We start from the raw sequence: 144,179 nt of genomic DNA on the forward strand, positions 1-144,179 counted from the left end.
TTTCAAACACTCTGCGATTATTGACAAACTTTGTTTTTTCAACATATATCTTCTTGGCATTCGAACTTCGTTGGTATACAACCTGGTTTCATGCGCACTTGTGTCTTTACCCATAATATGATACTCTGTATAATTAGTCATATCATTTGGCAACTAAAAAAATAAAAAGAGATTGAATTATTACATTTTATAAAACGAAAATAATATTTTAACTCAAAGAAATCATAAAATCCTATTCTAGTCCTAACATTTTATAGGTTATGTGTGATATATTATATTTGCTAAATTCATTTCTTTTACTATACATTTATAAATAGATATATCAAGTTGTATTTAATACTTACATCGAAATGATCTTCACAGAAATAAATTGTGGAATTAGTTGACAAAATAAGAGCATCTTGCTTCCATGCCATTTAACCACTTTATTCGTATTTATTTATTGTTTGGTACGTATATGAATAATTTGTCTGGCGTTTTTATCGTTGTACTTTCACATTGGGACACCATACAGTATTTATAATACGAGGAATTCATTATTTATTAAAAAACACAATTGACTGTCATACACAAACACGTCTGTTTCGCGAGGTGTGACGTCATTCAAGACGCCATGACAGTCTTGGCCTTTTTCGCGGTCAATTTCAAGTTCATTTCTAAAAACTCAAAATACTAACATAAAAAACCTATTTTTCTTAAAATAGTATATTTTTGGGGTGAAATAGATGCTAAGCTATAGTTTTAAACTAATTTCCAAATTTTGTCAACTAGCCTATTATTCCAATGCCTTCCGATGGAAGCTCCCTAATCTATTGGATTGCATATTCTTTGTTTGTTAAATAAAAATTCCACAAATAGTTACATAATTTTGATCCAATCTTATAAGCATCAAGTGATCGCAGGAGACTAACAACATCAACATTATTGTACGCACTTACGATATCAATAAAACAACAAACCGTAGGAGTACGTACGATTAAATTAGTTTCAATATCTATAACAAGCTGACTTAAATTATCTAAACATGAGCGTGATTTTCTAAATCCCGTTGTATATGAAGAGAAAATGTTATTTTTTTCAAAATACCATTCGAGCCTTTTGTGTAAAATGGAATGAAATACTTTGCACACACAAGATATCAAAGAAATAGGTCGCAGTGGTGCCTCTGCCTGTTGATTTTGACTAGGTTTGGGGATTGGCTGTACATTAATTTGTTGCCATTGTTGGGGAACAAATCCAGATTTGAGGCACATATTATAAAAGCATAGCAACCATTCCTTACTACATTGGGGCAAGTTTTTAATCATCGAGTATGAAATCATGTCTGATCCCGGAGCAGTATCTTTAGACTTTATGGCTAATTCCAATTCCTGTCTAGAGATTGGCATTTATAATTGTAAGTTGCTAGAGTAAAACTTTGGTTGATCATTAACAACAAAATCTGGCGTAAGACTTTTAAGAAGATTATGGGCACTGTCTCTGTCAATAACGTGTTTCTTTGAGTATCGCCCTTTAAACCATTTCATGCGGAGCCACATCTCATTTATTGAAGAGACTTCACTGATGGAACTACAAAAATTTTGCCATGATTTGGACTTAGATTTACGTATTATCCTTTGAGCTGTTGAAATTTTGCTTTGTAATATATCTAAATTATTTGGTGTAGGATTCTCTCTAAACTCAACAAGAGCTCGTCTACGTTCAGCAATAGATTTTGAAACCAACATATTCCAATATGGTTTAGGTATAAAGTTATTGTTTGGGTTTAAGTTAATTTTAATATATGGGATGTGTTTGTCTGCTGCGTTATTTAAACAATCCAAAAAAAAGTTATAAGCACCTTGTAAATCAGATGAAACTACCGAGTTACCTATTGAAGACTCTAGCTCGGAACTATATAATTCCCAGTTTGCGCGTTTAAAATTCCTTTTTTTAATAAAGTTATTTGTCGGTGGACAATAGTTAAAAGATAACTTAATAGCTATGTGATCACTTCCTAGTGACTCATTAGTGGTTTTCCAATCGAAGTTTAAAGCAATATCTGATGATATCAAAGATAGATCCGGGGAGGATTGTTGCATGTTTCCATTTACTAGACTCATTCTAGTTGGCTTACTGCTATTGTTAAGTGTTATAAAACTACTTTCCATGAGGGATTCAAAGATTTGAACGCCCCTGCTATCTGTTGTGTTGGACCAGTTCGAATGGTGTGCGTTGAAATCACCTAATATTAAAGTTTTGTGATTATTTAATGAGAATAGTTCATCCCAATCCGCTAGTGATGTTCGTATTGATGGGGCGCAATATACGGCACAAATATTTTCAGTTCTTTCACAATTATTAATCTTTACATGCAGAAACTCTATTCCTGTATTATGTAAGCTAGACTGGAATACCTGCTGCGAACTAATAGAATTATGTGCAAATATTGCGACTCCTCCATAACCGTCACTCCTGTCTCTTCTATAAATTTTGTAGCCTGCTATCCTAATCTCAATATTTGTCGTCAGCCATGTTTCACTGAGGATAGCAATGTGAATCTTTTCTTGCAATAATAATTGTTCAAGTTCAATTATTTTTGGTTTCAAACTACGACAATTCCACTGCATGATGTTAAGTTTACGAACTCTTGGATCTGGAGAACTAGCCATTAACGATGATATTCTTGAGTATTGGAAATTCCGAAACCTTATTTATACACCATGTAACCGCCCAATTCCACAGTACTTCACAAGCTTGCGTAATTTTGTCTTTTAATGGCGTTCTACGTTTAAAAATGATGTGTCTTATTTTCTCTAGTAGCCGCTTAAAGGATAGCGATTCGTCATTTCTTTTATTGCTAGAGTAATTATTTTCTTTTTGAGCACTTTTAAAATTGGGCATCTCCTGGGTATTTATCTCTGAATCTGAAGACATATCCCAGTCCATGGCGTTGCGCGGTCGAGATCTCTTGTTGTGAGATGATTCGGTGCTGTTTTTTGTATTGTCACTATTTCGTATTTTGTGTTTCGAGTACCCGCAATGTTCTGAAGTAATTTTCGTAACATCCGCATATGTTTTAGAGCTTAGGTTCGGTCGGTCTGCGTCTCGCAGTTCGATTGGCTCCTTTTGAGCCGTAAACACCGGAAAATTCTCTTCATCTAACGTGACTTTGGAAGGAGCTACAGAAGGTGGCACATATATGGTAGAAGCACGTTTATAAGTACAATTGAACTCTGCCATCAGTTCCCTTATACGTTTTTCTTTACGATATACAGGGCAAGTACGTAAAAATGCCGTATGTCGCCCCAAACAGTTAATACACTTATAGTATGTAGTCTCACAATTACTATGATTACCGGAACATTTGGGACAGATAATTTTCTTTGAAGAGCAGAATTTTTGAGTATGTCCATATCTCCAACACTTGCTACATTGAGTAACTTGAAATACGTATCGTCCACCTTCACTTTCATGCCATGTATGTAGATATATGGCGGTAAGGAGGAACCTTTAAAACCAAGACGTATAGTTTCACTCTCAGTCCAGTTAGATGTTTGACTATCTCTTCGTAACAATCTTTTAATTGAGATTATTTCTACATCAGACGAAATGCTACCATGTATATCCTTAACATCAACATAGATGTTGATGTTAAGGATATACATGGTTATATGATTCAATATTAAATCAATCAATATTATGTGTTAATTTTTCTAATAATTGAATTCTTAATATCTCTTTCTAATTGTAATTAATATTGTAAATCTGGAAATTATTATATTTTGTTAACTTGTAATATTGACATATCTTGCAACACCTATAATTAAGGAGACACTTGGTTTATATAAACCTTATGTTTAATGTCTATATTGTGTGTATGAGTGTACTTTTTGTTGGTGTTGATATTATAATAAATAAATAAATAAATAAATATCTTTTATGGTGCCATATGACAAGGAAACTTCCTGCGATTTATAACATTTCCAACCCTTGTCTTGAAATGCTTTAGATGTAACTAACTTTTCCGCATTCATCTCATCGTCTAATAACACGAAAATTTTATATGGTGTAGCATATTTCACTTTATATATACTGACAATATTTTCATACTTAAGACATCTTGCTAATTCAATTTTTTTAGGAATTTTATTTCTACTCGTTATACACACTTCAATTTTATCTTCTTCTTCCTGGTAATTTTTTGATACTTTTCTACGATTTTGCTTTTTATTTCTTGAATAAGCCGTCCACGAATCTTCTTCATCCTCCCGTTGTCTCTTTCTACGTGCGTTGTTCTGCTCATAACTCGTGTAACCTTCCCAACCGTCCATCTCTGATATATTTTCATTAAAATGTTCTGAGTCCTCATTAATTCCAACTTCACCCTCTGTCTGTATTTCTGCGTCAGCCATTTTCAATATAATTCATAATCACTCAATACGGCCACTAGAACGCCCGCTTGTGCGAACCGCACTTTGCACCTAGCCGCCAAACCGGTTTTGTTATCGCCGTACGACAAATCATTCGACGCAACCAGACGCGACCGTATCGCACGGCCAACTGTGTTATTGCTGTGTCAGGTTATCATTAAAAAAATTGGCACCGAAATTGACGTCCGTGATGTAGTTAGCGCCGAGCGAGCTGGACCAAGGAATAGAGTAATGATATGATAAGATATAGAGTAAGGAATGAGTACATAAGAGGAAGTTGAAAGTGGCACCGGTAACCGAGAAGCTATCTGGAAACCGGCTGTCTTGGTATGGGCATGTTATGCGGAGGAATGAGGACCATGTTGTGAGAAAGGTTTTGAGTATGGATGTGGATGGATATAGAGGTAGGGGACGACCCAAGAAATGATGGATGGATTGTGTGAAAGACGATATGGTTAGAAAGAATGTTACTTGTGAGATGACGTCTGACAGAGAAGTATGGAAGAAGAAGACATGCTGCGCCGACCCCAAGTAAAATTGGGATAAGGGCAGGAGGATGATGATGATTTATGCGTACTAATTAAGCAAAGTCTTGGGTACTCGTTAGTCCTTACTATTATGTTATTAAATTCAATTTTTTTGTTTCGTTTTTTAGTTTTTATTGTTAATACACTTAATGACATAATGTATCTAGTAAATGATACCAATATAGAACAATATACGGTGGCTTATATTAACATGAATGGCATTATAAGAGAGTTAATTATAATTGTAGTCGTGTCCTTGGCGGATGAGTTCCTCTATATATCAATTATATGTTACTATGAAAACTTTATTAATTGTAATTCTGAGGCATAGAATAAGTTTTTATATTATAATTATTATGATAATTGTTTTTATTTAGTATTATTATTTTCTTTAATACTACATGTCGAATTATGTATATATCTATATCCTAATAAGTCTATGTATAAAATAACTAATATTATACAAAAATGATCAGAGAGAAAAGATTTAGAGTTGGTTTTTTTAATCCGGGCTCTTTGGGCACTCACCATGAAGAAATAGTTGTTCTAATGGAACGTCACGATGCAGATATTGTTGCATTAAATGAAACATGGCTACATCAAGGCGAAAGATAGCAAAGCTCCTACGATACCCGGATATCGCCTACGTCACATCCCGCGAGCACTGACAAATTCACTCTCTCGTGGTGGGGGCGTTGGCTTCTACGTCAGGCAGGGATTGACAGTGCGTTATCTCGACTTTCCGATTATGTCGTCGATTGAGCAAATGTGGCTGCGCATTAAGGTTGGCAATAAAATAGTTATAGTTGGTACTGCGTATCGCCCTCAGTGGACAAATACCTCACTATTCCTATCTGCGCTAACGGAAACAATCGGCTCTCTGCCCTTTAACGATTATATATTGCTGCTAGGTGACTTCAATATAATTTTTTTAGATAAACAGGCAACGAGTAGGCTAGGTTTGGATCGATTTTTAGAAATTCATAACTTAAAGTACATAACATAACTCAGCCAACGCATTTCACTAATCAATCAGAAACATTGCTCGATCTTGTTTGTTCGAATACTCCTATTGATCATATTTGGTTAGACTTAGTAGTCGAAGTTAGTGCTCATGCCTTTATTTCCTTCGAGATAAAAATGACGAAAGATAAAATCCCACCAAGGAAGATTATTATTAGGCCATTAAAAGATATCGACACTGGCCAATTAAAGGAAGGATTAAATGCTCTTGATTGGCAGAATGTGGACTCAGGAAATGATGTAAATGTCATGGTCGAAATATTCACTAATAACTTATTATGGTTGTATAATTTGCTTTCACCGATCAAGACGGTCTGTGTTAAGGAGCATAAGTATCCCTGGATAACATATAACATTAAATTACTAATGAAACGCTGGGATGAAGCGCATCTCAGGACTAGGTATGATAATACAGATTCATGCAGAAATTACTATAAAAACCTTAAGACCGAAGTTACAGAAGCGATAGATAGGGAGAAATCCGTATATTTTAATTCTTATGTGAATTCGAATCTTCACAAATCTGAACATCTTTGGAAACATTTATCAAAATTTGTGAAAGTAACTCAAAAACGCGATTATGAGATTCCAGAAAATCTCCGAGATGCTGATGTAATAAATAGATATTTTCTAAATGCACCTGGAAATCATTATGTGACTTTAGAAACGATAAATTATTACGAAGAACACAGTCATAGTACATCAGTATTTACCTTAATACCAACTAACGAAACCATGGTCTTAAACATAATACGCTCACTAAAATCAAACGCAATAGGTATTGACGGTATATCTCTCGATATGCTGCGATTATCGTTGCCGGAAACTTTAACCATTATTACTAAGATTATGAATACTTCTATATTAACAAATACATTTCCAGCACAGTGGCAAATAGCTATAGTAAAACCTATCCCCAAAAAAGATAATATCTCAGATGTCAATGGGTTACGACCTATTAGTATCTTACCGTGCTTGTCTAAAATATTAGAAAAAATTGTATGTACTCAATTATCAGAATATTTAGAGTCAAATGACATACTACCTAACTTACAGTCGGGCTTCAGAAAGCATTATAGTACCACTACCGCTTTAGCTGATGTGACAGATAATATATTAAGTGCGCAAGATGAGGGTAAGGGTACTATTTTAGTTTTATTAGACTTTTCCCGGGCGTTTGAAACAATAAATAGACCTTTGTTTATAAGTAAGCTAAAATATTATGGGTTAAGTCTAGATACAATGAAATGGTTCTTAAGTTATTTAGGAGACCGAAAGCAGATTGTTGAGCTGATCTCTAACGATGGCACTAAACCACTCTCAGAATGTGTCTCCGTTAATAGAGGCGTGCCCCAGGGCTCTATACTAGGCCCCATAATTTTCGCACTGTATTGCGCGGATATAATTAACAAAATTAGGTTTTGCAAATGTCATATATATGCTGATGATATTCAACTATACATTTCATTTAAGCCAAATGAAGCAAGTACAAAGTACAAAGCTGCGAGATTCTTTAAGTGAGGATAATGTCCGCATTACCAGACCAATAAAGTGTGCAGACATCGGGGTTTCGGGGCTGGATGACTCGGCCTCGATTTGGAAGTGATCAATCGGCAGTGTTCAATCGAGTCGATCAGGACTGGTGAATTGAGAGTCAGACCAAATGGACTTGCTTCTCTATGGGTACGCTGCACTATAAAGGCAGCCAAATCCATAATCAACAATGGACGACTACAAGTGGGTTGGGTAGTATTCCTGGAAGAATGGTCCCGTAAGCGTCTTAATAAAGAGATGTTTATAATAATAATAATAATAATATTAATCTTTATTTGAAGAAGAATATAAGCATTACAGTAATTACACCAAGTCGCTTATATCTACACTATTTAACTTAACAATTTTTTAATTTTTTTAAATATTCATACTAATTTGACTAAAACATACTACTAAGGATGAAAGAGATAAAATTTAGTAAAAATAAAATTTATAAAAAAAAAAAATAACAAAAAATAAGCTTAAATCTATTTAGGAACTACAAAACGTCTTTAAAGTTCTGGAATATATAGAATTGTTTAAATATAGTATAAAAGGGATCACAAAATATGTCTACATCTCGACAACAAAGTAGGAATTTATTTAAAAGTTTAACAGCCCTAGCAGTGGGGCTGTTGCTAGCGTGGGGAGAATGCCACATAGGTGGGTAACAAAATAATCTATGTTGCCGTCTTCCAACACCACGCATATATTGGTCGGGAACATACAAATATATGGATTCACGTACAGCAATGCTATCCACTCTATTCATTAGAATTAAATAGTAAAATTTTATATGTGCGGATTCCCGCCTAAGCTGAAGTGTATCTAAACCAACCATACCTGACACAAATATAGAAGGATAAAGAAAAGGGTAGTATCCATATTTACGTTTAAACAAGTATCTACAGAATTTACGTTGAATTTTTTCTAGCATTATAGTGTACATTGCCTCGCGCGGACTCCAAACAATTGAATTATATTCTAATTTACTACGGACATATGCATTATATAATTGTTCTATTACTTGGGTATTCTTAAATTGTGATGATATTCTAATAATGAAACCAAGGCATTTATCAGCATCTTTGCAAGTTTTAACTATATGGTCATGAAAATTTATTTTGCTATCCATTATAACTCCTAAATCCTTGATTTTGATTACATGTTCCATTGGTGTGTCAGACAGATTATATACATTTTTAATAAACTTACGAGATCGAGAAAAAGTGATAGTTTTACATTATGAATTATTAAATGATAATTTGTTTCTTATAGTCCAGTCTACTACAGCATCGATATCACGTTGTAACGCTACACAGTCTTTTGTCTCAGTTACAGATAGGTACAGTTTCAAATCATCAGCAAACATAAGGCATTTGGCATTAGAGATAACACTTGGTAAATCATTTATCATTATCAAAAATTGCATAGGACCCAAGGTACTACCCTGACTAACCCCTGATCGAGTATAATACTCTTTCGATTTATAACCGTCTAGCTTAACAAACTGTCTTCGATTTTTAAGTAGTGAGCCATCAATTTTAAGAGAGAAGTTGAAAATCCTAATACAGAAAATTTGGTTAAAAGTACATCATTATCTACGAGATCGAATGCTTTCGTAAAATCAAAATAGGCGGCATCTACTTGACAGCCAGACTTAACTTGAGTACTTATATAATCTATAAATTCTATATGATTTGTCAATGTGGAGCGTCCAGGACGAAACCCATGTTGGCAATCACTCAATTGCCCCTTTATTTGTTTATAAATAATATTATTAAGGATCGATTCAAATATCTTTCCAAATACACATAGTACAGCTATAGGTCTATAATTTGTTATATCCGTGGACGAACTCGATTTTGGAATAGGTGTTACTCGTGACACTTTCCATTTGCTAGGGTATAAACATTGTTTAATTGAAAGATTATATACATGAAGTAAGGGCACTTCCAAAGCCGCCAAGCAATCTTTTACTAGAAAGGGAGGTATGTTGTCAGGACCACAAGCAGTTGAATCTTTTAGTCGCCGTACTGCAATTCTGAGTTCAGCAACTGTCACTTGTTCAATGGTTACCGTAGATTGGCAACCAAAGCGATTAGCCTCTTCCTCAGCTATCTTCACGTCTAACAGAGGAGAAGTATCATGAAACACAGAACTGAAATATTTAGCAAATGAATCAATGGCTTTCTGCCCCTGTATGGTTTCATTGTTATAGGTGTATGTTTTTATTTGCTGTCTAGTTTTACGTTTTTCCTTTACAAATTGCCAAAAACTTGATGGTTCTATATTTATATTGTTTTCAACCCTAGATATATAATTTTTAAATTCTATATTTATGAGTCCCTTGACTTTAGTTCTATAGTATTTAAAAAGTTCTTTATTAAACTCTAAATCATAACACTTAAACTTTTTTAGATTAAAATATTTTAATTTTATATAATATATTATTTCTTTGGTATACCATTTTGGATATGTATATTTATTATTCAGGACTATTGTTCTTGTAGGAACGTGTGTACTAATAACACCATTAAGTTTATTATATAGTATATCTAAAGCTCAGTCTAAATTTAAATGATGTTTTTCAAGTAAGTCGGTCCAGTCAATATTTGCAATGTCAACGTACAAGCTGTGCAGATCTGCTTGCCGAAAGTTCCACTCTGTGGTTAAATATTCTCCTGGTGCCAGAGATGCTGGATTTTTTGTAGTTCTAGGAAGTGTGAGCAGTATCTCTAAGGGAGGGTGGTATGCATCCATGGGAACTAGATGTTCCGTATCGGACGATATTTTAATATTATTGTGATCCAGAGTAGTTAGTACTAAATCTAAGATACATCCATAATTATTGCTAATATTATTACATTGTTGTAACTTACTATATTCCATAAAATTATTAAATTGAGATCTAACACTATTATTGCACGAATTTAAGTTGAAATCACCAACTATCAGAAATGGATATCCAGTATACATATTAATTGCATTTTCTATACATGTTAAAACATCAAGATATTGTTTACTGCTGTAACTGGGTGGTAAATACACTACACATATCATTATCTTAATATTTTTCCAGGTAATAATAGCAAACAATAATTCTTTATCATCAGTTATCTACATTTGTAATTGTTTTTATATTATAACAATTTTTAACTGCCAATAGAACCCCACCCCACCCGACGTCGCCGGGCCGGTCTTTCCGTAGGACACAGTATTCAGGTGGGAATAGTTCAGCGTCCTTGATAGAGCTATTGAGGAAGGTTTCTGTAAGGATGACAATATCGCTAGTTATTGTTCTAATATTGTTATAAAACATATTAGTTTTCGTACGGATACCTCTTACATTTTGGTAATATAACAATATTTTTTAGTACGTGTAATTTTGGAACAAATCTTTTTATTCTTTTGTTTATTTCCTTTCTTTGGATATTAAAAAGTACATCTGCTATAATGACTACGCGAGAAAAAACAGAGGACTTCTGTCCTCTATATCTGAAGTTTTAGGCCTAGGTACTAAATACCCATAATACTTGTAATCAGCCAAAATTTTACATAATATATCATTGTAGACATGTTTTAATCCCAAATTAGTGAGCTTCCCAGTTATTAACGAGAACATATCAAAAGTAACTGTGGCATTGGAATCATAGAAATATGCATAAGTGTTATTTTTAAGTTCTAAGTATAAAAGGTTATTAAATAATTCTATTTTGTAATTGTATATAGGGGCGCCACACACATACGTAGGTGTACATATAATTATGTTTGTATTCGAAACATACTGTATAGCTTCCCTTAAATATACAATCAATTCTGCATAATCATTACAAGATGCCTCAAAATCTCTTTCTCCCAACATTATAATACAATAGTCAATCATACTATAATTACGTAATTTGTAGTCTAAGTTCTGAAGTAGAAGTTTTATGTTACAGTTTGGTGATACATAACGAATATAATCAAATTGGTTGAATGCTGCATCAACAGTTTGTAATGTACCGCAAGCACTATTAGTTAAAATACATATTTTTGTTTTTCTGCCTTGTTCTTTAATATAATGTGATGCTTGAATGGTGTTTTGATGATTATTTCGTACAGTTTCAGTTACTGGATCTTTACTTTTCACGGCTCCTGACGTAGTATGGTTGGAACAAGCAGTTTTACTTGGAGGGTAATATGAATTATCCGATGATAACTGATTGTTTTGGTTCTTAGATTCGCTAAGAGATGGCGTTACTTGTACTGTTTTTTCAATGGATTTTCTTTTGTTCATAAGTTTATTTTCAGTATCAGAATAATCTAACTTGGTACGCATTTTACTTATGTTCAACTGTTCACTGGATTTACACGAAGATATAGGCTTTCTTATATGTGTAAGTTGCTGAATTTTCAATTCATAATCACAAATTAGCTTTACCTGTTTATTATTTTCGAACAATAGGTTTTTAATCTCGTTTTCCGCCCTTAATAACTTCTCCTGAAGTGCGAACAATTCGTTTCTCATAGAGTTCATGTCTTCTATAACTTTTGCGCTAGAAGTAATAATACTTCCATTTAGCTGACGGGAAGGGGTCGAGCTCATAAAAGAGGAATTAGTATCATTTTCATCTGAGTACACCTCGGCTAGGCCTTCAAAAGAGTTATCTGTCGGAATGTTAGTTATGCATTTACGAATTGTTATATTGTTTCTTTCTGTCTCAGGAGAAATAGAACCTGATTTTGTCACAGGTGTACCGTGTTGTGTAACAAATTGATCCGTTTTTCTGGTTACTTTCTCGCTTAAGTACGACATCATTTTCAAAAATTTATATTTAAATGTATATCCAAACAATAAACAGTTTTTTTTTTTTTTTTTTATTTATTTATAATTTTTAATCGTTATTTCTTACAGAGACATCTATTTTTCAATCGTAGTAATTCAATTGTTATTCGATATATTAGTTGCTAATATCTTTATTCACTCTTAGATGGCGTTAGTGAGCAAAAATATTTAGAATAAAAAACGGATTTGGTCTATTATTATTTGAAATATGGCTGCATTTAATAATTATTCCGTTGTTTTTACACTAAACTTAGGAACACTTTGTTGTTATTATTTTTAATTATTTTTAAATATTATTCAAGCACTATACTCACTTGTTCAATTTTAATAGGCTTAAATAGGTCTTTATTTTCGTTTAAATTGCACTAATATTTAACGTACAATTAAAATTGTAAAATTATGTCCACTACAGATGATATATTTTTATCAGCATGTAGTAGTAGTTGTTCCTCTGACGTAGACGATGATTCTTTCCATGTTCCTGAAACGCTTGGGTCCTTGCTTAGTAGTTCTTTTCTCAATTCTCCTCACTTTTTTAATGTATGTCATATTAACGCTCAAAGCTTACCTTCTCATTTTCCTGATTTTCTTGAAGCCTTTTCCAATGCCCCTGTAGACGCCATTTTAATATCCGAAAGTTGGTTAAAACCTTCTCTTAGTTCTTGCTTATACAGTCTTCCTGGTTTTGTGCTAATTCGGAACGACCGTATAGGCAAAGGTGGCGGAGGTGTGGCTATTTACCTACGCTCTGAGATTCCCTATAATATTCTTTTTTCATCTCCTTCTTCATTCTCGTTCTCTGCTGAATCTTTATTCATTGAAATACGTCTCAGGGGTGTGAAAGTGGTCCTTGGAGTTATTTACTGCCCTCCTGCTGTTGACTATTTCTCTTCACTTGAACCTGTCCTTGAGTCCCTTTCATCGGATTACACACATCATGTAATCATGGGCAATCTGAATACAGATATGTTAAAAATGACTCCACGTTCTTTAAAACTTTCTAGCCTCTTAAATTCTATTAATTTCAACATTCTCCCTTCTGGAGCTACACATCATAACTTTGACTCGCCTGATACTTGGTTGGATGTTATTATTGTCTCCTCAACAAATGATGTCATTAAATATGGTCAATTATCAGCTCCCGGATTCTCTCGTCACGATCTTTTATATGTGTCCTACAAGCTTAAGCCTCCTAAAATTAAACCTCCTACAGTGTGGATGCGCAATCTTGCTAAAATTAACTTAGAAAACTTAAAAAATGATGCAGAATCGCTTGACATGTCTTTAGTATATAATCCATCAACAATTAATGATAAAGTTTCTCACTTCAATACATCCATTTCATCACCTTTTGATAAACATGCACCAATGTGTCCTGTCAAGATAAGAAGACCGCCCGCTCCTTGGATTACTAAAGGGGTGCGTATGGCTATGTCTCGTCGTGATCGTGCTTTCCGCAAATATAAACATGACAGGTGCAAAGAAAATTGGGAATTATATAAGGCTGCTCGCAACCGGTGTAACTTGATGGTAAGAACAGCCAAACGCCACTATTGTCATATTAACGTAAGTAACTCGTCTGTGGCCTCAATATGGAAGTTTCTACAAACATTAGGCATAAATAAGCGTAACAATAAATTTTCTGTGCCTTCATTGTCTCCTGATAGTTTAAACTCACATTTTTCTTCTTCTACTCTATTATGTCCTAATATTAAATTACGTACTATTTCAGAAATTGAATCCATGGCCTCTCCTTCTTTTAACGACTTCGTTCTTTCTCCAGTGTCTGATGAAGAAATTCGTAAAATTATACTGTCAATCACATCGTATGCTACTGGTGTTGATGGCATTAATCGATATATGATAACATCTATTCTAGACTATTTACTGCCAGCTATAACTCACATTGTAAATTTTTCTATTTCATCAGGAGAGTTCCCTGTACTATGGCGTAGAGCTTATGTTATTCCTCTTCCTAAAGTTTCCAACCCCTCCCAGTTAAATTACTACAGACCCATTTCCATTCTTCCTTTCTTGTCAAAAGTCTTAGAATTAAGTATTTACCAACAAGTCTCTTCCTTTGTTTATAACTATAATATTCTCAGCTCATATCAGTCAGGTTTCCGACCAGGCCATAGTACAGCTACTGCTCTTCTCAAAGTAACTGAGGATATTCGGATTGGTATGGAGAATAGATTGATCACCATACTGGTCCTTATTGATTTTTCCAACGCGTTTAACTTGGTAGATCATGATATTGTTCTTGCCATTTTTAAGCATTTAAACTTTTCTTCATCAGCTCTGGACTGGTTCTCCTCATATCTTCGCGGCCGCCAGCAAGCGGTCAGGCTGGATCAATCTCTTTCCGGGTGGCTTGACCTATCTGCTGGCGTGCCGCAGGGTGGCATCCTTTCTCCTATTATTTTTTCTATTTTTATAAATTTTCTTACTTATAACATCGACTGTTCTTACCATTTCTACGCCGATGATCTGCAACTCTATATTCATACTAAGTTGGAGGATATCGATTCAGCTGTAAATAAAATTAATCAAAACCTTACTTACATATATAACTGGTCTAATAAATATGGTATCATGGTAAATCCGGCTAAGTGTCAGGCGATCATTGTTGGTAGTTCGCGTATCATTTCCAAGTGCGATATTTCTTCTTTGCCAAATATCGTGTTTAATAACAATATCATACCTTACTCTCAAAATGTTAAAGATCTCGGACTGCACATTGATTCAACTTTGAGCTGGAAGGTGCATATTAATGAAGTTAGTCGCTCGGTTACCGCCACCTTAAAGTGTCTCAATAGATTAAGAAATTTTCTCCCTATTAAAACCAAAGTTTTGCTAGTGCAAGCCCTTATATATCCGATCATCGATTACGCTGATGTGTGTTATGTCGATCTCAATGAATTTTTTTTAAACAAACTCGATCGCCTCATAAATAATTCCCTGCGTTTCATCTTCTGCCTTCGAAAATTCGACCACATTTCCCACTGTCGAGCCGAACTCAAATGGCTCCCTATCCGCCAACGCAGAGATTTACGGCTACTGTGTTCTCTTTTTTCTATTCTTTTTGACCCGCTTTCCCCTGATTACTTAAAGGATAAATTCAAATTTCTTTCTGACAATCACGATCGACAGCTACGCTCTATTGATTCTCTCCTTCTCTCTTTTCCCAGTCACTTCTCTGGTTTCCTAACTAACGCTTTCTCTGTCCAAGCTGTCAGATTATGGAATAAACTTCCGGTAGAAATTAGAAAGGCTTCCACTAAGGCATTGTTCAAGCGTCGTTTACAGGATCATCTTATTAAAAACCTCTCTTAAGTTTCTCCTTCTTTCTCTCACTACGCTGTGTTTTTAAAATTTCTATTATGTCTCTGTTAATTATAAATGTGTATTCTCATACATATATATAATATTTTATCTATGTTTCTGTTTCATTATTATTATTATTATTATAGTATTTATTGTAAAATTTATTGTTACCGCCTTCATGACTTTCTGTTTGGCCTAAAGGTTGACTGGTAGAGAATGCCTTCAGGCATTAAGTCCGCCTTTTGTTCCAACTTTTGTTGTTGGTCAATAAAGTTTTTAAATAAATAAATAAATAATATGTTGTCCCACAATATCACTTATAGAATCTAAGTTTGTTATCACTTTTATACACAAACAACAACACTTATCGACAATTAAATATTTTTATGAATTATAAATTACAGAGACAACTTTGGCTTGTATACACTAGATGAGCGCCACCTAGCCGAAGCAGCCCTCGTACAAGCTTGGGTGTCATCGTCAGAGGAACCCATAGATATAGAAGAAGAGACACAATGGTTTGCCGGAGCCTTGACCAACGTATGCGATACAGCTATGCCTGGTACAAAACCTAACTTGTCGAAACGAGCCGTAATCTGGTGATCCACTGAGCTAGCTCAGCAGCGTGAGACGTGTGTCGCAATGAGGCGTCAATATACAAGATGCCGACGGCGACGTAGGTGAGACGAAGCAGAGAAGCCGCTCTTTATTCGTCGTATAGGCAGGCCGTTACGAACTTACAGATTGCCATAGTCAGGGCCAAGGAATCCGCAGAAGCAGAATCCTTGCAAGCGCTTAACAATGACCCGTTTGGAAGGCCGTACCGTATGGTACCGCGCAAGTTTCGTGTCCGGACGCCACCACTGACGCAAAACCTACGACCAGATATACGGAATCGAGTCATTGCGACGCTATTTCCAGACGCTGGAACTCACCAACCGCCATCGATGGTACTGCCCGTGACCACAAGCGATGAAGAGAACAATGACGAAATGGCAGTCATCTCGGAGGAAGAACTAGAAAGCGCAATGATACGCCTTCGGGCAAAAACTGTCGCTCCGGGACCTGATGGTATACCCGGTCGTGCTTTGTATTTAGCTCTCGGACTGCTAATGCATCGATTTACGGCGCTGTTTAATGCCTGTATCCAACAGGGGAGGTTTCAACGCAAATGGAAGATAGGCATGCTAGTGCTACTGAAGAAAGAAAGACGCCCTATAGAATCACCAGGGGCCTATCGACCTATTGTCCTTCTCGATGAGATGGGTAAGCTTTTCGAGCGCTTGCTAGCTACCCGTATCGTCAACCATCTGACATTGAAAGGGCCAAGCTTTAGCGCATACCAATTTGGATTCCGATGGGGCAGATCCACGATCGATGCAGTGGCTAGGGTAAGAGCTATAACGGAGAAGTTGTTTTGGCTGTATCTATAGACATTGCCAATGCATTTACCACTCTCTCTGGGAATACGATTAAAGAGGCGTTGAAATACTATAGAGTTCTGAGGTATTTACGACAAATAATAACGGACTACCTCTTGCAGAGAAAGATTTTTCGTATACAAGATACGACCCTACGAAAAATGGATGGCAAGATAGACCTATGGCATGTGGCGTTCCACAGGGTTCAGTTCTTGGCCCACTCCTGTGGAATATTGGCTATGACTGGGTCTTGCTGGTTCTAATTTGAGAGGGATAAAACTAGTATGCTACAGTGATGACACTCTAGTAACAGCGAGAAGGCACACATACGAAGACGCAGCACTCCTGGGTACAATTGGAGTAACAGAAGTGGTCGGCAGGATCTGGCAGCTCGGATTGAAAGTAGCCCTGGAAAAATCGGAGGCAATGTGCTTCCACGGCCCTCGGAAAATGCCACCTCTACGTTCTAGCCTATCGGATTATTCAGACTGACGAGGTCCCCATTGTCGTAGGGTTCACAATGAAGTACCTAGGGCTAGTCCTCGACAGTCGATGGAATTTCAGAGAGCACTTTAGCCGGCTTGCTCCTAAGCTCGTCGGAGCAGCAGCAGCTCTGAACCGACTGCTACCAAATGTGGGTGGACCAAATGCTGGCTGTCGTCGTCTATATGCTGGAGTAGTAAGATCTCCATGGTACTCCGATATGGGTCGATGCTCTCTTGGCCTAGAATAAGGCTTCTCAGCGTAGACCGCAGCGAGCGATAACGGTCAGACTCATTAGAGGCTATCGCACTATCGCATATGAGGCAGCGTGCGTACTAGCTGGTGCGTACCCCATATGACACGACTGGTCGCTGCGGGCGGACAAGACCTCGCGTTGCCTACCGTTGTAAAAGCTATTCTCGAGCAGAGGACTTTCTGGATTGCGATGGTCCAGTTCTGTGAGCACGTCATGACGCTTAAGGAGCAAGCGGAGCGCCTAAGGGAAAAAGAAGTTTTCACTGAGGTCAATCGCCGTAGAAGAGTGGGCCGTAGGCGTGCTGCCTATGATCGTCAGTTATCCACTTAGCGAGTGACAACCTAGGTGGCAGATGTGGGGATGTCTGACTGCCTGACGAAGAAGAAGAAATTGTAGTGGGTCTGCAAGCGAACAATTGCTGACGGAGTCGCGGATGTATTCGAAAGCGTTCCCGTGGCTTCGCCAAATAGCAGCGAGAGTTTGGGGTTTTAGTCGGTAGAAGTCCGACATAACTCCTTCGCCTCCTCGGGCGCGGAAGTATCCCATGAGAATTTCCCCAAGTAAAAAAAAAAAGGTTTAATTGTCTTATATACTTATTTTATAGGAGTTAATGATTAGGTACTTCGTTGTTTCAGTTAAGGATGTTTCTTTCCATTTAAATTACTTTATTAATGTTCCTTTAAAGACATCGAGTTTATAAATTACTTAATATTTTAATAAATAATACAATTATTTGTATTTCTATTTAAATATAATTTTATTTATATTTTAAGTAGCTTATTTTTAACAAATTTGTAATTATATTTCTAAACTTATGGATTTCTTTTTTGATATTTATTGTATTTCAATATTATCGTTGATTTTAGACTTAAAACATAAAAAAAATATGTTTTAAAATTTCATCAAGTATAGACTCATAAACATAAAAGAAAAAAGTTTTAGGGAAACGTTTAATCAAATAAAGACATATAACAATATGTATCATCAACACTACAGAAATATAACAATGATTTTATTAATAAACAGGCGTATCTCAGAGACAAAATTTTAAAACATTTAAAATTGTAAATAATAATGTAAATTTCTCCAAAATTATATTTTAGTATCAATAAATACCTAATCAACGATTCTTACAATACCTCATTTATTATTACCACGCTATTTTCATTGATATATAAGTAATAAAGTTAGTGTGAATGACAAAATGTTTTTGCGATTTCCCAACAAACAGCTTTTTTGAGTTAGGTCAGTCTATTAAGCGTACGATATATATTAAAAAAGAACTCAATTGTAATCTGCTTACCTCTGTAGGAAATATCCATGCTTCTAGTACGTTTATTAATTGAGTAGGCGTTCCAAGAGATGCATAATATGATGATTTGTAGGTATCAAAACTAAACACTTGATACAGTGGTTCTTTAGGTGGAACGTTTTAATTGATCAAATCGTTTTTAAGATATTTTTCTTATGTTCTTAACGCGTAATTAATAAACAATACAACACCATTTCAGAGCTGTACTAAATATTAGGAAACACATTGTCGATAATACATTTACGCGCATTAGAATGTTAGTAAATTAATAAAAAAAATATTTTATATCATATATTTGCTTGAGGAGAGCGTAAACTTCGAATTACTCATTAATAAAAACAATGACTAACACAATGGCTGATTTTGCCGGACAGCATGTTGTTATAGCATTATAACATATTTTACAATGAGTTTACATGTTACAATTTGTAAATGTTGTGTACATGATTATTATATCTTTCTAATTTGGAACTAATTAATACACTTAATGTGACGTATTATAACTGTTCCGGACATTCATAATATCAATATTACTACTATTTTTTATATCAAATACAAAATCCGGCGAAACACAAACTATCCGATAGCCAGACGCGTTGAACAATTAATAAAATAACTATGGTATTATTTTATTTACAAGCGCGAGAAAAACCAATACCAAGAATGGACATTCTCCTTTTAATCCTACCAAGACGCAAGCCATCCCTCGACTCCGACTTTCCGAAATGTGTATGCACCCATCACTGACAGTACTGAGCTTTTAGGAGTTACTTTAACATCCAAATTCAACTTTACACAATGCATTGAATCCAAACTTAAAACTGCTGAACAAAAAATGTGGCATCTTCAATAAGGTCAAATCGTACTTCATACCGGAACAGCTTTTGGCCTTATATCCAACCCAAGTTAGATCGTGCATGGAATACTATAGCTATATATAAGTCGGCTGTGCTAAGTATCAGCTTGATGCTTTGGATTTTGTGGATCGTCGTGCTAGAAGACTCATTGGCAACCAGACAGTGGTCAATGCAAAACTCCAGAGCTTAAACACCATCGTAAGGTTGCCTATCTGTCGGTATTGTATGGAATATATTTCGGAAAGTGTGCTCAGGAACTATTTAATTTGTTTCTAACCGAACCGATGGAACTGCAGGGCATCGAAAAGATTTACACCCTTACGTAGTTGATGTACTTATAACACGTTAGAAACGACATTCTCGTTTCTAATACGCACCGCTAAGGTGTGGAATACCCTCCCGACCTCCGTATAATATTGGCCATATCTTCTAATCTTGAATGAATAGGCATCTTCTAGGGAAGTGCGCTTCACCTTAGGCTGTATCATCACCTTCTATCAGGTGTGATAACAGCCAAGTGCTAGCTAATATATTTAAAAAATATAAAAAAATTAAGCTTGCAACAACAAGGGGCTTGTAGGTATGAAGATATGCAATAGCATTGCCATTATAAGTAAAAAAAATCAAACGTCGATAATAATAGATCTTGGATAAGAAACAAGAAATCATGTTGTTTCAACAATATTTCGACTAGTACATCATAATTACTGAGTTTTGAGTTGAGTTTAGTTTTTTTATAAGGTTTTAATGTTTCTATTTCATAACGTCCAAACTTAATAGTACTTTTTCCTGCTGTTTCCTTATCGATGCCTTCCTTTGATTTCGTATCACTCAATAACATCGCGCATTGACATCGCTGTACGCAATCAGTTCAAAACTCTAAATGAACTCGATCTCTGTGGCAAATAACTGTTTATTTTCCATTCCTCTTGTTCTGTTCTGCTCGCTCCGTTTATTCCTCGTTCTCATTTTACTTTTGCAGTAGAAATTATCAGACAAAACTCTTTGTTCGTGGAAATGTAAAACTATTTCATATCGGGAGTCCGTCCCGTCTAACCATTTCCCACTGATTAACCTTTCGCAGTGGAAATCCGACTTGATTTTAATTCGGTGCTCAAATTCGGAATCAGCGCAGCGTAATCATTCGGCAACACTACGTTTCGGTTTTGCTTTCTAAAAATCGTCGGCCTATGTTATTTACTTAATAAAATAATTCTACCTGCGACTTTGAACTCACTCATTTTCTGGGATTAATAGTGACTTACTTATGTATTTATTAGGCCTATAACCTATTAAAATTAAAAAAAAAGTATTTTTAAGTACTAATAAACATACCTTTGCTTTTCTAGCACTAGTGGGTTTCCATTTAGTTATTCCATTTTTAACTTTTATATAAACAAATATATACTATATTTATTGATATATTTATTATATTTTTCACAGGGCGGCTGGTGGAGGCGGAATGTTTGGTGACGTCAATATTTCCGCCATTTTGGATTCTTTAAGTATCCATTACGACAAAAGAGTAAGACCAAACTATGGAGGTTAGTAACAAATATAAGCTTAATAACTCAAACGATTATTAGAGTATCTAGCTTTGAGAACCTACACTTCTGAAAAATAATACCTATATACTTATTATTATATTAAAATATATGTATGTACTATATTTATATATTATATTTTGTGATTATATAACTAATATATTTTCCTTTTAGCCTTTTTTACGACGTACATGTAGGCATTTTTTAAAGTCTTCTTTCAGTTGTTTTTTTTTTAAATTAAGTGTTAAATAAGATTAATTGTGTGTTTCACTACTGGGATCTATAATTGTTATTTGGTAGATGTAGTCAAATAGCAATATTCGGGTTTGATAATTGACTGTCGCCTTAAGTGGAAGTAGCCCAGAATATTATATTAAAACTATTTAACACTACAAAATTGAACTATCAATGGCCAAGATTGAAAGAATTGAAAACAACCATTACTTATTAGCAATATGTTATTTATTTACACAATGAAATACTATTCAAAACTAATCTACATATAAATAAACTATTTTTTACAAAACTGCCGAATTAATGTAAAAGCTATTCCAGAGAACAATTGTGACTATTCCCTGCCTATCTTAGTTAAAATATAATTTTACGTTTAAATTTCTTATATTTAAATATCGGTTTAGCTCGTGATTTCGTCTAGTTAGTTAGGATCCATATAATGTTGACTTTGTGTAATAACCGTGCTCTTTTAGAGCGTCAGAGATTATAAATTCAATCGACTATAGAGGAGTCAAATAAAACCAGGTTTATCTTTTAAATGCGTTTTTAATATAAATATTTTGTTTAATTAATTTTTTTTTTTTTTAGCATTAGCAGCCCGTAAATGTCCCACTGCTGGGATAAAGGCCTCCTCTCCTTTGAGGAGAAGGTTTGGAGCATATTCCACCACGCTGCTCCAATGCGGGTTGGCGGAATACACATGTGGCAGAATTTCGTTGAAATTAGACACATGCAGGTTTCCTCACGATGTTTTCCTTCACCGCCGAGCACGAGATGAATTATAAACACAAATTAAGCACATGAAAATTCAGTGGTGCCTGCCTGGGTTTGAACCCGAAATCATCGGTTAAGATGCACGCGTTCAAACCACTGGGCCATCTCGGCTCATAATTAATTTGAATAATAATAATCGAATGTATGAGATACCGGTCCCATTTCCTTTAACACCTCTTACGAGTAGCTGAAGGATGTCGCTCCTACCCATCTTTATATATTTAACTGTTTTGAAAAATATAAAAGAGGGAGGAGGTTGAAATGGCCCCGCGCCCGCCATCAACTGTAGATTCCAACCATAGATCGGTGAACCTTCCTCGAACATGGGAAGTGCGATTTTTTAGTGTGCAAACACTTTGTTAAATAATATATGAACTAGAACTAAAGTCCAGCAGGTATCACAGCCGTAGCTGAGGTGTATAAAAGACTAATAGTCTTATAAATAAATCAAGACCGTAGTCTAGCGGATAGCACAGTAATAACTATGTTATTCAAATCGACGATTAGACTTAAAAATAAATCAACAAACTAGACCGTGGTCCAGTGGGTTTCACAGTCGTAACTGCGGTGTTTATAAAGTAGCCAATGCTACAACAATAATAATAAAAATAAGGATCAAAGTCCCATAAATAGTCAATCTGTCATAGATGAGGAAATCTGTAGTCAATGGGTTTAACCCTGGATTATCATTGCATTAAATCACTGTTTCTCATACCAGTTCAAGTGCACGACCATCAGGCGGCCTAATGCAAGCACAACGTTATTCGTTGCTATATCCACTGTCGCAGAGTGTCGTTTTATCGTAAGATAATACGTATTAATTCCAAACATAGTGGAATAATATTCAATTGAACTCATAGATTACCGCGTAGGAATCATTTAAGTGGATTTAACATAATTTGTCATATTTTCTACCGTAGTAGGTTATGAAATACGAATATATATATCATGTTTCATAAACGTATAATCGTATTCTTTCTTATAACTAAGACTTATATCTAAGACTTATAACTAAGACTTAAAACTAAATCGAACGTTTTCTTAACTAGCTTATAAACCTTATAAACGCTTCGCGTATCACGTTTTACTTAAATCTATAACTATACAGTGGATATACTTAACTCTACAACAGGCACACACCCGACAGTCGATTACTTAAACGAGCTTCGAACTCAGATCATTATTTGCACGTGATAATCAACTTCAAAGAGATATACGCAGTCTTATTACTAAACTAGGTGCCCTACTACAATGTCTCTTATAATATCCTTAACATTGAGCTTAGGAGGCGTCCCTAAAAGGAGGAACATTTTGCTACAAACGACACTTCTCGTACAAAGCGATTAGTGCGCCATATATGTATAGTGATGCCAGCCTGGATGAAATCCATTATTTGGGTCCTTCACTGCATGAACGTATCACTTCAGCGTTATTACAGCCTCCGCAACGCCCTGCAACATTCGGTCGTGATTCTGGTACTACCGATTGATGAGAGACATCAATAACGACATCGTAACGTCAACCAGCCATAGCTTAGTACCACATAGCACATACACTACTCTAGTAACCCGGTAAGACTGAGTGAGGGACATTACCGTATCGCCAAAGACGTTATACAGTAACCTCAAACCCCGAAACTATCTCACGTAGGCAGCCTCATTGGTAACAGAAGGAGGGACACTACCGTATCGCCAAAGACGTTATACAGTAACATCACACCTCGCAACTGCATCACCTAAGCAAATTCAAGACGACATCGCCACGAGGGACACTAATGCAGCGACTCTCGGTCGAGCCACACAGCCTCAGACCACGCGTCGAATCATCAAGAATCCACCAGAGTATATTCAGTACAGTACTCGTGCGCGATCATTTTGCATGTGCATAGTACAAATATATTATAAAGGTTTTGTTATTTAACAATAAAAATCTTAAAACATCAACATCATTAGATCGTTGTCGTCGTGATCGTATCAAACAGTTATACCAAACTTGGATCTGTTTACTGATAATAATTGTGGAGTTTTAGAACGACCGGTTTACGAACTTACGTCCGTCGATCGACACAGTTTTACATGAAGATTATTGATTTCGACCGCTATACGAACTTACATCCGTCGATCGTCACAGTTTTACATGAAGATTATTGATTTCGACCGCTATACGAACTTACATCCGTCGATCGTCACAGTTTTACAATATAATATCGCTACAACTTGCTCCGCTTACGGTTTACAAGAATCTGCAACATGGAAGACAAAGTTGACAAGCAATATGTTTAGTTATTTTACAAATTAATTATTATTGAAAGAAGTTCAATCATTATTTATAGCCTTATTGCTATTTGTTAATATACTTGATTTAAATTTCATAATTAATAGTCACCGAGGTAACCCTCTACTATCAGTATGCATCGCCCAGTACATACTTTTTTGCAATTAGATATTATCGCAAGACGGCTACCATCAAACCGTTTCTATATCATATTAATTTCATTATTATATTTTATTCGAGGTTAACCCCGACCTTCTTTATATCGCTTTTATATAATAAATATAATGTCTCATTGAGAACACTCATTCATATGACGGCCTGCCATACCGTCATTTGTAATAATCATTTGTATTATTTATAGGTAAAGTGCACGAAGCACATTCTCATTATAATTATATTTTGCCATGCATCCACCATTGATATATGAGTAGGCACTACACCGACACACGGATCTGCGCCACTCCTATATTTCAGAATAATCAACCATAGCTAGCAGCCTCGCAGTATAACCCGCACAGCTGCACCGCCTAGTATCATTTCTTATTATGTAATTTGATATGCATTATTGCACGCGGCCGATGCGGCGAGCGCATCACTCCACGCGTCCAATTTGAACCGAGCTGCCAAGCATCATACCCCTATATATGCTTTCACGAGAGTATGACATTCGGCGCAGGTCAGCCTTAAATCTATAGAATTTTGTATGGAAAAAGGCTGGCGCCGAAATTTTTCCTCAAAAAGTGGCACGTCATTTTCTTCGCCAATACACAAACATATCCATGAATACACGAACGATTTCACCAAAAACGTATGAAAAAAGGTAAGCTTGATATAATGTCATTCCTTTATTATTCTATGTATATGTATACATTTACTATGCAATCTCATGAATTTATTTGTATGTATGTTTTTATGTTTCTATATATGACATATAATTCTATATATGTATGTATGTATGCATGTATGTAAACTCTTCAAAACAATTTGACCAATTTTGATTAAATTTTAATATGTGCTTAACTGAGTCTACGGACGGCTTATATTGAACCCGGTAGGTGGCGCTGCGACCGATGTTATCTTTTATATAAAAAAAAAATGTATTAAAATAACAATAATTCATTCTCACGTATTTATGTAAATAGTATAGTATAGTCCGTTACACAATAAAGTTTTCTGAGAGCATATTTCTTCTCAAGTGAGTTTGTATGATTTTAATTTTCTTCCAGGTTTTTAACCAAGTCTTTAATATTTTTTGTGTTTTAATAATGATTGTCTAATCTTCTCAATACCATTACAAGTATGACCATTATCGAATCAAATAATTTCACTATAATACTCTCAGAGACAAACAAAAAAAGATAAAAACTATTGTGAAACATCTGCGCGATTGTCTCACCTTAATCACTCAAACTAACTTTCCCTCTCGCTTTCTTTCCCTTTGCCGTCACTGTGACACAATTTTAATTTTGAGCAGTGTATCTGGTAGTATGCATTATAAGTCAATGATTACATACATTAAATAAGTAGTTTATTTAACATACGATTCTCTTAGCTACTTCACTGGCAGAAGATCACAACAAAAGCAGCCTTATTCCACCCAGAATTTATACATTTTGAGGTCGAACAATAATACTCAATCGTAACTGATAAAAAACAAATCAAATCAAATCACATATATGTATTTATTTATTAATTTCAGTCCGGCAGACAAGATGCAAAAAAAATCCGAAATTCTTACAACAACTCAATTGTTTAATTAAATTACATGAAATTTATTTATATTTAAGTCTAAATAAATTTCAATTTAAATAAATAAAATTCATAAAATAGAAGAGAAGAGAAGGAGTTCCTAATTCGATGCTGGCGTTTGTCGCAACCGCAGGTCCCATTGAGCCAATTCCCACAGTTGAATTAGATACTTTTATTTGTTTTAACGGCAGGCCACGTTTAGCGATTCAGCTTTTCCATGCCTGTCCATGGCTGATGCAATTGTTATGAATAGCTTGGTAATTTCCATTATCTTGCGTATTCTATGTAGTTTTAATACTTAATATCACCGCCTATTCGCAGATTGATTTGAGAATAGCGCTCATAATCCAGTTAGGGTCGCGTTGGTGCTCGTAACCATCTCTGCATAAGCGTTGCCTTGTTCCGTCTCGCCATCTGCACGTTCAACTGTAGTTTCCGATAAGCGCCACCTCACGTACTTTCGTAATGCGAGGGCGATACCCAATGCACTTGCACCTAATAGTACTAAGTATAGCGGCGTTTCCATAGATATTTCTTTAGCAGCAGCCTGTAGGCTGTGAAAATCTGCGGAGCTGAGCATCAGTCTTCTTATTTTTGGGGTTTTCGTTAGCTCCGTTTGCAAAAGGGATATTCATTATTCATAGCCTGACCTCTCAAACGATTGTCCTTCTTCGCTTGTATTAGGTCTGACGACTGCACGACACATCCTTTAGGCATTATAAAAAAATTACAAAACTTTAAACTAAATAAAATGACAAAATTTATGCCCTCTTACTTAAATCATCAATATATACAGGGCATAGGTGGCAAAGATCATGAAATAGAATTATTTTCGGAGTGTTATAATAATAAAACTCATGTATTTTGTGTCACAGAGCATTGGATTAAAAGTTTTGACATATTTAATATCCTAAACTTTAAATTGTCAAGTACATTCGTAAAGAGAATGCTATTCGTGGTGGCTCATTAATATTATAAGTACGGAATGATATCGTTTGTAAATCTCGAAAAGATACCTTGCGTGGAATTTCCGCAGTACACTATGGTCTGCGTGTATCGGCCCTCATGAGGAGACTTATTTGAGACCACTATGGAGGATACTCTTAAAAAGATATGTAAAAGTAATAAATATGTAATTGTATGTGGCAATTTTAACGTCGACTTTTCTTTTCGTCTCTTTTTCCGTGTTCGGTTGGTCATCTTGTTTAAGTCATTTAATTTAACGCACAGAGTTAATGAACTGACAGGAATAACCAACTATACTTCTACGTGTATTGACAATGTGTTTTGTGACTGTGAAATATATTAATTATCAATTATAAATAATTTGACTTCTGACCACTGTCGTCAGAAGTTTTCTTTGGAACACAAAGAAATCATTCATTCAAAAAAATATATACAGGCCAATAACGGCTAATAAATTTAATTCTTTTAAAGATATTGTGGCGTGTAAATTATCTAAGTTTAGTAACTGGGCTAGTATTGGTATATATTAAAGTAGAAATAAATTATACGACCTATACGGTATGAAGCAGTGGAATCGAAACGTAGCCTTTCTAGAATAGGTCAATAAATATTCCGAAATGTTAAAACAGTATGTATTTATGCTAAGTTTTAATACATAAAGAACAAAATCTTGAATTCCGATGATAGAATAAAGGCCACATGGGATGTTAATAGAAGTGTTTGTGGAAAACCTAAAAAGGAAATGATACGAATCAAATTGAACACAGGTAGTAGATTTTTTTTTTATGTTATAGGGGGCAAACGAGCAGGAGGCTCACCTGGTAGAAAGTGATTACCACCGCCCATGGACATCTGCAACACCAGGGGGGTTAAAGGTGCGTTGCCGGCCTTTAAGAAATAAGTACGCTCTTTTCTTGTAGGTTCCCAAGTCGTATCGGTTCGGAAAAACCGCCGGCGAAAGCTGGTTCCACAGAGTGGTTGTGCGAGGCAGAACCACTCTGTGGAACCAGCGGAACATTCCCCGTGATAAATTCTGTAGAAGTTGCAGAGCGATCCAACATCTCTACGCAGAGCCGAAAGATCAAGCAGATCGGAAAGGATTGATCGTCGATAATTCGAGCCGCTCTACGTTGGATACGGTCAAATGGAAGGAGCTGGTACTGGGGAGCACCCGCCCAGAGTTAAAAGCAGTATTCCATGTGAGGCCGAATTTGCGCCTTGTATAGTCTTAGACGATCGGCCGACGTGAAATACTGTCTTGCTTTGCTGAGCACACCGAGCTTTTTTGATGCCAATTTGGCTTTGCCTTCCAATTGACCGCGGAACTAAACGAGGCTCGAAACATCGACGTCAAGTATTCCGATACTAGCTCGGTACGAAAACTGCAATATACGCTTTTAGTAATCTACTTCCACGACCTTGTCGACTAACAATCATAATTGGACCAGCATAATCGATTCCCACGTTCTCGAAAGGATAACTGACAGACACACGCTGTTGTGGTAAATTTCTCATTATAGGTGCAACTGCCCTAGGCTTTAATCGAGCACACCGGATACATTGTAGATAACATAACTTGGCCAAATTCCTAACTCCTATTGGCCAAAATGATTCCTTAATCGTACTCAGTAACAGTTGCGGACCTGCATGTAATAATCGTCTATGCTCGTAATGAAATAATAATTTAGTCAAAGGATGTTTCGAATGAATCAAAATCGGATGTTTTTTATCAAATGTAAAGTTACCATGTTCTAAACGGCCTCCAACGCGAAGAATTTTAAAATCATCGAGAAATATGTTTAATTTGAGTAACGCGTTTTTAGCAGGTAAGTTTTTATTATTTATTAAAAGTTCATATTCCGGAAAAGATTGTTTTTGTGATATTTGGATTATAAGATTTAATGCATTATCCAATTCTTCGACTGTTAAAAATTTATCTTTAATTAATTATTTCTTACAAATTCGAATAAAGCGTAAAACATAAGCTACAGTACGTTTAAGTCTAGATAAATTAGAAAATCTATTAAAATCAATGAATTCATTGTTATGACTTTCTACAGCTATATTTGCAGTAATTACACAACGTAATTCTGGAAGAGTTTCAGAACTAGCGAGATGAGGTGGCCAATGTGACATATCTAGTCTTAAAAAGCTTGGGCCTGACCACCAAATCTCAAGCGACATCAAAGCCTTAGCATTAACACCTCGCGAAATATGATCAGCAGGATTTTCAAGCGTAGTTACATGTCGCCAAGTACAACCAAAAGATTTTTCTACGATCTCTGCAACTCTATTGCGTACAAATGGTTGTAATTTATTTGGTAGGGTTTTAAGCCAGCCCAAACAATAGAAAAGTCGGTCCAAAAAAACGTACGCCTTACCTTGACTCGGAGAGCACTAATGGCCTTTTCGTATAGACGTAGCCCCTTAAGAGCCCCGCAAAATTCCAGGTATGGTAGTAGGTTTGATTGGAGCGACCCTGCTTTTAGCCATAACCAAACGAACTGAAATTTCATCATTTTCGTTTCCGCTACAAGCATACAAACATGCCCCATAAGCATATTGTGATGCATCCGAAAATATATGTAAATCTATATAGCTATAACAATCAACTAAAACATTACGTGTAATCAATAAATCATTAAGAATTGGTAAATCAATAATAAATTCATTCCATGACCTAGCTATATCAGCTGGTAGTGGATCATCCCATGACAATTTTTGTAGCCATAATTTCTGTAATATACATTTCATGATAATAATACAAGGTGTAAGTAATCCAAGAGGATCAAAAATTCGTGAGATTACAGAAAGTATGCTTCGTTTTGTCATAATAATAGGAATATTACCACTTATGGAAAAACAAAGTTTTTCCGAATCTGAACGCCAACCTAAGCCTAAAACTGATTTAAAATTGGATTCATCAGCCCCTATGTTCAAATCAAATGATTCAGTATTTTTAACATCATTATTTAAATCCGCAACATTTGATTTCCATTTTCTAAGTGGCATTTCCGCCATACTTAAAGCATTAGTAACATTTTGACGTATCTGTATAAGTTCATCGATGGTGAGCAAATCGTCGATATAGAAGTCGTGTAAAATAATCTCAGCTATTTTGGGATCAGAGCATTCGAGACCTATTTGCTTGAGACAGCGGACAGCTAGAAATGGTGCACTCGCTGTACCATAGGTCACCGTATTTAATTCATAAATATCTAAATTCTCATCTGTATTATTACGTCAGATAATTCTTTGAAGGTGTCTATCGTCTGGATGTACTGAAATCTGTCTGTACATTTTCTCCACGACAGCGGACAAAATGTACTTATGCTGCCTAAATCTCAAAAGAATACTTAAAAGATCGTCCTGTATAGTTGGACCGACCATTTGAATTTCATTAAAGGAAACTCCCGTAGTAGTAGGACTACTAGCGTTAAACACGACCCTTAACTTTGTTGTCGAATTACTATCACGCCAGACACCATGATGTGGGATGAAATAAGAAAATTCATTAGATTTTAAATTAGATTTGGACATATGGTCAAGTGATAAATATTCCAACATAAAATCATGATATTTAGTTTTTAGTAAAGGTTGATTATTAAGACGACGTCCAAGAAACAATGTTTAGCACGCTGATAAGACTCACCTAAAGTTTCAATATTATTTTTAAAGGAATTCTCACGCAAAAGCGGCCATCTGGAAGACGGGAAGTATTAATAATAAAATGTTCTTCGCACATTTTTTCTTCCTCAGAATAATAGGAGGATTTCTTATCAATTTCCTCTAACTGCCAAAATCGTGATAAATTCTCTTGAATAACTTAATTTGAATCTAAAAAATCATTATCAGACTCTATTTGTGCTAAATTACATTTGATATTTGCTGGTGAGCGATTAGATACATGACCGCCAAACATGGGTCCAGAAACTATCCAACCAAGTTTAGTTTCAAAAAGTATCGGTTTGCCGCTACCTAGCTTAATAATTTGTGATCCTAATAAATCCCAAAAGAGGTTAGCACCAATGATTAAATCAATGTCTCCGGGTGTATAAAAATTAGGATCAGCTAAATTAATATTAGATTCAATATCTAACATCGAAATGTCTAAATGACTATAAGGCACTTTGCTTATGATCGATGGTAAAACAAAACTAGTAACATTTGTAAAATAATTATTTTTTAAAGATTTCATTTGCACACGACACATTTTACCAATTGGTAGAGTGTAATTATTTATTCCTGTTACAGAACGATCGACATTATCATAAGGTAAGTTTAATTTATTATACATATGGTCTGTAATAAGACATGATCTACTTCCGGAATCAAGTAACGCTCGAGCAATATATTCCTGATTTTCGGAGTCATACAACTTGACAAGGGCTGTTGATAATAGCACATCATGATTACCTTGATTTGAATTTTTCAAACATGCCGATAAAGAAATATTTGAGCTGGAAGTAGAATTCATATTGTTCGAATCACTCTTATCCATGTTTGATGATCCAGCATTATCTGGTGATTGCGACTTCGAACCTGATACATGGATAAGCGTATTATGCTTACGTTTACATATCCTACAACCAGGCTTTTTGCATTGGTTTGCATAGTGACCAATATGTAAACAATTGTAACATATTTTATAGTTAGGTAAGAGTTTCAATCGCTGTTCATTATTAAGACCTAAAAACTGCGGACAATTTTTAAGCGGATGCTCACCTTTGCAATTAACGCAGGGTTTAGGTGTAGATGAGGCTATCGGAGATTTATCGTCAGCCTGAGTTGGACTTGCAATAGAAACCATGCTTTTAATTTTCGTGTTCTGTTTAATAGACTGGTGAGAATGATTACTACTTCGTGATAACTCTAAGGCCTCTAGCAAATCAGCACGATTACGCAAAAAGTTTATAAATACGTCTAGTGTAAGAGGTTCATCCTTACCAAGACGACCCTTAAGTTCCTCCTATTCGCGATACGTCTTAGTGTCTAATTTTTGTATTATAATATGTATCAACAATGTATCCCAGTGCTTAGTCGGTTCGCCTAGAGAATCTAGAGCTCTTAAATTTTTATTTAATTGATCAATTAAACGCTTAATAGACACGGATGACTCTTTAGTAATTAAATCAATGTTGAATAATGCTGTCACGTGATTTTGAATGAGTAATCGTTTATTATCAAACCTTTAGTATAATATCTTCCAAGCAACAGGGTAAGTCTTTGCTGAAAATTCAATGGACTGTATAACTAAGGCGGCAGAGCCCTCTAGTGACGCTCTCAAATAATGAAATTTATTAATGTTGTCAATTTCGTCGTCGGAGTGAATAAGACTAGAAAAAGTATCATGGAACTCTAGCCAGTTATCATAGGAACCGCTAAACTTAGGAAATTGTATAGTTGGTAATTTAACAAGATTATTGTTATTATTAACCCTCATAGTATTTTTATTACTGTCAGAACTCGAGTCACTTAATCCTGTAGAATGAGCAACTAAATCCTGGGATTGAGCTACTAATTTATGGTTGCGGTTTAGTAATCTGCTTCAGGAGCGGGGGGTAGAGGGGCTGTGGGGAAGTATATGAGTATTCTCTCTATGCTCTGGTACCATGCCCATCATGCGAATTTGCTTCGTTCTTGAGATATTGGCAAAAACTAATCATATAATTCTAACCTCAAATCAGGCTATTTATTAACAATTTCGAGACTCAGTGGCCTTCGGCGCTACGGGATGTGCAGCACCTTCGCCTTTCGTAACAAAGCACAGGCACATCGTGCCTGTGCTTTGTTACGATACGATACGATACGGATACGTATACGATACGATACGGTTTTGTGTCAATTTTATACAATCAAATGTATAAATCTAAGCTTTCTAGCAAAATCATCGAAATAAATCACAACAAACAAAATAAAACAAGCACTCATTCGAAATACGCGAGTCAAAAAGAAACAACGAACGACATTAAATATGTCGTTCGTTGTTTCGTATATATAATATAATATAATATGAATAACGTCAAAACACATTCGTGATATTTGACACATTCATTTAGCGTTTTGACATATTACAAGCACCTTATGTATATTGCATCCTTGTCGAACTTATACAAAATAGTTACTTATCCTGCTCTTATGGTAATATTACGATCTATTTGACATATTTCCGCGTGTATAGGTTATGATAGTTTTTCTTAATTTTCTCGAAAATGGTGCAGTTTCGCAGGACGCGAGTGGTATTGTTGTAATCAGGGACCAATTCTCTAACATATACAACAATTGATTTCCCCAAAATCGTGGAGGATTATTGTAAACCCAACCCCAATATTCTTGTATAGATATTAAATTGTTTAAGGTTCTTAATGTTTTGATATTTTTTTTATTTTAATCACTCAATTTAGATAGTAAAACAGTTAGCAAGTATTGTTATATCTCGCACATTGATGCACACTTCATTTTTAAAGTGAATGTGGGATTTTTAAGACTTTTAATCGCTTACGTGTAGTAATTTTTTTTAAGCATCCTAAAATTTTTATAACATCATATGAACCCGAACACTTTTTTAACTAAATATAACTCTAAAAACCATCAAAATAATTTATAAATCACATTAAAAACACTATATTTATTTAAATTTTTATGTTAAATTACATCCACGTTTTCAAAACACGATGAATGAAAGCGTGTCGTGGAATTTTGACATTTATAAACGAGTTAAAAACGCGAATTAAACGACCATATGTATGGTTTTCGATTTGACAGTGGCATTCGGAATACCGTTTTTAGCCCAAAACGCGCGATGAGCTCATTACAAGCTCGTTTGTGTTTTCGGTGGCGTACTAATGCTGTAGCAAACCATATGTATTCGTTACTGAGTAACGGGGACGCTATCTAGTACCGAGTAACGAAACGTTATTTCGTCACGAATACATTTCGTTACTCGCATGTTTCGTATGATACGAAACATGCCAGTGTTTGGTGAATACTTACTGAGTAACGAACGGGTTCGCCATCTAGTACCGAGTAACGAAACGTTTTACGTTACACACGAATGCGTTTCATTACTCGCATTTTTCGTATCTTTGGTACCTACACTGTTTTAGTTCACGTATGTACCGTTGCGTGTATCGAATCATATGTACGGTGAATGAATTTAAACATTTTAAAAAGTTGAAAACGCGCGTTACAAGGAACGATGTTTGTCCAATAAAATAACTGTATTATAATTTGAAAATTCGTCGTCCAAGTATTTTACTGTTTATTATAGTTAGTGTGTGTAGGCAAAGTTTAAGATTGCAAAAGAAACAAGGTAAGAAAGTGTTCTTTACAATATGTTTTTGTTTTATAGTATCGCGTATTTTCACGTTATTTTTTGTTGCTATCTTAAATAAAATACTACAATAAAGCCGCTCTAATGAGATTAGAGATTTTATAGATTGTTTTAGTTTTGTTTACAAATGTTTTTATTCTATTATTATGTTTAATTGCATACTCAGCAAAACTATTTTTATGTTGATTTATCATTAGACTATTGTTTAAATTTTGTTGTCAGTACATAATTTTCAATACCTATTTGTTGCTTTTTCATTATAAATAATCGATATTATAATCGATTGTTATGTTATTGAGATATAACATAAGTTCACGGTAAAAAAAATCAAAATAGTAAATCCAATATCCATTGCAAATTTGGTAGATTCAACTAGATTCCATTAACAGTTCACTTGTAGTTCTACCCTTTACCTATTAAATCAAACTAAATTTAGATTAACTTAAACATAAGTATGTAATGTAAACAATAAACATCATATACAGTATAAGAATTTGCATAATAATTACGCAATACGAATCGATTCGTTGGTCTAACATAACAGCATGATATAAGAGATCACAAGTAACGAGTAACGATACGATAGTAACGAGTACTGATTGCTATAGTAACGAATACATACGGGTACGTTTTTTTCCGTTACTTTTACACCTCTATGGCGTACAGAATCAGGGCCCTGGAGGGTTATCCGCTCATTTTACAGAACCTGAAGATCTCTTGAAATTTCTTAAAGACGTTTATAAAGAACACAATGATATTTATCGTAATTCTAATCTATATAGAAATAAACTAAATAATCATTTATTCTGTAATAAATGTAATGAACCTAGGCATCGTACAGTAGAATGTGTCAAAAATTCGAAGTTACATTTTGAACATGATAGTTTTTCACCATTATGCTTTAACTGTAACGAAAAAGGGTATAGAGTCTACCAGTGCTCTAATCTAATTATAAAATGTGATAGATGTAACAAATTACTACTACTACTACTACTTGTAGATATCTGTTGCAGTATATATACAAAAACTGAAAATAACATCAGGCAATAAAATAATTGTAGTGCATAGGTATTTACAATTTCTTTATCCAAAGAAAACAATTCTACAATTACAATTCTACTAATAAAAAGTAATAAAATTTAAAAGTGATAAAAATTATGATTCATCCAATAAAAAGTTATACATTACAATTTAAAATATTTTAGAAATTAAACTACAAATTACATGTTTTCGCACTTCGTCTTCGTTCCATTAAACTGTTCTTTTTATTTTCTATTCAATAACATAAGTTGTTAGCTATTATATCTATTTATGTTTAGTTGCTATAATTATATTCCAACAGTTTTTTTATTTATTTTTTGTTCTGGCTTTTATTTGTGCCGAAATAATCTGTGCCCTCTTGCACAGATTATTTCGCCAATGTCACGTGCGATGGAAAAGACACGATGGAGATTGAACGGTACGGTCGAGATGACAGGCTTAATTCAATTTTAAAGGCATAATAGTAGTAGACTCTCTGTTAACCCATAACCTAAAACAACACAATAATAAATAATTAGATAAATATAAATTATTATTAAGATAACATATAAGAACAATCACAAAATTATTTACAACTTAATTTTATAACGCTCAATATATTTACATAAAAATTTACAAAGTGGACTGAACACAAACATTCAACATTAATAGGGCAAGGAACTTTTGGAGGGAGAACGTCGTATATGGGATGGAGGAGTTTGGGACAAGAAAACAGTATATGGGATAAGGAACCTTCGTCTAGGCTACATTCACACAAAGACTGATCTCTGACTCTAATTTTACAAAGATGTATAGGAGTACATGCATGTCCAAGGCATAGTCGGCAGATAGTTGTGGTGATCCAACGGTTAGCTTGCCTGTGAAGAGAAAACCAAGGTCGCCCCTGAATATCTTGTAGTAGAGACGCGTAGAACCTACCTTTAGATTTTGATGAAACTTTCCAAACAGAGTTCCAGGATTTATCCAGATGAGTTTTCGCTAGAGCAGACAAGTCCTGAGGAGAATTTTTAAAGTGATCTAGAGAGCCGGTTTTTATAGCAGCTCTAGCGAATGAGTCTGCGGCATCATTACCGGTTATACCAGATGGGCCGGGTATCCAGACGAGTGATATTTCTACCCCTTTTTGGTGACAGGAAAACAATGCCTCCCTGATCTTAAGGATGATAAAAAACTTTCGTCTACTACGAAACGGATTAAATTACTACGGACAAATTACTAATTACCAGGGACAAATTTAATTGCCAACAGACAACTCAAAGAATCCTTCAGAATTACCGTATGTAAGGTCATGGGAGTGGGCAAAAAGGATGGCTTCCAGAATCGCAATCGCTTCACCGGAAAAGATGGACGTTTCAGGAGGGGATTTAAATTGAATGACAATTTTGAATTTGGGGATCTAACAGGCTGAGCCGACACAGCTTTCGGGGGATAGTTCAGAGGCATCAGTAAATATAAGTAATGTAAATGTAAACGGGACCAGAGGGGATGAGAGGATAACTGTAAAGATTTTACCACAAAACGGTCGCATAAAAATTGTCTTCTCAGTTGAAGTGGAGGATTAACATATTCAACTTGCAGAGCGTTAGTGGGAGTAGTTTTCATAGCTCCAATAATTATTCTGAGGAATTTGTATTGACTTTTATTAAGTTTTTCAGATACGGCTTTATTTAGTGGTTCTAAAACAAACAGTCTATAGTCTTAATGACTACGAACTATTGCATTGTACAGTAGTTTAAGAGAATAGGGGTGAGCTCCCCACCAGACTCCTGAGACTGCTCTAAGGACGTTAATGGCCTTTTCACATTTTTTGATAATATGCTCAGAGTGACAAATTCCGTTCAGTTTGTTATCGAGTATTATGCCTAGAAATTTCGTCTTGTTGACAAAGTTGATACGCTGATCCCCACAAAACAAGTCAAAGACAGGAATTAATCTTTTTCGAGTGAAAACAACTGTCCGAGTCTTATCTATTGATAAAGATAAACCATGGTCAGAGAGCCATAGGTCAAGATAATGCAAAGAATTTAATCGCAAAGTTAAATTTTAACAGACGAAGATTTAAAATATAAAACAATTTCATCAGCATATTGAAGAATGTTACAAAAGTTATTAACAGACAATTCGAGATCATGGGTATAAATGCTGTAAAGCAGAGGGCTGAGGACTGAACTTTGCGGGAGACTTTTCTAGACAAATCTGGGGGGGAGAATACAATTTTGATGTTTAACGGCAATTGATCTGCAAAATAGCAGATTAAAACATCAGGAGATGTTCAGTGACTTTCACTAATGTAGATGATAAAGCAATGGGTCTATAAGAATTTGGATCTAAAGGGCTTTTTCCGGGTTTGAGTATAGGGATAATAATTTGGGACTTCCAAGATTCCGGGACGATTCCTGTTAAGAAAAAAACATTAATTATATTCAGATAGACGCATTTAGCTTTATCACTGAGGGTTATTATAAAGGAGTAGGGCACGCCATCTTCCCCTGGTGACGAGTCCTTAAGTCCATTTAGAGCTGTGTGTAGCTCAGAGAGTGTAAACGGATTATCCATATCATCTGAGACTGAGGTTGGAGTAAAGTTTATAAAACTATCTTGGCATGGTACAAAGGGAGGTGCAAGTTTGGTAGTAAAATCATTAAGCCATTCGGACGGATTATAGGCGGTTTAGGTTTTCTGAATTGAGGGAGCGGCGAAATCTCTTAAGATTTCTCCAAACTGTTTGAGGGGGAGACCGAGGACTAAGGGATTCACAGAAATTGATCCAACCCTGCTTTTTCTTTTTAGAAAATAGTTTTTTAATTTTGGCATCTATACGCTGATATTTGATGAAATTCTGTGTACTCATAGATGCAGTATATGACTCTTCGGCTTCAGATCTCTGTTGGACTAAGGCATTATAGTCTTCATCCCACCAAGGCGGAGATAAACAAATTTTTTTATTAATATTTTTTTGTGGAAAATGGGAATCGGCGGAGGATTTGATAACACTAAGAAAAAGCTCGTAGTAAGTAACAGCATTTTCACCATTCACAAAATCAGGGAGGGAGCTTAACATGACATCAACAGAGTTAGAATATGCTAACCAGTTAGCATTTTTAAGCCTATATTTTAAAAGAGGGGATGATTTGGAAGGATCAATGGATCTGTTGTTTGATGAAAGAAGGATAGGGAAATGGTCACTTCCAAACGTCGATGGAAGGATATTACAAGATATTTGGGAGGATAGGGAAGGAGATGCTAGTGATAAATCAACAGCAGAATTAGGATTCTGATTAAGATAAACTCTACGAGTAGGCGAACCATCATTCAGAATGCAAATATTTACATCATCAGCGATATCCACCAACAAATCCATCACAGAGATAGGAACCCCATAATGTATGGTGGGCATTAAAATCCCCCATAACAAGAACAGGGCTTGCTCCCTTGTTGGTGGACATCGTTGATGATGTCAATTTATGCATTCTCAACGATGGCTCGCCGACTCGTAGAGTTTATCCAAATCAGAATCCTTATTCTGCCGTCGATTTATCCCTATAAACTCCCTCCCTATCCTCACAATTATCTTGGAATATCCTCCCATCAACATTAGGAAGCGACCATTTTCCTATCCTTCTTTCACTTAAAAACAGATCCCTCACATCCTTCAAATCCCCCCTCTTCTAAAATACAGACTAAAAAATGTTAACTAGTCAACATACTCTAACTCTGTTGATGCCATGTTAGACTCCCTCCCTGATTTTGTGAATGATGAAAATATTGTTGCTTACTACGAACTTTTTCTTAATGCTATCAAATCCTCTGCTGATGCCCATTTTCCTCCAAAAAATATAAATAAAAAGACTTTGCTTTCCCCTCCTTGGTGGGATGAAGAATGTAATATCATGGTCCAACGGAGATCTGAAGCCGAAGAGTCATATACAGTCTCTATGACTCCACAAAATTTCATCAAATATCAGCGTATTGATGCCAAAATTAAAAGACTGTTAAAAAAAAAGAAAAAGCTAGGGTGGACCAACTTCTGCGAATCCCTCAGTCCTCGATCTCCTCCTCAAACAGTTTGGACAAATCTTAAGAAATTTCGCCGTTCCCTCAACTCAGAAAATCCAAATGCCAATAATCCCTCCATATGGCTTAATGATTTTGCTGCCAAGCTGGCACCTCCCTTTGTCCCATGCCAGGATAGCTTTATTACATTAACTCCAACACTTGTATCGGATGATATGGATGGTCCGTTTACTCTCTCAGAGCTCCATACAGCTCTAAAGAGACTTAAAGACTCATCTCAAGGGGAAGATGGCGTTCCCTATTCTTTTATAGTAAACCTTAGTGATAAAGATTTTTCTCAGCAGGAATCGTCCCGGAATCTTGGAAGTCCCAAATTATTATCCCCATCCTCAAACCAGGAAAAAGCCCATTGGACCCAAGTTTTTATAGACCCATTGCTTTATCATCTACATTAGTAAAAGTAACTGAACACCTCCTGAAAAACCGTTTGGAATGGATAATGGAAAGCAGGAATATTCTCTCACCCTCTCAATTTGGCTTTCGAAAGGGTCTGAGCACTCTCGATAGTCTCAGCATTCTCACGACAGACATTCGAATAGCCTTTTCTAACGGTGAGTACCTTGTGGGTGTTTTTCTAGATATTTCTTCTGCATATGGTAATGTTCTTCTTCCGGTACTCAGGCAAAAACTGCACCAGCTGAGCGTTCCTCCGAGGATTACTCATTTCATATGTAACCTGCTATTTTGCATATCAATTTCTGTTAAACACCAAAATTTTTTTCTTCCCCCCCCGATTCGTCTGCAAAGGTCTCCCGCAAGGCTCAGTCGTAAGCCCTCTGCTTTACAGCATTTATACCCAAGATCTCGAATTGTAAAATCCTTCAATATGCTGATAACATTGTATTATATCATAGATCTTCTTCCGTCTAAAACTTAACATTGCGCTTAAACTCTGCTTTGCATTATCTTGACCTATGGCTCTCTGATCAGGGCTTATCTCTTTCAGTAGATAAGACTCAGGCAGTTGCTTTTACACGAAAAAGGCTTATTCCCGTCTTTGACCTGTTTTGTGGGGATCAGCGTATCAACTTTGTCAATAAGGCGAAATTTCTAGGCATAATACTTGATAACAAACTGAACGGATTAAAATAAAACTAGTTTTTAACGGATTTAATCGCGTATATTAATTATTTTATTTTATTTTAACATCCCGACGTTTCGAGCACTTTGCAGTGTTCGTGGTCACGGGCAGACTGAACGGAATTTGTCACTCTGAACATATTATCAAAAAATGTGAAAAAGGCATTAACGTCCTTAGAGCTGTCTCAGGTGTCTGGTGGGGAGCTCACCCCTATTCTCTTAAACTACTGTACAATGCAATAGTCCGTAGTCATTTAGACTATGGACTATTTGTCTTGGATCCACTTAATAAAACCGTTTCTGATAAACTTAATAGAATCCAACACAAAATGCCTTAGAATAATTATAGGAGCCATGAAGACTTCACCCACTAACGCCCTGCAAGTTGAATGTGTTGATCCTCCTCTACAACTAAGAAGACAATTTTTATGCGACCGCTTCGTGGTAAAATCATTACAGTTATCCTCTCATCCTCTTTGGTCCCGTTTAAGCAAACTGTCCCAACTCTGTGCTCGTCCTAAAAGTCCATCCTTGTTATTAGATAGTTTTTTAAAATTTACCAAACTTCCACATCCTATATTGAGGTTCCATTCAAATCTTTTTTTTTCCACTCCATTTAGAGCTCTTGTATATAATCCTTCAATTATCACAGATCTTGGTATTACTAAAGGGGCATTGTTGGCAATTAGGGAAAATCCATTTCGTAGTAGGCGGAAATTTTTTATCATCCTTAAGATCAGGGAGGCTTTGTTCTCCTGTCACCAAAAAGGGCTAGAAATATCGCTTGTTGCTGGATACCAAGCCATTCTGGTATAAGCGGTAATACAGTTTCATCAAAATCTAAAGGTAGATTTTACGCATCTCTACAACCAGACATCCCAAGGCGACCTTGGTTTTCACTTCACAGGCAAGCCAATCGTTGGATCACCACAACTATCTGTCGACTACGCCTTGGACATGCATGTACTCCCATACATTTATGTAAAATTAGAGTTAGAGATCACTCTTTGTGTGAGTGTGGCCTAGACGAAGGTTCCCTACCCCATATACTGTTCTCTTGCCCCAAACTCCTCTATCCCGCATATGACGTTCTCCCTCCAAAAGTTCCTCGCCCTATTAATGTCGAATGTTTATTAATGTTTGTGTTTAGTCCATTTTGTAAATTTTTATGTAAATATATTGAACGTAATAAGATTAAGCTATAAATAGTTTTGTAATTGTTTTTCTGTGTTTAAATAGCAGTTATTTTTTTTATCTAATTATTATTATTGTGTTGTTGTAGGTTGTGGGTTTTTAATTCTGTCTACTACTATTATGCCTTCAAAATTAAATTGAGCCTGTAATCTCGACCGCACCGATCAATCTCTACCGTGTCTTCTCCATCGCACGTGACATTGGCGAAATAATCTGTGTCTTTTTGGCACAAATAAAAGCCATAAAAAGGAAAAAAAAAAGACATTAATAAATTCAAATATAGATTTAAGTTGACAGAGGGTACTATGTACCTACCAATAAAATCCAGAAGACAAATTGGTAACCTAATTCCTTACTATATTAATAATTATTTTATGCCTAATGTTACCAAGGATCATATGCATAATAAAAATAACAATGTAATTTATATTAACACTGATAAAAGTAATTTAAATTGAATTTTAAGACAAAAATTGGCGAATAGACTCAGCTCTGCAGCCTATGCGGTAAAAAAAATATAGACTTTTGACTGATGTGGATACGGCTCGCCTTGTGTATTTCAGTTATTTCCTCAGTATAATGTCGTATGGCATCCTACTCTGGGGTAATGCAGCTGACATTAGTACTATTTTTTTACTGCAGAAGAGGGCTATTCGTGCAATTTATAACCTGGGCCCAAAAGATTCGTTAAGAAGTGAATTTAAAGAAATTAAAATAATGACTGTCGCTTCTCAATTTGTTTTTGATAATGTTATGTATGTACGCAAAAACATTTTCCCAGAAATTGTGACGTACATTCTATTAACACTAGGAACTAGAATAAACTTGTTACTCCAAGCACCCGATTACACAGGGTTAGTAACTCTTTTTTGGGGCAATGTATACGTTTTTACAACAGGATCCCAGAAAACATTCAAAATTATTCAATTATAAAATTCAAAAGAATCGTTAGAGAGCGTTTGTGTGCTAAAGGATATTACAACACTAATGACTTTTTAGTTGACTGCACACCTTGGGAATGAAATGATCACCTCCAGGCTGTTTCAAATATCTAAAATATAATTATCATTGTACATGCAAAATGGTAAAAAATATATATATATATATCCCGCTGCGTTTCTTTAGCCGGTTCTTCTCAGGTCCGAGGTGCTAAATTCCGAACCGGTGGTAGATTTTTGACTATCAATAAGCAAGTGTAAACACTTCTATATTGAATAAATATTTTTGACTTTGACTTTACTCATGCTTAGGAATGCAATCTATCTCAAAATTGTGTATGATCGTAATTTTAATGTATGTTCTGATTATATTCTGTTTGTGCACCTATGAATAAATAAATTGCGGATTTTTTTGAAAACCAAGCGACTGGAATCTGATTGTAAGCCTTGACCAAATCAATAACAGAAAAGTACTTAAAACCAGCCAAACTGTGCGAAAAGTCATGATTGTGACGTATGGGATATTTATCTGGTACGGTTCTCGCGTTAAGCAACCTGTAGTCACCGCACAGACGACGCAAGATGTAGAGCGACGACCAAGGGCTGTCAGAATGACGTGCCGTGCCGTTCGCTAGCATTGGGTCGAATTCCTGTCTGGCGATTTTGAGCTTCTCAGGAGCGAGTCTCCTAGGTGAACATGACACTGGTGGGCCTGGTGTAATACGAATGTGCTTATACTAAATTTAAAATAAAATAATGATTAATAAGTAAAATGTGTATTAATTATTGATGATCGAACATCAAAATTCTGATTGCCTTCATGGATTGTTTCATCAGTGTGTATTTCCTCAACACTGTTTAAAGTATCCTATATCTTCAACTATTATGTTATCTTGCCTAGACAGTGCAATATGTAGCACTGCACATGCCACAATAATTGATGGAATATTTTTTACATTTACTCCTAGGCCGTTACGTAAACATGGACATCTACGTTTTAGAACACCAAAAAGCCTTTCAATCGGGTTCCTTGATGATACCTGAGCGCTATTATATGCTTCTTCAGCTATTGTGTTTGGATTTAATAGAAGGGTAAGCAAATAATGTCGAAATGGGTAACCACTGTCTCCTAAAAGCACAAAATTCACAATCATCACAACACTCAAATTGTGCACATAAAAGAGTCATTAAAAATGTACCGTCATGTACAGAGCCTGGCCATCTTGCTACCACATTTTTGGATGCATAATTTCGCATCACACACAATTTGCACATTTAATGAAAAAAAACCTTTTCTGTTGCGAAAAGGGTTGCGGTTTAGTAATCGAGTGCTGGAGCGGGGGGTATAGACTGTGGGGGAGGCTATGGGTATTCTCCTTATGCTCTGGTATCATTCCCATCATGCGAATTTGCTTCGTTCCTGAGATATTGGCAAAAACTAACCTAATAATTCTAAACTCAAATCAGGCTATTTATCAACAATTTCGAAACTCAGTGGCCTTCGTAACTGGAACTTTACCCCTAGAGTATTTCTTAAAAACACTCTAGGGGTAAGACCGACAAGACCATATTGAGTCAGAGTTAACAGAGTCGGTTTTGTGTCAATTTTATACAATCAAATGTGTTAAACCAAGCTTAGTAGCAAAAACATCGAAATAAATCACATCAAACAAAATGAGCACTCATTCGAATTACGCGAGTCAAAAAGAAACAACGAGCGACATATTTAAATATGAATAATGTCAAAACAGATGCGTGATATTTGACACATTTATTTAGCGTTTTGACAAATGACAACCATCTTATATATATTGCATCCTTGTCAAACTTAAACAAAATAGTTACTTATCCTGCTCTTATACTGATACAACGATTTACTTGACATATTTCCGCGTATATAGGTTATTATAGTTTTTCTTAATTTTCTCGAAAACGGTGCAGTTTCGCACGACACGAGCGGTATTGTTGTAATCAGGGACCAAACCTCTAACTCTCGGTCTCCTATAATTTTTTGTTAACTGTCATTTTTTGCTAGCGTAAAATCGAAGAGTTATCAAGATTTGATTTCTTGGCTGTAATGCTTGATTGCGTTTCGTCAAAGTGCGTTTTTTTTTATATGTTATAAGGGGAGCAGGAGGCTCACCTAGTGGAAACTGATTACCACTGCCCATGGACATCTGCAACACCGGGGGGGTTGCAGGTGCGTTGGCGGCCTTTTAGGAAAGAGTAAAACCGGCGAAAGCTGGTTCCACATAGCGGTTGTGCGAGGCAGAAAATGTCTTAAAAATCGCGCTGTTGTGGATTTTCGGACATCTAGGTGATGCGGGTGAAATTTAGAATTATTGCGAGATGTCCGAAGGTGAAATTCAGCTGCCGGGATTAATCCAAACAATGCCTCGGAACATTCCCTATGGAAGATTCGGTAGAAGATGCAGAGTGATCCAACATCTCTACGCAGAGCCAAAGGATCGAGCAGATCAGAAATGGCTTGATCGTCGATAACTCGAGCTGTACTACGTTGGACATGGTCAAATGGAAGGAGTTGGTAGTGGGGAGCACCCGCCCAAAGGTGAGAGCAGTACTCCATGTGAGGCCGAATTTGCGCCTTGTATAGTCTTAGGCAATGGGCCGACGTGAAATATTGTCTTGCCTTGCTGAGCACACCGAGCTTTTTTTGATGCCAATTTGGCTTTAACAATGGCAAACAAAACAAAAAAAATATCAACGCCAAGTATTCCGATACTAGCTGTGGCGGCTAACGGAATGTTCTCAAATCGTGGAGATACGACGAATGGTGTTTTTTTGGCGGTTTACGCGCAAACTTGCGTCTTTTTGGGGTTGAAGTGGACTAGGTTTAGCCGGCCCCAGGTCGAGTCTTTGTTTAACTAAGATTCGATTTCAGACACAAGCTTGTTCCGGTTTTCTTCGACGTTTTCCCGAGAAATATTAGCACGGCCGGTGTATGAGGTGTCTACGGTACTGTCGTCTGCATAGCAGTGAATGTTACTGATGTGCAACAAGTCATTGATATGCAGAAGAAACAGAGTGGGTGATAGAATGCAGCCTTGTGGAACACCGCCATTGACGAATTTTTGGTCGGAGCATGCACCGTCGACAACGACTTTGTTGCTCTGATCTGCCAAAAAGCTTGTAATCCAATTGCATAATTTCACGGGAAGGAATCTTCGAAGGAAGCGCTTTGTGCCACACGCGATCGAAGGCCTTCGCTATGTCCAGACTGGCTGCTAATGCCTCCCCCTTGCTCTCAACTGCTTCCGCCCATTTATGAGTAAGGTAAACTAGAAGATCACCACAGGTGAAGGAGTAGAATGGGGAATGTAAATAGATAAAAAGTAAATGTTGAAGGCTTTGATAGCTATAGCGTTGATGTGCTGGTTAAAAGGAGGTAAGGAGATTTGGGAGAAGGAAATGGAGTGCCTGATCAAGATGGCACTACCTGTATACCCATCACTTCTGTCATCCCTCACACAGATGAAACCCGGAATTCGAAATTGAGAACCGGGAATCAACCATGTCTCATAGATGGCAACAATGACAGGTTTAACAAAATTAATAAGTGAGAGGAGTTCAGGTTTCTTAGGACGGACGCTTTTGCAATTCCATTGAAATCTGGAATCCAAAGGAATCTGATTGGGGCCATTGTGGAGGATGTTAAATAATTGATTTAAGTCATTGACAACGTTGGACGGTAAAGGGATTTCATTGCATGTACTGAGGATATTTAGGAGGATTTTTGTGAGTATTTCCAATAAGTTAGGATTATTATCAGGAGGTTAGGTTGAGGTTGAGGAGGGTTAGGTTAGTGCTTTAAATGTTTTAAGGCACAACCATTAGGAGAGGAGGAGGGGCAATTGCCAACTATGGCTTGATGGGCATGTTTATCATACTCCTTCCCTTGAGAAAGTCTAGGGGAGTTTTTAAGAAAATTATTTGCCGCTTGTGCTGATGAAAATTGTATTTCTATTTTATTGCGACCAACATTTTTAACGCCATTATTAACAATTGAGCCAATCTTATGATTGTGTGAAAACTGTCCGAATTTAATGGCTTGAATCGAAATACCCGCAGCTGGATCAGCAACTTCCCGAGAGACGTGGACTATAAAGGGACCTTTATTGTCATCTGTATAACTTTTAGGGCCATCGATGAAGGAAGGATTTACATACACTGTTTGACTAGAAGAACTTGCGGTAGTAGGGTGGACTACTGTTTTCTTAGAGGAGGAAACAAGAAAACATGTAGCATTATCACCGGAACGTTTGCGAGAGGAGGATAATGTGAGATCAATTTGTAATTCTGAACCCCCGCGGGATCGGAAGGTTCAGGAGGAGGATCGACATCCATTTTAAACTAACTACTGTAACTAAACTAATATACTTTATCTATAATAAAAAATTAAAAAATAACACTTACCGTAACCGAATTATGTTAGTAAAACCCAAAAACCATAACCCAAACGAACTATTTGCACTGAAAATTATTGAAAGAATTACAAAAAGTTGTTGTAAAAACACAGATATCTCACTAACACGTTTGTCAACCAAAGCTAACGCAAGCGAAAACTCAATTTAAAATATTTAAAAAAAAATCAAATTTGACATATCACCCAGAGCAGTGCTACCAGTATCAGGTACTGTAATAGATATGCTATTTGTGCTACAAAATAAAAATTAAATTTACATGTTTTTACTTATTAAAGTAACACTATTATTATTTTTAAAAAACACATTTTTGTTTAAATGTGCCCCTCGCAAGGGACACATTTGATAACCCCAGGGGCAGTTTTGAAATACCATGATAACAAGAAAACAATGTAACTTATATAAGTGTTGATTATGTGTATAATCAACACTTTATTTAAGACATACAGATCTTTTATTATAATTGTGTATTGCCCCTAACTTCGTACACTCACTATTGCTTAAATAAACTTTATAAAAATATTAACAGCCTGGGGCAGTCTTGCACAAGTGTATTATTTTAAGATATGAGATCTAGTTCTATATTGCAATTAAAATCTTTGTCTTTATAATCTTAACACTATCTTGAAAACATACCATTTAAAATGGTCTCAGGAAGGCATTTAAAGAAGAATCGAGTAGTTAAACTATGTAAGTTTGGATTATCAAACACAAAATAAACAATCCAAATCGCCTTATTGGCCAACATAAAAGTAAATATTCAAAAAAAAAAAACGAACAACTTCAAAACTTTGGTAATAGTACCTAACCTAGTTTAACTTTACTATAATACTATGTCCATTTCAACCCCAAAAAGACGCAAGTTTGCGCGTTAACTGCTAAAAATACACCATTTGTCGTATCTCCACGATTCGAAAACATTCCGTTAGCCGCCACAGCAAGTATGAGAATACTTGGCGTCGATGTTTCGAGCCTTGTTCAGTTCCGCGGTCAATTGGAAGGCAAAGCCAAATTGGCATCAAAAAAGCTCGGTGTGCTCAGCAAGGCAAGAGAGTATTTCACGTCGGCCCATCGTCTAAGACTATACAAAGCGCAAATTCGGCCTCACATGGAATACTGCTCTCACCTCTGGGCGGGCGCTCCCCAGTACCAGCTTCTTCCATTTGACCGTATCCAACGTAGAGCGGCTCAAATTATCGACGATCAAGCCCTTTCCGATCTACTTGTTCCTTTGGATTTGCGTAGAGATGTTGGATCGCTCTGCATCTTCTACAGAATTTATCACGGGGAATGTTCCGAGGAATTGTTCGGATTAATCCCGGCTGTTGAATTTCACCTTCGGACATCTCGTCAAAATTCCAAATAATCACCGCACCTAGATGTCCGAAAATCCACAACAGCGCGATTTTTAAGACATTTTCTGCCTCGCACAACCACTCTGTGGAACCAGCTTTCGCCGGCGGTTTTTCCGAACCGCTACGACTTGAAAACCTTCAAGAAACGAGCGTACTCTTTCCTGAAAGGCCGGCAACGCACCTGGAAGCCCAAGCCCCCCGGTGTTGCAGATGTCCATGGGCGGTGGTAGTCACTTTCCATCAGGTGAGCCTCCTGCTCGTTTGCCACCTCTGACATAAAAAAAAAAAAACTTTACTATAATCAAATTTGTAAGTTAATAGAGCAGCTGTACGAGAAGTTCCTGGACCAGAGTATGGCTTTGGAAGTTTCTTAACAATATCAGTGATAGGTATGCAGGATTGGTCTTCTTTGTCACGGAACAAAAATTTAAAACCCCATTTAAAAAAAAAAAACTAGAAACATATTTTGGTCTTTATGTTTAATTAAAGCTACGTAATACATTTTTGGCAGAGTGACACTTTACCAATATATAGTCATTTTCATTTAAATTCTCATTTGTCAAGGATTGAATTGATTCCCTTTCATCAACTAGATTATCAGACTCAGAATTATTTTGCCCATCTGTTAAATCCATAACAGAATCATCATGAAAAGATATATTTTCGTCAGATTCTGAGTTTGACTGATATTTTGGCAACGGTTTCTTCTTTTTATACGTATTGGTCTTAGGCATACATCGTCCTCGTTTTGATAAAGGCAGAATTGAAGCCTTGCGTTTCACCCGATCTAAATAAGCAGCTTCCATTGCGCATTTTTCGCGAGTATCCCCTTTATATTTTCAGTATTCCTGTTTATTTTCGCCAAATTATCAATATTGGCTTATTGGCACTTTCAATTACAGATGGTGAACGTAAAGGAGTTTGCACGTGAACTTTATTAGTATTCTTAGTTGGTGTTTTTGCAGATTTATCGGTTTCATGATTAAGTTCAGGGGGAAGTTGAGATGTAAGGTTTGTGGTCGGTTTATTACTTTTGTTAATAGCTTTAATTTATGCTATTACAGGTTGATCTGCTTCTATATCTTCAGCGTCAGTAGCGTAACTGTCGATTGCAGAAGGTGCTGGAGCAACAATATTGTGGGTTCAATTATTTCCAGATCTTCAGCTTCAGTGACATTATCGTTGATATTATGTGGTATAGAGGTACCAAGAGGCACCACAAGGATCAGCCCGATAAGTCACTTCCGAACATTCAAACTCATCGTCCGTGAATTTGTTTCTAGAAAACGGATATATTCCTGGCGCAGAAAATCCCGATTTGATGTTATTGATAGTATGTGAAGCATTATATGCAGAGGTGACAATACTTGCAAGATCGTGAATAGTTATTGTTTTGCCCGGATGATTAAGCAAACAAATATTTTGCGCGACTGCGAGCTTCGCCTTAAAAATACTGTTTACTGCATCGTCGAGAGGTTGAAGTTTATGCGTACAATGAGGGAAAAATGTCAATGAATGTCAAAAATGTCAATGTCTTTCCAGATCAACCAGCTTCAATAATGAAGCTGGTTGATCTGGAAAGAATGGTGTTTTCAGGTTTTCGCAAAGATAATACTTGGTGCCTTTTCATAAAGTTTTTCATCCATTAAATGCCCGCACTCTTGTTATCTAACCATTTTTCAGGAAACTTATCTAATGTACAGCCTTCTCGGCGTCTTCTTTGTTAACATCATTTTCTTTTTTCTTTTTGTAATTTCTTACCATTGTGATTCACAAATGTAAAATAATATAAAATTAACTTATTTAATTTATCAATTATTTAAAAAATAAATAAATATCATTTGTTTAAATAGCGGGGGGCACTTTTGAACATTTTATTCATAGCTGCCCCACAGATTTTTTTCAAATCTGCCCCAATACGGATGGTATTCAGAAACAAAATTATGTAGACGACCAAGAAACTTGTATAAAAGGCCAGAAGGGCCTTCACCAGAACTCATTTTATTTAGAGCGGGTAAATGGGCGTGGTAAAATAAACGATCCAGTCTAAGATGTTAATTACAATTTAATAATCACTGTAGTCACAGGAATAGTTCGAATACACAGCACTTTCACACAAAAATCAACTAAGATAGTTTAAACAAAACGGCAATATGGCGGCAATCACAGCGATTCGTCATAAGTGTGGTAAACGGGCGCCGTCTCGTTCGATCGTGTCGTTCAAGGTGGCTGCTCGCCTCACCTTCGACAATGACGCTTCGCTAGGTTGACAGCTTGTCAACCTGATATAGGACGGAAACGCCGTCATGTATTTAATTAACTTATATTGGTAATACACTTACTATATTGTACACAACACTATGAAATAGTCAAAACTCGAAAATAATACTTACGTTTTCAGTAATCCGTTTACAATAAAAAATAAAAATATTTGGTTTCGTTTCCGTAAAGTAACCGACGAAATTTTATTCTGTTTGACACTGAAATTGACGTAAATTGACAGACGTGTAGTTCGGTGTTACCAGTATTAAAAAAGTAGTGGAGGTTAGGAAAGACAAATGATGCGTTCGTAAATTCAATAATTCAAAACTGCCTCTGCCTCTTCTATACTGCACCCCTCTCCCCGAAATGTCTCCTTTATCTTGAACATCTTCAGCGAGGACAGATTTCCATACATTAAATTTTTCTAGATATGGTTTATATTGTGGTTTAGGAAATCGAGGCAATGGACCTACGATAGATATATATAAAAGATATTTGATTTTGTCCGAAGATTTACGTATCCTCGAATGTACTATGAAATTCATCAAATGAAACCAGTGGTAGGAACTGGGCCAGTATTTTACCCAAACATAAACCAATGTAGTTTTAAATTACTTACCATCGTTTTTACAACTAAAATTACACCTGAATCGGGAGTTTGATGGCATCTTCACAAGCCAAATAAAAGTTAACGCGATGCACAGCGAACGATTCAAACAATTTTAAATTTTTATGCAACTTTTATGTACTGTATTATACTAAAATTATCTTTAAGAGTTAAAATTGGTCTCATACTATTAAAAATATTTTATTGTCTATGACAAAACATTATTTTCATATTTTAATATTTTGTAACATATTGGCAACATTTAATGTGGCCATTTTTCTTACACCATGGAATCATTAGATTTTTTATATGGCAACAAACAGAAGTATTTTCGAAATAAAATAATTTCGTCATCTAAAACATCCCTAAATAAAATAATAAGCCCTATTAAAAAAATAATTAAAATATTTTTAGATCTTAATGTTTACTACTATGCTAATGTCATCTAGCGAGAGCATAAACAACAACAGTTTTAAAGTTTAAGTAAGTTTAGGGGCATTGAACAAAAGACGGTAAAGACGCTATTTTTTATACATTTTGACCCTGTGGCGAGCCGTCGAAGCGATCGGACCTCCTCCGCTTGGAATAAATCAAAGAAGAATATTTCCTGCGTTTAATTTCATACCTTCGAAGATCGATAGAAATCCAAAATCTGACATTCATGACGTCAGCAATGAATCAGCAATGAATCTTGTTTTTTAAAAACAAGCTGGGACAAGCTTCGACATGTATTATTATATTAAGTTTTTTTTATATTAAATGAATAATTCCTTTGTACATTTTAATTTCACTTTCTTTAAAATGTACAACATGCAAAAAAGTTAAGATGTGTAAAAATATATCTACACAAATATGTATGTTCTAGATTTTGTGTTTTTAAGATTTATCGTAATCAAGTACTCCTTTTAATCATATATACATATATAATGAATAATAGGAACTATTCTTTGTTTAATCCACAATTTTTTTTAGAAAATTTAATTTATAATCAACAAAATAGGCAAATATTTTTTCTTATTATGCGCTCTCATGAAAAGCTATGTATTTTGTGGATAACATTTTTTACTTTGCACCCGTCGAATTATAAAATAGTTTTCGGTTAACAATACAACAACGCCTTACGAACAAAAATAAAACTCAAATAGCCATATTTTACCGATTACCGACTAACTATACCATAAAATAGAGAAATACGTTGTAAAGGTTTTATAATTTCAACCTAAACTATGCCTTCTTGTCAAGTAATAAAGCGTAACTCTTTCGTGTCTTCTCCATCCTACGTGACATTGGCGAAATAATCTGTGCCCTGTCGGCACAACTAAAAGCCATTAAACTAAGAATGAAGAATGATTTAAAGCGTAACTCAGATTGTAATAACTTTCTCTTGAGACCTTGCACTATGAAATCAGAAAAAAAAGAAATGTATACTAACTTTTGTTCCAAATTCAAATTTATTTCGTTAGTAATAAAGCAGAGAATAACAGACACAGCAGTTTACTTACGCCACTTTACATTTACGATATTAACAACAGAGTATCCGGAACAGGTTGTAAGAATAATTACTAACAAATCTATATATATATATATATTTGTAATATGTTGTTTATTGAAACAAAAACTGTAGTTGTTGCTCTGTAAAGAGAAATTTATTTTTTAAAGTTTAATACAATCACATATATAAACGACTACTTATATACCTAGTACAAATTAATATGATATTATTTACTAACCTGTAAAGAGAAACAACATTAAAAGCTATTGCTTCAAATTCTATTTTAAACAATCGTTATTTCTTTTCAAAAAATCTTGCTAAACTTAAAACGTACAAAAACCAGAGAGCCTTTTTCCACAGATTAAATTATATAATGAATATATGAATATATAAATTATACAGAGTAAAAAGTGCTGCCACCATAGATAATATATTATATTAAATAATGAGCAAGTATCTATAATTATCTATTAAATTAAATGAAGAGTAAGAGCTTCATTTACATCTCCCTCCCCTCCTGGTTTACAAAATTATCAGGCACTGGTATAAGTTTTGTAATGTGAAACAGGTTTGATTCTAACTTTTTGTATCCAGTATTTACTTTATAAATTGAATTAGAAAATTTTTCTAAAATTTTAGGTCCAATTTTTAATTCGTCTAGCTTTTTCCTATTTAATCTGTTACCATTTTCCACATATACAAAGTCTCCTACTTTTAGTTGGGTATTTATTCTGTTTTTATCAAATTGTTTTTTATTATAATTGTGTGAATTTATTGTTCTTTCCAATGCTATTTTTCTATCGTTTAATAAATCATTTTGTGTCTTTTGTTCTTTTAACTCATCCGGTAAGATATTAATGACTCTTCCTTCCAATAAATATGCTGGGGAAAATCCTGTTACAGTGTGTTCAGTTTCATTATATTTCTGGGTGCATTGATGGGCAATAGTTGTCCAAGCTATTTAACCATTTTTTTCATTAATTGTACACCTTATCTTGTTAATTAATGTCTGATTTAATCGTTCATTTAAACCATTTGAAAAAGGTGCATTTACTGCAGTGAAAATGATAGGTATGCTCTCCTTTCTTAAAAAGTTTTTAAATTCATTGGAATTTATCCCCGGATACTGATCAGATAGAATCATTCCAATTTTATTATCAGGAATAACTTTCTTTATGAGTTTTATGAAATCTTCTGCATTCTGTGTTTTTGATGTTAATATATAGGCATATCTGGTGAAATGATCTACCAGAAGATGGAGATATGTTTTTGTAGAGCGGGAGCCACCAAATCCACCAATGGTATAGAGACGATTTCAAACAGATAAGTAGCGGGACCCAGATGTGACATCAATCCATATTTAAATTTAGTTCTATATTTATTTTTTATGCATATTTCACAGTTCTCACAGATTATTTTTATATTATTTATTAAATTCTTTGCAGTATAAAATGGTTTGATTTTATTTTCTGTTTGTTTTACTCCTATATGGCAATATCTATAATGTACATTTTTTATTAATTTTTTACTAAATTCCTCAGTGAGAATAATTTTCTCTTTTTTCCCTGTCTTTTTAAAGTATATCATATCTTTTAGTATTAGTTTATCTTTATATAGTTTTAAGTCTTCATTTTCATCTTGATCATGTTTGATGTCTTCTAGTTTAATAAAATTTATAATTTTTAAAATTTCTTCTTGGTTTATGTCTGATTCTAACACTGGGTTTCTGCTCAAACTGTCTGCTTCTAAATTGTTCTTTCCTGGTGAATATATGACTTCAAAATTAAATTGCGATAAAAAATATGTGAGATCTCCTAGTTCTTCATCTGTCCTTGCTTTAATATTTAATTTTTCTAGAGGTTTATGGTCTGAAAACACTTTAAATTTTTTTCCTATGAGCCAATGCTGCCAATATTTAACTGCTTCTTTTATTGCTAGACATTCTAAATAAATAGCTTTTTTCCGCTTCTGACTTTCATTCAATTTCCTTGAAAAATAGGCTTTTCTTCTCCATTTTCCTGTAACTGTTTCAAAATAGCGTCGGTATAAATATGTATAGGTAATTCTGGGTCAAAAATTTCTAAAATAGGTTTTGAACAAAGTAGTTTTTTTATCTTGTCAAAAGATTGTTGACATTTTTCAGTCCATATAAATATTTGATCTTTCTTTAATAAATTGTGAAGGGGATCTAATATGATGGATATGTTTGGAACATATTTTCCATAGAAGTTGATTTTTCCTAGAAACTGTCTAACATTTTTCTTTGTTTTTGTAACAGGAAAGTCTTTTATAGGTATTAAATTATCTTTTAGTGGAGTGACTGTATTATTTTTTATTATGTGGCCCAAATATTTTACGGAGTCCTGTGCAAAATGACATTTAGAAAATTTTAGTCTAAAGCCCTCCTTTGAAATTGCTTCTAATAACAATGATAAGTGTTCAATGTGGTCCGTAAAGGTCTGGGAAAAAACTAAAATGTCGTCGATGAAATTGACTGTAAAATTTGATAATTTGTGTTTTCTAATAATGCTACTAAGTATTCTTTGGAAGATCGCAGGTGAAGTTTTTAATCCAAACGGTAGACAAGTCCACTGAAAATGATTTTCTTGAGTAACAAATGCTGTTTTTTTCCTATCTTCTATTCTTAAAGGTATTGACCAGAAAGCAGAATTTATGTCTAACGTTGAAAAAAATTTACAGTTTCTTGTTTTAATCATCAAGTCCTCTATAAGTGGGAATGGTTGTGACTGAGGAACAACTATTTTATTTAAATCGCGAAAATCTATGCACAATCTACATTTTCTTCCTTCTTCTTTTTTATAGGCTAGTGTAACAGGAGCTGCAAAAGGACTATAAGATTCCTCAATCAACTTATTTTGTAATAATTTTGGAACTTGTCGTTCTATTTCTTTTTTGTCTTCAAAATTGCATCTGTATGGTCTTTTGCTACAATATGTAATAATAATAATAATAATAGCCTTTATTCAGACAAAAAAAGAAAATTTTTAGTTTACAATTAGATCACACTGCATCAACTGTCTACATATAGTCTATAATGTCTGTATGTCATTTATTGACAAAGGCCTCCTCCAACTGTCGCCATTTTTCCCTGTCCTTTGCCAATCTTGGCCATGTTCCACCAGCTATGGTCTTGATTTCATCAACCCATCGTCTGAACGGTCTACCCCGTTTTCTTTTCTTGTGTCCGGTATACCAATCCATAACTAATTTTGACCATTTTTCCCTCCCTCTAATTGTGTGACCTGACCACTTCCATTTTAATTTCCTTATTGTTTTTACCACATCTGTTGTTCTCGTTTCTTTCTTTATGGTTGCAATTTGGATTTTGTCAGAGAGTCTTTTTCTTTTCATCTTCTTTTCATCCTTTTTTCTGAGTGCCCATGTTTGACAACCATAAGTAAGATTTTAAATTAACATGGTTATTTTTATTACTAACAGTATTTAAAACGGGATATTTACCATGTTTTTTATTTTCATTTGTATGGATGTTATAAAGGTGAAATTACAGCGAAATAACATACCGACTGAATATACGAAATTGCTACACCATTGCCTAGAGACCAGTTACTTTGTTTACCAAGGGGAGTACTACTTGCAGATAGATGGTGTGGCAATGGGGAGTCCAGTCGCTCCTCTAGTCGCCAACATCTGGATGGAACATTTCGAGGAGATAGCCATGTCAACGGCAAAGGCTGTACCTACAATTAAACTGTGGAAGAGGTATGTAGATGACGTATTTGCCATCATAAAGGGGGACAGTGATAGTGCAACGAATTGCTTAAATCACTTAAACAGCATCCACAGCAAAATTAAATTCACCTGTGAAATGGAGAAGTCCAGAAAAATAGCATTCCTTGATGTTGAAATTGGAGTACGTACGGACGGCTCTGTGAGCCATACTGTCTACAGAAAAACAACGCATACAGACCGATATCTTCATGCTAACTCACACCACCATCCTTGACACTTAAACGCTGTAGTAACATCATTGACCAATCGCGCCTACGACCTTTGTGATGAAGACCACATACAACCTGAACTAGCACACGTTAAAAAGGTCCTACAGCGGAAAGGATATAAAGTGGGAAACACAGCTACACGGGATCATAAGTTACTGCGGCAGTACAGGGTTGAAAGACAACCAGCATTTATGCCATATGTTAAAGGAGTGACAGATAAGATAGCTAGAGTCCTGAGCAAATATGCGGTGAAGACTATCTTCACTCCTTTCAAGAAGATAGGGCAAATGTTGCGTTCACCTAAAGATAGCTTTCCCTTGGAAAAACCCGGAGTTTATAAAATCGATTGTAGTTGTGGTAAATCCTATGTTGGACAGACGAAGCGTAAGGTATCTTGTCGTATCATATCAACAACATATCAAGGCGGTAAAAAACAATGATATCAAGAAATCAGCCATCGCGGAACATCTTATGGAAGCCGGGCCGAACCATTGGATCGAGTTTCATAATGTTCAGATACTCGCGACAGAACGCCATTATATACCCCGAGTGGTACGAGAAGCCATTGAAATTACTAAATATAGTAATTTCAATAGGGAAGATGGGTTTCAACTGTCGAAAGTATGGAATCCAGTGTTAAAGTTATGCAAACCCTTGAATAATAATATAAAAAATTCGCGAATCGATACGGTGAGTTTCGTTTGTAAAACATGGGATCGAGTTTCGAGTGCAAATAAAACATATAGTAAGGGTGAAAGTGACAGTGGTAGTGGTAATCAGTGTTTACGCAGCAAACGTACGAGAAAGGAGGTAATCCGATATGGACACTTCTAATGCCGTCAACATCTACCCGCAAACGTCAGTCTCGTGAACAAGACATTCGTAGATAATGTCGAAATATCGAGCTCCAACAAATAAAAATAAAAAACATGGTAAATATCCCGTTTTAAATACTGTTAGTAACCATAAGTAAGTATAGGAAGTATACATTTGTCAAAGAGTTTTCGTTTAATGTTTAGCTTAATTTCACTGTTTTTCATTATTTCTTTTAAACTCCAATATCTCTTCCATGCATTTCCAATACGTCTGTCAATTTCTTTTTTGGTCAAATCTGAGGGGGAGATTATTTGTCCTAGGTATATATACTCTTCAACATATTCTATTGTATTGTTATTGATACTAATTGGTGTTTGTTTCCCATTTGTCATGACTTTCGTTTTTTGTGTGTTCATGACTAATCCTACTTTTTGACTTTCTCTATCTAGATCGTTCAGCATTATTTGCAGGCCTTCACTCGTCGCCGAAATTATTATTAGGTCATCCGCGAATCTCAGATGTGATAACTTTTGACCATTAATGGACAACCCACAATTTTCCCAGTTCAGTTGTCTGAAAACTTTCTTCAAAACAGCCGTAAAAAGTTTAGGAGAGAGAGGGTCGCCTTGGCGTACACCTCTGTCTATTTTAATCTCCTTTCCTTCCTTTTCTAGTTTAATTTTAGCTGTGCTGTTCTCATAGATGTTTCTTAGTATCCTAATATATTTGCATTCGACTCCTTGGCTCTTCAGTGCTTGCCAAATCTCTTCATGCTCTATGGTGTCGAAAGCTTTGCTGTAGTCCACGAAGCAGCAATAGAAAGTTGAACTTTTTACTTTTTTCAAATAATTGTTTTATTACATATATGTGGTCTAAAGTCGAGTATCCGCTTCTGAATCCTGCCTGTTCTTTTGGCTGGCTTTCATCTAAACTATTATTTATTCTATCCAGTATTATTTTTGCAAAGACTTTGTAGATGTTCGATGACAAACTAATAGGCCTATAGTTATTTATGTTATCTTTGTCCCCTTTTTTATGTAAAAGTATTATAGTCGACGTTGTCCATTGGTTAGGTATATTTTCGGTTTAAAGCACTTCAATGAAAATGTGTTGTAGAATTGGTATTAGATGGTCTTTATTAAGTATGATGAACTCGTTGGTTATACCATCAGACCCTGGAGCTTTATCTTTCTTTTGGGATGCTTTATTTATTTCTGCAGGGATTATTTCTGGTATAATGCTTTCTTCATTGAAACCTGTCTTTCGTATGAAATGATTTTTCTTCTCATATAGTTCCTTGAAAAAGCTACTAGCTATAGACAAGATTTCAGGTCTCCGTTTCTCTTGTTTGTGGTTCTTATTTATTAAATTTGGTATCTAGTTTTATTTCTCTGAAAGTTGTTTTATAGCCTTTTTAGTACCACCAGATTTTTTAATGCATTCTTCAAGCAGTTCCAACCTGTATTTTTGTCGATCCTTTCTCATTTGTGATTTTATTTTCTTACTCAATCCAGCTATTTCTTTTCTTATACTTTTTGACTTTTGCGGATATGGTATAAGTTCTGCTCTGGATCGTAAAAGCTCTTTACTTTAATTTCCAACCCATTTTATTGTTTTATTTTCACCTTTCTGTTCAATCTTACTGTTTCTGTACAAGAGTTCTTGAAATGTATTGTACTTATGTTATATGTCAAAGCCTTTGGTATTTTGTATGAAGTGTTGTAATTTTTGTTGTAATGTTTCACTACTTTCCAATGCTATGTCATTTATTTTCTTTACCATAAAGGGTCGACTCTTCTTGGTTATATCTATATTCAACTTTGCTCTCATCATTCTGTGGTTGCTGTTGAAATTAATTTTGTTTATAACTCTACAATCATGAAATTTTTTATATATATTTGTTAAGAAGTAATCTATTTCGTTTTTGTGGAAGCTGTCTGGATGTATCCATGTCCATCTATTATTTTTACGGTTCTTGTACAGACTGTTTAGTATTGTTAAGTTGTATTCATAAGCCAGTTCTATCATCATGTTACCATTCCTTGTTCTTTTCCCTGAGGAAGTATATGGACCTAGGACAATTTCCTCACCATCTCTTCTATCGCCCGTTCTAGCATTAAAATCGCCCATTACTATTAAATTATTGTGTGTGTGGGTTTTGATAGCCTCTGATAATGTATTATAGAAGTGCTTGATTTCTGATAGATTGGAAGTCTCTGTTGGAGAGTAAACTTGGACAATTGACCACATTTCGTTTTGGGGTGGAAGTTTTATATTAAGAATTGCAATACGTTCTGATATACCGATAAATTCATGAATATATGGTTTCAATTTTTTCTTAATTAAAAATCCCGTTCCATGCAGGCCTGGTGTTTCTCCTTTGTAGTATAATAAAAAGTCTCCATGATCATCTATGCTTTCTCCTAGATGTCTTACTTCAAGTCAAGTCAAAAGTCAAAGTCAAAAATCTTTATTCAATATAGAAGTGTTTGCACTTGCTTATTGATTGTCAAAAATCTACCACCGGTTCGGAATTTAGCACCTCGGACCTGAGAAGAACCGGCGAAAGAAACTCAGCGGGATATATTTTTTTTCATTTTTTTTAACCATTTTCCATGTAGGTACAATGATAAGTATATTTTAGTTGTTTGAAACAGCCTGGAGGCGATCATTTCATTCCCAAGGTGTGCAGTCAACTAAAAAGTCATTAGTGTTGTAATATCTTTTAGCACACAAACGCTCTTTAACGACTCTTTTGAATTTTATAATTGATTAATTTTGAACGTTTTCTGGGATCCTGTTAACCAAACCTGGGAACCTGGGAACCAAAAAAATTTCAAAGATCTTGCTAAGAGTTGGTAGTACAGAGATGGGCCTATAGTTGTTGGGGTCTGATGTACTACCTGATTTAAATATTGGTAATACTCTACTATGTTTCATGAGGTCAGGAAACACGCCACTAAGGACACATTTATTAAACATAGTGACAAGGTAGGGTGCGATTACATCAATTATTGAATTGACTACCTTGACAGAGATCCCCCACAGATCGGCCGTTTTCTTAATATCTAGTGATCTGAAGGAACTTATTACATCACTTACACTTACTGTATTAAATTTAAAGCTAATATTACATTCTTCCACATGGTTTTTTAATAATGATTCAGCAACGGTAGGAGAGGAATTTAATGAGTTAGTTGTCGATAATGGAATGTCAGCAAAAAAATTTTCAAAAACAGTTGCAACATCCCGATCTGAGGAAAATAAATTGTTGTCTATAGATAAGCTAAAGTCGGAGATGTTATTTTTGACTCTTCCAGTTTCACAATTAATAATTTTCCATGTCATTTTAATTTTATCAGGCTTCGCATAGTCCTATTATAGACCAACGTATATCTTTGAGAGCCAGGATTAATTCTGCTAGGCTTTCATTTGTTCTCAGCGAGAGAGTATTATATGTTGCAATGTGCATTATATCTTCTTTTTGATTGGCTTTTGTGGAAAGGGTACATTTTTAACTTTGAATTGAGGTAGTTGGAGGGTAGCGGTCTTCTTCCCCCACGGTGACCAACCGGATTGGGGTGCTACAATATGTATCTACTAATAAATCAATGTGTGCCTCATAGCCTTTCACTACGCCTACATCATATTTGTCTTTTGCAAAGAATGATTTGTATTTGTTGATTAATTCATTTATTTTTGATTGTTGTTGACTGTCTAAATTATTTTCAGAAATTATGAAGTTTGTTGCTTCTATGTGCTCATTAAAGTTAACTTTACACTTATCATCTATATAGCAATCATTTCTCACCGTTCCTTTCTTAACTGTATTTTCATCAAAGTAATTATTTTTGTTTTCATTTTTATCACTTGAAATATTAGCATTATTTTTAATTTCTTTCTTAAATTTTTGTGTAATTTCTAAGTTTTCCAATCCGATTAAAAAGTCATAATCAAAATTTTGTTCATCTATGACAAAAACATTCATATTTCTTTCTATTTGAAAAATCTTTATCTTTAATGTTACTAGTCCTATAGGTTTTTTTACACCATTAATCGTTTTTAAGTTTGCTTGATTATTATAATTTTTGTATGGGTTGTTTGGGAATGATATTAATCTTGAGTTAATTATACTCACATTAGATACTGAATCATAAACCCCCCACGTTTCTATGGAATCATTTATTAATAACTTGGTTTTGATTAATGGTGGAATTATTAGTTTTTTGGATCTATTTTATTTAAACTTATTTCTAATTCAGAATTGTTTAAACTTCTAATTGGCTCCTTTCTAGAGCGGTTATCATCTCTATTTTTAAACCAACAGACAGATTCCGAATGATACCGAACCCCTTTCTTTTCTTTTTCACAAATCCTACATGGTCGGTCTTTTAAACTTTTTTCTTTCATTTTACTTTCCGAATCCATTTAATTTTTTTTCAACAATCCTTTTGTTAATAAAATGTTCCAAGCCTCGAATATTACTAAATAAATCTTCAGTGTCTTTTATCTTATTTCTATCTATTTCGTCTGCTATAAAATTAGATAGTCCAGTGACAATTAAATCAATCAAAGTAGATTTATCAATTGACTTGTTAATTTCTAATAAAAGCCTTTCTTTCTTTAGAGCATATTCTAATAACGAACCCTGTCTATACTTAAATAATATAGCATACCTTATTGGTGACCAGTTTTTGTTTACATATGTTTCACAAAATTTTGTTTTCCACATACACCACTCTGAATTTATTGAATATTTGATAAGCATAGAATTAAACCAGTCTTGACAAGAGTCATCTAAAAATAACCGAAACACTTGTATCTTTTGAATATCTTCACTTACACCTACACGAATGCATTCAGCTTCGAAAATATCCATCCACTGTGTAACACTTGATGTATTTTTTGTGAATTTTTCTATTACGAACTTTTCAGATAAATTCTTTAAATTAGACTGCTTAGATTCCTTCTTTAATTCAGCAAAACTTTCAAGGATTCTTGTAAGAGTATCTGTTGAGGTTTCATTCGTAAAAACCTGTTGCGTTTTTGATGTACTCGGGTTGGGTTTAGAATAATCCTCCACGATTTTGGGGAAACAAATTGTTGTATATGTTAGAGAATTGGTCCTTGATTACAACAATACCACTCGCGTCCTGCGAAACTGCACCATTTTCGAGAAAATTAAGAAAAACTATCATAACCTATACACGCGGAAATATGTCAAATAGATCATAATATTACTATAAGAGCAGGATAAGTAACTATTTTGTATAAGTTCGACAAGGATGCAATATACATAAGGTGCTTGTAATATGTCAAAACGCTAAATGAATGTGTCAAATATCACGAATGTGTTTTGACGTTATTCATATTTAAATATGTCGTTCGTTGTTTCTTTTTGACTCGCGTATTTCGAATGAGTGCTCATTTTGTTTGTTGTGATTTATTTCGATGATTTTGCTAGAAAGCTTAGATTTATACATTTGATTGTATAAAATTGACACAAAACCGACTCTGTTAACTCTGACTCAATATGGTCTTGTCGGACTTACCCCTAGAGTGTTTTTTAAGAAACCGAAGGCGCGAAGGGGGTGCAGCACCCGCCTGCTGTAACAAAGCACAGGCACATCGTGATTACATACATACATTACGAAAGGCGAAGGTGCTGCACATCCCGTAGCGCCGAAGGCCACTGAGTTTCGAAATTGTTAATAAATAGCCTGATTTGAGGTTAGAATTATATGATTAGTTTTTGCCAATATCTCAAGAACGAAGCAAATTCGTATGATGGGAATGGTACCAGCGCATAGGGAGAATACTCATATACTTCCCCAGAGCCCCTCTACCCCCCGCTCCTGGAGCAGATTACTAAACCGCAACCATGTACTCTCCTCCAGTAAATATCCCTTAAATTGCATATTTCCATCTTCATCCGCATAAGTATCGCGTAATTCTGGTGTTAATGAAATCCATACTTGTATTTTCTCGTGCCTTCTTTGTAAGGTTGCTTTTACTTTTTGAAAAATTTGAGTTTTTGTCAACTCATTATGCAGTTTTACCGGTTGTAATTGTTCCGGGATTAAAAACAGATTTTTATCGGCATTCATAATTGAGGTTATGCATATTACATTAGTCTTCGGGTCTTCACTCGGTTTGACAACAAATTCAAATTTCAACTTTTCCATTGTTTCCAACAGCTATAAATAATGTTGTTTTGTAATATCTTGTTTATTGAAACAAAAACTGTAGTTGTTGCTCTGTAAAGAGAAATTTATTTTTTAAAGTTTAATACAATCACAAATATAAACGACTACTTATATACCTAGTACAAATTTATATGATATTATTTACTAACCTGTAAAGAGAAACAACATTCAATCAACAATCGTTATTTCTTTTCAAAAAATCTTGCTAAACTTTTTTTTTTTTTTAATTTTGGCTTTTATTTATGCCAAGAGGGCACAGATTATTTCGCCAATGTCACGTGCGATTGCTAAACTTAAAACGTACAAAAACCTGAGAGCCTTTTTCCACAGATTAAATTATATAATGAATACAGAGTAAAAAGTGCTGCCACCATAGATAATATATTATATTAAGTAATGAGCAAGTATCTATAATTATCTATTAAATTAAATGAAGAGTAAAAGAGCTTCATTTACATATATATATATAATAACAAGTCCTAACTGACTGATTCATCATCGCCGAGCGTAAACTATTGAAGTTGGGCCTTAAAATTTGGTGCGTAGGATCGTTTTATTGAATAGACACCCACTAAGAAAGGAATTTTGAAAATTCAATCCCTAAGGTGGTGAAATAGGGGTTGTACGTTTGTATGGAAGTCCGTCATTTTTTAAGTTAGGAACATGAAACTTCATTTTTGAGATACTTATTAAAAATGAGTAGATACGTATTTAAGCGTTTCTAAATATTTTACCCCTAAAGAGGTGAAATAAGGATTGAAAGTTTGTAGGGAATACCGTAATTTTTTAAGTGACATGTAACATGAAACTTTATTTTTGGTATACTGATTAGAAATCAGTAGATATAAATTTAAGCGTTTCTGCATATTCTACCCCTAAGGGGGTGAAATAAAGGTTAAAAGTTAGTATAGAAGTCCGTAAATTTCTTAAGGTAGAAATATGAAACTTTGTTTTTAGGATAATGGTTGAAAATGTGTAAATACGTATTTAAGCGTTTCTGCATATTTGGGTAGAATATGCAGAAACGCTTAACTAAGAGGGTGAAATAAGAGTTGAAAATTTGTATGGAAGTCCGTCATTTTTAAATTAGAAGTATGAATCTTTATTTTTAGGCTACTAATTAGAAATGAGTAGATATGTATTTAAGCGTTTCACCCCTATTCCACCCCTAAGGGTTGAAATAGGGCTTGAAATTTATTACATAGGTCTTGAAGCCCGTCATTTTTTATGTTAGAAGATAGGCGCGCCAATAATATTACTGAGGAATTTAAGACCTCAAAAATTATGCAACGGCACCAGACAAATATTAAGGGTTCTCTATCGTAATGTCATAGGTTACAGTTATCACTGTACTAAAGGAGGAATAGTGTATATTCCACGAAAATCTTTGATACCATTAGAATACCCCTTTAATTTCAAGAGAGTACAGTTCGCGCTTAAAGTATGCTACTACCATGACAATTAATAAAGCACAAGGTCAAATTTCTAAAATGGCCGGAGTAGATATAAGAGAAGACTGTTTTTCGCATAGACAGTTCTAAATAGCCTGTTCGAGAGTGAGCTCTGTAAGCACTAGTAAGCACAGGTATATCTAGCCCACGAAAGGCCAACCACAAATGAGGTCTTAAATTAACGTCATATTTTAAATTATTCTGTAATATAATCAATTTCTGTATAAATATACAACATATAATACCTGACTTACCTATATTGTACCTTGTGCATTGTTGGGAAAAATATGTAAGAGCATACATACGTTTATATTTACAGAGGTTTTTATATGGGGACAAAGCACCCATGTAACATTTTTAATAAAAGAGGAAGTTATCATTTCGATATGTATCTTTGTCATTTAATTGTAATTTCGCATATTCTATATCTATGAACGCAGAAGGAAAAAGAAAGAATCTATAACGGTGAAGGAAAACATCATGAGGAAACCTGCATGTGTCTAATTTCAACGAAATTCTGCCACATGTGTATTCCACCAACACGCATTGGAGCAGCGTGGTGGAATATGCTCCAAACCATCTCCTCAAAGGGAGAGGAGGCCTTAGCCCAGCAGTGGGAAGTTTACAGGCTGCTTATGTATATTGATTTCATATAAAGCACCCGCACTGAATAAAAAGGTTCATTACACAAATAACTGCCTACCACGAGAATCGAACCCACCACAACTGGTGACGCATCCAGTTACATTAATCACTAGATCAACGGCGCAGTCATCAAAAAAATCATATAAATAAAAAATATATAAAGTATAAGTAAATACTACTCTAAAGATTCACTGTTCTAAAGCAACCATTTGTTGGCCAAGAATTGGCTTATATTGGCGCGTGGGTTGGTTAAAACCTAGAAAATCGTCGTTTCATAAATTTAGTTGATTATTTTATTATTTAAATAAAAATAAAAAAACATTTGCTTACCGAAATTATGATATTCAGTCCGATACATTTACTTTTCTATAGTTTTGACGGCGTAATTCCCATGCATTTATTTCTATTTGTATTGATTACAGGTCCGCCAGTGGAAGTGGGCGTCACAATGCACGTGCTCTCTATCAGCTCCGTCTCCGAAGTGCTCATGGTACTTGCCACTGTCAACTTATGCTTGTTTCATTAATTGTTCGGTCGCAGTAAGTTCGACCAAACAGCCCAAGATACAAGGCTGTGAGCATGTCCACGCTTCATGGATCTTTAGTCAGCCAACCTGTGCTTTTATGTGTACTTAGATCTTTAAGCCTGTATAAAATAATATACTACTTATAACATTGAGTTAGATTTTAAAATTTAGATGCGATATGATTACCGATTATATTAACTTTTTGTCATTTTATTTCAAGTTATAAAACTCGTTACAAAATGACAATGAACATACGCATTAACTTTAGAATGACATCATATTTGATTGCTTATTAAATTAATATAATCGTGTATGGAGAGGAACTAAGGGGTTAGGCTTTTTTATTTAATTATAAAGTGTTTTTATATATATATATAAACACTTTATATATTTATTTATTTATTTACGCATAAAGGTTTACAACACAAAATACTTATAGTTAGGGAGGCGAGGTAGCTAAATGGCGTAATTCAACGACGCCATCGAGACCTATCAAAATCGAAAGATAAAATAATTTCGAAAAGAAAAGCTCGTATGGTAAAAACCATTTTAGCGGTGGGTTTAGCGTGTACGGTTTTTCAAAAATGATAAAAAAATCAGTTACTTGGGCATTCTCGAGCGCGTCAGATATTCATACTACGTATGCCCCAAGTGCCTCTGATATCAACGGTATACTAATCTGCCGGTTTGCGTGGTGGGGGTAGGCATATAAAGTAGTCAAAATTGCAAAAAATAAATTACTCGAGCGCGTCAGATTTTCGGAAGGGGTGTTAAGTAGGCCCCAAGGAAGCTCCCTTTAAAAAAACTGACGATTTCGGCGTGACGATAAGTAACGATGAATTTTTGAAAATGCAAAAAAAAAGTTTTTTTGAAATACTCGAGCGCGTCAGATTTTCATAGAGGAGGTTTATCTCGGTATCCTGAAAGCATATTTCCTTAATCTGACAAAAATTATGGTGGGTTCTCTCAATCTGACCGAAAAAGGTTTTTTGGATTCTTTTTTTTCCTTTCTTTCTCCTTGATAAAACGGGAAATTTAAGAATGACAAAGCGATAGATACAACCAACGTAACCAACCATGTAGATGAAATGTTGTACGAATTGTATTATTTATTGTATAAAAAAATGAAATGATATAAAAATTGTATTATAATTGTATTGTTATGTATGACCTTTACATTTTTGCTCAATACAATTCATCTTCTTCTTCTTCTTCACTGGAACTTTCATATTGTGGCTCCTCATCCACAATTCTTTCCTGCTGAGTGCCTGCAACATCCGTAACAATTATTTTTATTCAGTAATTTTGTTGAGAGAATATTATAGAAGTACAAAAATTTACCTGAATCAAGCGTCTCGTCATTGCTGTCCTCAGTGTCATTCTCGTTGCGCAGAATATCCAGCGATACAACAACATTTTCATACACATCGGACAATTGATTCCCGATAAACCACGTGAACTCGAATTTATTATTATTTTCATTCACCCATGATCGGTTGGTGCAAGGTCAGTGATGTCGGATTTGTAAGCATTCCTCCACAAATTGGCTATGTACCGAGTTCTGAGGCGATGTTGGTATAGCTCTGACTGGCATGGGGGTAAATTGCAAGCGTCGTAGTTGCGTACTTCCAACGAGAACGGCTTCGATGTGTCTTGCACCTTGTATGTTCTATTAAAAATGTCGAATCGAGCTTCGTTGACATCAGCGAGTTTCTTCAGTCCATACATGTGACATATAAAAGATTGAAGCGTGGGGAAAATTGTTTGGATATCACAACGATCGGACCCAACATCAGCGAGCGCTTTTTGAAAGATCTCAGATTTTCTCAAAATATCAAAAGGTTTCTTTTTGCCTCGTTTATACAATGCTGGATTAAAATCGCATCCTGTTAAAGCGTGGAAAGCAGGCAGTGCGCGTGAAAGCATTGAGCCTAACTGAATTGACAGTGCCGAAACATCTAAATAGCGACGTGCATTACCGACTCCGAGATCCATCCACACTCTAACCGATTCGTTCAAATGCTCCACATTTGCCAACATAATGACCAGAATATCTGTGTCTGATGTTCGAATGATTGTTGTAGAACCTTGTGGCAATTAACAGGCAAGGAAAACTGTCTTCATGTCGGCTTCTTCGTGACTTAAGCATGAGAGCTTATCATCGAATGTTCTCTGCACTATTCCATCGACGACTTTGAAGACGTAGCACAAGTCGTGGTTCAAATAGATTGATTTGTTGCAAATAATAACGGCCATCTCTTGACTATTCCAATGATACATGAAAAACTTGACTAGAGCTTCTTTGAACTTGATATTTTTAAGTCCTTCGCAAAGTCTACTAATCGGATTTGCTGAGGACCGCTGATGTGGTAGTCTTTAGTCCGTCATTCACACTGTTGCGGAGATTATGCTCATAGTCTTTAATGGAAGGTGTAAAGTACCGATCAAAAACTATGGCAATTTCATTTCCTTGATTTTTTACTAAAACTGCCAAGAGTTTTTTTGATACATTTCCAAACGTTCGAGGCATGTCTGTCATGGTATTTAACAAGAAGAAGCCATCGATGATTACCATGTCCACATTAGAGGGTTTTTCATTGTCTTCACTTTGATCTTCCAACACTTTCACCAGCACCGATTTAACAGTTTTGTTTATAGAACCATCTATGTGACACAAAGACAGTGGAATTGGCGTTATTGGAAAACGGAGCATCTTTTCAAGATCAATTTGCGCGTCTAAAATAAAGACAACAATCGGCCAAATAAGTAACGCTGGAGACGAACTTCAAGTACTTTTCGGCCGATCTGATTTTTTTTTTTTTTCTTCATGCTCGCGAAAGTCAGTACTGCATTTTTTTGTATTTTTGCGTAAAATCTCACAGAGTTGTCATTGTATTCAGCAATAAATTTGTCTCGTAACTCCGTTCCCTTTGTTACTGCGTTCAACAAGCTATTCGCTACTTCAGGAGTTGCAGCTTGTCCACTCGAGACGTTAAACAATTTATCAGCATCGATTGAGAAAGAAAATGAATTTTATTGTCTGACGAATACCTTCCACAAAATCTTAAAGTTGCTTCTTATCTTTCTCCATACACTGTGGATTTTGCTCAGCGGAGATATCTTGGTTCTTGTTCAGTCCTGCTTGTACTACTACTACTGTACCGTACTAACTGTACGTGCGATATTATTCGCGTTCGAGCTCCGTGATTTTTCGCCCAGCGCTGTCTAGCACCAATTGAATTTGTCAGATTTGTTATTCCGGTAAGTCGGCGTGCTGCGTCACCATTGATGATTTGTTCCAGCGTTAGGTCAACCGGAATTCGAGAGAAAGCTTTCGGAGTCCTTGGAATCCCAAAAAAAACCCCGAGCCAATTCAGATCGGAGGCCTGGATGTGTTTCATCGACGTGCAGCAATTGATTTATATAGTATGTCAGCCATCGACTATAGTTTTGTAGATTATAATGAAAGAATAAAATTACGTTTCTTCCAAGAGCGTAAAAGAACAAATTCAAATCTCCTGTTCTAAAACTGTGAACAAAGAAGTGATAGAGATTGACAAAATCGGTGTACATCGCGTAAAATTGGCACGTTTTTCCGTGTTTACCTTGAAGAGATTCTGCTGTATATTCTTCGTACCATTGGATCAACTGCTGAGTTTCGGCGTTGTCGAGTTGCGGAGAGACACCTTTGTGTTGCATGAACTCGGCGAGATAATCTATCACCGATTTTGAAATCGTGGAATGTTTGCGATCAAGGAATGACTCGAAATGTAATTGCTCCAACGCCAAAGCCATAATTGGATGTAATCGTTTACATCTATTGTAAAAATTACAATCCCGGAAATGAACCCAACGACAGATCCACTCGCAATCAGATTAGTCTCAACCATTATATTAGTCAATCCACTCTCTTCTATGAAGGTCCCAAGCGCTTTGAAGAAAGCCATCTCAATATGGAAAGCCCCCAAATGAATAAAAATGTTGTCGAATTGGGGGGATTCTTGAGCTTAATAACTCATTCAAGCGATGGCCAAATCATACGTCATTTGAATGTAGGAGGCTTCGCATTCAGCTGCAATTTCTTGACTGATTTCCAGAGTTATCAATACAGTCGAATGATTGGTTGGAAATAAATTAATCGGTGTGAGATACGAGACTTTCTGGACTGGTGAAATGTCAATTGTAATCATGCTTTGATAGCAGACCCACATGGGAACATCGTCAACGTTGAGCTTGTGTAACAGCATCCACGCAGTATCCAGTTGGATAGATTTCGTCAAATTATCAGGTGGGTAATTAAGTTGTGAAACATAAAGCTCATTCCATCCTGAAATCTTCATTTTTTTTGTAAATGGTCGTAACTCAAATGTGACCTTTTCGAACGTCCTGCGTTTTATCCTCCTGCGTACAGAACTCAGCGATATTTCTGCTGTACTTGCGTGAGCAGTTGCATTGGTGGTGGAATTGTCTTCACGGAAAATAGCTGGTGATATGATTGCCTCTTCATTAGGAATGATATCTTGAAAAATGATCCCCACCGTGTCGTGCAGTGTGTCTTTAACATCGAGTATGTCAACAAAGCGATCAAAATTATCAAACGCGACTCCATTATTCAAATCAGGGCGGCGTGCAATGTCCTCCGGACATGCGTATGTCGAATTTATCGTTGAATATGTCAATTCAGTCTTCAGTTCTTCGAGTGTCGTATAAGAGCAGCAATGCCCAAACTTGGATAGTAACTCGACAATTTTTTTGCTGTTGCATATGCTCTTCACTGCCAACCCCAAAGAAACGTGTTTCGATGTTAAAACTCTGCGACTGTACGTAGCGTTCATCAGATCTTGTCCGAGAGAAAAAATCGTGAGTTCGTTGCGACTTTTTTGAGTTTCACGCTTTTTCTTTGATATACGTGACGCATCGCCTAAAATTAATGCCTCCAGGAAGCAAGTCAAAAGCTCTGGTACGGAATTGCATTCTCCTTTCAGTAAATCTTCTGCAGAAAGGTCATGGGGTAATTTTGTCGTGGTGTAGTTCACAGTTTCCTCTCTTATGTCTTTTGCAATGGACCGAATATTTTCTTTCATCGACATACTTTTGAATAAATCCTAGTAGGTTACAACGTCGACGTCAAACGGAGCAACAATTTTTTTCTTTTCGGCATAAATAATCTTAATCTTGCGATGGAAAGTTTCCATCAGTTTGTTTTTCAAGTGACGATCGGAGATTGCTGTGGTCTTGATAGAATGTGATAGCGGTTTCGTTTCTTCTTTAACGAAACGTACGAAAGTGTGAAGAAAGAGTGTGACGAGTTACTAATTTGTAACTCGTCATACTCTTTCTTTCTTTTGCAAAAGTTCAAGATTACAGATAAATAATACTTACTTCAAATAATACTAAAACAATGTATTTATTTGAAATATTTTTTACATTAGCAGCCTGTAAATTTCCCACTGCTGGGTTAAGGCCTCCTCCCCCTTTGAAGAGAAGGTTGGGAGCATATTCCACCACGCTGCTCCAATGCGGGTTGGTGGAATACACATGTGGCAGAATTTCCTTGAAATTAGACACATGCAGGTTTCCTCACGATGTTTTCCTTCACCGCCGAGCACGAGATGAATTATAAACACCAATTATATTATAAGCACATGAAAATTCAGTGGTGCCTGCCTGGGTTTGAACCCGAAATCATCGGTTAAGATGCACGCTTTCTAACCACTGGGCCATCTCGGCTCTAAATATATGATATTTTTAAATCAAAATTGATTTGAAATATTTTTTGATAATATACCTAATAAAATAACATTTCATTTAAAATCATCTACATTAGACGCAGCTAGATTATTAAATAATAATGTTTCTTAATTAGGGATGCATCCGATACCGATACCGATATATCGGCAAAAAGGCGTATTGATGCATCCCTGTTCTTAATGATTATCCCTTACAACTCATTATATCAAAGTGTACTTGAACTTCCATTCTATCGTGAGCAGATTTTTAAAACACAAAACACTCTAACAGTACCAATAGTCCAGTCACTCAACTTTAATTTTGTATTATTACAAAAAAAATAATTTTTAAATATGTAACGGAGGATCTGGACCATCGGAGTTTTTAGAGTGACGTCGGCAGTGCTGACGTCCTGCTGACGTCACAATTTGTATCATTTGGTACGCTCATCACAAATAATGAAACACATATTTAAACAAAAATCTGTATTTCAAATAATAACCAGCAAATTAAAATAAAAGCTATTTTTTATTGTAAGAAGTTAAACTAGAATCAAAATAACAAATTCTCAACTCACCAGATATAATTGAACACAACACTGACACCACTTGTTTGCACCGAAGCTCAAATAAAAATCTATTCCGCCATCTTTATCGGCACTTTTAAAGAATAGCTTTGTCCGGCGGAAACACTTTTCCATTTGAAAATTCACATTAAAAATCACCAATTACTATCTGTAAATTCGATTTATAATTTTTGAACAACGATTTCATAATAATTTAATTTATTTGCTACAAAACATTTTAGTTGTTATGCGACTGCTATGCCAACGTTAAATTTTAAATTAATTGTCCAAAAAAATATTTTTACCCAAGTAATATTCATAATAAATTGCAATATGAATTTACAGCAACATAAAACGGGTTAAAAGATCCGATTAACTATACACGACAAATTAATCAATACTTATTTTCTACAACGTGATTTACGTAAATAAAGTAATCGTTAAAAGACTAACTTAAAATAATTAGCTAAGACTAAAAATGCTTTTGCGTCGACATATATTATTAATTAACTTTAGTATTCATTCAAAAAAATATTTATTTTTTTCCAGCAAAAACTTTGACCACATTCGGTCGGAAGTTTGGTTATTTATAATCGATACTCTATATTTTTTTATAATTACAAAACATACTGTCAATAAACGTAGAAGTGCTTTGGTTGGTCGAATCGGTTCACTTAATCTGTGGGTTAAATGAAATTACTTGAACAAGATGACCAACTGAACACTGAAGGTCGTTTCTAAACTTAATAAATAAGTTTACATTCACGTCGCCACATAGAATTAAAAAATTATTACTAATTTATATCATTTTAAGAATATCCTCCATAGTTGTCTCAAAGAAGTGAATATTATTTCTATAATTATTTCTTGGTTGTAAGGCTTTGTGCAATCCGTCTGGGTAGGTACCACCCACTCATCAGATAATCTACCGCCAAACAGCAGTACTCAGTATTGTTGTGTTCCGGTTTGTAGGGTGAGTGAGCCAGTGGAACTACAGGCACAAGGGACATAACATCTTAATTCCCAAGGTAAATGGCGCATTGGTGATGTAAGGAATGGCTAATATTTCTTACAGCGCCATTGTCTATGGGCGGTGGTGACCACTTACCATCAGGTGGCCCATTTGCTCGTCCACCTACTAATACCATATAAAAATAAATTTAGCTTAAACTAGGATTTCTTATATGTTTACTTTTAGAAGTGATAGTATATAAATTTTAATATATATTATATATTTTTATTACAAGTATTATCCTTTGTACATGAAATAATTATTTTTATAATAAGCGATAAGCTTGCTTGCACTAAAGTACAGTTTGCACTAAATTTATTTTTTATTGCCAGAATTAGCTTTGCTTCTTTATTATTCTCTTCTTTATTTCTATGTTGGTGTGTTTGCCGCTTGGTAATTTCAACTTTTCTTCTATCACTTTTGCTTAATTTAATATAGCTCTTCTTTGATATGTATTACAAATAAAATCAGACGTTGACGGTACTTACCTTTAACTGAAGGGGGTAATATGGGTTTTTTATAAGTTTTCTAAATAAATTACCCTCTTTAGATAAAGGTAAGAATAGTCCATCAACCTCTCCTTTTTGCTGGTGGGCTTTTTCATTGCAATTCTGGTTCTAATATTAATCTGCTTAACATGCATTTATTAATTATTTGAATTGATTTTTCATAATATTAATTATTTGAATCGGATTGGTGAGAATGTTTATTGAGTTCAGTAGTTCGTGAGAAATGAGATTTTGTTTCAAAATTCTTCTTGCTTGGTCAGATTGTGTGTCGTCGCGTTTCAATACAAAGTAACAAAACATTAGCTCTTCGTGATCCTGTCCTGTACATTTTCTTCTTCTATCGTCATTGTAGTTTTAGGCCAATGAAATTTGAGATACTATTTACTGCGTCTTTGTTTTGATTAATTAAATGAATGATGAGTTGATAGGCGAAAGGCTAAAGGTGCTGCACATCCCGTAGCGCCTAAAAACCTATAAATCGTGAATATTCTTAAAATATGTAGACAAGGTAAATACATAACGATATACAAAAATAAATAGTAATGACCGTCCACGAGTTCAAGGTATATAAAACAGCTTAACAGAACAAACAAAACCAGACTTAAAGTGATGCTTTTTTTATAGTCATTTGGTTTATTATGTTATTCTGATTATAGTATCTATTAAACACTATGTTTAGATGATGCTTCGTTCATAATATCATAGCATGAAACGCACCTATCTAGATAATTAAATTAAAAAATAATACTGATTGACATAAAAAGCACAGCCTAACCCGGTAGGTTTACCAGAATTAAATTTTACACAGAAATTCCTTATATAACGTAGATGAGAAGATTTTTAAAATTAATTTCTTTAGGGGGCCAAATATATATAACATCCATACTTCCATACTATATACTATATATTATTATATTATTTTAATTATTATTATTATTAGTTATTTATTTAATATTATAAATGCGAAAGTAACTCTGTCTGTCTGTCCGTATTTCTGTCTGTCTGTCTTGCTTTCATGCCAAAACTACTGGACCGATTTAAATGAAATTTAAAGGGTTGAAAAGGGAGATAAGCATAAAACTTATATTTTAGGCTCTACACTTATAAACTAACATATCATGACACCCACTAGGAGGGAATTTTGGATATTCTACCCCTAAAGGGGTGAAATTGGGGTTGATCTTTCGTATGGAAGTCCGTAATTTTTTAAGTTAAAAATATGAAACTTTATTTTTGGCATACTGATTAAAAGGAGTAGATACTTATTTAAGTGTTTCTGCATATTCTACCCCTACGGGGGTGATATAAGGGTTGAAAGTTTGTACAGAAGGCCGTCATTTTTAAGATAGAAACATGAAACTTTATTTTTGGGATACTGATCAAAAATTAGTATATACGTATTAAAGCTTCTCTTGATATTCTACCTCTGAAATAAGGGATGAAAGTTGTTATGGAAGTCCGTCATTTTATAAATTAAAAACAAAAAACTGTTTTTGGGATACTGATTAAAATGAGTAGATTCGCATTTAAGCGTTTTTGGATATTTTACACTTGAGGGGAGAAATTGGGTTGACATTACGTATATAGGATAGCCTGGAAGCCTGTCATTTTGAAGCTCAAAATTTTATTTTTGGGCTACCGATTAAATAGAGTTGATTCGTATTTAAGCGTTTCTGGATACTATTTTACGCCTAGGGGAAGAAATAGAGTTTGACATTTTGTATACAGGTTAGTCTGGAAGTTAGAAGCATGAAATTTTATTTTTGGGCCACCGATTAAAATGAGTTGATTTGCATTTAAGCGTTTCTGGATATTCTACCCTTAGGGCTGAAATAAACACCAATGTGGTATTACATTAACGTAATATTTTAAGTTAATTTGTAAATATATTCATATTCTACGCGGGCAAAGCCGCAGGTAACAGCTAGTATATAGCCTATATACGGCTCTTGTTCATGAGAACATCCGTTAGAGTATTTTGAGAAGTCATCACCTAAGAGGGTGAAACCTACGATAGAAGGTTGTTATTACTTACGTTAGATATTGGTATTAAGCTTCTATAACGATTAAAACAGAATCACCCAAGAGGAATTGGGAATAAAAGTTTATATCAAAGTTCACACATTTTCTAAGTTAGAAACATAGAAATAATTGTTTTGACTTCAGTTTATAAGTAAAACACTAACGTTCCGATGCGATATCCCATCTGATACACGGCAATAATAGACACAGTAATAGTTAACATTCAATACCATTTAAGTAGATCTTCTTTTTAGCTTTCACATTTTTATTAAATTTATCTGTGAAATCTCTGTCTGTAATCGCTACATATCAATGTAACACATTTTTTTTATTACGAATATTTTTCACCTTTTTTATTTCTTCAGGATTTTACCCTGGACTTTTACTTCAGACAGTTTTGGACTGATCCTAGATTGGCATACAAAGAGATACCTGGTGTCGAAACTTTATCGGTCGGCTCTGAATTTATAAAGGACATATGGGTACCAGATACGTTTTTCGTGAACGAAAAGCAATCATATTTCCACACTGCGACGACAAGCAACGAATTCATCCGTATCCATTATTCGGGCTCCATTACTAGAAGTATCAGGTAAAGCATAACCTTCGTATTTAATAATATGAAATGTTAATAACTTATAATGAGATATTATGTTAATTCATATATTAAAATAACATATAAAGATGGAATAAACAATCAACAATAAATATTCTTTGTCGTTTTCAGATTGACAATTACCGCATCGTGTCCTATGGATCTGCAATATTTTCCAATGGACCGTCAACTGTGCCACATAGAAATAGAGAGTTGTAAATATCTAGAATAGTTTGAATAAGCTTAAAATTGCTTATATTATATCCGCTGGAAATGTCCTACGGAATATTGAGGCGTAAGAACATATAATATATACCATTGAACAGAGACTTTTCCGCTCTATCAGTGTCATGTTTATCATGTTTATTCGATTTTAACTTTTTTAAGTCACTAACTACGTTCCCTGTCCCTACCTCTTGTGAGTAGGGATTTTTCCATACGACTATCTAAATCTTACGAAAATAATAATATAAACGGAAAAATCTAAAATTTTCGCGGAAAAACCGGAAACGTGGACGTGTAAACACAAGTTAGATGACTCTATTTTGAGTCATGGGCATATATGGGCGAGATAAATTTATTTTTCTTTTGTGAATTTTATAAATAAATAAAATATTTAATAACTTTCGTTTCTTTTTAGTAGTTAGAAGAAAATATTGACTGTTATGTTGAAATATGTTCTTTTATAATATATTAAACATAATGATTGATATCATTCAGATAAAGAAACCACTAATCATTTTGAAACAATCTTCAAAAAGAATCTTCTTTGAAACAATCTTCTTTGAATTAATATTCAAAAAGGAAAATAGGAAAAATCAGAAAAAAACTGTCTAATTTGCCTGGATTAGCCGCAAGGAATCGGAAGGAATTCGAGTTGAGGGAGCATGATACATGCTAGTAAACGCCCTACCTACTAGTCACGATTAACGAATACTTATTTGTACATGAATAGGATTAAATGAGTATTGGACGAAGATCACCACTGAAACCTAAGACGATTACAAAGAAAAATTAAGACAAAAAGAAGATTGATATATCAACTACTTACTCAGCAGCTAAAAAAGCACTTTCAGAAAATCTATATTGATAAAGAAAAAAAATGCTTCTTAATTATCAATTTCAATGAAAAATTATCATATTATTTAAAATGAAATACGAAGAAATGTAACCCATACAGTAATTTGGCGTAAAAAGGTGAAACTTCTGAAATTGTTGCCGCAAAACATATCCAAAGTGAACGATTGCAAAATGTATAAAAGTATTATATCTAGTATACTAGATGCACTATGCACTGAATAAAGTTTTCTTCGATTACAAATTTTTCATTTTCCCCTCTTACTAGATTTATAAAAACTTCTATAATGTTTGCTTTTTTATTTTTTAAATAGCAACATAAAATTGCGGTTTTTTGTATGCACGCGTCCCTGCCGAATGATTTTATATATCCCTTACGACCACTAAATATACTACTTATCAAGTGTCCCATGAGGTTGGAGTTGTTCTTTTAAAGCAACTGACTGGGTTTTGGATTTGACATAGTGTGAATTTTTAGTCGTCGGACAGGGACTGTGTTATGTGACAAATGTATATGTTGTTACGCCTTTGAAAATTGAAATGATGATTTTATGAGTTTATGGGTACTAAAAATGCTTTCGGTGTATATAAAAAGTGATATGATAAGATTTTCCTTGTATTTTGCTTTCCAGAGATATATTTACTACTAGCTGTGCCCGCCACTTCGTGCGCGTTTGATTTAACAAAAACGTTATTGTTCAGTTCCCAGATTTTACTATAACTTATTAATTCTGTATTAGGCAGCTTTTGTGATATTAAGTCGTTGGTGGGAGGTGACGACGTGACGGCGGAGTGATGTCATGCGCGAGGTTCTGCGCGCGGTACTAGACAGTATTTGAATATTGCAGCGTGACTTTTTATTATTTTATATATAATTCTTAAATAAAAATAGCCTCATTTACTCCTTATTAAATCAGCTATCTGCCAGTGAAAGTCTCGTCAAAATCGGTCCAGCTGTTCCACAGATTAGCTGGAAAAAACAGACCGTTTCTTCCGCCCGGCGGGTCGGTTTATTTTCTCTTCTGGCAACTTATTGGGGAAACACAGCTCCACACTTTGACCGTCCTTATCGTGGCAACGCATCGCTCGCTTCACGTCTCTTCCTCTTTTTTCCCCCTATCCATGACAGTGCATAAAAGAAATGACGGTCGTACAGCGGTGCACACCCCCACCATTCCCACGCTGTTTGAGGTTGAGTTCGTTAACATCCGTGGACTCCACGCTAACCTCAATGCTGTCCACCACCATCTCGAGACAGCACGGCCAGCAATGTTGTTTCTGACGGAGACTCAAATACTCCGTCCTGTCGATACCAGCTACCTTAATTATCCCGGCTACATGCTTGAAGAATCCTTCAAAGCGAAAGCCGGAGTATGCTTGTTCGTCAGGACGGATGTTTGTTGTCACCGTCTGCGCTGCTTGGAGGACCCTTCCTTCTCCCTGTTAGTGGTACGTGTGGACTTGGTTCGTCAGAGTCGGGTCTACGTGTGCCTCTACAGATCCCACAATGGTGACTTGGAGACAAGCCGACTATTTGACCATCTTAGTCGGGTGGCAGATGCTGCGCAAGAGCAGTTTCCTAACGCGGAACTGGTGTTTTTGGGGGACTTTAACGCTCACCATGAATCATGGTTGAAGTCCTCCAAAACTGACCATGCAGGAAGGACTGCCCATGCTTTCGCTCTCACGCATGACTTGACCCAGTTGGTTGATCAGCCCACCAGGATCCCAGACATTGACGGGCAAGCGCCTTCCCTATTGGACCTTCTGCTGACTAGCCACCCGGTGGAATATCAGGTTGAGGTTCGGGCTCCACTTGGTTCTTCGGATCACTGCCTGATATCTACCAAAGTGCCACAGGCCAAGCTGCCGCCACCAACGGTAAGCAAACGTCGCATTTGGCACTATAAGTCGGCAGATTGGGACGGTTTGCGCGATTACTATGCGTCAGTCCCTTGGAAGGAGCGTTGCTTCAGTGAGAATGACCCGACAGCTAGCGCCGCTGCTATTGCTGGTGAGATCCTGTTGGGGATGGAATACTACATTCCTAACTCAGACCTCGCCAGTAAGGGTACGCGTAACCGTTGGTTCACTCGCGAATGTGCCGATGCTGTGTCTTCTAAGCAGGCGGCTTATCGCGCGTGGATCAATGGCTGCGTTAGTGGGGCATCTAACATTGACTCACTGAAAGCAACCTACAATAAAACTTCCAAGTCTTGTAGGAAGGCATACACAAGAGCGGATGCACAGCGCATTGCGCGGTTTGGCCATGACCTTATTTCACAACCTAGAGGCTCCCGTAGCTTCTGGCGTCTGACCAAATCTGTGCAAAGCAATTTCTGTCAACCTTCGCTGCCACCGCTCAGGTATCCGGACGGATCGCTAGCTCACAGTCCGCAGGAGAAAGCTGATCTTCTGGCAAAACTCTTTGCGGATAATTCCGTAATCAATGATTGTAGTGCGCTGCCACCAACAATTCCTTCATGTGGCTACACGATGCCTGACATCAAAATCAGGCAACGTGATGTACGTGCAGAGCTACAATCACTTGATGTGCGGAAAGCTAGCGGTCCCGATGGAATACCAGCCATAGTGCTGATGAAGTGTGCAGCGGAGCTGTCTCCTGTGTTAACGCGCCTGTTCCAGCTGTCTCTTTCTACAGGATGTGTGCCGGATTCTTGGAGAGAAGCTAATGTGCAAGCGGTTCCCAAAAAAGGGGATCGATCTGACCCGGCAAATTATCGGCCAATAGCTATCACCTCAGTTCTTTGTAAGGTGATGGAACGGATCTTAAACAACCAACTGATCCATTACCTAGAAGATCACTGTCTAATTAATGATCGTCAGTACGGGTTTCGACCAAAACGGTCCACAGGTGATCTTCTAGCGTACGTAACACACCTCTGGGGTGAAGCTATCGATAAGCGTGGAGAGTCGTTGGCCGTCAGCCTCGATATCTCCAAGGCTTTCGACAGAGTCTGGCACAGAAGTCTTCTCTCCAAGCTGCCGGCATACGGTCTGCCGGTTCAGCTCTGCACCTGGATTGCTAGCTTCCTACACAAGCGCAGCCTTCGCGTTCTAGTTGATGGTTGCGCTTCAAAATCCCATGTAGTGAATGCTGGAGTCCCCCAGGGGTCTGTGATATCCCCCACGCTCTTTCTTCTGCATATCAATGATATGCTCTCTCTCGGGAACATACATTGCTATGCAGATGACAGTACAGTGCACGGGGGATACCACGGACGCGCAGCGGCTGGACGGGCGGAAACTGAGGAGAGACGGAGGGATCTTGTTGTTGAGCTCGATAGGACGTTAGGACTCATCGCCAAATGGGGCTCTGACAATCTTGTTGAGTTTAACGCCAAGAAAACACAGGTGTGCGCTCTCACAGCGAAAAAGTCACCATTTTCCCCTCCTCCTTCCCTCTGTGGCACCACGCTGGAGATACATAGCAAAGTCGCCATACTGGGAATCGACGTTCGGTGCGACCTCAATCCAAGGGATCACATCGAGGCTGTTATAAAAACAGCCTCACGTAAACTCGGAGTCCTGAACAAGGTGCGGCGTTTTTTCACGCCTGCTCAACTGCTCCTGCTGTATAAAACACAGGTACGGTCCTGCGTTGAATATTGCTCGCACCTCTGGGATGGCTCCGCTAAGTACCTACTGGAGGCCTTGGATCGGTTGCAGCGACGTGCGGTTCGCATTATTGGCGATGTAAAGGTCACCAACACCCTCGAGCCTTTACAATTGCGTCGAGAGATAGCGGCACTCAGCGCTTTCTATCGAATGTGTCACGGCGAGTGCTCAGAGGAACTATTCTCCCTTATTCCTGCTTCCCCTTTCCTTCACAAGTCCACGCGTGCTGGTTCTCGATGTCACCGCCTAACTGTGACATCAATTCCATCGCGTACAAAGAAATTTGGCAACTCTTTTCTTTGTCGCACTTCCAAAACATGGAATTCTTTACCAGCGCACGTATTCCCCTCCTCTTATGACCTGGGTTCCTTCAAGCGAGGCGTGAAGAGGCATCTTGCGGGCCGGCAAGGCGGGGGCGGCTAGAGCAGATCACCTTTCCCAACTGCACTAGCCGTCGTCGCGTTTGGACTCTGCTACCACTTACCATCAGGTGGAGCAGAGTCATTTGCCCTCCCGGGCAATAAAAAAAAAAAAAAAAAACCGTACATATGCATTTAGTAGAAAATGTTTTTTTTTTAATATTACAAGATATTACAGACACTCCAATTTTATAATATGTACATATGTATAGATAGATAAAAGATAAGGCAACCAATCCACAAACCAGCAGAGAAACAGCCTAAGAGCGTTTTTACTATCAGATCCACCACCATCAGAAAATCATCGGAAAGCCACCATATGATATTTTCACATATTTCCGACAAAATGGTTCCGATTCGGTCATTATAGCAGATTACATAATAGAAAACTTTATTTATTGTATCTATTAGGCCAGTACCGGTACCTATATAAGTCTAAATAAATTATATGATCTATATGAACTAAAGAAATATAATCGTAATTGTAAATTTCTCAATTTTGTTGAAAATATAATAATATAATAAAAAAAATAATAATAATTGTTTAAAATATTCCAAGTTATTTAAACGAGTTTGTCAAACAGCTCGTTCGGTGCATATTAAAAATAGAATCTTAAAATAAAATGAAAACTACTTGGGATATTATAAATTCGGAGACAGGTAGAATGATGATAATGAATGAATGATGCAAAGCAATTTTCCCTTAATATAAAAGGGAATATTGTAAGTGAAGATTTAGATGTGGCCAACCAATTCGAAGAATATTTCTCTAATATTCCTTTGAATACTACTAAAGGACTTAATGCGTCACCCAATGACGCCTTTGACTTACTTAAGTGTTACGTTCCCTAGAATGAGTTAGAATTTTCTTTTGAGAGTATAACTCCGTACGATGTATTAAAAAAATTTAAAACATTAAATCTTAAAAAAATCAGCGATCTATGGGATCTATCAGTTACAATTATTAACAACGTAATTGTCGACTTGGCTCCTTGTTCTATCATCTTTAATAATTGTATACAATCTGGTATTTTTCCAGATCTTTTAAAATTAAGTAAAGTAATCCCATTATTTAAGGCCGGTGATAAAAATGACCCAAACGATTATAGACCAATCTCAATTTTGCCAGTATTAAGTTTTTTTTTTTTAAATCATGCTTAATCAATTTTTATTATGCTTTAACTCAATGTTATTGGAGTTTTTTATGACTTATCTAAAGCTTTCGATTGCGTAAGGCATGATATTCTTCTAGAAAAACTTAAATATTATGGAATCAAGGGCCCTGCATTGAAATTTATTTCCTCCTACCTTAATGAAAGAGTTTTGAAGGTTGTTGTTACCGGTGCAGAATCAAATGGCGCTCTTGCGCACATGAGTGTACCACAGGGTTCAATTTTAGGACCTCTCCTATTCTTAATATATATAAATGGGTTACCTTATTTTGTAAATAAGACTTGCGACATTGTACTGTTTACAGATGATACAACTCTAATTTTTATACTCGACAGAAAAATAAACAACTATGACGTTGTAAGCAGTGCTCTGTCGCGGGTTCTTGGTTGGTTTAACGTGAATAATTTGGTACTAAATGAAAAAAAGACTAAATGTTTTTTGTTTTCCCTGCCAAGGTCAAGTCAAATTCTTCTGCGGTCATTTTGAATAATGAAAGACTTGAGTTTGTTGAGTCGACGGTCTTTTTAGGGATAACCCTTGACTCCAAACTTCAGTGGGGCACCCATTTGTATGCCCTAGCAGGTAAAATAAGTAGTGCCATTTATGCAATAAAACAATTAGATAACTAATGAACATAAGTACTGCTAGGCTAGTTTATTTTAGTAATTTTCACAGTCTTATGTCATATAGAATGTTGTTTGGAGTAATGCAGCAAATATTAAAATAGTATTTATTCTGCAGAAAAGATCCATCGGAACTATTTCTATTTTCAATATTAGCCCTAGGACATCGTTACGCAAAAGATAAAAAAAAATTTTCACGAGTGGGTCACTTTTAACATGGAATTTTATTTTTGGGCTACCGATTAAAAATGAGTGTATACGTATTTAAGCGTTTCCTGATATTTTACACCTAAGGGGAGAAATAGACATTTATATTGACGTATATAGGATAGTTTGGAAGACTGTCATTTTTGAAGGTAGAAACATGAAACTTTATTTTTATTTTTGAGCTACTGTTTTTAGATATTCTACCCTAATCGCTGAAATACACACCAATGTACATTTACACCAATTACATTAACGTAATATTTTAATTTTATTTGTAAATATATTCACATTCTACGCGGGCAAAGTCGCGGGTAACACCTAGTAAACAAATATAAAAGTAAACATATGGAACAAAATAATCACCAGTAAACATTAAATAACAAAAATTCACTTACAGAATATTCGACTTACAACTACCCGCTTAAACACTGACACTTTAAAGTTGAGCGATGTTTCCGCGTCGACCGACACCCGACCAATGAGCGCGTGACAGGGCTGCGCGCCTGTTTTATACTTTTGATTTTGGGTGTTCCTTACTATATATATTATTTATATGTATTTATTTTTATAGCAGATTTTGTTTGTATTCATGGGAATTGCCAAAAGATCACGCTATCGCGATCCATTAAGTCTTGAGAAAAAAAAAGTATTACCATATTCAGTCCTCCAAAAAAAGCTTCATTAATTGAGAAAAAATGTGTAATGTGAATTTTCTATTTTCTGGGCTACTACTGATAATGTTGTCTTAGATTTTCGCGATTATTACACATTGAAATAAAACTAGTTTTTTAACGGATTTAATCGCGTATATTAATTATTTTAACATCCCGACGTTTCGAGCACTTTGCAGTGTTCGTGGTCACGGGCAGACTGCATCAATCAGTGCATAAATCCGTTAAAAAACTAGTTTTATTTCAATACTACTGATAAGTTTTCGTTAAAAAACTCAATAAAAAAAAAGTATTACCTGGAGTTAAAACTGGGTTAAGTTTTTTTTTTGTCCTAAATTATTTGGGGTAGTAAAAATCGTATATTACTATTAATTTAATATTATAATCGTTATATTGTATTTAAATCTAAACCGTGTGTATTTGATAATTTTCATAACGCGTCGTCTACAGCTGATTCGCGACAAGTCGCAATCGTCTCGTGGTCACGTCGAAACAAGTTTCATTTAGTTCGCAATGTTTCTTGATTTTTGCTTTTGTACGAGTCAGAGTGGTGTTTTGTGTAAACAAATCGCAATATTATAGTATAATATATGAAGATAATTATTATCTTCATAGTAAAGTGAAAAAGCTCAATTTAAATTTAATCATGTCTCGTATATGGTTTTTATGTCTAATTGACAATTATTCCGGAAGTCAAGTGTAACCAGTGTTAAATTATAATTTGTTGTGGTGGACAGGGGAAAACGACAAATATTAAGAGTGTGAAATTATATCAAATGTCGACATCCAACCCCGATGCCTCAGTTAGATTCTGTGATCAAATGTTCGACCACAAATGAAGAACTACTTACAACAGTGTCTACTCCGTCAACTTTAGTGTCTTCCGAGGTTTGTTTATGTTAGAAAACTTAGCAAAATATTGAAGATAGTTTTGCGGTACAATGGTTATGAGAAGACTCTAGATAAAGAGACATATATATTGCGATTGGTGAGAAGATTTAACAACCAGCCGGTGTCAATTGTTGAAAATACTGGCTAGAAACATGAGAAAAATAAAACCAAAATATAACATACCGGGCAAACGATATTTTACAGAAAACATAATTCCTCAGCTTTACGAATGGATTAATCTAGAATACAAAGAGAGTGGTGAGTTTTACAGCTCCACTAGCTTGACGATAATTTCAAATATCAGTATTGCAAATAAAACACATACTGCCTAATACTGTAAGGAAATATGATGTTCCCACATTTTTACAATTAAAATAAATAGCCTAAAAAGGGCCTCAAAGATAGTTTGAACTTGAAGTTAGTTCGTCGTTATGCTGCTCGAAGCAAGCGTTAGCTGACGCAATTGTCACGTGCTAAATCGCGATATTATCTAACTATGTAATTAATGTGAAGTGATTTTTGTTGTGTTATAATGGAGAATAAATTATTTGATAGCAAATATAGTATTTTTAATTACAATCGCCACCTTCGGAAGATTATAAAAACTGTTTATAATATAAATGAAATATAGATACGAAAAAAGTTCACGTCGTTGTATGCGAAGACATAAGAAAGATTTACGAAAACAATAGAAATATGACGAAAGTGATTCAGGTTTTAACGAAGTTCCTTGTTTCATATATATTCTAAAACTGGCAATAAATACTGCTTTGAAATATGGTACTATGGCACATATAAATCTAAAATCGAGACGCATTGTCATAATCATTTCCTGATTTGCAACGAGAACTGAATTTATCAGAACACAGAATTGTCTAATATGTACATATGTGCCAGACGAAATTCCACATTGATATCTCGTCTTTTAGAACAAAAACGGGCTGTTTCTTTATACCTCGCTAAAACATCAGTAAATATTGAAGAGTGCCGAATAGGATAGAAGATTTAGCCATTTTATTAAAAAAATAAGTAAAAAACTATATTAATGGAGACAACATTTTTGTTTGTCACAAATTTGATATAACCGACGGAACGGTTATAAATCATATAAATATGTTAGACACTTTTTTGTTTTTTTTTTTTTGTTTTTATAAGGAAGTGAATGCTTAATTTTTTTTAAATGTACTGTTACATATTGTACATGTTATCTTGGTTCAATATTACGAAGTGTGATAATAAAAACAAAACAGTCCTGCTCCTTTATTTAAATAAGAAGAATTATTTAATAGATATTTATTGAAGATATGAAGATATTTTACTGTTTTGTTTTTAAAATGCAATTTTTTTTTTACAAATATCATACACATTTTTTTTACGATAGATTAATTTTAAAGATTGAGAGATGTAAGACAGATTCTGAAATAAAAGTATTAATTTACAATCAAGGTTTCTATCTAATGAAATTACTTTTATATACATACATTTTATTGAGAAATACTTACAATAGTAAGAAACCAAGGATAGTCGCGAGGTCGCTTCTCTTTGCCGAATAATCAGACTAGTCGGAACATTTTTAATAATTGTATAAATATTTATGATCCAGTATTCTATATTAATTAATTAATAACATATATTTAATCTAGTTAATATTATTTGTTGGACAGCAGTCAGTGAATAGATCACTGACTGTTGTCTAACAAGATGTCCTAAAAGGGAGGTGCCGAAAACAAAGTAGGAAAGTACAAAATAGATAAAATAACAATACACAAAAAGAAAAAAAAAGAAAACAAAAAAAATCAACATTATTTTAGCACGCACGTAAAAAATTCAAGTTTCATATTTTAATATCATAAATACTATTCGATGTATTAAACATAAATATCCCAAGGTATTAATGACACAAAAAAAAATCTTTACTAATCTATAAAAATTGTATATCACTTTAAATTAAATCGATTACTATTGTGTTAATCGAAATATACAAGATTTTTTTTGTTGAATTCGCAAGTTCTTTTTTTTATCTTAACTCAATAACGATTGGTTTGGACCTGGGGTTATGATTTATTATTTATTATGGCTGCGCACAGTCGGCTACACCATGCGGGACATCCGATACAAATGGAACGAGGGACCCAATTCTGTCAGTGTATCGACAGATTTGTCGCTACCACAATTCAAAGTACTTGGCCACCGTCAGCGAACCATGGAGATATCACTCACAACAGGTAAAAATACGATGAACTAGGAACTGAAAAACTAAATTAAATTTGAATTAAACTAATATGTTTATTTTTTACAGGAAATTACTCTAGACTGGCATGTGAAATACAATTTGTTCGTTCTATGGGATATTATTTGATTCAAATATATATACCATCTGGTTTGATTGTCATTATATCCTGGGTGTCTTTTTGGTTGAACCGCAATGCCACACCAGCTCGAGTTGCTTTGGGTGTAACAACTGTCTTGACAATGACTACTCTTATGTCATCAACAAACGCTGCATTACCTAAAATATCTTACGTGAAATCGATCGATGTTTACCTTGGCGCTTGTTTTGTGATGGTTTTCGCCAGTTTGCTAGGTGATTATTTGCTTAATTAGTATTACTAAATAATAACTTTTATACACACTTCCATTTTTTTATATCATAGATAATATGTAAATATAAAAATATGCATATTAGTAAAATAAAAAAATAGGTAAGGATTTCGAAAGCGAATAACACATAAAACCCTTTAAATACCAGCTTTTGTTTATCTTCATGATAACATATTATTGCATTGTCACCGAAGTTACATATTATACATATATTCCAAATTTTAACTTAATCAGTTGAAGGGAACTGATATAAATTCAGTTGCAATATTTGAACATACCAACAAATTAAGTTAATAAAAGTTTATAAAAAGTGCCCCCCTTATGGGTACCCTACATAAGGGGGACACTATTTTTACAAGCTTTTTACTGAGCTCTCAATCTTTACAGAATATGCAACAGTTGGATATATGGCAAAACGGATTCAGATGAGGAAACAAAGATTTGTAACTATTCAAAAAATAGCTTCAGAGAACAAAAAGATGTCTGTTAACAATCCTTCGCTTAAAGATTCTAATACCCTGTCTAAAATGGGAACTTCAGGAAGATTTACGACACCGAGGTCTTCAGTAAGTCTAAATCTAAAAATCTATAAATTAATTTATTGGTAAATCGATACGTCATCTCAAACATTCAAGTAATTTTAAATCAAATATTTTTTGTTGTTGAAAGTTCCAATTAATTTTAGATACAAAAGGTTTTCTTAAAACAGATTGATAAATATAAATGCAGCTAAGTACTCTAAAATAAATACGATGTGGCGATGACAAATGCAATAAAACCTAGGCCCCTAGTCCCTGGAAGACCTGCTATTCACCGCCTTGGTAACAGCTGTACGGTAACGGTGGGGCAGGGGGTATTAAAAATCTCCGATATAGAACGTGTTACCAACTATGACGACCTCTGGTCTTGGTAACATATAACAATAGTACGTAATAGAGGAAGCACTGAGCAGGTTTATCATAAGATGATCTGAAGTCCGAAAAGAAGGGGAGGATATGATAATCTCTACGGAAATAAAGTAGTTCCCGGGAACTGCTTTATTTCCGTAGGGCGACCAACTGTTACAAGGTTGTGTCGGGTTCATAGCTTTTTTTTTTTTAAACTAAAAACTTATTTCACTGTTGTCGTGGGCGCCTTCAACTCGAAGCTGGGCAAACGATTCTGTGGTGAGCTGAAGGTGGAGCTATTTGGAGTTGGAAACCGGAATCCTCAGGACCAGATGTTGGCTGACTTCATGGAGATGGAGGGACTCTTTATGATGAACTCGTTCTTCAAGAAGCCGGGACACCGCAAATGTACCTGGATAGCTCCTGCGTTACAGCCAAGAATGAGATATACTTTATTTTGTCGATGAGAAGACAGTTATTCAATGTCTCTGTAATCACTGCTATCAAAACCGGGAGCGATCATAGACTGGTTAGAAGCTCGATAAATGTCAAACTCCTGAGGTCCCGACTGATAAAATCGTTCAACACCTTTCCATACCCAAAAACTCAAATCATTGTAACTCGATCTTCAAAACCGATTCAAATGCCTAGCAGAATGCGAAGAATCCCAGATATAGGTGGGCAAGCACCATCTCTAGTAGACCTTCTGCTGACTTCGCTCCCAGTATTCTCATATTGGCGTTCTATATCTCAAATTGACGTTCAGATTCCTCAGTTCAGATTTGTTTGCTATGTTATTTAATATTGCTGTTTTGTAATCGTATCATTTGTATCATCACAGATTTTGGGAGCAATATCATAAAAGCTATAATTCTTACCGAAGTAGGTAAAGGATAGTCCGCGTTGATTATCTGAATCCTAATTATCCCAAAAAATACTTTTGCCATTTAAATTTAGGAGGATATTTCCTCTAAAGTTGATATATACAATAACCGTTAAAAAGCCCTAAAGCCAAACGCTGAATATGTCAGGAATTTATTTGGAAATATGGTCGGCTGTATTTAACTGACTCAATATTAGAAAATCCCGCCTATAGAAATTTATTATGAATGAATGAATTTATTATGAAAATGAATATTGATCCATTTTATCACTTGAAAACATTTCACTTCGTTCTGGATTCTGAAGTTTATAAGAATGAAATCGCAAGCAGAACTTAAACCTCAATAATATCGGTCCAGCTTATAAGCTGTCTCAGTGCTGGTTCAGTATGTTCTCAATATAAGAAAAGTTAGTCCACGACCCAGCGCGAGTTGAAGGCGATAGAAATTTAACGCAAACTTCATACATCTTCGAGAATTTGGATAACATTAAACGGATTTTTAAACGGATTTAATCGCGTATATTAATTATTTTAACATCCCGACGTTTCGAGCACTTTTTTCTTAGTACTTGGTAGGGCTTTGTGCAAGTAAAATTTCAGAACAATCCTCTTAACACTAAAAATAGAATTGGGATTTTTGGGGTCAATATATCGAACGAGATCCAATTCCGGAGTCATTTAGAAAGCAAAGCCAAATTGGCGGAAAAAACCAAAGCAAGAAGCTTTACACTGGGACACCGGATTTTGCTCTAAAAAGTTTGTCCAGTACCCCTAGTACGAGTTTCAATACGTCTTGCGTTAATAACGTATCGTTTACTAAAAAGGTGAGAGAATTAATATATTCGGCCATTTTTATTGTATTTGATATTTATCGCAAACTCGCAAAGTATTTATTATCTTTATAATTTTAAAGGTTTTATTATCTTATTTTACAATGTTTATTTTATAAAAAAAAAGGTGAATGTTTTAATTTGTAAGTGTCATAGTAGTGGTGAAATAAGAAGAAATTACATTGAAACATGATCGGCTTAAAGATTAATTTATCGGAGTTTTAAATAATTAAGAAATTCATCAAGAGGTACGTAAATATAAATTTATTATTACGCTAAGTATACAATACTAGTACAATCCGTAATAATTGTAAGGACGGTTTAAAATAAAGATTAGAAACGTTTTATAAATTATAAACAGTGAATATTGTTTTAATATAGAGGAATTAAATTAAACTGTGACTAACCTAACCTACAAGTATTGTAAATTAATGTCTCCTTACAATTTTACGTTGATATACTTACACATATTTCAAACAACTACATATATATAAATAAAATGAATTTATTTTGTATCACGAGTTTGTGTCAACAGGTGCAGACTTTAAAACTGTAAATAGTTATAAATGTTTAAAAGATAAGTTCTTTAATAACAAGGTTGATTTTGTTGTTACATAAACTTTTTAAAAAATAAACATTTTGTATTTGTGAAAAAAAAATCCTGTTGGAGCACATCTGTACGTCGTTACGTCGCATCGCTAGCCATTTATTAGCCACTCCAAGCGCAAACCACATCTGCACCTCATCGCTTGAAACAACGATCGGTTCTAACAAAAAAGAGAAAGGAGTTATCCTTTCAGAGCCTATCATCTGTTTCAAATAAATATATTTTTAGATGTGCTGCTACAGGAGTCCCCCACAAGTGAAACGTACCGCCAACTTGATTCTGGGGCCTGAGCGTGTTTCTTTATGAATGCGACACGCCTGTGACGTCATGTTGTTCGATGAATCAGCTGCTGCAGTTCCTTGCGAAACGGTTTGGTTTGGTATGACAAGTTGTGGTTAAGCGGGTAACGGTGAACCCGTTTCGATATCTGGTAAAATGTATGCAGGTTTTAATCGATCTATTGATATCTTTTTTTGACGGTCTGGTAATTGAATTGTAAAAACTTTGTTCTTTTTACAACTTGATAGAGACCTTGATATGGTTTTTGCAATGGTGTTTTATTGCATTTATTCTAATAAATACGTGGCTGCATGTTTGTAAATCTTGATGGACGAAGATGTGTCTATTATTACGATGTATGTTTGTTCGTGGCTTATTCTCAGCTATGCTTGTGCGTAATTTTTCAACGTAATTATAATCCATTGCTGTACTGGTTTGTATGTTATTCGTGACGAAAACATCACCGGGTAAACGTACGTAACTTCAAAATTCTATGCCATCGTTCGATCATTCCGTTGCTTTGTGGATGATATTGTGTAGTTCGAGTTTTATTTATTCCCAGAATTTTCATAAGGTTATTAAATAAATTTCTTTCGAACTGTCGGCCTTGATCACTTGTTAATGTTACGGGACGTTATGTTATCCAAGGATTGTAATAATTTGTGTGACTGTCTCAGCTGATATATCGGCGGTTGGGATTTAATGGGGCCATCTCGTGTGTCGGTCTATCATAGTTATTAGATAGTGATAACCTTGAGCGATTGTAGGGAGAGATCCGACTATATCGAGGTGTATTGAAAATGTGTGTTGAAAACGTTCGGTTGGCGGGAATGAATGACAATTTACATATCAGCTTGCGAGTTGATCGTGTACCGGGATATCTTCAATTACACCACATTCGGTGCAATTGGCGGTTATTACTATTTTCATTAGGTAAATACGCAAATGAGTTTAATGGAAGGTGTCCGGACCGAAGTCTTAAAGCCGTTATAAGGTCTTGACGAGTAAGGTCACATTTATCTATTCAGGGTTTATTCCTAGGTTGCGGCTGCATTGTTTTATACCATATGCCCTTTTCTCTACAAGAACATACATTTTTACTTATACTATATCCAAATCAAATCAGAGAAAAATTGGTCCACAGATATTGATATACCATCGACATTGGCCTGTTTTGCAAGGTGGTCTACTATCTTGTTGCCAGTTATTCCAATATGTGATTCCACTGAAGAGAAACAGATTTTGTAGTTTTACTTAATTTATGAATTTGATCTATGATATCTTGAATACTCAAAAGACAAAATGTGTAGTATTTACCCTACCCATTGTCAGAAAGCAAAATTATAATATATCTTTAAATGGTGGCCGTCTTGATGTAGCCCGTACTACGGTTTTTTTGGGAATAGCATTGGATTCCGAACTTCAGTGGAGTCCTCATTTATCATCCCTGACAGGAAGACTCAGCTCCGCAGCATACGCGGTTAGAAAAGTTAGACAACTAACTGATATTGATACCGCTCGACTAGTATATTTTGGTTATTTTCACAGTATTATGTCGTATGGCATATTACTTTGGAGTAATGCTGCATATATTGAATCTGTTTTTATATTACAAAAGAGAGCAATCCGATCTATTTATGATCTTGGACCTAGAGACTCTCTTCGGGATGTTTTTAACAAAGTAGGAATACTCACTGTTGCGTCACAGTATATTTACAACAATATTATGTATGTTCACAGTAGCATTGATCACTTTGATAAAATCAGTGATAATCATTGTATGTGCACAAGAAGTAAGGATAAGCTTAGAACGCCAAGTTTCCGACTCCGCAAAGTCAATAAATCATTCTTGGGGCAAGGTATCCGCTTCTATAATAAAATTCCGCAGACTTTGCCGTTGATAGATTCAAGTCAACTGTAAAAATACATTGGTAAAGTAGGCATATTATTCGATACAAGATTATATTGATGATAAAAAAGCGTGGAGTTAATGCTTGTTGACTTCCAGGCAGGAGACATAACATACATATATAATTGTATTTAACTAACATTACTGTATTTTTATATGTTGAAAAAGAGTAACTACTGAGTTTCTTGCAGGTTCTTCTCGGTAGAATCTACATTCCGAACCGGTGGTAGCTTTACTTTAAATAGTTTGTTAAATGACAATTCAAAGGTGCTTGTAAAAGCCTACTTGAATAAAGTATATTTTGATTTTGATATTGAAGTACCCCTATAACTAGGTGTAGGTGTGGTAGTGCATTTAGTTAAATGTTGAAGAGCACTTTTGGAGTCTGTTAAAATTACGAAATTCTGAAATTCAATAGAATCAATAGGTATATAACAACGCCTCCAAATTGCTTGTAATTCTATGAACATTATACAATGGTATTTACTGAGTTGAAATTTCACATATTTTTTAGTTTGTGTATCATACAACGCCCCACCTGAAGCACTTATCTCTTTTGATCTGTAAATATTTGATAATGATTTTTGTATGTATTTTATTGAATTTTATTAGATAGCAATGGTCACCAGGTAGTGTTGCTATTAATAATATAGCACTAGCTAACATCTTCCAACATAGAAGTAACTCATTGCTAATACTAATGGCAGTAATTAAGTATTTAACAGACACATTGCTAGAAATGTAGTACAAAAGTTACATTTCTAGCAATATAATTTTGATCTTCATCAGTGTATTTTTGCTAGTTTCATATAACTGTCGGACATTTGGGTTTCAATTCTATCATCCGATATGTATTATATGTGCGTCACGATAACGTTTTGTTGAAATCTGCATAAGAACAATCCCAGAAAGGCAGTATGACTCTCTAGTATGAAATCTATGATTTTATTGTAACATTCTATTTACAAATTTATTAGTTCATCCAACTGGTATGTTTCAGCTTCAAATAATCAATCAATTCAAGAGATTTTATGTCACTGTTATCATATTCAACGACATATTCAAAGTGTATAGAAGACTTCAATTCATCTCTTTCTTTAAAATAAACTGCTAAACGGTAATGCAGCCATGGAAGAATTACGACAAGATGATTAACATTCCTTACTAAAAAAAGTCATCTTCCTTTAGATTCAAGTTCAAATAAATATCACTCAAACATTTCAGAATTTTGGGGTTTGTGTAGTCCAGCTTGTGAGCTTATTCATAATATATTTTAGCAATTGTTAATTGGAACTTAAATGTTCATTGTTTTCTTTGTTTTCTATATAACAGGTGGCAAGCATTGCTTGTAGTAGTGCATTTCTAGTTACAGTTATTGCTTGAGGCAATTTTTTTTTGTTGTGCTAAGGCCATAAATAAAAATGTATTTAATTCCAGTGTAATATTAAAAACTGTTGAATATGATAGAAAATTTTTAGCAAGTACTTTAGAAATAGCCCAACTCCTTATCTTGAATGTACATTTTATAATGAAAATTGATTCAATTACTCCAGCTTCTTCATACTCTACAAGTTGATTACAAACTAGATATGCATCAACATACTTTTGTTATTGTATAAGATCATACTATTTAATAGTTGGGGGTACTTGGAGTTTGCATTCCCTTGTATTATACCATCATAGTATTTCTCTATATCAATTCCCCAGAAAGACTCATATTGTGCATAGACTCTGCACATATATCGGTAACGCCACATACGAAATAAAACATTAGATGCAAAAAAGGGTAGCTTTGTCAGTTGTTCGAATGCTTGAACAAAATTCCGATTCAGTAGCATAACTTTTCCCAATAAAATACAAATTGAATTATTTGTAATCCTACATTTTCACTTTTTGACTTTCATAACATTTTCTGAGATCTTTTTTGTTATTTCTCATAAAACTCTTTGTCATGTGCTATAATATAATATAGTTATAAAGGTACTGTCCAGGTTTTGTAGAAAGGTAATTTATAAGGATACAAAGGGACATGGAATCCTTGAGGGTAAATCCTATCTCTGCAACTTTAGATATAACTTCCTCGGCTATTTCCTTATCTATTTCCAATTTTAATATCTCATCATATATGTGTAAGAGTGTAAATTTAGATTGTAAACCTTGTTTTCTTTCATAATAATTAGCCAAATTTTGCCAAGCCAATGACTTTTTTGGTTCATAAGATATTGCTTTCTGCAAATCTCTAGAATGAGAATGAAGCTCTAGAATGAGCTTCATTCGAATCACCTCGAATATTACCAAGGTAAATTAAGGCTATGTCATTGTGTTGGTTAATTTCTAAAAAATTTTTACAACAAATTCGGCTTCGATTTCATTTTTAGCATCCATGAATTTCTTTGCGCGCTTTAAAAGTGGTTTTATATCTGCCATCTGAAAAAAAAACAAACACGCAATTTACATTACATTGTTTTATTACGATATTTATTGCCCAATTAAAATATGAATAATTCAAAGTCAAAGTCAAGTCAAAGTCAAAAATATATATTCAATATAGAAGTGTTTACACTTGCTTATTGATAGTCAAAAATCTACCACCGGTTCGGAATTTAGCTCCTCGGACCTGAGAAGAACCGGCGAAAGAAACTCAGCAGGATATATTTTTAAGATAATTTAATTACAGAAACTAAAAACCTTAAAACGATTTCAGATTACTAAATTAACTTATAAAAATTAAAATTATTCTTACTGCTAGTACTAAGAGATATCTAGATATCTGCCTCAGCTTGAAACAGCATTCAGCTAAAACTTTAACGGTGAACTAACACTCCGCACGGGAGTAGAGGGCTGAGGTGTATTACGTGTACGTATTTACCCGAAGCCTTCTGGGTAAATACGGACAGCAATGTGGGGTAATTACGAATACTTAGGGGTAATAATGGCACAGTTTCAATATTACAAAAAGTTATGAAACGAAAAATTATTACAAAAAAAATAATGAACTATCATTATTTCTCGCTACAGTAATCGCAAATATAGCCTCGGCTTGTACTTCCACTTGTACAATTATCATGTGCCGATTTCTGACACATCATGCACATCACCCAATCTTCAGTGGGAGGCGATAAAAATTTTTCACCATAAAATATATAAAAGTATTCGGTGTTTTGCCTGTTTCCTATTTGTTGTCGACGAAATGAAAGGCAATTGAGTATAGATGTACATATGTATTGCAGTATTATAATTTGACACTATTTAATTAATGCGACGATATTACAATGCGAAGCTTGGATAGGGATTAACTACAGAACACAATGATTTATTAACTTAGTATGTAGCATATCGAATATCAATCTGTTTCTAGGTGCCAAATATGGTGGTATTTGCTTATATTAATAACATAATATGTAGGCACAGTGTCATCATAATTTTCAAAATTTTTAAGATTTTGTACACCTTTTCCTTTGTCATTCTTTTTTTTAGTAACATTCTTCTTTGCTTTTGTTCCTACTTCTTGTTTAATTTTCTTTGCTATTTTTTTTCATTTCTTTCTTCTCTAATTCTATTTTTTCTGGGGTGCCAGTAAATATTATGGAATGTTTCTTTTTTAAGTCTCTTTTCTTGATTGGTGACTTTGTAGTGGGCACATTGATTATGTTAGATAGTGGTACTAAAGCCGATGAGTTTGACTCGAAGGTGAGTTTAATTGAAGTTCCTTATTACAGTAACTTGTGGTGTCATTCATGGATGATGTGTCTAATGATACTATTGAGATTGGGAAGTATTCCAATAAAACTCTTGTTAGATTTCTTTAAACTAAACACTTTATTGAAAGCAAAATATTCTTGCACAAGGCGGAAGTTATAATACAAATAACATAGAGCTCAGATAATAAAAAAAATATATATCACCCGTCCACAGACTAAGTGTTTTGTGACTCGATGAGCAATAGCGCCATAGTGGCAGAAAACTTGAACTAACACCTTTTGAAAACTATAATCTTACTTTATAAATTTATTTATTCAACAGATACATCAGTTTGATTTTCTCCCTGATTTGTGGTTCGGTTTTGGGGTATGGAATCATTTCTGGCTGCAATAGTAATACGTTTTGGGTAGGAGTATCATTCAAATTTGTGGCACCATTCCTAATATTAGTACTTGATTCAGGTTCCTTATTATCATGCTCGAGGTTGACCATTCAAAGCTTTTCTATATTAGTTGACCGATTGAAAGCCTTTGTGTATAAGCCAACAACATCAAAAGTTGTAATTTTGGCACCAGGATTATTAACTATGAATGTTATACACTTTTTATTATAAGTCGTTTTCAAAGGTCCATGTAACGTGAGGTCAAAAGGCTGCATTTTGTGTGAAGAATGTGGTGGCAGTGTTAAGACGTGAATAATTTTTTTCTTACATAATTTATAAGTAGCCAAGCTAATATGGCTTTCATGGTTATCCAGAATAAGTAAAATTTGGTTATCAGCAGATGGTCGACTAAAACTTTTGAAATGTTCAAGCCAGTGAACGAAAAAATCTTCGGTGACCGTGCTAATTCCTGTTTCATCTACATTATAAATAGCATCAGCCCTAAAACTATGTTTATTAATTAACTGTGTCAAGTTAGTAAAAGAAATATCCACTTCCTCTTCGTTAAAGGCTGTGATTCGGCTTAAAGATGTAGCTTCCGGTTTGCGGGATGAAATTTCCGGGTACCTTGACATAAAAGAGTAGTACCAGCCCATACCATCCATGCCTGTCGTCTTGTTAAAGTTATGCGCCAAGCCATTAGCTGTAGGAAATTTATATGCGATTTTTCAAAGTGCGTTATTCCGTAATAATTTCTACAGCACTTCAGAATGAAAGTGGCAAGCTCTAGCTTTTGAGATTCAGTAAAAATTGGTTTCTTACCGCGTTTTGGTTGTCTTCGGTGTGTTTTCGAACTTGATCAAATAATGTAGCTCTTGGTATGTTGTACTTCTCTCGAGCGCGTCTAAAACTGATTTTCTTTTCTTTAATCTCTCTTACAGCTATTTTTAAAGTTTCAAGCGTATATGCCCGTTCTGTCTTTCGTTTATAAGTGCGAGGCATCTGTAAGAAAAAAATAATTTTCATTTTATTTTAATTAACCATTATGAACCCAATTTTGGGGTAAATACAGACGTCCGTATTTTCCCCAAGACAACTATCCGTAATTAACCCAACTCGATATCAAAATTGTGCAGCAATAATTTATAGATTAGGTAATAATAGTAGTAACTTATTATTCCACATTTTTATACGTGATCAACAGTATTAATACATATCCAATACAGTTTTTAAGTTAAAGAAATATCATAGCATTGACATGCAACATATATGAACAAAAATTACAAGAAACCACTTCGAAATAAAGAATAAATCTTACCGTGAAAGGTGCGTGCGTCCTGCCGTGTTGACATCAATCCGGGCATTAAAGATGGCGGACTCAACACCGCTATGAATGTAACGTGGGGCGGGGTTGGATAGACTAACCAATACAGTGGTGTCCGCATTTACCCGCTGTCCGAAATTACCCCACTCTGTAGGGGACTACAGATGTGGTATGTGCTTGGAGTGGCTAATAAGTGGCTAGCGACGCGACGTAACGACGTACAGATGTTCTGCTACAACAGTATCTATACATATTTAAATTGTTGTTTTAATTTCCTATTTATAAAGTTTAATTTGAAACTAAGTGTAATGTGTCTTGTGTGTTAATTTAAACAAACATACATAGATTCATTTTACAGATAATATCCTGTTTTTTTTTGGGTGGAGAATTCCATAATAAATCAAACTTAACCATTTCAAGCTTATGTTTAAATGATTATGTAATATTGATAATAAAATAAGCATATCTTATTATCATTAAATATATACTCAGACCTAATATTTCTATTATTAGATTATAATAATTCCATGATCATGATTATTTTATGTTTGTAAATGTTTTATTAAAAAATATTGTTTGATTACAGTTCCAAAGAAGAAATACAAACCTAGATACTACTACAAATACATCCATGCTGCATTTTCCAGTGTGACGCTACATCTAAAACTCTAACTTCAAGAACCTTTGTAAAAATATAGTTTAATATATTTAAAACAAATAATAATTACTTGTGTTTTATTTTTCCTAAAATATAATTATATTATGTATTACATACATTAAGTTTTTTATTTACAATAAAGAGTTAATAGTTTTAATTGTCTGTTAATATACCCAGTAATTGAAAAAGTATAAATAACAAGAACATAGTATTTTATTTTAAAAATTATTATAGTGTTTTCAAAAACACTATAATTATTATTAACTTCAAAGTGGATTATTTATTAGTAGAATCTACTTTCCGAAGAGGTGGCATTTTTACACTTAATTCAATACATGACGACTAGAAAGTGCTTTTATAAGACTACTTGAATACAGAATATTTGTTTTTGACTTGAATTTGTTACTGTTGCACTGAGTTTTCATATTTCAAATAGTTGATTTTATCAAATGATTTATGACAGAAACTCGACTCATTGGTAGCAAGTACTATTTTTTTATTAATTTATTGTTATTTGACTAATTTTCAATTTCAGGACATAAGTAAGCTGTTGGGAATGACGCCATCGGATATCGACAAATACTCGCGCGTAGTGTTTCCCGTTTGTTTCATCTGCTTTAATCTCATGTACTGGATCATATATCTACATGTATCCGACGTCGTAGCCGACGACTTGGTTTTCCTGGAAGACAATAAATAGAGGACATTTGTTAAAATTATCACAATATTTCACCCAAAAAAAAAACGAAGAGATACTGTATACACCTGGAGTACCATACTAAAAAAATCAATAAAATTAATATTCATATTTATTAATATAATACACACACGCAAAATATTCGTTCAAGTGTAACACTTTATTACTGTACAAATACTTCACGGTTTGATTGCGAAAAAAGGGTTTAAATTTATACACGTTTATATTATATTATGTAATCATAATTTGTGTATTTGAGTTTTTAAACAGTCTTTCAAACGACGCTTATGATTCACAATTTATGATATGATGATGATGTTTATTTATAGGCTTTTATTATAATAATGTCAATTGCTATATATAGTGTTTAACTTGCATTGTTTACGTAGTCAGTGTACTTGCGCACTTGATATTTATTTTACGTATGAAGTATATTTAAATTATTAATTATGCATTCGTACGTTTTATGATTTTTGAATTCTTATCACTTGATGGTGAGGCTTTATGCAAGTCCGTCTGTGTAGGTACCAACCACTAATTACATATTCTACAGCCAAACAGCAATACTTAGTTGTGTTTCGATTTGAAGGTTGAATGAGCCAGTGTTATTACAGGCACAAAGAACATAACATCTTCCCAATTCCCAAAGTTGGCGGCGCCTTAGCTATGTAAAGAATGATTAATATATTATCATAAAATAATCCAATGCAGACTTGGGTTTCTGGAAAAATAATTTATTTGTACTAGCAATTTATATATATAAAAATCCTTTATTTCTACAATCAAATCATGAAACTTCATAAGTTAAATAAAGTAAATGTTGACTGTTGACCATAATTGTTAAACATTGACTGAATTATACATTCGAATATATTAATTAAATTTAAGTAGTATTCAAAATGTGATGATATTTTTTTTTGTTTTTATTTAATTTTTTTTTTATTACGCAACTTAAAATTTAGTGTCCTTCGAGTAGATTTTTTTATTAGCATTAAGTTAATACTTACATATGTATGTATATCAATTTATCTTTTATGTATAAGTATCTGTGGAAACTTTAGTCACTTGTATGATGCTGAATGATGAATAATACTAATATTAAAATACTTACAACACTATATACAAGATACAATACATCCTTGTATTGATATTGAGAAACCCAACGGAAACATATAGATATAGATTGTATAGCACAAAAAATCTAAACCCGATTGGGTTCCAATCATGCAAACTTACTCATCTCGATCACATATTAGTAACTCACACATACCAATCACTGATATATAACTATTCATATATCCATCTATTCATGTATAACGTTAACCGATTTATTTCCAAATATGCTTAATAAAGTATTATTTTGAATTGAAAAGTTATTAGATATTTCTATGTTTAATGTCATGATCAATGTTTTCAAACAATTTTATATGTTTATAATAAGTTTAGATCTTTATTTATACTTATAAATGTTTTTTTTTTTTTTTTTATAATATTTATTTAATTACGCTTATTTTAAGTAAAATTGTCACAATTACTTTAAATAACTACAATAATCACATCTAGATGTATATGTGTATGTATATTTCCCTGAATTTTAGAAACTAAAAAAGGAACCAATATTCTTAGCCTATTTGACCCAATGACTTTTTTAAAATTTATACTTATTATGTAATGTGATTAAAACATTGTAATTGATATGCCATCCTATTTTAAACGAAATCTAATATTAATGGACAATAGCTATTCATCTTGTTAAGTTTACAATCACATTAACATGCATGTTTAACGAATATGTTTGCTGCTTAAAGAATCAGATTTAAATTTTTTATAGGTAAACAAGACTGTTGGCCAAGAGTTTAAGTTCCTCTAATAATATTTTGGCATGTTTTATTATAAATATATTAACCGTAAATTTTTTAAAATATATATTTCTATTTGGAGTCGTTTTATCTCTTTGTAAATTTTATTATATTGTAATTTAATGTCAATTGTCTGTAATGTAATTTGTACTGTATATATATATTGATATTGTAAATATAACCCGTTTTGTGTCATGTAATTAAATAATCTTATAAAAAAAGTGTCTTATAAAATAAAGGAGAATGTCATTTTCCTCAATAAACAAAAATGTTTCATAATTAAACATACGAAAGAATAACGACAGTTTATAAGTATTTATACCATAAAATATTAATCTGGTAATTCTGTGGAATAGAATATTATGATAGATAGATAGATAGATAGATAAAGTCTTTATTTGGATCACACCACATGAGTAAAAATAAGAAGATAAAAAAGAAATGACAAAAGTAACACAGAATTTAAGTTAATTTATGACGTAGAAAGAAAAAAAAAAAATTAACTAACTTACAAAAATATTTACAAAAATATTTTGCATCTAAATTTATTTAATCTATATCTATTAAATATAATTAGATGTAAAATGGGAATTGCATTATTATGGAAACACAAAGAAAAAAAAGAAAATAAAATAAAAAAATAAATAAAAATTAACAAAAATGAATTGTAAAGTGGTGTGGCATCCAAAATGGACAACCTCTCAGTTGAAGCTGGCATAATATTAACCCAGCACTGATTTTCAGAGGCCTCCATGTGACGGTGACGGACGGCCATGTAAACGTGACAAAAAGTAATATTAAATATTAAAGTGGTAGATTGTTACGTATGTAAAAATAAATCCCCTTTATGTCACTGAACGTGTCGACAAAGGTTATAGTTAAACGCAAATATTTAGCTGACAATGACTATATTTCTTGAAATACAATACAGTAACTTTTAAAATATCGCTTCCCGCGCTTGGTAACCAACCGCCATCTTGTTTAGATGCCCCGCTCCTCCGAGCGGCCACCAGTGTGCCCAGTTCATAAAAAAAATACATTTTCCCGGTAAAGCTACTTTAAGTTTAGGATAATTATTTAAATAAACCTTACACTCGACCATCCTGATGACATGCATGTCCTCATGCATGCACCAGGTGGAACCATATAAAACCTTACACTTGGCAGAACGAGGCATTCAAATAATATACTATACACTATTCGATTTTATAGTACTTATTATAATAATTACAGTATTTTTTTTGTATTTGCAAATATATAATAATAAACTAACCGTTAATTAAAATTTATTCATCATCAATAAATTAGCAAGAGACATAATGCAAGTAAATGAACTAACGGTAACGATAATTTCGCTATATAATTTAACAAAAGCTTATTTTCATCTTTTTAACCAAATATAAACTTATAACTTTACTATCCTTGTAACCTTATAACCACTTATAACTATCCTTGTAACCTTGTAACCTTATAACCACTTATAACTATCCTTGTAACCTTGTAACCTTATAACTAGTTATAACTATCCTTATAACCTTGTAACCTTATAACTACTTATAACTATCCTTGTAACCTTGTAACCTTATAACTACTTATAACTATCCTTGTAACCTTGTAACCACTTATAACAATCCTTGAAACCTTGTAACCATTTATAACTAACTTTATAATCGTAAAATCATCTTAAAATCGGAAAGATTTATTGTAATCACTATATATAGCATAAATATTTATATATAAATAATAGCATAAATTATTTACTAAAACTCGAAGTAATATTTACACAATTTATCTCAAATTCATGAATATGTTTTTAGACAACAGTTAGACAGGGCTAAATCACAATAGCGTGCTATCTAATTTCTAAATATAAATTCTGGCGATTGTTTTGTGCGGCATCAGGCCAGGCGCGAATGTGTCTGTAGCTCGCGCCCGACCTGAAACACCACAAAACAACATCCTCGCATAACATTTCATTTAAATCACAACGTACATACATTAAACTAAAATTGTATTTATGCTCTGGGTAGTTTGAAACTGGTCGGAAGGAACTTGAAGACATGAGAGCATAATCATTCAATTGATTCAGTATCACTTTGTTCGTTGTCTGTTTCATCTAAACTTAACGAAGCTACATGAATCCATGGTTTCATTCTGTCGGCGGCAACCGTGGTCTTGCGTTTCCCTTTCATACCCACAAAACCCGCGATTGGAGCAACCCTGTAACGATCGTTCCCTATAACCTTAATGACCCTAAAAGGCCCCTCGTAAGAAGGCATTAGCTTTGTGCTTTGACCTTTACCTTGAAACGCAACCTTTGTTATTTTAACTAGATCACCCTTTCTATATGTACGAGCAGCATGCCTATTCCGATCGTACTGCTCCTTTTGCACAGTTTGGGCTTCATCGATCTTTTCCTTGACTTCAGTGCGGAGATCAGATAAGTTAGTGATATCGCGAGTATCATTCACGACTGCGTTTAAGGCTGGCTTGACTTCACTATACATTGCCGTACCGAACATGATTTCAGCTGGTGTCTTTCCTGTAGTTTTTTGTATGGTGTTGTTCAAGCCCCATTGTATTTTCCCAATTTTATTGTCCCAATCCTTCTCATTGTCGCGTAAATTTTGGGCTGTCAAGCAGTCAAGTATGGTCCTGTTGTAGCGCTCTACTTGACCGTTGGCCCTAGGACTTGCCACTGCGTTCAACACGTGTCTTATGCCTCGCTTAAGACAGAACCTTCGGAATGCATGAGCAGTGAAGCAAGTACCTCGATCGCTAATCAATCTATCAGGTGCTCGAAATATGTTGAAAATGTCTTGCAACGTTTTTATAACATTTGCAGTACTAGTACTCCGTACAGGCTTGATAAACAAGAACTTAGTGAAGGAGTCCACGACATTTAGCGTATGTGTAAACCCCCTTTTCGATTTCACAAAGGGTCCAAGGTGGTCGACATGCAACGTATGAAATGGAATCGCAACTTTTTCTATGGGGTGTAACAATCCCTCTCGCCCATTGGCAGCCTTCTTAGCATAGGCACAATCTATACATGCACTGACATACTTTTTCGTAAACCGTTTCATTTTTGAAAACCAATAACTTTTCTTCATGCGTTCCAGGGTTTTTTCATAACCGACGTGACCTATATCATCGTGATTCATCTTACACAGCTGCCACCTAGCACCCTTCGGAACCACCCATCTGACGTTCTCTTTATCGCTCCCAAGGCACCTAAATAACTTGTTATCCTTTAACACATAGTTGTCTCTTATGTAAGCTAGTCCTTTAGGATCTAGTTTACTACTGACAATATCCCTAATCCTACACAATTCAGGGTCCCCTAGTTGTAAAGTCAGTAGCCAATCCTCGTCGGAAATTGCCAGTACCGGTGGATATCTTACGTGGTCTGTAGTGTCCGTATCGTATGTAGGATTCCGGGAAAGGGCGTCCACATGACCCATTCTTGTACCTGGTCTATACTCGATATGACAGTCAAACTCCTGCAAGGCAATCCACCAGCGGGCAATCCGGGGTATCAGGTCACGTTTTTCAAAAGTAGAGCACAGTGCGCTGCAATCAGTAACCACTTTGAATGGCTTCCCTAAGAGGTAAACCCGGAACTTCTTCAATGCGCATATAACTGCAAGTGTTTCTAACTCATACGAGTGGAAGTTCCTTTCTTCTGGGGTCGTCTGGCGGCTGAAATACGCCACGGGATGAAATGCGTCTTGACTTCCCATTGGACGCTGGAGCAATATCCCTCCAATTCCTACTTTGCTCGCATCCGTGTGGAGTTCTGTTTCGGCTGTAGGATCATACAATGCCAAGACAGGCCTTTCTATCAGTTTGGACTTCAGGACATCGAATGAGTCTTTCTGCTCAGTCGTCCACTCCCACGTTGCATTTTTCTTTAACAACTTAGTGAGTGGGTGTGCTATCTGGGCAAATTACTGTATAAATTTCCGGAAATAACTCACAAGTCCTAAAAACTGGCGCACGTTGTGCACATTTTGTGGCAAGGGAAAATCCGCTACGCTCTGAATTTTGGCAGAACCTGGGCGCATGCCAGCCGCGCTAATTTCGTACCCCAAGTAGTCGATTTTGGTTTGCAAGAAGCTGCATTTAGATAAATTAAGTTTCAACTGCGCCTTTTCTAACAATATTAAGACTTCTTCTAAACGAGTTATACATTCAAACGGAGTTTCACCAAAAATCAATAAGTCATCTAAATACACTGTGGCTTTATTAAACCGAGCCTGTCCCAGAACGTGGTTCATCATCCTTTGGAAAACAGCTGGGGCATTTGCCAGTCCGAACGGCATACGATTATATTCGTAGTTTTGTGATATAAAATTAGATATAAAATCGGGCAACGTGATTTTTATTGAAAGGACAAAATCCTTAATATCATGAAAAGTATGCGTCCTACGCAAAAATAACGAAATTTTGATCCACCTTATAAATTATATATAATACCTTTATTTTTTATATTTAATACCCATTATTATATAAAGTTTTTTTTTTTTTTACTTTCAATTTAAACTTTTCTTAGTTTATACGATAAAACTTTTTAGAATTAGATGGGAAGTATAACATCAGCTTGAACTTCGAAGGTAAGTGGCATTTCGTGAATATCATGCGTTCAATGTAGGTAGTCTATTTAACAAGACGGTTTCAACATGCTTTGGCGTTTGGTTCGGATCATATATATCACTATAATATACTTCTAATCGTGAAAACAAACTACAAAGTTTAACAATCGGACTTTATAAGTCATAATTAAGTTGTAGGCGTGTACTTACATTTTTATTGGTTTATCCCACTTCTGAGATGTAAAAATAAATCCCCTTTATGTCACTGAACGTGTCGACAAAGGTTTTAGTTAAACGCAAATATTTAGCTGACAATGACTATATTTCTTGAAATACAATACAGTAACTTTTAAAATATCGCTTCCCGCGCTTGGTAACCAACCGCCATCTTGTTTAGATGCCCCGCTCCTCCGAGCGGCCACCAGTGTGCCCAGTTCATAAAAAAAATACATTTTCCCGGTAAAGCTACTTTAAGTTTAGGATAATTATTTAAATAAACCTTACACGTATAAACAAGTTATTAAATTACAAGTTAATAAAACTTAAAACTAAAGTCGTTATCTGAAATACATATACGTTATAAAAAATAGGAGATTAAATCCGATATACAAATTAAAAAGTTGACATTTAGGCGGTATTTTTGAAAATTAATATGACTCCGACTCAAACTTAGCGATCACGCCATGGGAAGTAATGACGGCCAATGCTATTAAGAAACAACACGGCGAATGAGCATTCTGAGAAGCGAGAATAGGTAAGTACTTAAGACCTAATCTTTGTTTTTGCTTTACATAAATATATTACGTTATTTGTGTTTAAAGATTAACCATGTAATTTACATAGATAATATCAATAATATAATATATTAATGCCCAAATTTCTGTTGTTTTAGAGACGGCAATAATGGTATTCCTAAAACCTACAGTGGAGGCAGAGACTCCGCAACCAATATGACATGAACAATCTGCATGAAACAAATTGGCCATGCAATTATAGGTACATTTTTAATTAAATAATTATATCGTCAAACATGTTTCTTTCAATTTTGTATACTATGAATTATTTATTATCAATATACACGAATATGTTAATAAGAAAGTTAAAGTTCAGTCTGTAGGTTAAATAAATATAACTTATATCTTAGTCTAAACGTATGCAATGATTTTAGGTTACGAAGTGGGGGCGGCAGATTGTTCCACCATGTGGTTGCGGCGTATTTGAAGCTTCCACGAAAGGCTGCAGTACGATGTGGGTGCACTAGCAGCAAATAGGAATTCGCCCTGGTGGAGTGAGTTGTATTTACGGCCGATGACCACAAAAGCTTATCATATCCTGGTGATTTGGATTTTATGACTCCGAATAAAAGTAAAGCGAAATGCAATTGTCTGCGGTAGTCAGTCCTTAAAGATTTGGCTTCATTAATGTAAGGCGTTACATGAGCACGTGGTGGAATGTTAAAACAATAACGAGCGCAGGCATTCTGTACTTTTTGAATGGCCGTTTTTGAGCGAGCAAGCATTCGTGGCCCTATCACTGTATGGGCATAATTTAATTTTGACAGCACCAGTGACTCACACAGTGTAACACGTAATTCGTTTGATAGAGACTCGCGTACACGGTACAGTAATTTTAAACGGTAAAAACAGTTACGAACGGTATTATTTACTTGTTTTTCAAAACGCAAGTTTTCGTCCATAATGACGCCTAGATTTTTAGCTTCGGTGACTCTTTCAATAATTTCATCGTTTATAGATATAATAGGGCTATAACTAGATAATTGTTTAATTTGTTTGTTTGTGCCAAATATCATATATTTAGTCTTCTTCGCATTTAAAACTAGGGTGTGGGATTGTGACCATGCAAATATTCTATTTAAATCATCATTTAAGTTTTTAACGGCAGCTTCTAGGTTCGACAAATGAAATGATGTATAAACTTGTAAATCGTCCGCATAAACATGACAATCACTATTTATAATACAACTCGTTACGTCCGCCGTATATAATATAAACAATAAAGGCCCTAAGATTGAGCCTTGGGGCAAGCCTCGTGTTACTGGACGACACGGAGAACATGCTATAGTGCCATCTTCACCTATTAATTCCACTGATTGTCTTCTATAAGTTAAATAACTTGCAAACCAATCTATAGCGGTTTTGTCAAAACCATAGTACGCCAGTTTTGCAACAAGTAAAGAGATATTTATAGTTTCAAACGCTCGAGAGTAATCTAACAAAACCAGCAGGGTAACTTTACCAGAGTCCTGGGTACTAAGTATGTCATCTACAACGGTGGTGAGTGCGGTAGTAGTACTACGATGCTTTCTAAAGCCAGATTGAACATCAGGTAGGATATTATTTTTTTCTAGAAATTCAGATAGTTGGATGTAGACTACTTTTTCCAGTACTTTAGATAAACATGGGAGTATGCTAATAGGACGCAAATCAGACAATGAAACTGGATTATTCAATTTTGGTATGGGTTTAATAAGAGCCTCCCTCCATAGGTCAAGAAAGTTGCTAGACTGAATAGATTTATTGATAATTTTTGTTATAGCAAGGAGGGAGGAAGAAAGTGTCATTAAAATCATATCCAAAGAGATTCCGTTCTTACCGGTGGCGTTCGATTTGAGCTTATGGATAATTTTTGACACAGTATCTTCATTAACGGTTTTTAGGTGGAAGGTTTCTGTACAGAATTTTGATGAAGAATACTTTTGAATAATTTGCGGGGAGACATAATCATTACCAGGAATATTTAGAAAATGATTGTTTATAACCTGAGGATCTTTAAAATTACTAGGTAAGATTAGATCCGACTTAGATTTTACCTCAAGGTGGTTTTTAAAATGTTTCCACATGACTTTAGAGTTTTTTAAATTACAATTAATGTATGAGTTAAAGTAGGCATTTCTTTCATTTGCAATTGCATCATCTGCAAATTTTTTAATTTTTTTATAATTTTCTCTATTGGCCTCGCTCTCATCTATACGCAATATGCAATGAGCTTCATCGCGCCATTTCATCATACGTTTAATAGCAAAAGTTTTTTTTTTTTTATGGCATAGGTGGCAAACGAGCAGGAGGCTCACCTGATGGAAAGTGACTACCACCGCCCATGGACATCTGCAACACCGGGGGGCTTACAGGTGCGTTGCCGGCCTTTCAGGTATGAGTACGCTCTTTTCTTAAAGGTTCCCAAGTCGTATTGGTTCGGAAAAACCGTCGGCGAAAGCTGGTTCCACAGAGTGGTTGTGCGAGGCAGAAAATGTCTTAAAAATCGCGCTGTTGTGGATTTTCGGACATCTAGGTGATGCGGGTGATATTTGGAATTTTGACGAGATGTCCGAAGGTGAAATTCAGCAGCCGGGATTAATCCAAACAATTCCTCGGAACATTCCCCGTGATAAATTCTGTAGAAGATGCAGAGCGATCCAACATCTCTACGCAAAGCCAAAGGATCAAGCAGATCGGAAAGGGCTTGATCGTCGATAATTCGAGCCGCTCTACGTTGGATACGGTCAAATGGAAGGAACTGGTACTGGGGAGCACCCGCCCAGAGGTGAGAGCAGTATTCCATGTGAGGCCGAATTTCCGCCTTGTATAGTCTTAGACGATGGGCCGACGTGAAATACTGTCTTGCCTTGCTGAGCACACCGAGCTTTTTTGATGCCAATTTGGCTTTGCCTTCCAATTGACCGCGGAACTGAAACATCGACGCCAAGTATTCCGATACTAGCTGTGGTGGCTAACGGAATGTTCTCGAATAGTGGAGATACGACAAATGGTGTTTTTTTAGCAGTTAACGCGCAAACTTGCGTCTTTTTGGGGTTGAAATGGACTAGGTTTAGCCGACCCCAGTTTGAGACTTTGTTCAACGAAGACTCGATTTCAGACACAAGTTTGTTCCGGTTTTCTTCGACGTTTTCCCGAGAAATATATAAATAAGTAATCCAAGGGTAATGATTATGTCTTACATATATGGTTTTAAGGGGAGCTAAGGTGTCAAAAATATGCATTATGTTAGTTGTAAAATGAGAAACGAGTAAATCTATACAATAATCGGGATTAGAATATGTATGCCAGTCAATGCATTCCAACAGGACCTTAAGCTGATCTATGTTTATATCTCTAATAGGTCTTAATAGCTTTTTCCTTGGGCGAATTTTTTCTTTCACAATATTAAGCTCAAATGAAAGGAAAGAATGACTACTTAGACTATTTACATAATCGACATTAACCTTAATATGGTTTATATTTGAACAGACAAGGTCAATCAACGTTTCGCTATGGCTAGTAAAATGTGTCGGCTCGGAAACGTGTTGTATTAAGCTAAAATAATCCAAGAAGTTGTTAAAAAAGGATTGAGTGATTGTCTTGTTTATTCAGGAGACTAATGTTGAAATCACCCAATAAAATAATATAATCATAAAGGGGTAAAGACGCAATCGATTCGATTAAAGCATCTAGGAATTCTTGCACATTTAACCATGGTACCAATAAGCTGTACCAATTATAATAGTTTTATTACTATGCCGAGTCCTAAGCCACATCTGTTCAACCCTAGATTCAATTGGATATTTGAGAATCTGTGTAGACAGCCCTCGTCTGATATAAAATCCTACACCGCCGCCACGCGAACGTATTGTTCCCGGTCTGGGTGTATGACACAGATGGTAACCCGCGACCTTCGGTGCACGCCCTTCCTCTCCACCCCGAAGCCATGTCTCGTTAAGAGCCAAAATGTCGGCGTTGTGTCGTTCTAAGGCAACTAAAAATTCTTCGTGGTGTGTACTAAGTGAACCAGGGTTTAAAAATCCAATTTTAATATTTTTTAAGCCCCCCATTTATAGTGTACTATAACAGTAAACGCATTGGAAGATAAGTACCATTAAAAACACACATATATGCTTATAAAATTACGCTTACACACATATATACATGATGTATACGTGATTGTTCTCGTATGTGCACATATACTTACATAATAAGTTCCTAAATTCAAATTGCTATAAATATTTAAAATTACAAAAGGTAAAATGTTTTTCATCATATCATTACTAGACTTAAAAATAATTAAATATAATAATTTACAGTAATATAGTAATAAAAACTTTTCATTAGAGTATCGATACAGAGTTTTGAAGTAAACAACAAAGTAACTATAATAAAAATAACTTAGAATAAAGAAACTCTTAAAATTCAAATTTAGCTGTCTCCAAAAATTTTTTTGATGTCACCCTCTCCTCGTACTCGGTGCACTGGGGCATCAAAGGTACGTCTAACATAAATGTGCCCGCCTTTTGTCCAAATGTATTTCCAACCTTTATTCTGGCCTTCTTCTTTGGCTTTGAAAAATAAGAATTTATTTAATTCCGTAAGGCGCTCGTTGACGTAGAAACGGAGGGTTCTCCGTCTATAACGCTCGAGGAGTCGGCGCTTCGTCGTACACGCGCCGCACGTAACATATCATCGCGCAATGCGCGCCGCGTCAACCGTACAGTGATAGGACGCGGGCGCGGCTGCTCGCCGCTACTCAAAGTATCGCGACGCGGACCCGATCGCTGCGCGCTCACAATGTCGACGTCCTGAAGATTAACGCCTATTTTCTTGGCCACCAGCGTGACAATTTGAAGCATATTTTCTCCGGACTTTTCTGCCAAGCCTGATATCTCCAGATCATTAGAGAAGCATTCTTGCTCCCGGTCATTAAGCTCAGAACGAAGTTGAGTAACTACTTCATGAGAGATATCGTCCCGGTTCAGGCTGCTACCTGCTTTCTGCTGCTCCAATGAAGATAAACGCTCCTCAATAATGTCCACGCGATTATTAAATTCTGTGATGCAGGAATTTAATTTGGCTAGCTCGAGTCTAAGAGGTGTCATCTCTCCAGAGACCATGGCTAATTCGGCTCTTAATAATTTTATTTCTCGGACCAGAGAGGATTCATCGGACGAATTTGCGTTAAGTTCCTCATCATTTCTTTCAGCGTTAGCAAGGGAGAAAGAAGCCAACAAACATTTAATGGAACCATTGTTTTTGCAACTACGACACATCCATTTTTGGGGGATACGAGATTCCGGGCTGAGATTTACGCAAGCCCTATGGAACATTGATGGACATTTCGTACCCTTAGCGCCATCTGACGCAGAAAGGAATTTACCACAATGTTGACATTTATTTGCCATAATGACGTATTGATTACTTGTAATAGTTCTCGAGATGACTACTAGGTGGCACTATAAATTAAGTCTCTTGTGTCTTAATAATTATATTTTGTACAACTATTGTGTAATTTGTTTATTTTCACTAAATATTAATAAAAATGAAACCTGTATATAAAAGTTGTGTATCCAGATTAAAACACACACACTGTTTCACTATTTTTATAGTTCATTATTTATACTTAGTTATTGCTTTATTAGGAGGGTAAACACAAACGAACAGCTGATTGTGATACAGAGTTTTTGCTTTAAAACACTACTTCACTGTAATTTATCACTTTAAATTTATTTGAATACTATAAACTGATACTGAAGTAATCTAGTAATACGGATTGATTATACCGGAAACTACTAAAATATTTTATTATCAACAAAAAAACTAGGAGTCGAATCAGCTGACTTGTTTTGGATTGTTATGGACTCTATGCCAATGAATCCGGTATGTAGTAGGACTTGAACTTAATATCTCACATACATCCTACGATATCTAACAAAACGTCAATAACGTAATAGCTTAAGAGGACTACAGGAGCTAAACCTAACCCGTAGACACCACACTTCCTTTGAGGTCACACACTCACCACACTGGTGCAAATGTATTTTGTGGTACTTCGATGAATACATGAAATTAATCTTGGAACCATACATTTTTGGGGTAACATATCCTGAATAATCGATTGCAATAATTTTGAAAATTTAATTTTATTGTCGAAAAATGGTCAAATTGAAAAAGGAAAAAATGTTTTTTTTTGTTTAAATGCCGTTTGAATGTTAATTAAAATATCGCCATGGTTCTTGCGCGAAATGAAAGTGAAATAAGTCATATTTTAAGAAAAAAAAATCCTTGTTGTAAGAAATTAAAGATTTTTTCAGCGTGCCTGAAAATTAGGGTAATATTTAGGGGGAAAATTTAAAAGGTATTTTCGAACACATTTTTGAAATGTTATTGAACGTAATGTTATTTAATTACATTTTAAGCCGGAATATTATGGTAGTACAAAAGTAAAAAGTAAAAAAGTATTAAAAAAAAACTTTAGCTCGTGTTCGCAGCGCACTCGAAGCACGCACCAGCTAGGTGATTCTGAAACTCATATTTCGATTCCTCATGTGAAATTTTTAATGAAAACTATATTTGGTATTCAGAAACTCGAATTAAAGCTACATTGTAAATCGTGTGAAAACTGTTAATAATTTATATGTTCTTTTAAAATTGTTTAATAGCACCAAATAAGATTTAAAAGTAAGTACTATTTATTTACGTAGAAAGCATAATATGAATTAATTGAAAGTATTTTTGCTATTTATTAACAATTAAATCATACTTTCATTCTAGATGGCAAGGCCCTGGATTATGTTGAATCTTTTAATGGAAGCCCATGAGCTGGAGGTGAATACCAGTAGAAAGCAAGCCCGAGCAATAAGGTATTTGTCAATAAGGTTTCGCAACGATGAATATATTCGTATTCGTTGTCTCAGTGAAGACCACCTTCAGACATAATTGACCACCTTCAGAAAGAACTTCTCCCGTTGATATTCAAGCGTCGACTTCCGATAAGGTCTAAGGTATGCATACTAACATTACTTATTATATTTATATCATTATAAAATTATTTACGTATATAAATATTATTAATAAAAATAATTTCTTATTTTGCTTGATTAAGCGTTTGTTAATTTGTTCATCTTGTCACTCTAATTCCCTTTGATTCGTGTTCAAAAATCGCTTTTACGACCGGGCTTTTAGTGGGAAGGCGATTAACAACGCACCGTTTGTCGAGGCTTCCGTATACTTATTAATTTATATTAATTTCATTTCAGATTCTTTGCACACTGTCGTTTCTGGCAAGCGGCAGCTATCAAAGAATATTGGGCACCAATATCAATAATTATTTATCTCAAACATCTGTCTCGCGATGCATCAATGAAATAGTAGAAGCATTAAGTCATCCATCGATTATAAAAAAATACATAAGATTCCCACAGAATGTTACAGCGAGACAAATGTTAAAAGAACGGTGAGTAGTTTTCTAAGATTTTTATTTTTTATCCTTGTAAGTAACAAGACGTTCATAAAAGATAAAACCTAACCAAGTACCTAGTTAGGCCTAGATTATACGTTAAAAAATCTTTTAATTACAGTTTTTATGGAAAATTTCGCATTCCGGGTGTTATTGGGTGTATCGACGGGACAATTATTGCGATAATTAGACCAAAAGAAAATGAGGAGAGATTTTATTGCCGGAAAGGATTCCATGCGAGAAATGTTATGTTGGTAAGTTGAAATTCTAACAATGATGTATTAAATATAACTCTTAACAATGTTGGCCCTATGTATCTATTTTAATTTAATTTTACAGATCGTGGATGTAGACCTAAATATTCTGCATCATACGGAGGGATGTGGATGCATCATACGGAGGGAGTAGCCACGATATTTTTGTTTTTAACAATTGTATAATTAAAAACCATCTACCAAATTTAACAAGCTCCGGTGAAGTTGCCTATTTATTGGGTAATAATTGTTTCTTATAATAATATTTATGATCACTAATTCTGTGTAAAACCTAAATAAACACATGGTTTAAATACTAAATCTTTATATTTTCAGGGGACTCAGGTAATCCACAACGGCCATATGTAATGACTCCGATGTGTCCGATGCGTCGATGGCATTCCCGAAGCGTATTAAAACCATTTGCACGCTAGTGCTCGTAATACGGTAGGAAGGACTATTGGCGTACTTAAGGCACGATTTCGCTGCCTTTTGAGTCAACGAGTACTTCACTACTATCCTGAAAAATCAACGAAAATTATAATCGCATGCTGTGTTCTCCACAATTTGTGCGATCGCGCAGGTTTATTTGCTCTAGTATTGAGCGAAGATGACCTGCAGATGGAGAACACGCAGCAAGAGTTACGTTTTCTAGACTCCGCTCAATCGGATTCAGAAATTGCATTGGGGCGCAATTTTAGAGGACAACTGATATGTAACTTGTGGCGTAGCAGAAATGACCACTTGGCATAAGAGACATAATATCATAGTAACCACAAGTTAGTTAGTTAGTTAGTTAGTTATAAGCATGAGAGACATAACATCTTAGTTCATATCACCATTGACGGAGTTAGGTTGGTTAATATTTCTTATAGTTAGTTAAATGTTTTAACATTTAAATAATTTTTTAATTGTGTACAAACGGTTATTATACAATTCGTGAGTCATTGCGATCATCCATGAGATTGCACACTTTGGGAATGAAACGATCGCCTCCTGGCTATCTCTTTGTTGTATTGAATAATTATTAGTTTTTAATTTGACAGTCAAAAAGTAAGTGTAATGCCTGTGTATTGAATAAAGTTTTTACAAATATTGATTTGATTATATTAATGTAATGCGCTTAATCATCGTTATAAATTTGATATATAGAGGACCCTCGAGAGTTTTATATTGTAAATAAAAATATGGTACACGTTATATAACGACCTCCGTGGTCGAGTAGTGTGTACATCGGTTTTCATGGGTACGCCACTCCGAGGTCCCGGGTTCGATTCCCGGCCGAGTCGATGTAGAAAAAGTTCATTGGTTTTCTATGTTGTCTTGGGTCTGGGTGTTTGTGGTACCGTCGTTACTTCTGATTTTCCATAACACAAGTGCTTTAGCTACTTACATTGGGATCAGAGTAATGTATGTGATGTTGTCCGATTTAAAAAAAAAAAAAAAATATTTTTACTAATCTTTAATCCTGAAACTTAGATTATGATGCTCTCTGATTGTAAAATCATGCAGGTGTCAGATTAAGTAAAATAAATAAATAATTAGACAATTACAAACAAGGCTTACACTATGTATTGTATGTTTTAATCAAATCTGTAATAATAATATTTTAATTTAAGTTATATTTGAATTGTATTCAAAGTCAAAGTCAAAAATCTTTATTCAATATAGAAGTGTTTGCACTTGCTTATTGATTGTCAAAAATCTATCACCGGTTCGGAATTTAGCACCTCGGACCTGAGAAGAACCGGCGAAAGAAACTCAGCGGGATATATTTTTTTTCATTTTTTTTAACCATTTTCCATGTAGGTACAATGATAAGTATTTTTTAGTTGTTTGAAACAGCCTGGAGGCGATCATTTCATTCCCAAGGTGTGCAGTCAACTAAAAAGTCATTAGTGTTGTAATATCCTTTAGCACACAAACGCTCTTTAACGACTCTTTTGAATTTTATAATTGAATAATTTTGAACGTTTTCTGGGATCCTGTTGTAAAAACATATACATTGCCCCAAAAAAGAGTTACTAACCCTGTGTAATCGGGTACTTGGAGTAACAAGTTTATTCTTGTTCCTAGTGTTAATAGAATGTACGTCACAATTTCTGGGAAAATCATTTATGTTCTTGCGTACATACATAACATTATCAAAAACAAATTGAGAAGCGACAGTCATTATTTTAATTTCTTTAAATTTACCTCTTAACGAATCTTTTGGGCCCAGGTTATAAATTGCACGAATAGCCCTCTTCTGCAGTACAAAAATAGTATTAATGTCAGCTGCATTACCCCAGAGTAGGATGCCATACGACATTATACTATGGAAATAACTGAAGTACACAAGGCGTGCCGTATCCACATCAGTCAAAAGTCTAATTTTTTTTACCGCATAGGCTGCAGAGCTAAGTCTATTCGCCAATTTATTTATATGGGGGCCCCATTGGAGCTTAGAGTCTATTGTCATACCAAGGAACTCTGTAGATTCTAAAACATCTAATGCCGTTTAAACGTACACTCGTTTTGACACATCTTACATTAGGAGTAGTGAATTTAATACATTTAGTCTTTTTACTATTTAAAATTTATATTAAATAAGAGGGTACTTTGACTTTTCTATTCAATATTGTGAGTCACGTGATTCGTAGTGAGGTTTATATAAGTGATGGAAGCTCGGTTCAGAACACTTCAGTTGGGACTACGACTTTTTAGTATTCACTTTGATGCTGGACCAGCAAGGTGCTAATATTTAAGGTACGATATAATTTTGTGATATAGTATAATTGTTATTGCTTGTTAAATTATTGATGAATATATGAATTGTGTTTTTGTAATTATCAATATACAAAGTTAGTATTATTTATAAAAAGTTAGTATAATTGTATTTAACTAACATGATTGTATTTTTAGATATTGGAAAAGAGTAACTACTGAGTTTCTTGCCGGTTCTTCTCGGTAGAATCTACATTCCGAACCGGTGGTAGCTTTTCCTTTAAAATAGTTTGATACAATAATACGATTACTACAGCTATTATAATGGCTAAATAAATATTTGTGTTTCATATATAATCTTTTATTGTCTTATAACCTTAAAATATATTAAAATAATAAAGAAATAGAAATTATCTTAGAATATCCTAACATAATGTATTAAGGCTCTCTCTCTATATAAAAAAAATCTAATACCGGCATATTAAAATAACATTAATAAAAATATAAATAAGATACTAAGTTCAGACATGTCTGTGGATATACAAATATAACAAACAAAAAGCTTTTATTTAACAATAAATACTATATGATCTAAGTCAGTCTTCTCACTTTGATCTTAGTACCCCTAATCTGTAGATATATATAAAATAATATATATATAAAACCTATTGAAAAATAGATATTATTAGAACATACACCTGCACAATTAATTGTGTATGTGTTAATATTTATGTAGTTTATTTTTAAAAAGAAATAAAAAGTTATTTATTTATTTTTATTGATTCGGCTAGCGACTTTAAACCCTCCCCCAGGGACTTAAGCCCCTCTCCAAGAGCTTCATCATGATCATGAGTTAGTTACACATGCCTCTGACTCCAATACCACCTTGCAGGAGTCTGAAGCTAATCATACCTATATGAATTCACATAACAAGATAAAAAAATACATAAAATTATATAAATTCATTAAAAAAACAAAAAAATAATTAGTAATACTTATAAATATCAATATGTATACAAAATGAGAAAAGTATTAGAACTGTCTTTATAAACGCAATGTCATAAGAAAATAATTATGAATTAGGTCTCACATAATGTCTATTGTAACTTACTCTGTAAATGCCTAATAATTGGGTCTTAAAGAATGTTCCTTAACTGTATAGCCAATGTTACCAACCCTACTGTTTTAACAGTAGATTTGCTGTTTTCACATCGATGTCTATGTTTTCTGTTTCATTCCTATTTTCTACTGTTTTTCAACTAGCGTTCAGCGCCACCTAGTTACTACTATTACATTTCTATGCAAAGATTTTTTGATAACCGTGGGTCATTGCGTGCTGCGTAATAAAACGAATGACACTAGATGGCAGTATCTTTTTTTATAATGTGTTTGACAATTACATTTTTATGCACGGGGAAATCCCAATTTATCAATAACAGGTTTACGCCTATTGTAATGCGTATTGTTTTATAGTCACAAGTTCACAACACCTTGAACAGTTTCTTTAAATTGCGGCATCTATTAAAAAAAAAACAATAATTACAACGTTTTAAAATGACTAGTGATTCATCGACTGGGAAAAGTCCTCCTAAAATGAAATGAAATATGAACAGAAATTCATAAATTTTTGGTTACAAGATGATAGGATTAAAGGCTGGTTAAAGAAAAGCACTAAAGGTGAGAATTATTTCTTTTGTTCTGCGTGTAACTGCGATAGAAAATGTGGTATACACGAACTGCTACGACACAAAAATTCTACAAAACACTCGAAGAATAGTTTGAAATTACAAAAACAACAAAAACTGACATCAATGTTTAGCTCAGCTTCCAACACACAAGATACAAAAATTATAGCTAAAGCGGGTGAAGTAAAAATGGCCTGCTTTATTGCTGAGCATAATCTGTCTCTTAACATAGCATCTCATTTGAATAAATCGATTTGTGCTGTATGTCCAGATTCGAAAATTGCGGAACAATTATCAATGAGCCGCACCAAAGCTAGAGCTGTTATTGTTAATGTAACTGGGCAGACAGCAGAAGAAAATATAATAGAGATGTTACAGAGCAATTGCTTTGCATTACTTGTTGACGAAAGCACAGATAAGTCTACGTTAAAACATTTAGCTCTTGTCGCAAGAATATTAAAATTAGATTTCAAGCCATTTGCTTTGTAAGAAATAACAAATACTGTTTTCTATTGTTTTTTTATAGGCGAGTTGTTGGTTTTTAGTCTATTGGGGTTGGCAACACTTTGTATAGCTTTAATTTATATTATCTAAATTGACATCTCTCACTCTCACTTGCTTCTGGAACGTTCTCGAATGTGTTAATAATTAATATACGGATTAAAAATCTTTTCTTATCTCTTATGTGTTTGCATTTCCAACATTAATCTATCAGGTTATGGGCCCAGAATGCCGAAATTAACACGGCTTTATTAATATTTCACAAAAAAAAAACGAAATTAGAAGAAAAAATAATTATAACTTCGACGTATCCATGTGGAAAAAATGGCTGGAAATAATTCACTAATGCAAAGCATCGAGAAACTCAAAGGTATTGAAAATTATTCGACATGGAAGTTTTGTATGAAGATGATACTAATCCATGAAGACCTCTGGGACACTATCGATGGTGAGCAAAAAGAAAAAACACGTAGCGATGCAGATATGAAAAAATCGCAAAGGCACTAGCGAGAATATGTTTGTCAAACGAGTGCACTCGTTCCCCACGTAAGGAACGCAAAAGATGCACGTGAGGCGTGGAACAACCTGAGCAAAGCCTATGGAGGATAAAGGGCTGTGCCGAAGAGTAGTCTGTTGAGAACGTTGTTCAGTACTAAACTGTCAGAATATAATAGCATGGAAAGCTACCTTGGCCGACTGCAGGAACTATCTCAACAATTGCATGATATCAATTCATCTCTGGATGATGAATTCTTGGCTGTCATCATGCTCAGCGGGTTACCAAGTAATTATGATCCACTCATTATGGCACTTTAAAATTCAAATTTAAAGTTGTCGAGCGACATGGTCAAAAGAAAATTATTACAAGAATATGACCGCAGGAATAATACTGAAGGTACCATGGCATTTGCAACAACTAGAAAAGCACCAAAATGCTATAAATGCAAGAAGACTGGACATTTTATAAGGGATTGCCCGAGGAATTCTAATAAGAAGCCAGAAAAAGACAAGAAGTTTGATAAGGATAAACCATCAAAGGCTCTCTTAAAGGCACTCTCAGTAAGTATCCAGCGTGGTGTTTGGTATGTAGACAGCGGTGCATCACACCATATGTGCGATAATCGAGAACTTTTTTGTGATTTTAGTGAAAATAAATACATCACAAGTGAGTGTTGCCAACGGTGATAGTTTACCAACAGCTGGACAAGGTAATGTTCGTGTCAAATTGCAAGACTGTGCGAGAACCATTAAAGACGTTTACTTTGTGCCTAATCTTTCAGGAAACTTACTTTCTGTTAGTTGTTTAGTAAATAAAGGTTATACAGTAACATTTAGTAACCAGAAATGTATTGTATCTGATGAGGATGAAGTTTTGGCAACTGCCACTCTTAGGAATGGTATATATCAACTTGATACCATTGATTAGCCTTTGTGTGGGGGGGCAGGTAATAATAATTTTGTTTCTTACAGTACAGTTAACAAAGAAGTACAGTCTAGTGAAATGACTGTAATGATTTCTTCATCTAGTCAAAAGGTACAGTAGAAGAGGAGTCACAGGAAATATGGCATCGTCGACTTGGCCACTTGAACTCCAGAAGTATGGCACTGATGAACAGGTATTAAATATAATTCAAATGTTTTTAATCCCTGTGTGGCATGCATCGAAAGAAAGCAAACCCGTGCTCCCTTTCCTAAAAAATCATATACACGAGCCACACAGTTATTAGGATTAGTATATACAGATTTATGTGGACCAATGCCAACGCAGTCTATTGGTGGTGCAAAATATTTTCTGATATTTATAGACGATTTCAGTAGGAAAACATTTGTTTATTTTTTGCATAATAAAGATTAAGTTTTTGAACACTTTAAGAATTTTAAAGTTTCTGTGGAGAATGAAACTAACCACAAAATTAAAATTCTTCGCAGTGACAATGGTGGTGAATTTGTCAATTCTAAACTACAGGCTTATCTGAAAGAATGGGGTATCAAACATCACACAACGGTTCCATATTCTCCTCAACAAAACGGTGTGGCAGAAAGAGCGAACAGGACCATTGTTGAGAAAGTCAGATGTATGCTAAGGGATGCCGGCCTGGATAACAAATTCTGGGCGGAAGCTGTAAATACCACCGTGTATCTCAAAAACCGGACACCAACTAAGGCTCTATTTGGACAAGTATCTGAAGAAAAACGGAAGAATAAAAAGGTAGATGTTAGTCATTTACGTATTTTTGGCTGTACTGCCTATGCTGTGACCCCGATTAGAAACAAACTGGATTCGAAATCCAAACAGCATATTTTTGTTGGGTATTGTGAGGATACTAAAGGTTATCGACTATTAGACCCTGATAGATCATATAAGTGTGTCAAAGCTAGAGATGTCATTTTCTTGGAAAATAAATTTCAGAATAATAGATTACATGATGATAATTTTGACTCTGAGTTAATTATGTTTCCTCAAAATGATGATTCGAAGAAACCTGTGAGTGTTTTGCATGATCCAGAATCAACCCTGGATGGTGACAGGTACTCACAGCAAGACGAACGACCTGAGCCGAGCCAGTATGAACCATCCACCGTAAGACCACAGTTTTCTGATGACCAACCAAAGACACGGTCGTCCACAATTACAGTGAATGATTCAGATAGTGAGATTGACACAACTATAGAATCAAATAGTTCTGCGGATCCTACGTACGTTCCAGGAAGCTCAACACTGGATGAGATGACATCAAGTTCATCAGAATATGAAGATCTCGATGAGGCTGAAATGTCTGTTTTGCTAGTTAAAAAGTTGTGCAATAATGATGATGAACCAGAAACAGTTCAAGAAGCGTTGTCAGGAAACGAAGCAACTGATAGGACTAAAGCTATGTCAAATGAGTATAAATCGTTTAATTACAACAAATGTTGGACTTTAGTTGAGAAACAGAAGAATCAGAAACCAATTAAGTGCAAATGGGTTTTTAAAAAGAAGAGAGGCCTGAATGGTGAACTTTTGAAATACAAAGCACGGCTGATAGCAAAAGGTCATTTACAGAAGTACGGAATCGACTATGAGGAAACTTTTTCGCCAGTGGTAAGACACTCAACTATTAGAACTCTACTCGCTATTGCTGCTGAATTCAACATGGACATTGATCATCTTGACGTTAAAACTGCATTTTTGAATGGAGATCTAAACGAAAGTGTATTTATGGAACAACCAGATAGTTTCATAGAAAAAGGTAAGGAAGACTATGTGTATAAATTAAATAAAGCTATTTATGGCTTAAAACAAGCTTCCAAAATGTGGTATGAGAAGATAAATGAAGTATTGTTAGAAAAATGCACTTCAAAAGGGTATCTTCAGAACCATGTGTATTTTACATGAAAACTAAAAGTGAATTGTTAATAATTGCACTTTATGTTGATGATATTTTATTGTTATCTAGCAATTCAAAGTTAAAGGATAAAGTGAAACGTGAACTTATGAACACATTTGAAATGAAGGATCTTGGACCTGCACACCATATCCTTGGGATGAGAGTAATTAAAAGTGAGAATAAAATTACACTCGATCAAGTCGGATACATAAAAAGGATATTGGAGAAGTTCAAAATGACAGATTGCAAACCAGCTGCAACTCCATTACAAAAAGGAATCAAATTACCAAAATGTGATCATAAAAGTAAAAATTCTCATTACAGAAATTTGCTTGGCTGTCTGATGTACATAGCAGTGTGCACCCGACCAGATATCGCTCATGCGTTGAGTATGCTCAGTCAATTCAATGAGTGTCACACTGAAACTCACTGGAAAGCTTTGAAGCGTGTTCTTCGTTATCTTAAAGGTACGCTGAACTATAGGTTAGTTTTTCAGAAGAGTGGTTTGAATGTAATTGCTCATGTAGATGCTGATTGGGGTGGGAATGAACTTGATCGTAGATCTTTCACTGGTTTTATTTTTAAGCTAGGTAATTCATTGATTTCTTGGGAAAGTCGAAAGCAAAAGACTGTTGCTCTCTCCAGCACAGAGGCTGATTACATGGCAATCTCTGATAGTTGTAAAGAAGCACTTTTTATAATAGGTTTTCTTCAAGAATTGTTGAATATTAAATGTAAAGTTACTTTATATAATGATAACCAATCTGCATAAAAATTAACTGCTAATTGTATGTATCATAGTAGAACTAAACACATTGATGTAAGGCATCATTTTATTAGAGAAACCATTAAGAAAAATATGATTAATGTTAAGTATTTGCCAACAGATTTAATGATTGCTGATTTGTTGACAAAACCTCTGACAAAAGAGAAACATGATCACATAATGTTGTCTTAGATTTTCGCGATTATTACACATTGAAATAAAACTAGTTTTTTTAACGGATTTAATCGCGTATATTAATTATTTTATTTTAACATCCCGACGTTTCGAGCACTTTGCAGTGTTCGTGGTCACGGGTGCTCGAAACGTCGGGATGTTAAAATAAAATAATTAATATACGCGATTAAATCCGTTAAAAAAACTAGTTTTATTTCAAGAAACATGATCAATTTGTGAAAGGTTTATGTTTACATAATTATGTTTAAGCTAATTGTTTATATATTTTTTTTGGTTGTGTTGAAATAAAATTGCATTAACTTAGTGATATTGTATTTAAGTTTTATAGACATCAATAAGTATGTTGATTGTAATTCTGATAGATAACTACTTATAGTTAGTTATTATGACATCGGTTTAAGGGGTAGTATTAGAGCTGTCTTTATAAACGCAATGTCATAAGAAAATAATTATGAATTAGGTCTCACATAATGTCTATTGTAACTTACTCTGTAAATGCTTAATAATTGGGTCTTAAAGAATGTTCCTTAACTGTACAGCTTTAAAATTGACTTCTCTCATAATGTGTTAATATACGGATTAAAAATTGAAGGACAATTTTGAATTTAGGGATCCAACAGGCTGAGCCGACGCAGCTATCAGGGGATAGTTTTGAGGCATCAGTATGACTTGGCTCAAAAACAGATAGAGGAACATATACATGCAGCCAACAATCTTTTTGAGCTATGCACTTCGAACTTGGAAAAATTTTAATCCTTATCAAATGACTCCATGTGTAACTGTTTGCATACTCAAGAAAATTAGTTGGCCTCTGCTAATACTAATATTATCACAGTGTTTCAACCTATCAAGTTGAGTCAATGTTCACCAGGGTTCCACAACCACAATAAACTGGAGTTAGAAATAAATAAAAATGTTATAGTAGTATCTGACAAGTTAGGACAGGGCCTTGGCTCAATACTAAAAAGTGAGATAAAAAATGTAGTCAATACATGCTCACCCGGAGCAACCTATCAGTACCAAATAAATAAGATAAGTTCTATGCATCTGGATTCCAATAATATAGTTGTATTAATGCATGGAGACAGTTTGTCTCTGAACAAAAATAATCTAATCAAGGATATAAAATTATTATGTGAAATTCAAAATCAAAAAAAATGCAAATTTATAATTAGTACATTTCCATATTCACATACCTTGACAGATGCACAGAATTTACATATTTATGACTTAAATGTATGTTTATACAATTTGACCCGTCATTGTATTTTTTTTTTTTAGTTTTGGCTTTTATTTGTGCCAAGAGGGCACAGATTATTTCGCCAATGTCACGTGCGATGGAGAAGAGACACGATGGAGATTGATCGGTGCTGTCGAGATTACAGGCTTAATTTAATTTGAAGGCATAATAGAAGTGGACTCTCTGTTAGCCCATAACCTAAAACAACACAATAATAATAATAATAATATATTCTTTATTGTACACCAAGATAAGTAAAACACACAGGAAATAAATATAACAAAATAAGCATGGCACAAAAGGCGGCCTTATCGCTGAAGAGCGATCTCTTCCAGGCAACCTTGGGGCAGAGGGAATGGTCTATTAACGGCATAGGTGTACAATTTTTTTAAATGGAATATTCAATATACATACATACGAGTATATTTGTGCATACAAATATACATACAAAAATAAATAGATACATATACACAGGCAAACATACATATAAATATATAAATAATATATAAACTAATCGATAAATACATATAAAGAAATATTTATATATTACAAAGTTACATTTCTAGGAAATGTTTCTTGACAGCTTTTTTAAAAACTGGCAGTGATTGTGCACGTCTAATGGTTAGGGGTAGGGAGTTCCAAAGACGGGATGCTTGAACAGTAAAGGATTTGCTATAAAAATTAGAGGAGTGGGAAGGAATTTCAAGAAGCAAGTTGCGTTCAGATCGAAGGGAACGCTCGTGGGAATCACTAAGGAATTTAAATCGTTCTTTTAGGTATGGAGGGGAAACAGGATTGAACAGTATACAGTATAGCAGATTGAGAATATGAGTATTCCTGCGAAGGCGAATTGGGAGCCACTTGAGCTTCTTGCGAAATTCGGATATATGATCATATTTGCGTAAACCAAATATGTAACGAATACATAAATTTTGAATGCGCTCAAGCTTATTTAGTTGCTCCTCAGTGATGTCGACATAGCATGTGTCAGCATAATCAAGAATTGGTAAAAGAAGGCTATGTGCAAGCACAATTTTAGTAGGAATCGGGAGCATATTACGCAATCTGCGGAGTGATCCAGCTGAAGCGAATATCTTACGACTTATGTCACAAATTTGTGGTCCCCAGGAGAGATGTTGGTCAAACAAAATACCCAGATTTTTAACACTGTCACTGTAAGAAATTTCAATATTATCGAATATTATTGGTGGTAGCTGCGTTCTATCGATTCGAGCTAGTAATTTAGAGCTACCAATTATTATCGCTTTAGTTTTAGATGGATTAACTTTTAAGCCGAAGGATTTGCTCCAGTTTGCTATTGATGTGAGATCGCTATTAATACAATTTATAGTTTTAGTTAAATCATTAACTGTGCAGTGAGAGTATATCTGAAGATCGTCAGCATAGAGGTGATAGAGAGAAGTGATAATATTACTGATAGAATTAATAAACATTGAAAATAGGAGAGGGGACAACACGCCACCTTGCGGGACACCGACAGAGACCATTGACCAGTCTGAGTATGAATCATTCAGTTTGACTCGCTGTCGGCGTCCCTGCAAGTAATTTTGAAACCATTCAGTAACCGTAGGGGATACGTTAAGAGTGCGCAGAATATCACACAGGATATCAAAGTCCACAGTATTAAAAGCGTTACTGAAATCAAGTAACGTCAATACTGTAACCCTTTGATTGTCCATATTCCATCGTATATCTTCAGTAATTTTGACAAGTGCAGTAGTCGTACTATGACCAGGACGGAAACCAGATTGAAAAGGATTAAGGAGACTATGTTCTAAAAGGAAATTGCTAAGCTGTTGATGTACAAGACGTTCAAGAGCTTTGGACAAAAGTGGAAGAATTGGAATGGGACGATATTCGGACATAGAACAAGGATTACTTTTTTTCGGGAGAGGAATAATTTCAGCATTTTTCCAAATAGATGGAAAGGCGCTAGTAGAAATGGATGCATTAAAAATTTATGTGATAACAGGAACCAGGATATCAATGATGGGAATGATTATCTTACGACTAATGCAGTCAGACCCGATAGAATTGGACTTTATTGCTAAAATACTCTTCTTAACGTCACTTTCGGAAAACTGACTAAAAAAGAAAACAGGAGTATCAAGAGTTGGTAAAGCTAAAAGTTGATTCCTTGTACATGTTTTAGTTGCACTGTCAATAGCAACAGAAGAGGAAAAATAGATATTTAAATCATTAAGATTCAAGTTTTGATAAGAATTGTCCTGTCGCGTCTTACCAACTCCTAGTGACTTTAAAAAATTCCAAACTTTACAGGAATCTTCTTCTTCGATGACAGATTTGTAGATATAGCGTCGTTGTTCATCTCTACACACTCTATTGCAACGATTTCGAACTTTGACATATTTCTCTCTGTTTGACTCACTGGCGTCTGATCTATATTTCGCTTTGGCATAGTTCTTTTTATCCTGTAATTTCCTTATTTCAGATGTAATCCAGGGTGCTGGGAGATGTTTGATCCGCACGGGTCTGATAGGCGCGTGGACATCATACAGCTGGGTTAACAACGAATTGAAAATAGCAACTTTGTTATCGATTGTATGTGCATTTTCAACCGCCTTCCAATCGATTTTAGCTGCATCTTCAGACAGTCGCTCCGAATTCATACTACTGAAATTGCGCTGCAGAAGAATTCTTGATTTAGCTTTGGGTGGCTTAATTTTATAAGACAAATAGAGAAGGTCATGATAGGAGAATGCATAGGCATCACATTGACCATGTTTTTCAACATGGTCAATCGAGGAAACAACAATTAGATCCAGAAGAGAAGGAGAACAATTAGGTAGAACATGTGTGGTAAGCAAAGGAAGAATGTTTAAATTAGCACTGTTGACAAGAGAATTAAGTCGGGAAGACCGGTGGTAATTTTTCAGCAAGCATGTATTGAAGTCGCCCATGATTACTGTGTGACTATATAAGAGAGTTAAATAATGTAATAAGGTCTCAAAAGATGAAAAATAGTCAACAGTAAGACATGGACTATAAAAAACCCCGAGTAAAAGTTTAGTGTGGGAGAAAATAACTTCAACAAAAAGATGCTCTGCTGCACCGGTCTGAGGTTGCGAAGTATTAATGATATTGAAAAGAATATGAGAGCGAAGGTAAATTGCAACCCCTCCACCTGTCCGGCCGATACGATCGTTCCGGATTAGGTGGAATCCCGGTAAAGAGAAGGAAGTGGAAGGCAAGCAAGGTTTTAACCAAGTTTCGGAAATTAAAATAGCGTGAATATTATTATTATTACTAAAAGACGACAACAGATCAGGATAATGTGCAGGAATACTTTGTGCATTAATATGGACTGCATTGAAATTTTTTGAACAATCTGTGAAGTGAGAGTTTAGGCTATCACTCAAAGGGGGAATACTGTAAAAACTGTCATCACTAGACAATCCGTCGGAAGAGGATAAGGATAAAAACGTGTCACAATCATGTGTTAAAGACATTTTCGAATAATAAAAATAAACAAATAACTATCTAGATGTAAATATATATATGTATGTGAATACAAGGTATTTTTAATATAATAAATAAAAATAAAAACAAATTAAAATTGTATAAATTTATGTATATGATAAAATATCTATAAATATAAAATATTGTATAATACAGTTTATTATATACCTAAAATATATCAAAATAATACAATAAAACCTTTGTAAATTCCATTCAACGCACCCGCCAGCTGCAAGGAGAGTAATATAAAAAAATACACAACATAACATAATAATAGCAAATTAGCAATACGCACAATTACATACATACTGCAATTTTGTTTACTTATAGTTTTCTATAGGCTTGGAATTATAATATATTTTAAACAATAGAGTGAGACAAAGAAAAAAACGTTACAAAACTAATGAAACAAAACAAAACTAATGAAAAAATGTTACAAAACTAAGTATGCCAATTGTCAGTTACTATTTTGCACTTACATATTAAGATAATAAAGTCATGACATAAACAAACTACCGGCAGTCGTCGCGTAGCCACGTATAATATCTGACGTGCAGTAGTTCATTAATTAAAAGTAAAAATAAATGTAAACAAATATCGAAAAAACATAACAAAAATAGTAAATCAACGAAGTAAATAAGTGTCTTACTATTAAAATAACAAGAAAGTATATAAAAGTAAAAATAATTTAAGGAAATAAGTTATTAAAACAAGAAATAAAAGTTATCGTACAAATAGACAAGACAGAATAACATAGTACCTATACGAAGTGAATCATTTCTTTATCACCCGCTTCGAACGCGATGCAGCTGTCTTGCATTCAGTTGTTATTGGACCGGCAGCGATGTTTTGGACGGGAGACTTCAGCGCTTCAGATGGAACGGACCCCGGAATTTCGTCGAGATCAGCTAAACATTCAGCCCGATATCGCTTCCCGTTCGAGGTGATCACGAATATGATCCCGTCACGCGTCCAGCACCTGTTGACACTGAAACGCTCTCTTGCCGCCAGAAACGCAATGTGCCGTGTCTTCGTCAGGAACTCCGACTGAGTGAAGCTAGTTCCCCTTAATTTGGTTTTGGCAAACCAAACCTTGTCGCGCACTGCTGCGTCACGAAACTTAACGGCAATGGGACGAGGCTTGTTGCCAGATGACCGACCAAGACGATATGACGATTTGATGCTGGCACTGAAGAAATTCGCCAGGTTTAAGTTTTCGGCGACAATACTGGTGACGCGCGCCGACACATCCTCGGACTTCTCCTCCGGTACACCGTGAAATAAAAGTGTCTTACGACGTGTTTTCATTTCCTGACGGTCGATAATCCTAGTCAGAAATTCGACTTGTCGTTGCAGTGTAGTTAAAGCTGACAAAATGAATTTCTTGAAGGAACTGAAATCAGCAGCCAACGAACTGGTAGTCACTGGTGAAGAGTTTTTTTGTAAATCCTGCTGAAATTTTCAGTTCATCCTTGTATTAAATAATTCTGTCATCGTTGCTAATGTGTCCTTAATTGAATCCATATTGTCGTTTGTAATTACTTCTTTGTAGTGAAAAATTATTTGAAGGAGATTGTTGCTGGTGGGTGGTGTTATTTAAATATATAATTTATTCATAAATAGTGTTTTATTTACAAATACAATAATTTTTAAATAAAAAAAAACTTTAAGAGAACTTTTTGCTGTCTATTCTATTCCACACCTACCCGCGAAAAAAAGTAATAATAAATAATTAGATAAACATAAATTATTAATAAGATAACATATATGAACAAACACAAAAATATTTACAACTTAATGTTATTACGCTCAATATATTTACATAAAAATTTACAAAATGGACTGAACACAAACATTAACAAACATTGAACATTAATAGGGCGAGGAGCTTTGGGAGGGAGAACGTCATATAAGGGATGGAGGAGTTTGGGGCAAGAAAACAGTATATGGGATAAGGAACCTCCGTCTAGGCCACATTCACATAAAGAGTGATCTCTGACTCTAATTTTACAAAGATGTATGGGAGTACATGCACGTCCAAGGCGTAGTCGGCAGATAGTTGTAGTGACCCAACGATTAGCTTGCCTGTGAAGAGAAAACCAAGGTCGCCTTGGAATATCTGGTTGTAGAGATGCGTTAAATCTACCTTTAGATTTTGATGAAACTTTCCAAATAGAGTTCCAGGATTTATCCAGATGAGTTTTCGCTAGAGCACACAAGTCATGAGATGAATTTTTAAAATGTTCAAGAGAGCCAGTTGTTATAGCAGCTCTAGCGAACGAGTCTGCTGCATCATTATCGGATATGCCAGAATGGCTTGGTATCCAGACAAGCGATATTTCCAGCCCTTTTTGATGACAGGAAAACAATGCCTCCCTGATCTTAAAGATGATAAAAAATTTTCGCCTACTACGAAACGGATTTTCCTTAATTGCCAACAGACAACTCAAAGAATCTGTCTGAATTACCGTATTTCTGAGGTCATGGGAGTGGGCAAAAAGGATGGCTTCCAAAATCGCAATCGCTTCACCAGAAAAGATGGATGTTTCAGGAGGGGATTTAAATTGAAGGACAATTTTGAATTTAGGGATCCAACAGGCTGAGCCGACGCAGCTATCAGGGGATAGTTTTGAGGCATCAGTAAATATAAGTAAATGATTTGACCAATTTTGATTAAAAAATCTTTGAAATTTAGAATTTGAATCAGGGGCCCCTTTAATAAGACCAAGATCTGTAATAATAGATGGATTATAGACTAGAGCTCTAAATGGAGTGGAAAAAAGAGAATTTGACTGGAACCTTAAGATAGGATGTGGGAGTTTCGTAAATTTTAAAAAACTGTCTAATAGTAAGGATGGACTTTTGGGGTTCGCCCCAACGCAGAGTTGGGACAATTCGCTTAAACGGGACCAGAGAGGATGAGAGGATAACTGTAATGATTTTACCACAAAACGGTCGCATAAAAATTGTCTTCTCAGTTGGAGTGGAGGATCAACACATTCAACTTGCAGAGCGTTAGTGGGAGAAGTTTTCATAGCTCCTATAATTATCCTAAGGCATTTGTATTGAATTTTATTAATCTTATCAGAAACGGCTTTATTTAGGGCTTCTAAGACAAACAGTCCATAGTCTAAATGACTACGAACTATTGCATTGTACAGTAGTTTAAGAGAATAGGGGTGAGCTCCCCACCAGACTCCTGAGACTGCTCTAAGGACGTTAATGCCCTTTTCACATTTTTTAATAATATGCTCAGAGTGATAAATTCCGTTCAGTGTGTTGTCGAGTATTATGCCTAGAAATTTCGTCTTGTTGACAAAGTTGATTCGTTGATCCCCACAAACCAAGTCAAAGACAGGAATTAGTCTTTTCCGAGTAAAAACAACTGCCTGGGTCTTATCTATTGATAAAGATAAGCCATGGTCAGAGAGCCATAGATCAAGATAATGCAAAGCAGAGTTTAATCGCAAAGTTAAATTTTGAATAGAAGAAGATTTAAGATATAGAACAATGTCATCGGCATATTGAAGAATATTACAAAAGTTGTTAACAGACAATTCGAGATCATGGGTATAAATGCTGTAAAGCTGGGTAATGTAATGCTGTAAGGGCTGAGGACTGAACCTTGCGGGAGACCTTTCTAGACAAATCTGGGGGGGAGAATACAATTTTGATGTTTAACGGTAATTGATCTGCAAAATAGCAGATTACATATGAAATGAGTAATCCTCGGAGGGATACTCAGCTGTTGCAGTTTCTGCCTGAGTACCGGAAGAAGAACATTATCATATGCCGAAGAAATATCTAGAAAAACACCCACAAGGTACTCTCCGTTAGAGAAGGCTATTCGAATGTCTGTCATGAGAATGCTGAGACTATCAAGAGTGCTCAAACCCTTTCGAAAGCCGAATTGAGAGGGCGAGAGAATATTCCTGCTTTCCATTATCCATTCCAAACGGTTTTTTAGGAGATGTTCAGTAACTTTCACTAATGTAGACGATAAAGCAATGGGTCTATAGGAATTTGGATCCAAAGGGCTTTTTCCTGGTTTGAGTATGGGGATAATAATTTGGGACTTCCAAGGTTTTTAAGAAAATTATTTGCCGCTTGTGCTGATGAAAATTGTATTTCAATTTTATTGCGACCAACATTTTTAACACCATCATTAACAATTGAGCCAATCTTGTGATTATGCAAGAACTGTCCGAATTTAATGGCTCGTATCGAAATACCAGCAGCTGGATCAGCAACTTCCCGAGAGACATGAACTATGAAGGGACCTTTATCGTCATCTGTATAACTTTTAGGGCCATCGATGAAGGATGGATTTACATACACTGTTTGAATAGAAGGACTTGCGGTAGTAGGGTGGACTACTGTTTTCTTAGAGGAGGAAACAAAAGAACATGAAGAATTATCCCCGGAACGTTTGCGAGAGGAGGATGATGAGAGGTCAGTTTGTAATTCTGAGCCCCTAGGATCGGGAGGTTCAGGAGGAGGATCGACATCCATTATAAACTAACTACTGTAACTAAACTAATATACTTTATCTATAATAAAAAAATAAAAAATAACACTTACTGTAACCGAATTATGTTAGTAAAACCCAAAAACCATAAAATCGAACTATTTGCACTGAAAATGAATGAAAGAATCACACAAAGTTATTGTAAAAACACAGATATCTCACTAACACGTGTGTCAACCAAAGCTAACGCAAGCGAAAAAAAAACCCCATCATTGTAGCAATGATTTTATGTTATTTGACATTAATAAATTCATATATAGATTTAAGTTAACAGAGGGTACTATGTACCTACCAATAAAATCCAGAAGACAAATTGGTAACCTAAATGCTTACAATATTAATATTTTTTTTTATGCCTAATGTTACTGTAGTGATATGTACAATTAAGAAGGAGTGTTGAGCGAGTAAAAGTTGAAGAGAAAGAGTTTATAGATAGAAAAGACAGTTTATTGAAAGTCACAAGCACACACACACTAAAAGTCAGAAGAAGAAGAATAAGTTTAGAAGAGGCACAAAATTACACAGGGACAATTACAAATTATAAACTATAAAAATAGGACGCGGCGGTTAATAGCGTGTAAGCGTACAGCTGACTGCCCGATCGGCCGGTGCATCGTCCATCGGCGCGGCGCAAGCTTACGCTTTACATACAAATAAATATGTGTATTATTTTACAATATATTTTTTTATATTTATTTATTTTTACAAATTATCTATTTTTTATAATAACATATTATTTGTAATTTTTATATTTTTTTATTTTTTAAAATACATAATTATGCTACATTACCAAGGATCATATGCATAATAAAAATAACAATTTAAATTATATTAACACTGATAAAAGTAATTTAAATTGAATTTTAAGACAAAAGGGGTAGTCTCTGGCTCAAGTATTATTAATACTAATATTAATTTAGCTAATAGTAATTTAACCTTGGATAAATTCCTAAATTTTAAAATTAGAAATAATCAAAACAATAATAATAGTAAACCTGGTGCACCAAAACATTCAAGGAATGACAGGAAAAGATTTAGAAATTGAGTTATTCATAAACAGTAATGCCATTGATAATTTATGTATAACAGTACATTGGCTTGTAAATTATCAATTTATGTTTAACTCCAGTGGTCACCAAATGGCTAGTTCAGTAGAAAAAAAAAAAAAGCTATAAGTGGTGGCTCATTAATACTTATTAACAAAAATCTAAAATTTAAAGAACGTAAGGATGTTGTAGGCCTTACTATTGAGCAGACTATTGAAATAGCCTGTGCAGAGCTTGAGCATGTCATTGTTGTATGCGTATACAGACCTCCTAGCGGGTCATATGAAGCATTTGAGAAAATATGGGAAAGTGCATTATTGAAATTATCTGGATCAAGTAAATATATTTTTATTTGTGGTGACTTCAACATAAATTTATTAGAAAACTATAGCACAAGTATTAGATTGAGATCATTATTATATTCATATAACCTCATTAACTTATTCTTAGAGCCAACTAGAATAACTCAATCCACTGCAACATGTATTGACAACATATTTACCAACTGTGTACCTAATCATAAAGGTATTATAAATATGTTAAGTTCTGATCATTGTGGACAGTTGGCTTCATTTAATTCGCAAATAAAAAATAATACTAAGGATTTGAAACAGACATTTGTTCTAATCAATTTGTATCGAATTGAGAAGTTCAGAAGTAATATCATGGCAAAGCTCTCATATTTACAATTAAATGATTATTCTAATGAGCTTTATAACATTTTTTTTTAAATTAATTAAAACAGAATTTAATGCCATATTTCTTAAATTTAATGATTGGGCGACTGTCGGAATTCACAAGAGTAGGCAGAGGCTGTATGAACTTTATAGTGAAAGATCATACAACCGGTCTTTTTCATTTATCAGTTATGTTAGTGCCTACTCTAAACTATTCAAACGTGTATGTCATACAGCTAAATCATTGCATATAAAAAAATTTTTTTTGACGCACTACTGATTTCGTATCTGAGCAATCGGATTCAGAGGGTTGATGTAAATGGAAAGAGATCTCCCGGGTTACTGTGAGGGTCCCTCAAGGATCAATTCTTGGACCTTTTCTCTTCCTTGTTTATATAAATGACCTGCCACATCTCCTAGGTGATAAACTCGAGATAGTAATGTTTGCTGATGATACTACTTTAATTTTTAAAATAAAAAGACGTCTTTTACTATATGACGATGTGAACAATACTCTCTCTGAAAAAGTAAATTGGTTTAGTGTTAATAATTTAAAGTTAAATAGTAAAAAGACTAAATGTATTAAATTCACTACTCCCAATGTAAGATGTGTCAAAACGAGTGTACGTTTAAACGGGGTAGCATTAGATGTTTTAGAATCAACAGAGTTCCTTGGTATGACAATAGACTCTAAGCTCCAATGGGGCCCCCATATAAATAAATTGGTGAATAGACTCAGCTCTGCAGTCTATGCGGTAAAAAAAATTAGACTTTTGACTGATGTGGATACGGCTCGCCTTGTGTACTTCAGCTATTTCCACAGTATAATGTCGTATGGCATCCTACTCTGGGGTAATGCAGCTGACATTAATACTATTTTTGTACTGCAGAAGAGGGCTATTTGTGCAATTTATAACCTGGGCCCAAAAGATTCGTTAAGAGGTAAATTTAAAGAAATTAAAATAATGACTGTCGCTTCTCAATTTGTTTTTGATAATGTTATGTATGTACGCAAAAATATAAATGATTTTCCCAGAAATTGAGACGTACATTCTATTAACACTAGGAACAAGAATAAACTTGTTACTCCAAGTACCCGATTACACAGGGTTAGTAACTCTTTTTTGGGGCAATGTATACGTTTTTACAACAGGATCCCAGAAAACATTCAAAATTATTCAATTATAAAATTCAAAAGAATCGTTAGAGAGCGTTTGTGTGCTAAAGGATATTACAACACTAATGACTTTTTAGTTGACTGCACACCTTGGGAATGAAATGATCGCCTCCAGGCTGTTTCAAATAACTAAAATATAATTATCATTGTACATGGAAAATGGTTAAAAATATATATATATATATATATATATATTTTTATCCCGCTGAGTTTCTTTCGCCGGTTCTTCTCAGGTCCGTGGTGCTAAATTCCGAACCGGTGGTAGATTTTTGACAATCAATAAGCAAGTGTAAACACTTCTATATTTAATTAAGGTTTATGACTTTGACTTTGACTCCCTGTGCTAGGACATTGTGAGTATGGGCCATCTCTTCCATTACTTTGACGACTCTCCCTTCATGTGAAAGCCGCTGGTCCTTGTTACGTAATTTTGGCGCACGTTACATGTTTACATTCTTTTTAAATAAATTCAACAAAATTTTTTTTTTTTTTTTTTTTTTTTTTTTTTTTTTTTTTTTTTTTTTTTTTTTTTTTTTTTTTTTTTTTTTTTTTTTTTTTTTTTTTTTTTCTGGCTTTTATTTGTGTCAAAAAGACACAGATTATTTCGTGTCTTTTTGACACAAATAAAAGCAACCAATGTCACGTGCGATGGAGAAGACACGGTAGAGATTGATTGGTGCGGTCGAGATTGCAGGATCAATTTAATTTTGAAGGCATAATAGTAGTAGACGGAATTAAAAAAACCCACAACCTAAAACAACACAATAATAATAATTAGATAAAAAAAAAATAACTGCTATTTAAACACAGAAAAACAATCACAAAACTATTTATAGCTTAATCTTATTACGTTCAATATATTTACATAGAAATTTACAAAATGGACTAAACACAAACATTAATAAACATTCGACATTAATAGGGCGAGGAACTTTTGGAGGGAGAACGTCATATGCGGGATAGAGGAGTTTGGGGCAAGAGAACAGTATATGGGGTAGGGAACCTTCGTCTAGGCCACACTCACACAAAGAGTGATCTCTAACTCTAATTTTACATAGATGTATGGGAGTACATGCATGTCCAAGGCGTAGTCGGCAGATAGTTGTGGTGATCCAACGATTGGCTTGCCTGTGAAGTGAAAACCAAGGTCGCCTTGGGATGTCTGGTTGTAGAGATGCGTAAAATCTACCTTTAGATTTTGATGAAACTTTCCAAACAGAGTTCCAGGATTTATCCAGATGAGTTTTCGCTAAAGCACACAAATCCTGAGTTGAATTTTTAAAATGATCTAGAGAGCCAGTTGTTATAGCAGCTCTAGCGAACGAGTCTGCGGCTTCGTTACCGCTTATACCAGAATGGCTTGGTATCCAGACAAGCGATATTTCTAGCCCTTTTTGGTGACACGAGAACAAAGCCTCCCTGATCTTAAGGATGATAAAAAAATTCCGCCTACTACGAAATGGATTTTCCCTAATTGCCAACAGACAGCTCAAAGAGTCTGTCAGGATAACAGTCTGTCTTAGGTCATGGGATTGGGCAAATAGGATGGCTTCCAGAATGGCAATCGCTTCACCGGAAAAAATTGATGTTTCAGGAGGGGATTTGAATTGAAGGATAATTTTGAATTTGGGAATCCAACAGGCTGAACCGACACAGCTATCGGGGGATATTTTAGAGGCATCAGTAAATATAAGGAGATGGTTTGACCATTTTTGATGAAAGATTCTTTGAAATTTACAGTTTGTTTCAGGAGCCCCTTTAGTAAGACCAAGATCTGTGATAATTGGAGGATTATATACAAGAGCTCTGAATGGAGTGGAAAAAAGAGGATTTGAATGGAACCTCAATATAGGATGCGGAAGTTTGGTAAATTTTAAAAAACTATCTAATAACAAGGATGGGCTTTTAGGACGAGCACAGAGTTGGGACAGTTTGCTTAAACGGGACCAAAGAGGATGAGAGGATAGCTGTAATGATTTTACCACGAAGCGGTCGCATAAAAATTGTCTTCTTAGTTGTAGAGGAGGATCAACACATTCAACTTGCAGGGCGTTAGTGGGTGAAGTCTTCATGGCTCCTATAATTATTCTAAGGCATTTGTGTTGGATTCTATTAAGTTTATCAGAAACGGTTTTATTAAGTGGATCTAAGACAAATAGTCCATAGTCTAAATGACTACGGACTATTGCATTGTACAGTAGTTTAAGAGAATATGGGTGAGCTCCCCACCAGACACCTGAGACAGCTCTAAGGACGTTAATGCCCTTTTCACATTTTTTGATAATATGTTCAGAGTGACAAATTCCGTTCAGTTTGTTATCAAGTATTATGCCTAGAAACTTAGCCTTATTGACAAAGTTGATACGCTGATCCCCACAGAACAGGTCAAAGACGGGAATAAGCCTTTTTCGTGTAAAAGCAACTGCCTGAGTCTTATCTACTGATAGAGATAAGCCGTGATCAGAGAGCCATAGGTCAAGATAATGCAAAGCAGAGTTTAAACGCAATGTTAAGTTTTGGACGGAAGAAGATCTATGATATAATACAATGTCATCAGCATATTGAAGGATGTTACAAAAGTTTTTAACAGACAATTCAAGATCGTGGGTATAAATGCTGTAAAGCAGAGGGCTTAGGACTGAGCCTTGCGGGAGACCTTTCCAGACGAATCGGGGGGGAAGAAAAAAATTTTGGTGTTTAACAGAAATTGATCTGCAAAATAGCAGGTTACATATGAAATGTGTAATCCTCGGAGGAACGCTCAGCTGGTGCAGTTTTTGCCTGAGTACCGGAAGAAGAACATTATCATATGCAGAAGAAATATCTAGAAAAACACCCACAAGGTACTCTCCGTTAGAAAAGGCTATTCGAATGTCTGTCGTGAGAATGCTGAGACTATCGAGAGTGCTCAGACCCTTTCGAAAGCCAAATTGAGAGGGTGAGAGAATATTCCTGCTTTCCATTATCCATTCCAAACGGTTTTTTAAGAGGTGTTCAGTTACTTTTACTAATGTAGATGATAAAGCAATGGGTCTATAAGAACTTGGGTCCAATGGGCTTTTTCCTGGTTTGAGAATGGGGATAATAATTTGGGACTTCCAAGATTCCGGGACGATTCCTGCTGAGAAACAAGCATTAATTAAATTCAAATAGACGCATTTAGCTTTATCACTAAGGTTTACTATAAAAGAATAGGGAACGCCATCTTCCCCTGGAGATGAGTCTTTAAGTCCCTTTAGAGCTGTATGGAGCTCTGAGAGAGTAAACGGACCATCCATATCATCCGATACAAGTGTTGGAGTCAGTGTAATAAAGCTATCCTGGCATGGGACAAAGGGAGGTGCCAGCTTGGCAGCAAAATCATTAAGCCATATGGAGGGATTATTGGCATTTGGATTTTCTGAGTTGAGGGAGCGGCGAAATTTCTTAAGATTTGTCCAAACTGTTTGAGGAGGAGATCGAGGACTGAGGGATTCACAGAAGTTGGTCCACCCTAGCTTTTTCTTTTTTTTGAACAGTCTTTTAATTTTGGCATCAATACGCTGATATTTGATGAAATTTTGTGGAGTCATAGAGACTGTATATGACTCTTCGGCTTCAGATCTCCGTTGGACCATGACATTACATTCTTCATCCCACCAAGGAGGAGAAAGCAAAGTCTTTTTATTTATATTTTTTAGAGGAAAATGGGCATCAGCAGAGGATTTGATAGCATTAAGGAAAAGTTCGTAGTAAGCAATAATATTTTCATCATTCACAAAACCAGGGAGGGAGTCTAACATGGCATCAACAGAATTAGAGTATGCTGACCAGTTAACATTTTTTAGTCTGTATTTTAGAAGAGGGGATGATTTGAAGGATGTGAGGGATCTGTTCTTAAGTGAAAGAAGGATAGGAAAATGGTCGCTTCCAAATGTTGATGGGAGGGTATTCCAAGATATTTGTGAGGATAGGGAGGGAGTTGATAGGGATAAGTCGACGGCAGAATAAGGATTCTGATTTGGATAAACTCTACGAGTCGGCGAGCCATCGTTGAGAATGCATAAATTTACATCATCAACGATGTCCACCAACAAGGGAGCAAATCCGTCACAGTGATAGGAACCCCATAATGTATGATGGGCATTAAAGTCCCCCATAACAAGAATAGGGCTTGGAAGGGAAGAGAAGATGGAGTGTAATTCAGGAGCAAGAGAAGAATTAGGATGGGGAATGTAAAGGGATAAAAAGGATATATTAAAGGCTTTTATAGCCACGGCATTGATATGCTGGCTAAAAGGAGGTAAGGGAATTTGGGAGAAGGGAATAGAGTGTCTAATCAGGATGGCACTACCTGCATACCCATCACTTCTGTCATCCCTCAAACAGGAAAAACCCGGAATCCGAAATCAAGAACCGGGAATTAACCATGTCTCAGAGAGGGCAATAATGACGGGTTTATATGAATTAATAAGGGAGAGGAGGTCAGGTTTCTTAGGACGAATGCTTTTACAATTCCATTGAAGGAATCTGATTGGGGCCATTTTTAAGGATGTTGAAGAGTTGATGTAAATCATTGGCAACGTTGGACGGTAAAGGGATTTCATTACATGTGCTTAGAATGTTAAGGAGGATTTTGGTGAGTAATTCTAATAAGTTAGAATTGTTATTAGGAGGGGAGGGATTATCAGCATTTAGAGCACAACCATTTGGAGAGGAGGAAGGGCAATTGCCAACTATGGCTTGGTGGGCTTGTTTATCATACCCCTTCCCTTGAGGAACTCTAGGGGCAGGAGAACGGAAGATGGTCTGTCTATATGATCTATTAGGAGGTGGGGAGGATTTAGATGGACTAGGGCTTGATGGAATATATACAGGAGAGGAAAACATCTCTTTTGCTACCTCAGCGTAGGACCTGCGAACATTAGGGAAGCGAGAAGCTGCCTCCATGTAAGAGATATTGTCCTGAGACATAACAATTTTTATTGATTGCTGTCGCGAATACTCTGGACAATCCTTGTCTGTAGCAAAGTGTTTACCAGAACAGTGAAGGCATGTAGCATTATCTTTAGTAACCTCACACAACTCACCTGTATGAGATTGGGAACATTTAAAACATCTGGGAGTAGATCTACACTGAGTCTTAATGTGGCCATAACGACAACAGTTTAAACAAATTATAGTAGGGAGATTATATGTTTCAACGGGAAGAGAGGTATGGAATGAATATATTTTATTGGGAAGGATTTGGCCCTTAAACGTTATTACCACTGACTGAGTTGGAATCCAGTTCACAACTCCTTCGTTGATGGTTTTACGATTTAAACGCCTCATTTTTAATATTTCACCACAACCATGAGGAAGCTCGATAGACTCTATAAGATCCTCCATAGACCAGTCAACCGGAACACCTTTCACGAGACCCATTCTAGTTACATTGTAAGTTGGTAACGTTGCTTTGTACTTACATAGCTCCAGTATCGGGTTTTTTAAAAAATCATTTGCAGATTGGGCTGAGGAAAATTGGACTTCTATTTTGTTGCGACCTACGTTTTTAACTCCATCATTAATAATACAACCAATTTTGTGCTTATGTAAAAACTGACCGAATTTGATGGCTCGGATTGAGTTACCTGCAGAAGGATCAGAAACTTCCCGGGAGACATGGACAATGAAGGGACCCTTATCGTCATCAGCGTAACTTTTAGGGCCGTCAGTAAAAGCGGGATTAATATAAACAGTCTGAATGGAAGGAGTTGCGGTAGTGGGATGAACGACTGTTTTTTTTGAGGAGGAATCGGGAGTGGCGGTGGATTTATCCCCGGAACGTTTGCGAGAGGAAGATTTATTGAGGTCAATAACTTTTTCCACACCCCCGGGATCGGGAGGTTCAGGAGGAGGATCAACATCCATTATCTAACTACTTTAACTTACCAACTAATATACTATAACTATAAAAGTAAATAAACACTTACCGTAACCGAATATGGTTAGTAAAACCCAGAAACCATATAAATTAACTATTTGCACTAAAAAATTATGGAAAGAATAACAGAAAATGATTATAATAACACAGATATCTCACTAACACGTGTGTCAACCAAAGCTAACGCAAGCGAAAAAAAAAAACCTTCAACAAAATTATTCAAATTCTAACATAAAATATTGGATGTCATCTGTCAATTGACTTTGACAACAATTTCTAAGGTTATGTTTATGCATAATTTAAAATTACCGCTAATTTTGACATTTGAAATAAAAATGCACTTTTTATGTATTATGCATTTCCGAACTAATTGTAATTTATTATCTTTGAGATGATCTTTGACATTTGTGTAAGGCTTCACTTTCCTTACGCTTTTTGAGTCGAAATGTGACGCTAATTTATTTTCGAAGTTTTTATAACTTTTATTTTGTTTTAAACTTTGAATATTGTTGAAAATAGTTGTTTTAATGGACAGTGAGTTCTATTTTGAAGATTTGGAAGTAAATCCATGTCGGATTATCGAAATTAATTCCGATATTTGTCGCCTCGTGGTAAGTTTTGAATCTTTCTTCGAAATTTGAATTCGAATTGTACTATGTCGTAACAACGATTGTGGTTCTTTACAGGGAATCTTTAGAATATTTCCCATGATGCATTTTGTTATTTGTGAAAAATAACCGGGATTGACCGGGTTAGTCGTTTGACATATTAAAGTTAAAAGTATAGGATTTCGAAATTTGTAATAGATTCTAATCAAAACTATTTCTCCTTTTACAGTTATTTTTCTACAATTATTTTTTAACATTATTTTACTACGATATTTTTCGTCACTTATTTTTTTCAATTATCTCATGGATTAATCTCTTCAGTCATTTACTGGGATGATTATCTTGAATAATTTTCGGGAATAATTTTCTTTGGCATTATCTTCGATGGGATATTTTTAACGCTTTTCGAGGAACATTTCAACTTCATTTCGTTGGATATTTTGAATATTTAAATAGATGTTTATTCTTGAAAT

At 35.0% G+C, this 144,179-nt stretch overlaps 1 protein-coding gene across 1 annotated transcript; it reads left to right on the plus strand.

Moving 5' to 3' along the window:
* Positions 1–21,428: 21,428 nt before the first annotated feature.
* Positions 21,429–100,857, plus strand: LOC125075685 (gamma-aminobutyric acid receptor subunit beta-like). The gene is made up of 8 exons (XM_047687394.1): positions 21,429–21,523; positions 66,859–66,926; positions 77,166–77,392; positions 77,528–77,610; positions 88,183–88,320; positions 88,395–88,679; positions 89,084–89,262; positions 100,693–100,857. The coding sequence occupies exons 1-8, from the start codon at positions 21,442–21,444 to the stop codon at positions 100,855–100,857; spliced, it is 1,227 nt and encodes a 408-aa protein (XP_047543350.1). The 5' UTR covers positions 21,429–21,441.
* The last annotated feature ends 43,322 nt before the right edge of the window (positions 100,858–144,179 follow it).

The sequence above is a fragment of the Vanessa atalanta genome, chromosome W (assembly GCF_905147765.1).
Source record: "Vanessa atalanta chromosome W, ilVanAtal1.2, whole genome shotgun sequence".
Classification (NCBI taxonomy): domain Eukaryota; kingdom Metazoa; phylum Arthropoda; class Insecta; order Lepidoptera; family Nymphalidae; genus Vanessa; species Vanessa atalanta.

What these genes read in the sequence shown, in the direction of transcription:
- LOC125075685 (XM_047687394.1), top strand. Translation starts at nt 21,442, where the DNA reads ATGTTTGGTGACGTCAATATTTCCGCCATTTTGGATTCTTTAAGTATC. An exon ending in AGTAAGACCAAACTATGGAG is followed by an intron (nt 21,524 to 66,858) that starts GTTAGTAACAAA and finishes TATTGATTACAG; the next exon opens with GTCCGCCAGTGGAAGTGGGC. An exon ending in GGTTTTCGCCAGTTTGCTAG is followed by an intron (nt 88,680 to 89,083) that starts GTGATTATTTGC and finishes CAATCTTTACAG; the next exon opens with AATATGCAACAGTTGGATAT.